The sequence below is a fragment of the Cryptomeria japonica genome, chromosome 4 (genome assembly GCF_030272615.1).
Source record: "Cryptomeria japonica chromosome 4, Sugi_1.0, whole genome shotgun sequence".
In the NCBI taxonomy this organism is placed as follows: domain Eukaryota; kingdom Viridiplantae; phylum Streptophyta; class Pinopsida; order Cupressales; family Cupressaceae; genus Cryptomeria; species Cryptomeria japonica.
The window spans coordinates 684,017,095-684,161,273 of NC_081408.1; the positions used below are offsets into that span (position 1 = coordinate 684,017,095).

General features: G+C 36.1%; 1 protein-coding gene, 1 long non-coding RNA gene and 1 other non-coding gene across 4 annotated transcripts; 2 read left to right on the plus strand and 1 right to left on the minus strand.

The window, feature by feature from the left end:
* The first annotated feature begins 53,209 nt into the window (after positions 1-53,209).
* LOC131028639 (methyltransferase-like protein 2) lies at positions 53,210-80,344 on the plus strand. 2 transcript variants are annotated; one of them, XM_057958959.2, is made up of 9 exons: positions 53,210-53,594; positions 64,830-65,088; positions 68,925-69,064; positions 69,318-69,351; positions 69,624-69,699; positions 78,537-78,714; positions 78,873-78,962; positions 79,206-79,305; positions 80,074-80,344. In XM_057958959.2, exons 1-9 carry the CDS (start codon positions 53,292-53,294, stop codon positions 80,205-80,207), a joined length of 1,314 nt encoding a protein of 437 aa, XP_057814942.2. In that variant the 5' UTR covers positions 53,210-53,291; the 3' UTR covers positions 80,208-80,344. The 2 variants fall into 2 exon arrangements, with proteins under 2 accessions (XP_057814942.2, XP_057814941.2); XM_057958958.2 differs by having other exon boundaries at positions 53,212-53,594; positions 80,050-80,344.
* Positions 61,519-61,590, plus strand: TRNAT-AGU (transfer RNA threonine (anticodon AGU)). The gene has a single exon. It is a non-coding gene; the product is annotated as a tRNA-Thr (tRNA).
* Positions 80,345-95,409: 15,065 nt separating the features above from the next.
* On the minus strand, positions 95,410-95,837 carry LOC131028683 (uncharacterized). The gene is made up of 3 exons (XR_009102635.2): positions 95,774-95,837; positions 95,582-95,674; positions 95,410-95,495 (listed from the first exon to the last, which is right to left on the minus strand). It is a non-coding gene; the product is annotated as an uncharacterized LOC131028683 (long non-coding RNA).
* Between the last annotated feature and the right edge of the window lie 48,342 nt (positions 95,838-144,179).

The window sequence follows — 144,179 nt, forward strand, 5'->3', positions numbered from 1 at the left end:
ATCCTTTCATCTTCTTCCATCTTCAGGTTTTCATGTCTCACCCGGTAACTATCAAGTTTAGCAATCTTCACTGTAGGGTCACCTTCATTAAGAGTCTGCAACTTATCCCATATAGCCTTTCCAGATGATTTGTCTGTTAATCCCATTATTTGTTGATAAGAAAGTGCACACAAGAGGGCTTCTCTTGCTCTATAATCATTATCAAGCTCCTTATCCAGGTTTGTCAAAGGAGGATTTCCAGATCCCAGATTATAGGGTGTGACACCATTTTGTGTGATCTCCAAGACATCTCAGATGAGTCTCCATCTGAATCTTCCATAATGTATAGTTTGTTCCCTCAAGCCTCGGTATATCCCTTCGAAAGATAGCTCCAGAAGAACTGGATGAACTTGAACTGTTAGTTGCCATAGGATCTTCCTCAAGCGGTTAATCTTTCTACAGAGAGGACCAAATCTCTAATACTAATTGTTAGATAGTTCAGATAACCAGAAGACAACTGAGAGAGGGGGTGAATCAATTGTCACAGGTTACCGAAAGCACTAGCAATTAAAACTTTAATACCAGAACCCAAAACATTAATATCAGAATAGAAGATAAACCAATTAAGCATAAACAATAATCACAGAATAAATACCATTCACATGACACCAATATTTGTACATGGAAAACCCGATAAAGGGCAAAAACACGGTGGCAAGCCTACCCACAGTTAGATAATACTTTTGCAGTAAGTATATGAATTACAATGAAGGGGCCTGCACTTGTAGGAAGGCCAATAGCCTAGAGCACACTGTGCATCACAAAAGGAGCCTCACTAACTACATATAAATCCAAACAATAATCCAGAGAAGTGTTGAATTACAAAAGATAGCATCTCCTATGCCAGAGTGCAGTTCTAGTTAAGCTCAATACCAGAGGACTAAATTCTCTTACATAAACCCAACTCGATCTCCAATGATCGACCAACTCCTCTTCTTGAATGATATTACACTATTCGCCCTTTACATTCCTTGACCATGACCTCTTACATTAACCATGATGATCTACAATGAGATCTTACATCTATATATACAAACCCTCGACCATAAACAATCAAGTCAGCCACCAAATAATAAACTAATTACATAATTACAAACCATGTTGGCCTTAGACCAAACAAGTAAAATCAACACATAAGACATCCCGAAAATACATCAATAGGTCCTATCCACATGTTACATTAATATCGGTCCATAACCTAGATCAACCGGGACCATGTATAGGTCCACACATTTCAGCAATGATCTCCAAACACCAAGTCTCAAACATGATCACCAACAACTTCTTGAAACTCCATCAGAAGCTGCACCAACACCACTTATGCAATTCATCAAATATCTCCATGAAAAGCTTTGCCGATGAAACCCTCACTCAAACCAAAAACCAATCTTCTAAGCAAATGGGATAGCATCCAATCACCAAACCAAAACCAACTAACCAAATATGAGTATAAGCATCATGAACAAGCCAATTCCATCACCAGACTGTACCAAAGTCTATCGGGTCATACCAGATCCAAGTTAACCAGAAACCACTCATCCTACCGGGACTAGAAGAGTGTCGGTAAAGCATCCAAACAACTAGTGTTGACATCAATGACAAAACGTCAATGCAACACATAATCAATTCCACCAAATGGCCAATAGCATGAACTTCGTTAAGAACTTTCTTAGATTCTTCTTGTTCGAGACATCTCAGTAAAGTGCTATCTAGACCTCACCTATATAAGGTATCAACAATAATAGCATAGCAAGATGACTGACGAATAAAATTTATTCTCTGATTGTGGGATAGGTCAAGAGGAAGGATATTCTCTTTTAAGTATTGATAAGTTTGGTCATATAAGGATTGATTAGTTCCAAATATATGGCAAATCATGTGGGTATGTTGGGATTCAATGGTAGGTTTCAAGATATCTTCCACTAGGAATTCATAATGTTGTTTGATTCTCCTGATTCTGCAAGAGAGATGCTATTGTAGCCATTGCATTTGTTGCTTTATTCTCATTTCTTGGGATCTGAGTGAATGATACTTCTTAAAAGTGTGCTTTAAACTCTTCTACCAACTATTTGTACGGCATGAGCTTGTCATCCTTAGTTTGATAATCCTCATTTATTTGGTTGATTATAAGTTGTGAATCACCATAAACATGTAATTCCTTAATGTTCCATTTAATAGCCATTTTGAGCCCAATAGTCAATGTTTCATATTCTGCAGTATTGTTTGTACATGGAAATCATAGTCTATATGATTTTCAAATTGTGCATCCCTGAGGTGTGATGAACAAAATTCCCATGCCTGGTCCATATTATGTATAGGAACCATAAAAGTACAACTCCCAAAATTTTGTACTTATTGTCGGAATGTCAGCATCAAGAAATTCAATGTGCAATGGTATGTCATCTTGTAAGGGTGCTTCAGATAATTGATCAACAAGGACTTATCCTTTTATAGCTTTTCGATCAACATATTCTATATCAAACTCACTTAGTACCATAACCCATTTTACCAGCCTGCTTATCAAAGTTGACTTGTTTAGAAAATACTTTAGTGGATCTATTTTTGCTATCAGTTTCACAGAATGAGAGCATATAATGTTGTAGTTTATGAGTTTCAAATACAACTACTAGGCATGTATTCTCTACTAATGTATAGTTCAATTCATAGCCTAAAAGTGTTCTACTGATGTAATACACTGCTCTTTATTTACCTTCTTCATCATGTTGTGCTAAAAGAGATCCTAATGATACATTTGTCACTGAGATAAAAAGCAACAATGGTTTCCCTTTGATTGGTGATACAAGTACTGGAGGATTCATCAAATATTTTTTAATTTGTGTAAAATCTTCTTCACACTTATGATCCCATTTGAATGGAACATTCTTATGTAAAAGATGAGTGAATGGATGACATCTATCTGCTAATTGAGAGACAAATCTTCTGATTGATTGCAGTCTTCCTTATAGAGAATGCAACTGACTTATATTTATAGGTGGTTCCATTTCCATGATAGCTTTGACCTTTTCTGAATCTACTTCAATTCCACGAGCTGATATAATGTACCCAGGAAGTTTTCAAGAGGTTACTCCAAATGCACATTTCTTTGGATTCAATCTTAACTGATATTGTTCGAGCCTATCAAAGATCTTGCCCAAGGTTTTCAAATGTTCTTTCCTTGTATGGGATTTTACAAGTATGTCATCTACATAATCTTCCATAAATGTATGCATCATATCATGAAAAATTGTTGTCATGGCTCTTTGATAATTTGCTCCTACATTCTTAAGCCCAAATGGCATAACATTCCAGCAGTAAGTAGCCCATGCACAGGTGAATGTTGTATTTTCTTGATCTTCAGGGGCAATTCTTATTTGATTGTATCCCAAGAATCCATCCATTAATGAAAACATCTCATGTCATGTTGATAATTCCACAATTATATCAATGTTAGGTAGTGGGAAATCATCTTTGGGACATGCCTAAAATCTCTAAAATCAGTGTAGACTCTTATGCTCTTATTTGGCTTTGACACTAGAACAATGCTTGAAACCCATTCTCTATAGGCAACAGGTCTTATGAAACCCACATCTAATAGTTTCTTTAGCTCATTTTTACAAGGAGAGCGATGTGTGGATTCATCTTCCTTAGCTTTTGTTTAACTAGTTTTTCTTTTAAATCCACATTGAGATGATGCATGATAAGATCTGGATCAAATCCTAGCATGTCTGCATAGGACCAATAAAAATTTATCTATCTTTGTCTGAAGAATTCTATGTTGGCTCTATTAGAATAGCAGATCTCTCCTAAAAATATGCAGGGAGGATGTCAAATTTTCCATCTTTTGGAGCCTCAAAAATGTTTTCACCATCAGATACATCCTTTATTTTTCCTCTTGATTGATCTAGTGTTGCCATGAAATGGTTTTCAGCACTAGGTCTTTTTCCTTGTTTTATTTCAATTTTGTGACTGGAAAGTTTGGCATTCTCCTGACTGCAAGAAATGTTACTTGATTCCACGATGGAAGATATCTTAGGTGTTATGAGTTCGACAACATTAAGATATACAACTAGGTCATGGTCATTGGAAAAGACATCTAATTCATGGTTTTCTAGGTTATTTCAATCAATTAGTTCTGGATAAAGAAGGGGTAAGTCATAGTCATTGTCATTGTTAGGTGCTTCAAGGTTCATGACACAATAGTCATAATTTGGCATAGAGTAGGTAATGTCATAGATATAACGCTCTTGAGGATAGTCTCTCCCAAGTGTTCTCCAATTTGTTCTAACAAAATTAGTTTTGATATTTTGTGGTTCACAATCAAGTGACTCTTCATCTGACGTTTGTCCCTCAAATGAATGAATTATATCAACACATACATCTTTAACACTGTAAGTTCCTTCTTGATTAATTTCAATAGATTCATTTGTATTTTGAAGTTGACACACTTGTGTACATGACATAGAAGATTATTTTGCTATCTTATGTCTTCTCTCAAACGCAACTTCTTCTGGACTAATAGTTAATCTTGTTTGACTATCTATTAGTTCTTCCATGTTTCTTCCATACCTTGGTACGTCTTACTCATCATTTGATAGAAATCTGATATTTTCTGATACTTGATCAATAACTGTTTTTGTTTCTTGTGGTGTTACTTCTTGTTCTTTTTCATCCTCTTTTTTTGTTACCTTGTATATACCTCTTTCCTCTGAATTTTGAGTTCTTCTTGTCTTCTTTCTAACTCTATCCTTTGTTTTATGAAAGATGAGTTTTCATTTGTAATAGTTGCTTGTTCTTCATCCTTTTCTTCACTTGATACACTAGATGATAAATCTGAACCCTATTCATATTCATTTGAATCTGTCTCAAAATCATTGTCTAGGATTACACCACTATACCATACAGGAATATTGTATGGTGCAAATAGTTCTCTGATTTTGCCCATCTCTTCTTTCACTGCTTCTAGAATATCTTGCTCAGATACAACACTTGTTTGTATTCTTTGAACTTGTTTGAAAGACTCTTCTTCTCTTTTGATTGCAATTCCTTCATGTTGTTTCTCATATTCTTCTTGTTTTTGTTTGTTGGCTACTATTTCTGCTGCTTGGTATAGATTTTATTGCCATGGTTCTTCTTTAGGGATTGCTTTCTTTCTCCACCTTGGCTATTGATAATTATGTTGTTTTTTATTTGATTTTGGATATCCAAGTCCTGATTTATCTTCTTTAGATTGTGAGTGAGGACAAATAGGTTTTGAAATACCTTCTTGTCGCTTACCAATTGGTCATTTTGCTTCATATCCCATTTTTTGCATGATCTTATAGCCATTGCCATATTTCTCTATGGGAATATTGACATCTACAATTATTGTTGTAGTTTCATTTTTATCTTTTTACAACCAACTAAGAATGTCCATGTCTTCGGTTTCTTTTGCAAGTGTTCCAACTCTAACAAATGCTCCATCAAACATTTTTATTGATTATTCTAAGATCCGTGGTTGAACATTTGTAGGCTTTCCATATGATTTAGGTGAAAGTGGCAAGCTATGTAAAGAATATTTTCCCATTCCTTCATCATTTAATTTGAGATTTTTCTCAAAGGTTTCCCATAATTTTTCTTGAATTTCTCTAGTGGGATAGACTAATTCTCTATTATGTGGAACTCTTGTATCTTGTATTAGCTTCAGATTATTTCAATATTGGGTGGAGTCTGCAATTATAGTGACTTCTTGTCCTTCATGAGGAAACTTTACACATTGGTTATATGTACAAGGAAGTACTTGCATGTTGTGAATCCATGGTCTTCCCAGAAGAATGTTATAAGATAGATTCAAATCTAAAGCCTGGCATAATGTATTCCTTTCCACAGGTCCTATTTTGATTGGTAACACCACAGTTCCTTTAGAAGAAATCTCTTCTTCATTATAAGCCTTAATGGTTATTTTCTTCTTTGGATCTACTGCATTTTTTGAATATCCCAAATCCTTTATTAAACTTAATGCACAAATGTTTAAGCTAGCTCCACCATCTATGAGTACACGTTTGACATGAGTTTTATGAATGGTGACTTCAACATGTAAGGGAGCATTGTGAGGATATTGCAAGGATGTGTCATCATTTTCAAAAAATGATAAGCAATAAGGGGCTATAAGGTGTCCCACCATGTTTTGGAACTGATCCACATCCAGGTCTTTTGAAATTCCATTAGAACTTTTTCCAAAATTTCCTTATGCGTAGGTGAAACTTTGTGGAGCTCTAAAATTGATATTTGAGTGGGTATTCTTTGCAATTGTTCCACTAAGTTGTATTGTCATGAAGTGCATGTTGATTCATTCGTTGTACCCAGAAATGTAACCTTTGCTTTGCTTCTCGTAATGACGTTAATTGGTTCTGAAGGTGTGTTATCTTTAACGATGATGGCATTTACCACATCATCATACATATAAGTGTAGTTCACTTTAGCTTTTCCTTTGTCGTCTTTTGATTTAGATTGTTCACCTTTTTCATAGTTTGGAAGCGGAGTTTTGAAGGCTAGATGTGATTCGTTCATCTTATGACTATCCACTGTGATAGTTTCATCATCGATTAAATCTTGGATAACGTGCTTCAATCTTTGACAATCATTAGTTTGGTGTCCTTTGTTTCAATGGTAATGCAAAAATAATTATCATTTCACCAATTAGGTTTGACTTGTGGTTCATAATTTATTGCTTCTGGTAAAGTAATTAGTTTATTTGCAAGAAGATTTTTCAAAGATGATTCCAAGGGTTCTCCAATGTTTGTGAATTTCCTGCGAGGATTGGAGAAGAAAGAGTTGGATTTACTATTCTCTTGATTGTTATTGTTTGGGATTTGGCTTGATAAATTAAAGATTGGTTGTTGTTTTGTAGCATTATTGTCGTCATTTCCTCCATTGACAACATTCATATTCTTTGACCATAATTTAGGTTTGTCATTGTTATTGTTGTTGTTGTTGTGATTGTTATTGTAGGAATTATTGTAAAGCTTTATCTCTCCTTTCTTTACCATTGTATCTTCTATTTTTAGACCATTTTCAATCATCTTGGCAAAAGAAGGAGAACATTGTATTTTTAGATGGTAACTCATTTCACTGATAAGGTTGTCAATGAATATGTCCATTTTCTCTTGATTGGGTACGTCCCTCGGATACCTAGTAAACATTTGTTTCCATCGTTGTAAGAAGATCATGAAAGATTCACCATTATTTTGCTTAACATTGCATAAATCCAGCATTGTAATCTCATTTCTTACATTGTAGGAGTATTGTGAGATAAATCTATTCACAAGTTCTTCAAAAGATTTGATTCCAGATGGTAGCCTTGAGAACCATTTCATCGATTGTCCATTTAAACTCCTAGGGAATAAACGCATCAGGTAAGTTTCATCATGTGCAAATTCCATACTCATAGTGCAAAATTCCCTAATGTGATCTTGAGGATCAAATTTCCCATCGTATTTATCATATTTAGGAATTTCACTATGTTATGGGAATGGTATCATATTTAAACTTTTGTCAAAAGGATATGGACAGATGTCCTCCAATGAATACTTCTTGGAACTCGTTTCATTTTGCATATCCTATATTTGTTATTGTAAGGTTTTCATTTGTTGAGCGAGAGTTAACAAAGAATTATCCATAAGGATTCTCCTTGTATCCTCATAAGTTCTTCTATCACTACGCTCTCTTCTTGTATCATCATGGTCTTTTCTTGTTTTATCTCCTCTTGTTTCCTCATGGTTTACTTTATTTACATCTTCATTATTTGAATCATCTATGTTTTGATTATTACTCGTCTCTACATCTTGTTTCAAGATTTCTACTTTAAAATCTTGTGGCAATTTAGCTCCTGCTTTGCCAACATTAAAAGGTATTTTTGTTTTTGTTTTTCCAATAACTTTTCAATTAATTTGTCAAATTTGAAATCTTGCTCAAGGTCTCTAATGGTGTTATTGACTGCTTCTTCATCAACATCTGTATACCCAAAAGTTTGAAACATTGAATTGTCTTCTTCCATTTGTTTTTGTTATTTTCTAAATTGCTCGTATTGAGATCTAGTCCAAACTGGCATGTGATTGCTTTGAAAAATTTCTCAAGTTTTGACCTTCTAAAAACAACTCAATAGGTGATTATTGGTTTAGGAAGGTAAGCCTTGTTTATTTTACCATTGTTATTGGTTCATTATCATAAAGCATCTTTTTGTTCAAAGGAATGTCCTTGAAAAATTTCTCCATCAAATTATGTCCCGCAGCCATATAAATAGTGATGAAAATGGTGTAGAAATGTCCTATGTTTTAACAAGATCTTGCGATTGATATACAAGAATCTTATCCTCTTTTGAGTAGCTTTATAACTGAGTTTTCTTTTCTTAAGGCGATATTTAAAATTCATATAAGCATATGATAGTTTACAAGTTTGCTTGATTCCAATGTGAGTGCAATTCTGATTTTGATATAACTTAGGTTCAAAATAGGAACGATATATCCAAGATAATGAACAAAAGGTGAATTGATCAAGTTTCGTGATAGAGGATTTGATATATCCTGATGAGAAACTAAAAATGATGTTGATTTTTGCACTTAAGATGGTTGAATCACTAGCTTGTTGAATGTTTTATGCTTATGGAAACCTTTTGGAAATAACATGTTGGATTGGTAACTCAATTATCGAACTAGTTTGAAGATCTGCGATAGTTTAAAGACAACTCTACTCAAGAAGGGTTTTTTTGATACTGACTTTGAAATTTTGGTTTGATATGCTATGTCTCGGATGTGAGAAAGCATTTGTGCTAACTTTTTGGTCAAAAGTGCTAACTTACAGAAAAAATGCACTACTCCATTGCTTGAAATGCTGCTCTATGACACTAAAAGCACAAAACTGTGTTATAAAAGCGTGGTTTTATGTTTAAAAGCACTAATCCACTGATCAATTGTGTGAACATGTGACATAAAAGTGTTGTACTATTGTTCAAATGTGTTATTTTATAATAAATGTGTGGTTTTGCACCTCAAAAGCATTGTTCTGACTGTGTTACAAGGATTTTTCAATTTTTCCAGCAAGTTGTTAGATTTTTGCTCATTTTTAGATGATGTTTTTTTAAAAATTTTTACCATTATGAGCACGTTATAGACATAGAAGACACAATGTTTGAAAAATAAAATGCACAAGCAAGCACAAATCCTATGACAGGTTGAGACAGTAATTGTTGAATCTCACATGGGGTTCCCCCCAAGGCTATGCTATTCAAAGCGGATATTTAGATTCTTGACCCCACAAGCTCCACCCTCGACACTCACTTCTCTGGGGAAGCCAAGCACTAGTTTCCATGAAAACTCCCCATGGAAAACTTTATATCTCTACTAAGAACCATATGTGTGTGAGCCGCTTCAAAGGTCTGACCTCCTATGCCAACAATTAGAAGGATTTTGGCAACTAGTACAAGTGGTTTTTTACTAAAGGCTTCTGGTCATGTGGCCATACATGCAGAACTTTCAGCTCTGTAAATACAAAAGGTTCCCAACCTATAGAGGTTACGCTCCATAGGGTTTATGGGGAAACATAGTGTCAGTATGAACTTATCAACACATGTTATTTATGACTTTCGTCACAAACATGATTTATTGAGAGTGGATCAGCAGGACCTAATATTAGCCTGTTTCCACTTGGGTCATTCCCCTCTCACTGGCCCCCTCAAGGCAGCTCGGGAAGGCAAGACCTCTAAAGATTACACATAAAAGAGAGTAGGTCTAGTTTTCTGATCACCGTATGAGGGTGAGATCATACTTACCTACTACTTCATCAAGCACGGAATACACAAGTTTATTTTTAGCCATCTATAATCTATGTGCAACTAATTTAAAGAAGTCACTCAAAATGCAAATTGCATGTTGTTGATTGTCCCCCTAGTTAAGCTAAATCAACAAGATATGATGTATTACTCTCCAAAATAAAACTCCTAATTAACTATGTGAGGAAATGCATGAAATTTGCTTTAAAATAACCCTACACACAGATATGTTAGTAGTTTGAAATTTTTAGTTCTTGGACATTTGGACCTACAGAAAAGTTTATTAGTTGAGAATAAAAGCGCTATCTTAGCAAATGTGATGTTTTCCAACTCAAAAACGTTGACCTAGGCGACAAAAGCATGAACCTGCTATATGAAAGCGCTACTCTGCAGAAAATACGTGAATTCACAGACAAAAGCATTAACCTAAATGACACATGTGTTAACCTGCAAACAAAAGCAATAATTTGAGGATTAAATGTGTTGATTTGCAGAAAAAAGCGCTAACCTGCAAGACAAAAGCGCTAATCTATTAAATGAATGCGCTATCAGAATTCACACAGGTGTGAATCTGGATTTCAAATGTGTTAAACTTATGTTTACGAGAACTAGATAGGATATTGGAAAGATATATGCGAGGCTCCAGCCCCACGGTGGGTGCCAAAATGTGTCAACTTGAATTTCATCTTCAAAATACTACCTAAAACATATTAGTTTCATAAAATACAAAGAAAATACTATAGGAAATCCAAACTCAACCAATGAAACTACATGAAATGAATATAAAATAAAAACATTATTACCTTCATGATTTAAGTCTCATTGTGTCCTAACTCCACTATTCCTGGTTTCAGATGATTTGCTCTAAGACAAGCACTGGTAGCTTCCAAGATGGCATATGAAGAATGGACTGATAGTAAACTGATACTATGATAATTCAAATGATATTAAGCTAAAATGCTATGAAAATGATTTATGCTCAAAAACTCTAAAATGCTATTTGCTTCAAACTCAAACTCACGAATGCAAGATGAAGACTCTTAGATGACTGTATGATTAGCTATTAGTCTGTTGGTTTCAAAATGGCTTAGGAGACCTCTTTTTATAGATTTTTGAGTGCATGAGCTTAGGTGGCAGAGATCAACGGTCATGATCAAATCTTGCAAATTGGATGACTATGAGCAAGAAGCTAAAGGTTGAGAGAAAGGGGGAAGGAGAAGACAAGTGTCACTCATCTCACCTTGACTGAGGGGAAGACTTGAGAGAATATAGAATAGTTGGAGAAGATATAGGAATGAGAGGACAAGTGGACTCAAGTCCTCCTAAGATATAGGGATGTTAGAGAGAGTATAGAAGAAGGTTAGGAAATATGTGTATGTACACAATATTTCATTTATTTTGGAAGTTGGAGATAAGTGGCTAATAAATGTTTTATTTATTTTAATTTTGTTGAATTAATTTAGCCACATGGTGGATGAGTTGGCAAAGGAAAGATGAAGTGGAGATGGAAGATGAGTTGGAAAAGGGATTTAAATAATTTAAGAAATTATTTAATATTTGAGAATATAGGATAGAAGAATAACCATTAAATATTAGATATTTAATTGATTGATTAGAGGAATAATTAAATATTAGATATTTAATTAATTGATTAGAGGAATAGTTAAATACTATATATTTAATTAATTGATTAGAGGAAAAGGATAAATGAATTAATTAATAAAATATTTTAATTAAATTAATTAATACAAGGACATGAAATGAATTAAATAAATTAATCTTTTCAAATCAACTATTTAGTAGAAGAATAATTATTAAATAAATATAAAATATATATTTAATTGCTCATAGCCATTTTTATGTGTATACAGAACCATCAAAAGAATTTACTATACTTGTAATTTTATCATGAGAATCTTTAATGCCTTTATCTATATCTGCAGTTAGTAATCCGGTGTTACAACATACTCTATATATATTTGTACATTACCTTAAAGCATTATCAATTAATTTTAATTTATCAATAATTTGTTTCTTATATGATTCAATCATTTGATCAAAAGTGGCTTTCTTAGCTAGAGTGAATCTTTCCAATGCCTGTCAGTTAGATATTTGTTGCAATGATTGAAAATCCTTAGAGATGTGCTCAGTAATTATTTTGAGCTTGCCAGATGGGCTTGCTCCTTTGTCAAACTGGCACTCCGGGACAAGTTTGTGTAAAATTGGAATTGACTCATTAATTATTCCCTTATCCACTAACCCTTCCTTCATCATCTTTTGAGCAACAATCATCATGAGCTCAGTAGAACTCATCTCAGTTATGCTCTTCTGCTCTACTTGGGAGGTGTCAATTGACAACAAAGATGTGTTCGCTATCAGTTCCCTACCAGATTCCTCTCCCTTTTTTCTATAATAGTTATGCAAAAGCACTTATTTAATTATGAATTCCTTTTTCTTTTTCACCTTCAAGATTTCACCCTTTATCCTTCTCCTCTGGTTTATTTCCTTTAATAGCATCCTCTTTTGCACCAGTGGCTTTGCCACTTGGTGCAGTATCTGTTACTATTGGTTTCTCATTAACTATATCCTCAATCTGTATATTTTGATCCAGAGGACTATTGTCCTCAACATCTATAACATGTACATATTCTTGATGGCACTGGTACCCAGATCCTCAATGTGGCAATGAATATTTGCTTTGACATCTTCCACATAAACAACTCCTTCTGGAACATGTGAAAATGCACCAACTGAATCATCCAAGGTGGCAATATGCAGGCATGGCTTGAAAATTTGGCCTGGGATGATTCTTAACCTTGAAAATAGTTGGATTTGAAATGAAAGTAGGTGCAGAGGATGATCCAACTTTCATGATGAGAGATGATTGTGATAAATACCTAAGAAATGATTGTCGGTGAATAACCCTAGAGAATTTTTTCGAGTGCTGGTGGAATCGTTGATGAAAATTTCTAATCGCTCTGTATCGTTCTTAATCGCTCTGAATGCAAGGTAATAAAAAATAAAGTGGATTCAACCTTTTAACCTTCGAGACACCCTAATTCGTCATTGATATAAATGTCTTTCGGTAGAACATAGCGGATCTTTGTTGCACATGTCCATGCCAGATAAACCTTTTTCCAATGTCTGGAACTTTCCTCCAAATCTCCTTTACAGGGCTTATGCAATATTTTTATGAAGTTTTCCTACCCCTAAGACATCTACCCCAATTACCGGATGAGCTTCCTACTAATGCAGGAGCAATCTACTTTATTGGTTGAGTAACCAGAGCAGTTCCATTTGTTGATTGATCATCTAACTTCTTGGCCTATTTCTTGGTATGATCTTGCCAGATTTCATTGATCTTTTCTTTCCCTTTATCATTTGATCCATCATTACTAACTTGTGGATTTTTGCTTCTACAAAACTTGGCTGTGTCCAATCTTGCTGCATGCATAACATGTAAAATTGCTCTTTTGAATTGCTTTGCTATAACCAAGATAATTGCTTGACCTGCATTGATTAGCCATATGTCCAAATTTTCCACATGCATGAAATTTTACATTCATGTTGCAATATTTTGTCTTATGACCATACTTATTGCATTTGGAACATTGATCGAGAGTAGAATTACCATTCTGATTTTCTTTATTTCTACATTACTTAGCCATATGACCGAATTTATTACAAACAAAGCATCTACCATTGAATTTCTAAGCATTGAGTTGCCTTACTGGTGTCCTCTAGTTCCAATTGTTTTGATCATCATGTACACCATATGTCTGATCTTCATTTGCAGTATCGGAGCTTTGACTTTGTTCAAATCCAAGTCCTCTGGAGTCTCCATTCTGCCTTTGGCTTTTCAATAGTTCATTAAACTATGTTGAACTAACCTTGAAATTGTCCTTGTACTCATTTGCAATAGTTAGATCATCTCTTAGGATTATCATATGTCTTTCAACTTCTTGTTCATTGTTTTGGGATTACACTAATTATATTCTTAACACGTCATTTTCATGAGCCAACTGGATGCATTCTTCAAATCTATCTTTTAGAGATCTCCCAAGGTTTTCTTCATTAATCTTCCAGTCTTCAATCTCCTTTGACATCCTCATAGTCAGGGCTTGCATTTCATTTTTCATGACAACATTCTCTTGACTCAGCTTCTAACATTTTTCTTTATGGGCATCTTTCTCTTCATTATCTTGATTTTGTAGAAGTTCCTTCCTCCTAGCACAGATGATACCCTCTCCTGTAGGATAAGAATGAATTCCTTTGCAGAATTTAAATCATCTTGTAACTTTAAGTTCTTCAACCTTTCAATATCATGATCTTCAAGTGCTACCTCAAGTTGTTTCTCCATACTCATTTCCATGGATTCCGGATTCAGGATCTCCCTCAAGCTGTTAGGCTTCCTCCGAGGCATAAGACTCTGGTACCAATTATTGGAATCCAAGAGCACTGAGAGGGGGGGTGAATTAGTGTTCTTCTAGAATGTTCAGTTTTAACCTTATTATAACATGCATTCACCAACCGATAAACCATTACATATAAATTGAAAGAAGTAATGCAATCAATGAACCCATCACACAAATGAACACCATAACATAGAGAGTTTATACGTGGAAAAACTCAAGGAGGAAAAACCACGATGGGATTTGTGACCCACAATATCAATTCACTAGCCATATGCATATATATTACATAATATGGGGGCCTGCACTTGCAAGAAGGCTTACAGCCTAGAGCACACTAGTCAACCCAATGAAGTCTCACTGACTACGGTCACTTTGAATAATAAAACATAAATTTGAACTCATTTAATGCATCTATTATGCCTGATCGAGTTTTAGTTCAAGCTCTGACTGTTCCAGTTCTAAATACCCTAAACCCTTACCGGAATAACCTTCTCTCTATTAGCACATCCAAAATCATCTACAAATCATTACAAAATATTGATCTCTTACACAAATGACCTCATATACATGATCTTCACATTACTGATCTAATCTAACAACATCATATTTCAAAATGATCTAATAACTGACCTATATACCCTTACAGTCCTTCATGACTCATGTCGGCTTACATAGATAATACAAAAATTATTATTCATGTCGACTCATTACATATATACATAAATAACAAAGTGAATTTCTAATTGTCGGATCTCCCAATGATGTTGGCCTCCTATATCGGTACCCTTTTTGTTAGTTATTATCCTTGCTTGATCTGGAAATCATGTTGGCCTTCAAATGATTTCAACTATAGGAGCCGGTTACCCATAGAATCCTTCCTACTAGTGAAGATACCTATCGGTGCTGGTGAAGTGTCTGTCGGTGAAGTACCAAACCAAAGAATGAAGCTGGAATATGTTGCCATCAATGACAACATATGAAACCAATCAAATGAGTGTCAATTGCCAACAAACCTATCTTTTAGCGCATCAGAACATCAATGTAACACATTTGAGTTCCAGCGTAGTGCATAGGCACTACAAAATAGTGAATTTGTTTCATCTTTTAATGCATTTGTTCTAACTTTTAGCGCATGACAGACATAAAGATTTTTGTAGGACAGAAAAGGTAAAAACAGACATAAAGATTTTTGTAGGACAGAAAAGGTAAAAAGTTTAGGCTTGTCAACCCACAATATTTACTAACTTTTTCAACAAGTTTTGCAAGAACTAATGTGTTTTGCAAATCCATGGGAGATAGATTAAATCCTTTTACTTGATTTTAAAAAAAAATCATTTAAGGATAAAAGAATTCACTTTATTTTCTTGCAAAGGTAAAAGGAACATCACACTTCATTTTTTTGTAGGGATATAAAAAGAACCTCATCTTGTATTTTGGTGCTTTAAAAAGAACCTCACTTTCTTTTTTTTGCAAAAGTTTAAAAAGAACCACAAAGAAAATATCTCTTTTTAGTAAAATTCACACTTCCTTTGGTGCACTTAAAAAGAACAAAACAAATTTTTCTTTTGTTACATAGGGGTAAAACAAAACAAGCTACACTTTCTTTACAAAAGTAACAAAGAACAATCCATATCAATTTGTGAGTTTGCTTTATCAAAAGTTCATCATTTCAATTTATCATTCGCGATTTTTCTTTCGTTGACTAGGTTTCTTTCCACAAAATGTTCAAAAATTGTGATATTTTCATCATTGCTATCTTTGGTAAAATGAACAACATGATTGTTGGAACAAAATTTCCAAGTAGCAATTAGATCATTTTGCAAAATTGGGATAAAAAGAACAAGTGTTCCTTGTGACTTGAAAGTGATAGGTATATGCTCTCCCCTTAATTGGGTGATCAAAAAGCCAAACTCACTCTTTTTTCTTTCTTTCATTTCTTGCAAATAGGATACAACCTTTAGCAAGCCTACCCTCGTGAGAAGCCCATAAGGCCGGTGAGAGAGGAACAACCTAAGTGGGGAACAACTAACCCCAAGTATTCCAACCCACTATAATCAAATGTGAATGTGATGAAAATCATGTTCAACAGTTTTTCTCATTGATTAGCCTCCCCCCAGTATCCTTGAGATACATAAAGCCTTTGTACTATAGATTGGGAATCCTCCCGAGGGAATTTATCACTGAAGACCGAATATAAGCCTAACTAAAATATTTAAGAGTAGAAGCCTCGTTGAGTTAGTTATACAAACATCTTTAATATCATAGTGCAAGGGTGGGGAAGAATTTGCCCCCAACACACTCACCATACATTTCACAAGAAAACAATCCAATTGAGAAGTAATCCTCTTTGGTTCAACTTCTGGAAAAAGGAAAAAAAATGGGTGCACCTTAGGGTGTGACACAACTATTTGAGCTGAAGGAGTATCAAGATGTGAGCTATTGATATTGTTAATGACCCTTGAGATTAAAGAGTCTCCTTGATGTGTCTTTTTTGTTCAAACCAATGAAAACAAACAGGGATTTGAAAAGATCCTATTGAACATACACTCATTGTTTAGACTATAGACAAATACAAACTATCTTATTACTTCTTATTGTGTTTTCAAATCATTTTCAGAAGGACTATAGACAAATACAAACTATCTTATTACTTCTTGTTGTGTTTTCAAATCATTTTCAGAAGATCATCCATCAAACAAACAAACTTCTCACAAAAACACAAGTCTTGTTTGTCAAAATTTTCAACCTTAAGGCAGTTTAATGCGTCAACAATTCAGATTAGCACTTTGGATCATTAGTGTAGCGCATATTACTCATTTAATAGCGCTTCAGAAGAAAACATCAGTGCATTTAGTGCACCCAATAGCGCGTGAAGATTCAGTCAAGTTTTCAAAACATCAACAGTATGAAAAACGCCAGTTACCGCATAGTCAGAAAACTTTAGTGCTTTCATAGGACAGCTTAGCACATAGAAGGAACAGAACAATGCATTTGATTCATATTTTAGCATGTACTCTGTCTACTTTAGCGCACACTCAAAAAAATATCTCAGAAAAAGAGCAGGTTATAAACATTTTCAAAAAATTAAAACCATCTTTAGATACCCTTTTAGGAGATGTTCTTTTCAAACATAACAAAACATTAGTTTCAGCTTAAGAGAATCAAGATATCACAAGGGTTCTTGAAAACTTAGATCGATCAAAATAGTACAATTGTCATTCTGATCTTTGGCTGAGTTTCATTTATTAGGATACATCATCCTCCATCACGAAACAAGGCTACAAATAAGATTACCTTAGTCTTATCAAATGGGAAGGATCTTTCCTATTTTGACTTAGGTATCTCATATCCAATTAGCACTTACAACTACGATCAAAGTTTTGAACAAAAGAAAACTAAGTCAAAGGCAATCTTGAAAAGGAGAAAATTTCTCTACATAAACCGCGAACTCTTGCTCCAACATCGCACATTCCTACACCATTTTTTATGAATATCTACGTGATCATGGAACTAAGCTTGACGAAGAATCTCTAAAAGCATGTGCCTTTCAACAAATATCTGCTTTGTCACAAGGTATTAATATGAGTGTTAAAAACAACTTATCATACCTACCTCAATTAGAGATCACATTTAGAAGCATTTCCCAATTAGCTCACACACATGCCCATTTGGAAAAGATCTCAAAGACTGAAACAAAAAGAGAAGGAAATAGAACCACAACCAACCATGTCAGATAGAGAAGAAAACCTTTGGAGTAGGTATATAGATTTTGAGGTAGAAGAAATAAGTGATGAACAAATTCAGGAAGCCCAACAAGATCCCAAATTCCAAAAATTTATGGAAAGGCTTCTAGAAAATGATAAAAACAAGTATCTTCTAATGTTAAACAGTCATGGTGTCAAAATACCTACTGATTTTGACCAAGACCAACTCGAGTCAATACATAATAGAGTGGAAGAAGAATCAATTAATAATAACATCAACCCCTTGAACTCATTAACCCAATAAACCCAAAATCTCCAACAACAAATGCTTGGTATGCAAAGGGGAACAACAAGGAGGTATAATGTGGAAGACATTTGTCCCTATCCATTCAATAGGAACATAATCATGCCTCCTTTTCAACCAAATTATGAAATTCCAAGGTATGGCAAATACAATGGCAAAACTGACCCATAAGATCATGTGAGAGAATTTTGCACTATGAGTCAGGAGTTCACACATAACGAGACTTATTTGATGATATTATTTCCAAGAACTTTAGGTGGACCAAGCATGGAATGGTTCTCAAAACTCCCATCTAGAATCAGGACATTCATTGAGTTTGTAGATAAATTTGTGTCATATAACATTAAACATGAGGTCACCATGCTTGATTTATGCAATACAAGACAAAAGAGTGGTGAATTTTTTCTCACCTTCTTACAAAGGTGGTGAAGATTGTTTTCAAGGCATCCTCGTCTTGTACCAGAAATAGAAAAGATGGACATCTTCATTAATACCTTAACCGATGAAATGTGTTATCAACTCCAATTACAATGTCCACCATCTTTTCAAAAAAATGATTGAAAACAGTCTCAAAATTGAAGAGGCTTTTGTCAAAAAGGGAGTGTTAAAACTTCACAAGGAAGGAGTTGGTCCTTCCAACAACTACAACAACCCTGACAACAATGATAAATCCAAATTCTGGACAAGGAACAAGAATATTGTCAATGACGGTGTGGTTGACGCACATAACTTAAAACCAAAAGAATCAATTTTGAACTTATCAAGAACAAAACCCTTGAACACTCCAGATAACACCTACCCCATATCGCAGAAAGTTTACACCTTTGGGACAATCACTTGAATTAGCATTTAGAGAACTTTTGGCAAGCGAACTTATAACATTGCTAGATACTTGTGATTTTGAGCCAAAAGTCAAACCATCATGGTGGAATGACGCACACCATTATGAATTTCATCGAAGTAAAGGTCATAGAACCAACGATTGTCAATGATTAAAGAATTTGGTTCAATATTTGCTTGAAAGAGGTGACATAACGATTGAAGGACACAAAACAAATGATGACCATGGAGCTTTCAAAGGTCCTCTTCCTAATTATAATAAGGGAGAATCATCTTTATCAAATAAAGGCAACAAGGTAAACTACAACTATGACAATGTCATCAACAACATCTCTGCATCCAACAACCAAATAAACATCATAAAAATAAAGGATAAATAAGAATATCGACTGGTCAATGTGACTACACAAGCACAAACCAAATTTGTATTGAAAGGAAACACATCTAAAGCACCTAATATCCTTCAAATCAATAAAACTTAGTGGATCAGCTACACAAAACTCCGGCCCAAATATCCATATTAAAACTCCATAAAATCTCACCTATGCATAAGGAGATTCTCGAAAGAGCATTGGTAGACACAACAGTACCCAACAATTTGGATATTGAACGATTCCAAGCCATGGTGGGACATTTAACTGCGTCTCGCAATTTATCATTTTCTGAGAATGATGACATATCCTTGAGTCATCTGCATAACATCCCTCTTCATATCAAAGTTCTCATTTATAAACATTAAGTCAAGAATGTACTAATAGATGGAGGAGCAAGTTTAAATATATGTAAATTTAAGCTTATTCGTGCATTGGGTTTCTCAGAAAATACTATAAACCCCAAGAAAAAGATAACCATCAAGGCATATGATGATGAAGAGATATCTTCTGAGGGACTAGTAGTATTACCCATCCAAGTGGGCTATTTCAAAAGGATAAACTTTTCCAAGTCTTGGACATGGACTTGTCTTATAACATACTCTTAGGTCGACCTTGGATCCATGAAATGCATGCAGTACCATCCACCTATCACCAATGTCTAAAGTTTCCCTGCAATAGACAAGAGATCTCAATTTTAGCGGACTCAAATTCCTTCCAATACTGCAATGATCTCAAGGCAATCCAAGATGCCTTTATACCACACAATAAAGAAGCTCTTGCTTCTACAGATATCAAGCAGTGATACATAGCTCAATTATTTGTCATTAAATTTTGAAAAGAAGATGATGCTAAAAGGCAAAGGCATGGGAGAATATTATTTTGAACATTATCTATGTTTATCCAAAATGCCAGTTTCACTAAGATCTCATGGGCAACCCTTGACATCTAAACAAAAAAATTCAAAACCCATCAAGCTCTTTAATGGTACATTTGTCGGGGCAGGAACTCTAGAGGATGAATCTAATGACAAAGATGTCCTGAATTGGCTATACAAAAATGAAGCAAACAAAAAATCAACTATGAATACTAGGGTCCAAACAAAACAATATGGTAAAGGATTCAAAATCATGAAGAACATGGGATACAAGGACAATGATCCTCTTGGCAAAGAAAAAGAAGGTAACATAGAACCAATACAACTTCCAACCCAAAATGCTAAAGACAAATCAGGACTAGACTTTGGTCAAGACATTTTAGTTTCTAGACAAGAAGAAGAAGAAGTAGCTCACAAATGACAACAGGAAGAAGCAAAACGTAAGCAACAACAAGAGGAATATGAACTAAGGCAAGAATAACTTGCTATCAAGAGAGAAGAAGCAACCCAGGATCTATATGAATGGATCCATAAGATACAAGCTAGTTCTAAAACCGAGTCACATGAATGGGAATGGGATTCACCTAATGAAATATCTTGCGATGAGAAAGACATTGATGTCATCCAAAAATATGCACCAATACCCTACAAAGGACAAGGCCCAGGGTCTAAACCATTTGAATTTGGATCACAACATATCAATGACTCTAGTGAAGAGGATCAAATTCAAAGTGAGATAGATGATTCTGAGGAGCTCGTACTATTATAGACCTTGACTTCACTATCACAAACTTTGACAACATGTCTATCATGAGCCTCATTGTTGTAGACCTTAACCCGTCAGATGATTCCTTACTATTGGTACATCTTGAGCTCATTGATTGGGAACAAAACAAACCACTTGATATCCACATCTTTCAAAATGATGAAGTCATTGTCCATTATCTTTGTTCATTAAATCCGGAAATGTGTTCCACTAGTGAACCTCATAATGAAACTTCCAATTGAGGGAGTGCCAAGTCTCTTAGTTGCAAAATGAATAAATCAAAAATTTTGATCTAATGGTGAAAACCATTCAATGACAGTATTAGATCATAAAAAAGTAAAAACAAAGGGCATATCCAATGGTGAAAACCTCTTTGAGGAACTGGAGGATGAGAGACTTGACACTCTTCTTGCACATTATCAGGAGTGATCATCAATATTGATTGAAGCAACTCAATCAATCAATTTCGGCACTGAAGAAGCAATAAAAACTATACATCTGGGAGAATCATTGATAGAACAAGAATGACCTGACTTCACCAATTTCTTCAAAGAAAATCAAATCAACTTTGCTTGGTATTATGTAGATATACCAAGGGTAGATCATATTTAATCATGCATCACTTATCTATAGCTCCCAAAGCTAAACCATTCAAGCAGAAGCTGAGAAAGATGAACCCACATGCCACACTACTAGTCAATGTAGAATTGAAGAAGCTACTTGATGTAGGATTCATCCGACCCATTGATTATGCAGAATGGATCTCCAACATTGTACCTGTATCCAAACCAAATAAAAGCATCAGAATATGTACAGATTTCAGGGATCTTAACAAGGGTTGTCCAAAGGATGACTTTCCTTTGCCCAACATAGACATAATAGTGGACTTAACAAAAATATAGACCATGTTATCACCTATGGATGGTATAATGGAGGGAATTTGGCACCTTAAGGATGATGGATCCTTGAGGACAAATTATCCTTCTAATTGATTTTTTGTAATATCTCTTCATATGGCCAGTGAATTGATATTGTGGGTCAGAAATCCCACCATGGTTTTTCCTCTTTGAGGTTTTCCACATATAATTATGTGTGTTATGGTGTTCGTTTATGTGATTGGCTTATTGGTTTCTTTACTTCTTTCAATTCTTTATGTACTGGTATACTGGTTGGTGTATGCATGTTTTAATAAGGCTAAAATTGATCGGACCGGTAGAACATTGATTTAGCACCCCCCCCCCCCCCTCAGTGTTTTTGGATTCCAACAATTAGTATCAGAGCCTTGTGCCTTGAAACAAGTTTAATAACTTGAGGGAGATCTTGAATCTAGAATCCATAGATATGGGCTTGGAGAAGCAACTTGAGATGGCACTTGAAGATTATGATGTTGAAAGGATGAAGAACTTAAAGCTACAAGATGGATTGAATTCTGCTAAGGAATTCATTCTTGTCCTACAAGAGAGGTTGTCATCTGTTCAGGCTAGAAGGAAGGAACTTTTGCAAAATCAAGATGATGAAGAGAAAGACAAACTTAAGGAACAGTATCAGAAGTTGAGTCAGGGGAACATGGTCATGAGAAATGAAATGCAAGATATAATTATGAGGATGTCTAAGGATATTAAGGACCGGAAGAAAAGTGAAGAAAATTTTGTTGTATCTCTGAAGAAAAAATTTGAAGAATGTGGTAGGTTGGTTCATGAGAATGATATGTTGAGAACTGATTTAGTACAATCCTAGAGTAATGAACAAGAGCTTGAGAGACAAATGATAATTTGAGAGATGATCTGACTATTTCTAGTGAGTATAAATAAAAATTCAAGATTAGTTCAGCACAACTAGATGAGTTATTGAAGAGACAAAGGCAAAATGGAGATTCCAGTGGACTTGGATTTGAGCAAGGACAGAGTTCTGGTACTGCTAATGAAGATCAAAAGCATAAGGCACCGATAAGGCAGTTTAATGCTTATAAATTTAATGGTAGATGTTTTGTTTACAATAAATTTGGTCACATGGCTAATTAGTATGGTCATAAGATAGAAGATTGCAGAATAAATGTTAAATGCTATGCATGTGGAAAATTTGGACATATGGCTAATCAATGCAGGTCAAGCAATTTCACCAGTTTTAGCAAAGTAATTCAAAGGGACAATGTTACATGTTATACATGTAATGAGGTTGGACATATTGCTAAATTCTTTAGAAGCAAAAATCCATCGGTTGGTAATGGAAGATCAAACGAGAAAGGGAAAGAGAAGGTTAATGAAATCCAGAAAGATCATACATAGAGATGGGTTAGGGAGACTGAAGATCAATCTACAGATGGGAATGCACTGGTTACTTATCCAGCAGAGGAGGTTGCTCCCGCATCGACAGGAACCTCAATTGGTAATTGAGGTAGATGCCTTAGGGGTGGGAAAAATTCATGAAGATGTTGCATATGCCCCGGGAAGAGGTTCTGGAAGATGTTCCAAACATTGGAGATGCTTATCCAACATGGATATGTTTTGTTCAAGATCCGGTATTTTTCACCGGAAGTCATTGATGTCAATGAAAGATTAGGGTTTTTCTTTTTCTTGGAAGATAAAAAGTTGAATTTGCTTCATTTTCGATCACCTTGCATTCAAAAGTGATTAAGAGTGATCAAAGGCGATTCAGTGCGATCAGATATCTTCTTGAGCGATTTCACCAGCAACTGAAAGAGTTTTGTTAGGGTTTTTTCACCGATAGCGATTATCAAGTACTTATCTTTAATCATGGAAGTGGGATCATCATTTTTTCTATCTTTGTTGCAAATCCGACTATTGTAGAGGTCAAGGACTGTCCCAAGCCAACTTTCAAGTGATATCTGCATGTGACTACCCTGGATGACTCGGTTGGAGCATTTTCCCATGTTCTAAAAGGTGTTGTTTATGTTAAAGATGCCAGGGCATACATACACTGTCATATTGAGGATTTGGGGACATCTGATATAAAGGGCATGTACATGAGCGATCTTATGGGAGATTCTAGAAAGGTTAAACCTGGATACAAGTACATTGAACACTTAGGGTTTACCGACATTATGGACATTCCAGAATTCAAAGATGAAATTATTAGGTATGTTTTAAGTAGAGTACATGGGGAGTTTATTTGGCTAAATAGACCTTAAAAGATCACCAAGGAAGCCATCAGGGCACTCACTGGTTTTCCACAGGTTGGGCAACATCTAGATAAGAAGGTTTCTAATGATTATGTAAATAAAATCACGGGTGCAACATCAGACAGATGATCCATGAGAATCAGCACTATTACCAACACAGACATCAGATTCGGTAGCATGGTCATCGGTTATAAGGTAACTCAGTCATACCGACTGAATTCTATTTCTAGATCCTGCATTTTCGCAACTTACAAAATGATGAGAGAAAATGAGAAATTAGATCTATGTGGTTGGATGTTAGATGAATTACTGATAAACCTAGGAAATATTAAAGGAGAAAAAAAAGGAACTTTCCAGTATGGAAACTTAATTATCTGTTTAATGTTATTTTTCATGAATGAGACTCCCGGTTTTGGGAAAAGGCAATGGGCATTTGATATCCTAGTAGGAAGGCAACTGAAACAGTCAATTGCTACTTTAGGCAGTTAGAGATATGATAAAGTATGTGGATATTTAAAGGCATTCCAGAAGGCTATGAAGTCTAGAGAAAGAATTCCTAAGAATATTGTTGAAAAATACTCAACTGACATATGCTTCATGGTGAAGAAGGATGAAACACTCATGGAAGCGGTTAAGCCCCGAAAGATTTGGATTGAGGAAATGGGCTATGAAGTTGATGGAAATATTTAAAATGCCTATGCAAAGATGTTGATTGATGCACCCATTGATGAAGATGAGAAACCCTACGGTACTGCAAAGCAAAAGACACAAGAGGTTGAAATAGACTTCAACCGAAAGAAGAGAGAGAAGCGAGAAGGAAAGGCAAGTAAGTTTGTAGAGAAGGTCTCATAGGACTTTAAAGAATTGATTGATGATGTCCCAAAGAAAGGTAGGAAGAGGAAAGATCCAGAAGTGTTCATTGAGCTTGTTACAGTAGAGTCTGAATCTGAGGATGACACACCCTTGGCTTTCAAGAGGGTTATAAGGAAGAAAACAGAGGAAACCAAGGTAGAGGTTAAAAAGAAACCAATTAAGAAAGTCACATTCAAGTTACCGGCATAGAAACAAGCACCAAAAGTAACACCTTCAGCTCCATCTGGTACTACAAGAAGGAAGAAGAAGGCTGACATTGATCAGGCAATTCAATTTGGTAATGTAACTATTATTCCACCAAAAACTTGTGCAGAATTAGTTGATTAAATAACTAAGGATGGCATGTTAAAGAATGTACAGTTTTACTATGATCATTTAGATAATGTTGAACAAAGAGAGGTAGATGAAGCAGTTTTTTTATATTTGGATATTTATAAGAAAGTCTTTATAGAAATTGAAAACCAAATACTGACAGAACTGTATGATATGTTAGATGCTAGGAGGATATCAACAATACAAGAAGACAAGCATATAAAAATTCAAGAGTTGTTATATGTTTGTGTTTCTATTACTCCAGGGGAAATGGATAAGACACTTGAGGTTGCAAATAGAAAAATCTTTAGCAACAAACATAGAATAACCAATCTTATGCTAGGAAGGGTAAATGAGATAATCAAGGAGACCCAAAAGGCATGGGTTAAGTTTTTTGAAGAGAACTGAGGTTTCTTTACTTCACCGAAATCAAAGATAGACACTGTAGACATCCTGGTTGAAGGGAAAGGAAAGGGTATTATGGGTACTTCACCCTCAATTTTGAAAAACATTAAGATAGTAGAAATAAAGCCTCTGGTAGATACAAATGTACAGGCAAATATTGAGATACCAAAAAATACAGAGAGTGAAAAGGTTGATAATGTATAGGATACTAATGTACAGGACAACAATCCTCTGGATACAGATGTACAGGTTGAGGTTATAGTTCCTAGGGAGGAACTAGCAGCTATTGAGACTGCACCAAGTGGTGAAGCCACTGGTGCAAGTGAGGAAGCTATAAAGGATAAAACATAGAGAAGAAGAAAGGGGAATCTGGCAGGGAACCGATAGTGAGTCCATCATTGTTGTCAATTGAGACCTCACAAATTGTAAAGAAAAACATAACCAAGATGAGTTCTACTGAACTCACGATGATGGCTGCACAAAAAATAATGAAGGGGGGATCTATGGATAAAGGGATTATTGATCAGTCTATCACTGTTTTGCATAGACTAGTCCTGGATTGCAAGTTTGATAGAGAAGCAAGTCCATCTGGCAAGCTTAAGACAATTACAGAGAACAATTCAAAGGATTTTCAATCCTTGCAGCAGATTTCAAACCGGCAAGCACTGGAGAGGTTCACACAGGCTAAAAGAGCTACATTTGATCAGATGATTGAGTCTGAGAGAAATGAAATTGATGAGAAATTGAAATTGATAGATAATTCTTTGAAGCAATGTATAAATATATATAGAGTATGTTGTAACATAGATGCTCTTACATTTAATTTGGATAAGAAGATTAAAGAATTCCAGGAGAAAATTGTAAGTATAGCTAATTCTTTTCATGGGTTGACTTCATTGACTACATCCATTGATGGTCAAATTTTGGTTCTGGAAGCCCAAATTTTTGCTCTTGAGAAAGAAAAAGACAAAATCATAAGAGCCAAAAGTCTTAGAGGCTTGGTGAGTCCCCAATTGGATTCACTCAGTGTACATAAGGAGTGTATGGATATGGTTGGTAAGCCCACACCGATAGAGCTAAGTGAGAAAGAGTCCTTTGCCCATATGATAAATGGACTTGCATCTATTTTAGGCACTTTCAAATCTGGTTGGGATACTTATCTTGAGCTTTTGGAGAAGGAATACCTAGAAAATATCAAATACATTAAGCTTCGGTAAGATATTTTTGGGATATTCATTATACAGTATATTTCATTCCTTGTCCCAGTTTTGGATCTTTGGCATTCTTTTTAGAAATTTTGATGGAATTTTTGTCAAAGGGGGAGTGATATAGATGTGAAAAAGAATAGAGGGAGTCGTATACATTAGGGGGAGTATGGAGTATTTTGTATTGATGAATATTTAGCTCAAGGGGAGTAGGCAGGATGAAACTGACAGATGAAACCATGATCATTTTTCATATGAGTGTTGTCATCAATGCCAAAGGGGGAGATTGTTGGCAATTGACACTCAATTGGTTGGTTTCACTATTTTTTCATTGATGGCAACATGGTATCTTAATCCAGCTCCATATTTTGGTTCAATTGTGTACCAACAGGCACTTCACGGGCAAACACTTCACCAGCACCGACACCGGCGGGATGGAAGGATTTCTTTTGTTACCGGCAATGTAGGCCGACATGATTTGAATATGGTTATTGGTATTGGAGGCTGGCATCTTTTGGATCTGACATCGGCAATTGTTTTTTATATTCATGTATTTATGTTATCCAGTCGACATGTAATTTGATAATGTAAATATCTTTGTAAGCCGACATAAGGCATGATAAATTGTATAGGGTATATAGGTCAGTTGGATTAGATCATTTTGTGATATGTGACATTATGGAATATGTGGATGTGATATGATGCAAAATATATCAGAGAGACCATGTATGTGAGGATATTTATGTAAGGGATATTCCGGTAAAGGGTTTAGGATTTCAGACCGGAACAGACAGAGCTTAAAAGGAATTGTATTCAGGCATAGGAGATGTTATCTTTTGTAGTTCAACACTTCTTTGGATTGTAGTCTGGATTTATATGTAGTCAATGAGGCTCCGTTTTTGATTGAGCAGTGTGGTCTAGGCTGTAAGCCTTCCTGCAAGTGCAGGCCCCTTATATTTTGTAATATCTCTTTATATGGCCAGTGAATTGATATTGTGGGTCACAAATCCCACCGTGGTTTTTCCTCTATGAGGTTTTCCATGTATAATTATGTGTGTTATGGTGTTCATTTATGTGATTGGCTTATCGGTTGCTTTACTTCTTTCAATTCTTTATGTATCAGTATACCGGTTGGTGTATGCATATTTTAATAAGGCTAAAATTGATCAGACGGGTAGAACACTGATTCACCCCCCCTCCCAGTGTTCTTGGATTCCAACAATTACCCACGGTTCGGGACTCGTGAAAAACTCTATCAAGCTTTTATCCCAAGGACGAGTGTGCGGGGTTGGGACACCAATGTGATGTGTTATCGTCTTGTATGGATGAAGTACAGAGCACGTATGAAAAGTTTTGAACATGAGAATAATATAATGAAACACATAAAGCTAATAAACTAAGATAAAGGTTGCAAGATGTGAAATGATTGAAACAAAACAAAAGGAAGGGAGAAGGATGAAAATAATCACAATCGGTCCATGATTGAAGCCTCCTACTAAATGATAATTCTCTCACCTCCGTGAACCTACACACAAGCAAGAAGGGAAAATCTGCCTAAGTCAGACCCCTGTTTTTGTGTTTCCACCTCCACGGACAACCCAAGAAAGCCACAAGAAAGATAAATGATAAAGAGAATAACAATGTAATGTGAAATTAAAAATAAAATTGATAAATATGCAAGAGAGAGGATTAAGATAACTCCCCTATCACGAATGAATATTGGAATGCTTGGTAGTGCTACAACAATGATGGAATGGCTTCAAGTTCTCTCCAAGAGCTCAACCTGCAAGAAACAATTGACCAAATTGCCAAAAGATCCTTCCAAATTCTTCCCAAGTGAGAGATATAGAGCCAGGAAGGAACTCGGACATCAGTGGGCACATGCAGAGGCGTTACGATTCCTTTTGGGTGCAATCATAATGCTTAAATGGCCACCTATAGACTATCAGATTTGTGGGATGCTCGCACACCACACGGACATCTATGCGTCGTGCTTGTGTCCCTGAAGGTGACAGGTTGGTGGAGTTGGTAATGCTTCGGCCAGAGCTGACATAGATGGTCTGAGTGGGAAAAAGGACATGATGATGGATCCTGACCTCCGATGACATGGAGGAAAAGCGTCATTTATCACAATAATTATAAGGGATAATATTTTTGATATTAAATTTTGCCCCCACTTTAGCGAGCATGCCTTTGCCAAGGGATGCGAAGCTAAAGTAGAGGAAGATACAGATAAAGAATAGTCGTGATAGGGAGGCAGATTTTTTTTTATCAGACGAGGTTGCCCCCAACAAGATGATGTCGAGATTTGGTACATATGCTATTTGGTACATCTCAAACACACTAGCTACAAACTAGCATGATGGATGATAAGATAAAGAACTAGATTGGATAGTGTAACAGAAACAAACCTCGCTTTGGAGGAAATCCCTTAGCTAAAGAAAGATACAAGATAAGCAGTCGCCATTGTTATAAGATATGTTGGTATGGGTAGCAAGATGCATTATGCTAGATGGCCATATGATAGGGTGTGGTATGCCGTTATGGATAACCATACGATAGGGCAGATAAAGATAAAAAAATTCAGCATGGGTAGCGACACGCTAGATAGCCATGCGATAGGGAAGATAAAGATAGATTTGCCAACATTGGTAGCGACGTGCTAGATAGCCATGCGATAGGGAAGATAAATTTGGTAAGTAGTAGATTGGCCCCTACAAAGGCACTCAAGAATGGTTTGGCCCCCATGTAGGTGATCGTGGGAGAAGAAAAGATCAAGTGGTTTGGCCCCCACCTAGGCGATCTTGGAAAAAAGAGAGATCGAGTGGTTTTGCCCCCACCTAGGCAAACAAGAAAACAGTAGATAAAAGATACAGAGACAAAAGCTAAAAGGATAAATCCAGATATGATGGGGCCCCCTTAGAATGATAGGCATGAAAGACATGTCATTCTAAGGAGAAGAGTAGTTGTGGCATGTCAACATAATGAGATGTTTCTGTAGAATGCCACCAATATATAGTGACACATAAATATCCACAACATCAAAAGATGCAATGCAAGAGGATAAGGGGATCCGATAGTTGGGCATCAGAACCCATAGCAGTGTCAAAAAGATATATAGTATCACTGGGAGATGGGTGTATTGTCATAGTGCCAAATTTCTCAAATCTAAATAAGAGAACATGAAGACAAAGAGAAAATAAAAATTCAGGTCAACATGGAAGAAGGCAAATAATGCCCCCAACGCTTTGCATCATTCCTGAATGTCGAAAAGCAAGATAGGACAAATAGAAGGAGGTAAACAAAAAGAGGAATGTGTATGATAAAAATCCCCAGTATCTAAGAACCTATAGAGTAACTCGGGTCCTTTAGGAGAGCATAATGGATAAAAATAGTCAACCTCCCATATCCAAGTACCTACGGACTGACCTGGGTCCTCCAAGAGGGAACAAATAGATAAAGCAAGCACGAGGGAACACAATCACACGCACATGCAAGAAGATGTAGATGAAAAAGAAAATTCCTAATAATCATCCCTTAGGAAGGGATCATACTGTAGGAGATCATCATCCTCAAGAAGAACCTCGTCCTTCCAATCTAGGTCATAAGCAGAAGGGGGTCAAGCTTGGAGGCTGCACCGGGTGCCTCACCAACAATGAGAGAAAGAGACGAAGAAGCAATGATGTCTTCGTCTATAGGCTCAGAGGAGGCAAGGGTCAATGATCGTGTGAAGATCGTAGACAAGGTCGAGATGTCCTCCAAGGAGTCAAACATGCAGGCCTCCATGGAGGAAGTAGGTGACTCACTTGGAGAAGATGAAACAAGAATAGGATTGTCGGCCTCTAGAAGAGGGGTAGTGATAAACTCAGGACAAGGTGGGGCGTTCTTGATCATGCAAACATAAATAGGCAAACCAGTAGGCACTGAGACAGGAAAAGATAGCGATGAAGAACATACTTGTGAAGACTTGTGTCATCAAAACTCCAGAACAAGGCCCTTCTCAAACTTGCATTTACATGGGATAAGAGTGTTAGGCCTCCTATCAACCGTAGCAGGTTGAAGGACCCCAAGAAAACTCGGATTCTAGAGCGGTGGCAAAGCAGGCAGGTTAGACAAAGCTACACTAGGCACCACCTGCGTATGTGACATGTTAAGGGGTAGGGACAAGGGAGACATGTTTGACAAAGAAGTGATAAGAGGTGGCTCCAATTAAGGAGTGATGAAAACCTGTACCCATGTAGAGGGAGGTTGATCGAAAGCCCCTAAAGCAGCAAGGAGCAAGACTGAAATAGGTGTAGAGATTGGAGCAACCAAGGGAATAGGTTCCGAAACAACAACGCTACGTGTCAGAGCCACACTAGCAGAATGTAAGGTAGGGTCGCGGTCCTGAGCTCGGGCTCGTCGAAAGTGTTTATGCTCATGTGCATGCTAATTCTGATGGAGGTGAGGACCACCAACTAGAGCCGAAGAGGATTCAAGAGCATCATGCTCTATAGAAGAGGCCTCTAGAATTGTATCAAGGATAGGAGAAGGCCCAACTAACGAAATAGGAGGTGCATCCTAGAGAGGCACCACATCTACAGCAACAGGTGCTCGACCCCATTTTGCTCAAGGAGCGATCAGAGGAACAAAGGGTGCCGACACAGGCTGTGATGAAGGGACATGAGAAGAGAGCTTCCTTTTCTCATAATGAGAGGGCCGAGGAATATCGGCCATGATCAGGAGCTCGAAGGGAGTGAGGGTCGCGGACTTCGATAGCATGGGTGCCTTTCCGTTGGCTACGTTGGGTGCAATCGCAGAAACAATAGACATCGCTGGAGGCTGTGTGGTCCTAGGAGGACATGGAGGTCTATTCAAGGGAGTAGGCTTAACCTTGGCCCCCAATGATGAGGAGAAATGAGGCACTACCTACTCCAAGACCGAAATCGATGGAGAAGGGGTCGATGCAGGAGGTGGCAACAAAACACTAGGTTGCACAAATTTAGGGGTTGACTCCCCCATTTTATAATGATAATAAGCATGGTACATTAAATCACCACGGGGAAGGATGGGCCCCACTAGAGCAGGCCAAAAGTGGTCCAAAAAAAAATCCCCACGGGCGATCAGGGGTCAGTTACCAATGTCATGGATGACATGAACCATGCCTTCATGGGGAAACTTGAGACATTTGTGCACAACCGAGGGGACTGCTTCCATAACAATCAGCCAAGGAATGTTGATCTTAACTCGGAAGAGGTCTGATTCGAGAATGATAATGAACACATAGGACACCACCTTAGGCCATACAAGGATCATCAAGGTGATACTACCCAAGGGGCGGATAGAGATCCCATCATCCGTCCTCAAAGTTGTGTGACATTCATCATATGTTGGTCTATGCCAACCATTCACAAAGAGAGTGTCCTATGTGCTAATGTTGACTCTGCTAGATGGGTCAACCATCACACCTGTGATAGTTTGACCATTCAGCTTGGCAAGGACGTAAAGAGGAGCAGGCTCTCTGCAATACGAGGCATCTAGAGGGGTAAATGACAAGGATAGATCAGATACCTTCCCCTTATGGGTCAAAGGTCAACTAATGGGAGTGATGGTGACCATGTTCACATATGGACCATCATTTGAAGAAGGATATAATGCAGAGATAAAGTTTGTTGAATTAAGAGGGAAAGGATCGGTATAAATTTGCAAGTCACTATTGGTTTTATCATTAGACTTGTTTGATTTGTGCTTCTGTGCATCCACCTTGATTGCACCACTGTCAATGTGGTCTTGGACAACATGTTGAAGATGATAACATCACTCAGTGTCATGATTAGGTAGACGATGATAATGACAAAACTTCAAACCATCATACCAACATGGATAAGGCCGAATATCAGATAACGGTTTGATTTTTGGAAGGGTAATAAGGTTGTCTTTCAACAACCATTGCATTATGCACAAGCAGGAGTCATTCAACTTAGTGAAGACTCTATTTTGTTGTGGGGCTTGTGCAGCAACCATCGAAGGAATAGGTGCAACATTAGCGATAACCTTATTCTTTTGGGACCCATCCATGGACGTGCCTACAAAGTACCCACTGCGAGGGTTTGAAGAAGTATCTCTGAACTGTGACACAATGCGTTGGTAATCGATGAGAGCAGAGCACATGTTAGCGAAGTTCAGATATCGATTAAGATATAGTTTCTCCCTCAATGTTGACTATAGATTGCCGATAAAAATCCTCTGTAGATCACTATCTGGCAAGGCAAAGGGGATGTTGGTTGAGATAGCTTGATATCTCAAAATGAAATCAGTGATCTTCTCATTGGGCTTCTGTTTACAATGAACAAGGTCAGCGGTAGTGACCTTGCTACCAATGTTTGCCTGAAACCACTTGAGGAAAAGGTCCATAAGCTAATCAAAGGTACAGATAGAGTGGTCAGGTAAGGATCTATACCATTCTAACATTGTCCCCTTGAGGGAACGTGAGAACAGTTTCAGCAACACGAAATCTAGACTATGGTAGTTACTACACATAGTCCTGAAAGAATCTATATGCACGTTCGGGCCCCCAACACCATTGAACCTATCAAATTTTAAGGACTCAACAACAGTTGGAAGGATAGTATTTAGGATGGTAATGTCTAGAGGACTCTTCATGTAGTTAGCAGGCGCAAATGATTGACCAAAAATAGAGGCTAAGTTTGTCAACTACAACTGCAACTGCCCCATGTTCTGCAAGATTGTATTCAAGACACGATTAGAAGGAGGTGGAGGTGGAGGTGGATCAGATTCCTCGCTGCCTCCACTGAAACCTCCAAAAGGACCAGTGTCACCGACAGATGTAGTGTCAATGCTAATTATTGAAATCTGAGCAGGGGTGGAGATCAAACTACTAGCCATGCCTGTGTATCCCAAGGGAGTGAGTGAAGTACTAACACTAGGTATAATGGAGTCCACCATGTACACACCCATACCTAGAAAACTAACACTAATCTAGGAACTGAAGGGATCATATTGATTATCCACAAGAGGTACATTCGCTAGGGGCACATAGATTTTAACAATCATGGACAAAGCCCTCAACATCTGTAGACCTCTCTTGTCAGAGATTAACATATCTCTCATGGTACTCATGACATTCAGCCCAGGGGAGGACATTCTCTTTGTTCAAGAAACCCTCAAAGTCTCTCAAATTCTGCTCCAACATATCAATCTTCTCAAAGTATACAGTGATTGTAAAATCGTGATTGACCATAAGAGGGGAAGATGAAGTAGAACTCCTAGGAGAGTTAGGTTGTGAATTAAAAGGAGAAGGCCCCCTAGTCAAAATACATTTCAGACTGTGAGAGGTCAAGAACTCATTCAGATTGGATGACTACTCACCCGACATGGTGTCAGGTAGAGGACTATAGCGATCAAGGGGAAAACTTTTCTTGGATGACCTCTTGACTATGGCTCTTGTTGCAGTATGAGTTATAAAGCTCATAGACAAGCCACATGATGTTCAAGACCACACTACAGGGACACCAAATGAAAGTTGGTTTTAAATGATAAATGAAACATTTAAACTAGATGCGAATGAAAGTTTTTGTTATTGTTTTTGGTTTTCCTCTTCTTTATTTCTTTTTTTTTAGATTGTTTTCAAATTTTTAAACTTTTGAAAATTTAAAAGACTAAATGCACCTAAATGAAGCAAAAAACAAGTAATGCACTGATAATCCTATTTCACGTCGGGTTCACCAAAATATAATGGAGGAAATTTGCCACCTCAAGGATGATGGAGCCTTGAGGACAAATCGTCCTTTCGATTACCTCTACAAATTGGTGCTAAGATGAGCTAGGGGATAAAATAACAAACCAAGACAATTACCCACGATTCATAACTCGCAAATAGCTTTGTCAAACTTTTGTCTCGAGGATGAGCGTGCAGGGTTGGGACACCACCATGACATGTTGTCGTCCTGTATGGACGAAGTACAAAGAAAGTAGGGAAAGTTTTGAACACTATAATAATGCAATGAAATACATAAAGCTAATAAACTAGGCTAAAGGTTGCAAGACATGAAATGACTGAAATAAAACAAAAGGAAGGGAGAATGATGAAAACACTCACAATCGGTCCATGATTAAAGCCTCCCACTAAATGATGATTCTCTCACCTACGTGAACCTACACTGAAGCAAGAAGGGAAAATGTTGGGGTTGTGTTTTGGAGTTTGCCTAAGTCAAACCCCTATTTTGGTGTTTCCACCTCCACGGACAACCCAAGAAAGCCATGAGAAAGATAAATGATAAAGAGAATAACAATGTAACGTGAAATTGGAAAAAAAATTGATAAATATGCAAGAGAGGGGATTAAGATAACTCCCCTATCATGAATGAAGATTGGAATGATTGGTAGTGCTTGGAATAGTGTGCTTGGAATGCTTGGTAAGGCTATAACAATGGTGGAATGGCTTCAAGTTCTCTCCAAGAGCTCAACTTGTGAGAAACAATTGACCAAATTGCCAAAAGATCCTTCCAAATGCTTCCCAAGTGAGAGATATAGAGCTAGGAAGGAACTCGGACGTCGGTGGGTGCATGCAGAGGCATTACAATTCCTTTTGGGTGTAGGCGTAATGCTCAAATGACCACCTACAAACTATCAGATTCATGGGATGCTAGCACGCCACACAAACATCTTCATGTCGCGCTTATGTCCTTAAAGGTTACAGGTTGGCAGAGTTGGTAATGCTTCGGCCAGAGCTAACATGGATGGTCTGAGTGCGAAAAAGGACATGATGGCGGATCTTGACCTCCGATGACATGGAGGAAAAGTGCCATTTGTCACATTAATTACAAGGGATAATATTTTTGATATTACATATGGTTTCTCAGGCTACAATCAGATCAAGATAGCACCTAAAGACCAAGACAAAACAACTTTCACATGTCCATGGGCTACCTACTATTGGAATGCCATGCCTTTTGGCTTGAAAAATGGCAGAGGGACTTATCAACGTGCTATGATCATAATCTTCCATGATATGATGCACACTTCCATGGAGAACTATGTAGATGACCTATTAGCTAAGTCATTCACAAGGGAAGAACATCTTGATATTCTAGATAAAATCTTTCAAAGATTGAAGAAATTCAATGTGCAATTGAATCCAAAGAAGTGTGTATTTGGAGTCACATTAGGCAAACTCTTGGGTTACATAGTATCAACAAAAGGTATCGAGGTAGATTTAGCAAAAGTCCAAGCAATCATGGATATGTCACCTCCTAGAAATATCAGTCAACTAAGATCTCTACAAGGAAGGCTACAATCCATCAGAAGATTCATCACACAGTTGGCTGACAAATGTTTGTCTTTCACTCATCTCCTACACAAAAATGTTCCTTTCAAATAGGAGGAAAGATGTGAAGAATCCTTCAACTAGTTAAAGTAGTATGTAATGAATCCACCTATCTTGGTATCACCAATAGTAGGAAAACCACTTCTACTCTGCATATCAACTACCGAGGTATCTTTAGAAGCTTTACTAGCACAAGAAGATTCTACTGGCAAAGAAAGGGTTGTCTACTATATCAGCAGAACATTGAGTGGTCATGAACTTAATTACACATTCATGGAAAAAGCTTATTTAGCTATAGTGTTTGCATCTCAAAAGCTACGACACTATATGTAGCTCACACAATCAAGCTGATAGGAAAAATATTTACTTAGCAAGGCTACTCCAATAGGCCGACTGGCAAAGTGGGTGATGATATTGAGTGAGTTTGATATTCACTACATAGACAAAAGGGCCATCAAGGGACAAGTAATAGCAGACCAATTAGCAAAAGCACCATTACAAGACAATCATTCAATCCATGTGGAATTTCCAGACACAGGTGTTCTAGTAGTTGCAACAAAACCATGGATACTATACTTCGATGGTTCCTACACAAATCATGGATCAAGTGCTGGTATTCTATTTGTCACTCCTCAAGGACACACACTCCCTAGATATTACATTCTTATGTTCACTTGCACCAACAATATAGCTGAATATGAAGCTCTGGTCACAGGTATCAAACTAGCAATGGAGTGAAAAATCACAGAGCTACAAGTCTTTGGTCATTCTCAATTAGTCACTAATCAAGTCAATGATGACTATCAAACAAAGGACAACAAGTTGATGCCATACAAAAGAATGGTGGATGATTTCAAGAAGTATTTTGTCAATATCACCTTTGAACAAATTCCAAGGCTAGACAACAAAGCTACAAATGCCATGACAACCATTGCCTCTCTTTTACAAATTCTAGAAAGACAGAATCGTTATGAGTTTATGGTGGAACAATTGCTTTCCTTTGCCTATGATAATCATGATTCTCAATTCATATGCCACCTTGATGCAGGAGCATTCCTGGTTCTTGGCAATCTTGCATCAACCAAAATATTTCCTTTTTGTTTTGCTTTATGTTTTGTAGTTTCAACATTTCATTCTGCATTTTCTGGAATTAGCTCACCGGATCTTAAGGAGTTGAATTTTTCTTGAGGACTTTATCATCTACCTTATTCCCAAACTGCCGAGCATTTGGATCATTTTTGAGCAAGTTATCACTACCAGTTTCCGAGATAGTTTTCTGGTATTAGTTACTTGGACCTATTTGCATTTGTAATCTACGAGGATCTACCGGATCTCTTTCGTAGCTTATGGAGCCCTGAACATTGATTCTGATGTTCCTTGGCATGTGGCTGACCTTCCCTTTGATCTACACTTCATCCTTTGGATTTTTCGATGGAATTTCTTTGGTGGAGGTCGACCTTGTTGTTTTTTCATGTTAGGTCTGGTTCTTCAATATTTGATCCTTTTGGGCCAACCGGATCCCCTTGGATTGTATAAATCATTGTAATTGAGCATTAGAATGGGGGAAGTTAAGATATAGAACATAGAAGTTAATATTTGAGGTCCCAGTTGTGACCCATTATGTAATTAAGCATGTTTTAGCAGGCCAGTGAGTCAGTTTCTATAACTGGTTGCTACCGGTTGATTGTAAACATTTTTTCATTATATAATTCACTCAGTTATGCATTGCCTCCATCACATCCTTGTGTTTCCATTATGTTTACTCTTGTTGACCAATCTAGATTGATCTCTTTGAGGTCCCTCCTAACCGGTGACTGCACCAAGTGGTATCAGAGCGAGTTTTCATTCTGGAGATTGTGTTGTCCTAAGAATTTTGTTGTAGGGTGGTGGACTATGGATTCGACTTGCAATTGCAAAGGACTGGCGTGAAGATGGCATGAACAGGATATAGGAATGGTGGAGTGCATGGGAATGCAGACCCTGTTGTGATGGAAATGTTGTGAGGAACTGCAGCCCAGTTGGAAGTCGTTGAGATAGCCCAGAGAAGAGGCTGACATATCAAAGATGTGAGCGAAGATGAAGTAGAAGAAGCCCCAACAGAACAAGTAAACCCACCAGCAATTGATCGGGATGAAGAGATGAAGAGAGGTTTTTGAGGGTTTTGAGTAGGACGAATACTAAACCTCATTTTACCCCACCAGAATATGATGGAAAGTTGGATTCAAATGAATTGATGGATTGGATCTTGGAAATGGAGAAATATTTTAATTTTGAGAACACTACAGAAGAAAGAAAGGTGAAATATGTTTGTACCTAGTTGAAGGGTCATGCATCTCTTTGGTGGGAGAATTTGCAAGTTGATAGACAAAGAAGAGGTAAAGAGAAGATCAAGACATGGGATTGGATGGTTTCTAGATTGAAATCAAAATTTATGCCAGCCGATTATCAGGTGAATCTGTTCCAGAAGTTGCAGAATTTGAGGCAGAAGGAATCTAGTGTGAAGGAGTACACCGAAGCATTTTACAAGTTGAATATTAGATCCAAACATATTGATGATGAAGTTGAAAAAGTTGCAAGATATTTGAATGGATTGTAGATGTCTATACAAGATGAACTTAGTTTGATCAAATTGCAAAGTGTTGAAGAAGCTTACCAATATGCTCTGAATATAGAAGAGAAGCTGAACAAAAGACATGAGTAGAGGCAGAGAGGTAGAGGTGGAAGGTTTTCCAAAGGAAGATTTCAAGGAGGAAGAGGATATACCAGATGTAGAGAAACCTGTACAAATCATAAAAAGGACAAAGAAGTGAGAAAAAAAGGTAATTCATACCAAAAAGATGATATAAATTTCTACTGGAGGAGATAACCAGATAGCTACTAGAATGAGATTTTTGGAAAAGATGAGAGAAGACAAGACAAGAGAGCAGTTAGAGGAACTTGATATAAGTGTGGAGGAGAAGGACACTGTGCCTTCGAGTGTAAGAAGACATAGAATACTGGGAGAATAGCAGTGGTGGAAGAAAGCCCCATTGGATCAGCTAATAAACCGAAAGATGGAGAATTGTTGATGATGAGGAGAGATTTGTGTCATACTGAAGGATATGAAGAGCCCTTGCAGAGGAAGAATTTGTTCAAGACCAGATGTAAGATATCCGGTAAGTGTTGTAAAATTGTTATTGATAGTGGTAGTTCGAATAATCTTGTTTCAGAAGAGATGGTGAATAAGTTGAGTTTAGAAATATTGAAATACCCTGAGCCTTATCAGATAGCATGGACTCACGATGAACATAAGTTGTTGGTAAGTGAGCAATGTTTGGTGAAATTGAAAATTGGGAACTATCATGATGAAGTCTTGTGTGATATTATACCTATGGATATGTGTCACCTTTTGTTGGGTAGACCTTGGCAGTTTGATAGATAGGCAATATTGTTGGCATATGCACACTCCAATGAGACAATGTATGTGATTGAAGGTTTTGTCATTGATGGCCACCTTACAATCCTATGGCACTAGCAAGGAAGCACACCAGCAAGTTAGTGCACCGGCATCAATGATTAGACTCTACACCGGCACTCAAGGCACCGGCACCGGCATAGAGAAAGGAAGTATACCGGCATAGAGGTCGACAGGATTTTGTTATATTATATTTTGTTTATTATTGTAAAAACTTTGTAAGCCGACTTGGCATGTTGTAAAATGACTCTTATATATAAAAGAGATCATTGTAGACATTTTGTAAGAAGGAAGTGAAGAAAGTTATTAAGGTAGACCTATTATGCGAAATATAGGTTAAAAGGGTTTATGTAAGAAGCAGAGCGGCAACCGGTACTGGATCAGGAATTATAGATGCTATTGTAAAGTAGTACAAGATACTGGATTTGTATAATCCACATTGTAAGTCAGTGAGACTTCCCATTTGAGCAGTGAGCTCTAGGCAGTTGGCCTTCCTGCATGTGCAGGCCCCTATTGTAAGTAATATTCTCTTATTGGCCAGTAAGTGGATATTGTGGGTCACAAATCCCATCGAGGTTTTTCCCACACCGGGTTTCCTCATTAAATCCTTGTGTTATGGTGTGCTTTTCATGTGGATGTTCTTAATTCTATTTATTGCATTATTTCTTGCGTACCGGTACACTGTTATAATATGTTCTGCATGTTTTAAGATAAGAAATTATGTACATTGGTCAAATACTGATTCACCCCCCCCCCCTCTCAGTATCTGTGGGAATCCTAACAAATACATGATGGGAGAAAGAATACATACACTCTTGTGGCCAATGGGATGAAGCAAACCTTGTTGCCCTTGGAGAATCCTTTGAAGAGTGAAGTTTGTATGAATGTTAGAATCTGTTTGGTGGATGTAAAGAAATTCCTAGATGGAATGAGACATGAGAATGTGTGTTTTGCCTTAGTTCCTAAGAAGACTGAGAACTCAAAGCATGAAGAAGAACAACCGAAAGAGATAAAAGAGTTGCTGACAGAGTATGAAGACATCATTTCAGATAATGTACCTAATGGATTACCGCCTGTGAGAAGTATCAGTCATTGCATGGACCTAATTCCTAGAGCTAGTTTGCCTAACAAAGCTGCACATCGGATGACACCGACAAAGAATGAAGAGTTGAATAGACAAGTGTAGGAGTTGTTGAAGAAAGGTCTGATAAGAGAAAGTTTGAGTCCTTGTGCAATACCAACAGTATTAGCACCTAAGAAGAATGGAGAATGGAGGATGTGTATTGATTCCAGAGCAATAAATAAGATCATAGTTAAGTACTAGTTTCCATTACCTAGAATGGATGACATAATCGACTGTTTGAGTGGAGCCAAATACTTTACAAAGATAGACTTGAAGAGTGGATATCATCATATCAGAATCAGAGAAAGAGATGAGTGGAAGACAACATTCAAGACAAATGAAGGACTGTATGAGTGGTTGGTGATGCCTTTTGGATTGACTAATACATCGCGTACTTTCATGAGGCTGATAAATGAGGTATTGAAGAAATTCTTGGGTAAATTTGTTATTGTATATTTGGATGAAATTATGATTTTCAGCAAGACAAAAGAGGAGCATTTGTTGCATTTAAGACAATTTTTGCAGAGGTTGAGAGAAGAAAATTTGTTGATTAATCTTAAGAAGTGTACTTTCATGAAGGAATAATTAGTCTATTTGGGATTTGTGATATCTAAGGATGGTTTCAAGATGGACCCTGAGAAAGTAAAAACAATTGTTGAATGGCCTACATCGACAAGCATTGGAGAGGTAAGATCATTTCATGGATTGGCTAGTTTCTATCGGAAGTTTATCAGAAATTTTAGTTTTGTTGGTAACCCTATGACTAAGACAATGAGGGGAGATAGGAAGGAATTCAAGTGGACCACCAAAGCAAACAAAAGTTTTGAATTGCTGAAGCGAAAAGTGACTGAGCAACATGTGTTAGCTTTACCGGATTTCAACAAAGTATATCAAGTGGATTGTGATGCAAGTGGAACAACAATAGGAGCAGCCTTGAGTCAGGAAGGGAGAGAAATAACTTATTTCAATGAGAAATTGAATGATGCTCAGAGGAGATATTCAGTGTATGATCATAAATTTTATGCCATAGTTCAAACCTTGAAGAAGTGGAGACATTACCTATTGCCTAAGGAGTTTGTGTTGTATATGGATCATCAAGATTTGCAGTATTTGAACAATCAAAGTAAGTTGAATCATAGACCTATGAGATTAGTAGAATTTTTGCAGAGTTACACCTTTGTGTTGAATCACATAAGTGGAAAATCTAACAAAGTTGTTGATGCCTTGAGTAGAAGAAGGAATTTGATGACAGAGATGAGAGTGACAATATTAGGATTTGAGGAGTTGAAGACCTTGTATGATGATGACCCAAATTTTGCAGAACCTTGGAGAGCATGTAAAGAACTGGTTATGGTGGATAGAATCAAGTGGTTGGATTACTTTATTCAGGATGGGATGCTATTCAAAGGAGTTCAGTTGTGCATACCTAAGAGTTCTATGTGGGAGAATCTGATAAAGGAGAAACATAGTGGAGGATTAGTTAGACACTTTAGTGTTGATAAAACAGTAGCATTGATGAGTGAGAATTACTTTTGGCCCCAGATTCATAAGGATGTTAAGAAATATGTGCAAAGTTGTAGAGTTTGTCAAGTTACAAAGGGTAGTAGTCATAATGTGGGATTGTATAAACCTTTGACAGTACTGGAGAGACCTTGGGAAGATATAAGCATGAATTTCATACTCGGATTGCCTAAAACACAAAGAGGGAATGATTCTATATTTGTGATAGTGGATAGATTCTCAAAGATGACTCATTTCATACCTTGTAAGAAGACATCAGATGTAGTGCATGTAGCTAACCTATTTTTCAAGGAAGTGGTGAGATTGCATGGATTACCTAAGAGCATAGTTTCAGACAAAGATACTAAGTTTGTTGGTTATTTTTGGTGAACACTTTGGAAGAAGATGAAGACAGATTTCAAGTTCAGTTCTACTTTTCACCCACAAACTAATGGATAGACAAAAGTAGTTAACCAAAGCTTGGGAAATTTGTTAAGATGCTTAGTTGGAGACAAACCGAAAGTTGGGATTTGATTCTTGCACAAGCAGAGTTTGCCTACAATAATTCAGTAAACAGGAGTACCGGAAGGATGCCTTTTGAGATTGTTATCGGAGCACACCCCAAAGGTATATCAACATTAAGAGATATTAGCAGTGAAGACCAGAGAAGTTCAGAAGCAAAGGAATTTGCAGATCACATAAAGGACTTACATATTCAAGTTAAGCAACATTTAGAGGACATGAATAACAAGAATAAGGAGAAAGCGAATGAGAAGATGAGACATAAGGAATTTGAAGTTGACGATGAAGTGATGGTGTATTTGAGAAAAGAAATATTCCCGGTTGGAACTTATAACAAGTTGCAGATGAGGAAGTTTGGACCTTGCAAGATTTTGAGAAAGTTCAGTTCTCGAAATGTATATGAAGTGGAGTTACCGGATAGTATGAGTATTTCACCTATATTTAACATTGCAGATCTACATCAATATCATGAACTAGAATTCAATGAAGTTAATATTGTAGATTTGGATAAACAGTTGCCCCATAAGGAACCAGATCAGATTGAAGACATTTTGGATAGTAGGATTGGACGTAGTACCTGAAGCAGTCAATAAAAGGAGTATCTTGTAAAGTGGAAAGGCAGATCAGTTGAAGATTCATCTTGGATTTCTCAGGAAGAGTTAGACTGCCTTGGTTTTCCTTTGACCCCAACAAAGTGAGAGACTCACTTTTTTTCAACAACCCCAGATGTCTGATGCAGGAGCATCCCTGGTTCTTGGCAATCTTGCATCAATCAAAATATTTCCTTTTTATTTTGCTTCCTATTTTGCAGTTTCAACATTTCATTATGCATCTTCTGGAATTGGCTCACCGAATCTTAAGGAGTTGGATTTTGCTTGAGGACTTGATCATCTACCTTATTCTCAAACTGCGGAGCATTTGGATCATTTTCCAGCAAGTTATCGTTACCGGTTTCCAAGACAGTTTTTAGGTATCGGTTGCCTGGACCTATTTGCATTTGTAATCTATCAGGATCTACCGGATCCCTTTCATAGCTTATGGAGCCCTAAATGTTTATTTTGATGTTCCTTGGCATTTGGTCGATCTTCCCTTTGATCTACACTTCATCCTTTGGATTTTTTGGAGGAATTTCTTTGGTGGAGGCCGACCTTGTTGTTTTTTCATGTTAGGTCTTGTTCTTCGGCATTTGATCCTTTTGGGCTGACCAGATCCCCTTGGATCATATAAATCATTGTAATTGAGCATTAGAATGGGGGAAGTTAAGATATAGAACATAGAAGATAGATCTTAAGATTTGAGGTCTCAGTTGTGATGTCATATGTAATTAAGCATGTTTTAACAGGTCAATGAGCCAGTTTTTGTAACCTCGTTGTTACCGGTTGATTGTAAATAGTTTTTCATGATATAATTCACTCAGTTCTGCATTGCCTCCATCATATCCTTATGTTTCTATTATGTTTACTCTTGCTGACCGATCCGGATTGATCTCTTTGAGGTCCCTCCTAATTGGTGACTAAACCACACCTAATTGGTTTTGGATCTCTAATCTACAAGAAGATCTATACCCATCTGAAAGACAATACCCTTCCACCTGATCTATCCCAGAACAAAAAATGAAACTTTATCTGTCAAATAGCCCGTTACACCCTAACAGTCGATACACTTTACCGACGGGGTCTTGATGGTACTCTCCTCGGGTGTCTGGAAAGTGACAAATCTGAAACCACTTTACAAGAGGTTCATGAAGGTATCTATGGTACGCATTCAAGTGGTACCGCCCTAGCCAAGAAACTACTGAGACTAGGATACTATTGGCCAAACATGGAAAAAGAGTACTATAAATTTGCTAAAAAATCTCAAAAATGCCAGATCCATGGGAATCTTATACATGCACAGGCACATGAGTTGCAACCATTCACGACATCATGGCCATTTTGTCATTGGGGAATCGATCTCGTGGGTAAGATTCATCCCTCCTCCTCAAATGGACACAAGTTCATTATCATAGCCACAAAGTATTTCACGAAGTGGATCGAAGCTATTCCATTAACTACCGTTATCGACAAGCAAATATCCTCCTTCATTTTGAATTACATTATATATCGACACAACATTCCTAGTTCCATTATCACTGATAATGGTAGACCCTTCAAGAACCAATATGTGAAAGAACTATGTGAAAGATTCCATATCCAACATTGCTTCTCCACACCTTATTATCCTCAAGGAAATGACCAAGTAGAAGCTTCAAATAAAACCATTTTGAAAATCCTGAAGAGAACAGTGAACGATGCTGACCGAGATTGGCATGTCCAACTCAACCTTGCCTTGTGGGCATACCAAACTAGTATCTATACCCCTACAAGAGCCACACCATACACACTTGTATATGGATTAGAAGCCATTTTACCCATTGAGGTCAAGATACCTTCACTCAGAGTGTCACTAAGAGGACTCATCCCAAATGAGTAATACAGATTCAATGAACTACAAGAGTCAGAACTGATAGATGAACATCGACAACATGCTTTTGATCATCTAAAAGAATATCAACAATGGATGTCCAGAAACTATAACCACAAAGTGAAGTCAAGAATGTTTCAGGTTGATGACTTGGTACTAATAGAAAATCCTCACAATCAATAGGATCGAGAAAAGAAGGGCAAGTTTGAACCAAACTGGCTAGGTCCATTTATCATCATCTCAACATATGGATTTGGGGCATATCAACTGTCTACATCAAAAGGAGACCTGTTCGATGAACCTATCAACAACATTAATATTAAGAGGTTCTACACATGAGTTATCCAATGCACGAAAAAGCTTACAGAAAATACAAAAAAAGAAAGAAAATAGGAAAAAAATAAAAAAAAATAAAAAGAGGTGCAATTAAAGCAAGTGGTGAAAACCTGGCCATAGGCGCTATTTGTGATAAATTATCTCTTCTATCTATTAGCATCATATATCTACTATCCTCTATCATTATTCATATCTATCCAAAAACAAGGTCTTAGGTATACCTTGGGCATTACAGTAACATCTCCCCATGGCTTGGTGATCATCAGATATATCCAAAATAAAGGATTGTGTCAAAACTAGGGGCAAAATCTTGAACTCAGTGGGGGAAATCTGTTTTAAGCTTCACCAAATAGATAACCAGTAATAGGGAAAACATATCAAAATAAAAAAATAAAAAACACAACTCAACATTGAACATAGAACACAATTTTCAAAGTCAATCATTAGACTCAACATCAGGATTAGGAACGAGATCGTCAAACTCAACATTAGGATCGGTACAAACATAACATGATGGATGATCTATTCTGAATCATGATTTGATTACTTTAGCATTAGATTTGACTGTTTGTATCTTGATTTTTTGGTTATCAAATCTCCTAAGCAACTCAAGGATGTATTGAACTAGAGAAGCAAGGAAGGAATTTGATATTTTCTTTGTCTGCTATCTGTGAGTTGATCATTAGTACTATGCAAAATTGTTGCAAGACATGATTAGAAACATATCATTGAAGACATTTTAGATTTGCATATACCAATGGTTAACTCTTGTTTGTTTTACGTAGACAACACTCAGGTCATCTTGGTTCAATTATACCTTGACGTTTGTGTCATTTTGCAATATCAAAATCCATGTAAGTTGTACATAGGTCATCATGGTTCAATTATACCATTGATGTTTGTATTAACTTCCAACATTTTAAAATCTCAATGATGACAAAAAGTGCACAACAAAATTGACAAACATAATGACAACATTTCATAAATAGGATTGCATGGTAAAGATAGATTGCATTCATATTAGATCTTGCATAAAGCATATAGGCATGTAAGAATATAAACCACATACATCCATACATCATCAAAATAAATCATAAATGCAATATAACCATATAGAGCATAAATCAAATGCATCCATCCATCATATAAGCAAAGCATAAATCATGTACCATGTAACATGCATCTAATCATCCATTGCATATCATATCATAAATAAAAAATCAATGACCAAGTGTATAGTGATGTCAAAAACATATGAAAGATACATCTTCGACCAAACATGAATCATCAAATGTCTCCAAGGGCATGCATACATCAAAAAGAGAACACATGGATCTAAGTGGTGCTCTCTCCAGATATTGTCAACCTAACCAAACCTCCTACTGCTCCCTCAGATGCACCAAAAGCAACACATCTAAATATGCCTACAACGTGATATCAACAAAATGTCAAATTCTTTATCATCACATTTGAAGTTTTTATCATAACTCTTATCAATCAAATTCATCAACCAATCAATCAAGAGACTCATATAACCTATCCTATCAATGACATCAGTAATGCAATCATCAAACTTGGAGTTTCTATCACAAACTCTTATCAATCAATCGGTCAATCAATCCATCAGCTATCTTATCTGCTCATGTGAGATCTTAATCAATCTCTTTGAGCACCTATCAGTGATGAAGTCACACAATCACCAAATTTGGAGTTAATATATCATTAACTCTTATCAAATCCAACCTATCCTATCAGTGATATAAGTCAAACAATTATCAAAACCAAGAGTTTCTATCACAGACTCTTATCAATCAAATCAAATCTATCCTATCAATGATGCAATCACACAATCATCAACCTTGGAGTTTTTATCATAAACTCTTATCAGTCACACAAATTGATCCAAATCTATTCTATCCGTGACTCTCATCCATCACGAGGTCACACAAGCAATTAAACCTATCAAATCATCAATCTTTGAGTTTATATCATTAACACTTATCAACCATGAGGTCAATCAAACTCATTTAATCATTCAATTAGATAAAAAGTGTCAAGGCAATCAAGGAATTGACATGTTCAAAAAATCGAATTGTTTTATCGGGAGATCAATTTCAAAATAAAAAAATTAAATTTTTTAAAAATTATAGAAGATTTCTCAAAACTTGAAAAATCCCCGATTCATCTCTCGAGGGGGCATCATTGCACTATCATCTATTGAATCAGCATGTAGGGCAAATCAATTTTTTTTATCAACATCATCGGGTGATTTTTCTTTGAACCAATGTGTGCACACACATCACTTCAAAGAAGGGAAAAATGTAGACGTATAAATCTAACCACCTAATTAAATAAATATTTAATTAATTCACCCCTTCCTCTTTTGATTAAAGTAATTATTTAATTTATTTGATCTATTTCATTTAGCTAAATTCTAGCCATTAATTAAATAAATCATATTTATTTAATTAAACCCCTCTTATAAATTTAATTAAATTTGCATTTAATTAAACCCCTTTTTGACATTTAAATAGAATAATATTTATTTAAATTATCCCAATGCAAGTTGCAACACACCTTTTTGAAATAAATTAATTTTATTTCAAAATAAATCCAAAAAATCCTCACTTGCATTCTCCTGCAAAATCCACTTGCATGCCTAAAACCCCTTCTAGAATATTCTAATCACTTAGAATATTCTAATCACTTCCAATTTAGCCTAATCCCCCTTTAATCATTTGCACATTCCTTAAGAATAAGAGGTCATTGTTAAATTTTAATGATGAGATTAAATAGATAGTAATTCAAACACAATTTCACAGTATATACCCTGCGAAAACCTTCCTCTTGAAGGTGAAAAACCCAACAAGAAATGTCTTGAAAAATATTAGCAAGATGTCTTTACAAATGCTTCACACTTGAAGCTATATGACTAACAGATTCACCCTAGATCTCAGTGAATGCAGTCCTAACTTCAAAAGAATGGAATACAAATTCAATCTGCCTTATATGAGAAACATGATTTGTTGAAGGAGGAATCAATTTGAAGAAGATGAACCACAATATGCTGAAGATGATATCGAACTACCGAAGGATATTGATGATTGATGATCTACTGTAGATGATTATCAACCTACTGAAGATAGAACATAGATTGTTGTGAAGGAATCGATCTACTTGTGAGGAACTTCTTCGATACTTCATGAGAGGGGGAGACATCCTAGATATATACCCATTTATGTGTGCTTCCAACCGACACGACTTCTCCAAGAGTCGCCTATAATATTAACCAACATGTCTCTTCATTAGGGATTGGTTACATTACAATGAACACATCTTTTTAACCAAGGGTGGCGGGATTATATTTTAAAACATGTTGTTTAATTTAAAAATACCAAGTCGACATAATATAGAAGTTGAACTTATTAAATGTGTAAGGCCGATAGGCCACTCACGCATTTACATTTGCTATGTTGGCCTGAAGGAATCCAACCATAGCTATAGCATTAACAATCACTTCTCAAAAATATGCAAAAGTCTTCACAAACCATTAAAGGCTTTGTGTCTCCAACAAGTTAACCTCTAAAATCTTCAATAACCATTATTGGTTAACTCAAACTCAACCCTTGGTTAGAGAATTTCTCTCTAACTTAACCATCCATTTAACCCATGGGTCTAGTCAAGCATGCATTGCTTTGACCATGGTTATCCATTAACCCTTGCACAAGAGTTTATCTTTTGGAAAAAAGGATTATCCAATAACTCAACCCTAACCTTACCCCCTAGGGTGACCACCATGACTTCTCAATCATTTAATGCCTCTTCTCTATCCTCTTAAGCCACCTCCCATTGACAATTGTCACCATTTCATTAGTGAAAATTGTAAACATGGATTGAAGATCATTAAATCCTAGCCCTTGGTAAGATTATTCAATCTTGACCATCCAATTACCCATTTCTTCTATAAATAGGCCTCATTTCTCTCATTATCCACCATCCAAGTTTTCATGCATCCAGATTATAGTCCATTTAATCAAGCTTTTGCCTTTCTTTGCAATTCATCAATTTAATCATTTAGAAGCATGTTAGTATAACATTTTATCATGTTAGTATATATCATATCAGCATAGCTTGTTTAACTTTCATTATCATAGCATGATCCTCATCTTAGTGAGCTTATCATATTCATATAGATCTTAAATTGCATGTTGCAAATAGATCATTTTTATCCATTATCACTCATTCTTGGAGTTGTCATTCCGAAGGTCAATTGCTCAATGATATGAGAGAAACCATGACTTGAGGAATCCTATGAGATAGAGAACAATGAGACTCTTTTGAAGATTTCCTTGTTTAAACTAGTTTAACTAGGTTGGTCTTTATATCTAATGTTTCATTGGTATGTCTAGTTTCATGTTTTTCTGACTAATTGGCAGGTTCCAACATCCTAACATACATTTTTGGCACCTCATCGCACTATCATCTATCGAATCAACATCTGGGGCAAATCAATTTTTTTTTATCATCATCAGGCGATTTTTCTTTGAACCAACGTGTGCACACACATCACTTCAAAGAGGGGCAAAATGTAGACGTATAAATCTAACAACCTAGTTAAATAAATATTTAATGTTTATTTAATTCACTAACAATTCTTCTATTAATTAAATTAAATTAATATTTAATTAATTCACCCCTCCCTCTTTTGATTAAATAAATTATTCAATTTATTTGATCTATTTCATTTAGCCAAATTCTAGCCATTAATTAAAAAAATTATATTTATTTAATTGAACCCCTCTTTTAAATTTAATTAAATTTGCATTTAATTAAACCCTTCTTTTAAATTTAATTAAACCCCTTTTCTAACATTTAAATAAATCAAATATTTATTTAAATTATCCCAATGCAAGTTGCAACCCACCTTATTGAAATAAATAAAAAAAAATTCAAATTAAATCCAAAAAATCCTCCCACTTGCATGCCTAAAACCCTTTCGAGAATATTCTAATCACTTCCAATTTAGCCTAATCCCCTTTAAGCATTTGCACATTCCTTAAGAAGAAGATGTCACTTCTAAAAAATATGCAAAAGTCTTCACAAACCATTACAGGCTTTGTGTCTCCAACAAGTTTACCTCTAAAGTCTTCAATAACCATTAATGGTTAACTCAAACTCAACTCTTGGTTAGAGACTTTCTCCCTAACTTAACCATCAATATAACCCATGGGTCTCTTCAAGCATTCATTGCTTTGACCATGGTTATCCATCAACCCTTGCATAAGAGTTTATCCTTTAGATAAAAGGATTATCCACTAACTCAACCCTAACCTTACCTCCTAGGGTGATCACCATGTCTTCTCAAGCATTTAATGCATCTTCTCTCTCCTCTTAAGCCACCTCATGTTGACAATTGTCATCATTTCATTGGTGAAAATTGTAAACATGGATTGAATATCATTTGATCCTAGCCCTTGGTAAGATTATTCAATCTTGACCATCTAATTGCCCCTTTCTTCTATAAATAGGCCTCATTTCTCTCATTATCCATCATCCAAGTTTTCATGCATCCAGATTATAGTCCATTTCATTAAGCTTTTGCCTCTCTTTGCAATTCATCATCTTAATCATTTACAAGCATGTTAGTATAACATTTTATCATGCTAGTATATATCATATTAGCATAGCTTGTTTAACTTTCACTATCATAGCATGATCCTCATCTTAGTAAGCTTATCACACTCATATAGATCTTAAATTGCATGTTGCATATATATCATTTTTATCCATTATCACTCGTTCTTGGAGTTCTCATTCCAAAGGCTAGTTGCTCAATGATCTGAGAGCTACCATGACTTGAGGAATCCTATGAGATATAGAACAATGAGTCTCTTTTGAAAGATTTCCTTGTTTAAAATAGTTTAACTAGGTTGGTCTTTATATCTAATGTTTCATTGGTATGTCTAGTGTCATGTTTTTCAGACTAATTGGTAGGTTCCAACATCCTAGCATACATACATCAACCACAACTTTCACATACCAGCCCTTCTTGCAATGCATAATTGAAACTGAAGATAAAATTATTGACTGCAACTTACATACCAAATTATTGCAACAAAACTTTCCCAAACTCGCAAAAGTTTCATTTGAAAATTATAAGAAAAACATATCTAAAGTTGTCTATCTCATGTGCAAGTTCGAGATACGAGGAACGTTCACAATTGCCATTAATAATTTCATCATTGCCATTGCACAAGAAGGAAGCAGTGTAATCTTCGAAAAACCACTCTTTTGCATTGTTACAATTTAGAGACATCATTATTTACAACTAATATTGACATCAAAGTAATTGTTTTGTGAAAATTGTAGAGTGTATAAAGCAACATGCTATTTTCAACAATATTTTGGTTCCTTGCAAAAGACTCCTCAAGGTGATGCCAACTTTCCCAAAGACATGAATAAATCTTGTATGCCTTCTATAATGATAATTTCTTTATATCGCCGTCTTTTCCAATAAAAATACACACGCTGAATTATCTTTTCAATGATGAAAGTCGCAGCTTCTAGTCATTTCCCTCTCCACATTGTTATCTACATTCCTAAATTTGTTAATATTGTCCAAAAGTCTACATTTGCACATTTCAACTACTCTCAAAACTAATATCACTAACTTCTTAATTTTATTGATTTTGTAGGTTCCCAAATGACAAGTTAGAAACAATCAACCAAAACTTGTCAACCAAGCATACCATTAGATACCATACTTTCGAAATTGCTACTTTATACTACTTGTGAGACTCCTTTATCATGTCTTTGTATAATGTAATTCAAATGTGATTACATTAATTAAACATATTGTTCATTATGCCTATTCATAGAATCAATTTTTTTTCATTTATTGTTAGATATGCATATTAGCTACTTGTCTCCAAGCGTAAATAAGTATTTCAAAATGTTTAAACACTCTTATTTTGTATACACTTACTATTTACAAAATATTTATTTGCATCAGCTATAAAATAGGTTCTTGAATGATCGGAATGTTTATGTTAAAGTAACTGTACAAAATGATCTAAACTTACAACATTTGAAAACTTGATCATTACATGCAAATTTGATCATTACATGCAGTAAAACTCTCACAATACATGCAAATTTGATCATTACAATTATACATTACCTTTCCCTCAGGGGTTTTTAGAAAATGAGAGAGATACCAGCTGTATCACAGGTCTTGTTTTTTTTATGTATTTAAGTCACAAACCACACAAACTAAATGCTTCTTATTTTTATTGAGGAAGTTTTTGCATCATAAGTTTAATATGACCTAAGCATAATAAAGAAATAATTATAAAATAAAGAATTATTAATTAATTCCATGTGTATATTAATTAATTCTGGGGTTCCCTTAGATGCCAAGTAATCCAGCCGTTGGCAGAGAGTAAAAATGTACAGATCTTCAGATAAAAACAACTCCTATTAAAGCAAGTTTTTACATCATTCAAATATCTCAACGATGGAGGGCAACGCTAGCAACAAATCTTTGTTTCAAGATTACTTATCAACGGGCATATATCGATTTCCCAATGTGAATGCTGTATTCCTAGACCCCGTTCGCATCCTCAATATTTCATACACTAACTTCAGTATTTCACCTCACCTCTACTATACCCGCTCTCTTCCTAACCCCTGCAATGGAGAAGAGAAGAAAGAAGAAGCAACAGGACCAAAAGAGCAGAAGGATAAGAAAAGAAAACGAAAGACAAACAATTCTTATGTTCCCAATGCAAAGGAGGAGCTTGCCCACAAACGTCATATGGTCAGTACTCTTTAGCAAACGTAAACTCATCCTTGCTCCCTTTCTTTTCTATTTTGTTGGAATTGCTTTCTAAGTATTGAGTTGAGATCCATAGTAACCTTGTTAAACCGCCATTGATTCTTACACTTCGAAACTCGAAAATCAGTAAACAATGTCCCAGTGACTGGTTCAACATAGACATACGCAGTAAAACCCTTACCCAATAGAATGATCCTTTTTCATTTTATGTCTAGGTAAATGAAAAAGACTGGTGTCTTTTATCCGGTTTTAGTCTAGTACTTAAGATGGGGCATTGTCATATGGTTTTGGAGAACCATATTGTTGAATTCAGGAGATTTGACCTGGAAATTCTTGTCTTGGAATTTAAATTTGAAAAAAGGAAAAAAAGGAAAAAAAGAAAAATAGTGCATGTCTAATGTTTGAAAAGACATACTAGGCACAGACCAGCCTATTTAGCCTTCTGCAAACTTGAAAGCCTTTCATTTAGGAGTCCTTTTTTTTGAATCAGAGGGGTAAAAATTTATTCAATTCAAAAATAATCACAAAAACAGCCAAAGGCATAAACTCAACGCATCAAGGGTCTCAGAACCACTCACAATCCTCAGCAAGATTAAGAAATAAGACCTGGAAGGAAATATCAACAAAACAACTCTGCTAGCCATGAACGTTTTCGTCAATCAATTTCTGTAACTTACTAGAGCACTCCAGAGGAAGATGCTTTCAATCTCTAATATGCCATTCCCCTAATTGCTCAAAATCTCATTTAGCCAAACAATCTGCAACACCATTCCACTCCCAAAGAAATCATCAATACAACCAAAGGGCATAAGCCCAACCCATCAAGGGCCTCAGAACCACTCACAATCCCCAACAAGACTAAGAAGTAAGATCTCAAAGGAAATATCAAGAAAACAACTCCGTTAGCCATGAATGTCTTCGTCAATCAACTTCTGTAACCTACTAGAGCACTCTAGAGGAAGATGCTCCCAATCTCTAATTAACTGCTCAAAAGCCCATTTAGCCAAACAGTCTGTAACACCATTCCACTCCCATGAGATGTGAATGAAAGAGACAAAGTCCAAAGAACTACCCAGCCTAAGAATTTGTTGGGCCACTGAAGCCAATTGCCAAGTAACACTATCAAAATTCTGCTTGGTCAACAAATTAACTAAAATCTGAGAACCCAACTCACAAATAACCTTACTCCAGCCAAGTGATTTTCCCCTTTCCAAAGCTTAAAGGAGAGCAAGGGCTTCCATAAGATTATCAATCTAGATCCCCTTGTAGATGGAGAAGAAGAAAAGCACCACGCCAGAACTATCTCTTCCAACTCCTCCAATCCCAACATGTCCAGAATCTCCTCTTAAAGACCCATCAGCGTTAATCTTGAGTACCCATTCAAGAGGTGGAGATCACTTTCCATCTCTTTGGGTTTTCTTGATGGGGTTGCCCCTCTTCCGAGTCCAAGAAGGCCCCAAACTGCGCCCCCATAAACCTAATCCTTGCATTATCTCAACTTCTCTAGGCTCTGAGGGGATAAACGCCTCACACTCAGCTAGAAAAATTTCTTGAATCATACCATAAATTCTGCTCCATAGCTGATGCACCCTCAAATTCCTACCTTGAAAGACCCTACAATTCTGCTCTAGCCAAATTTGCCAAAAGATACAGTAGGGACCAACAGACCAAGCCACCCTAAGAAAGAAAACCTTAGTTGGAGGCCTCCCCAAACTAGTCCAGAATTTAACAAAATAAGCATGGATACAAGCCTGCTTCCAGACATGCCACCAAAGGTGCCAAATGTCTTTGGAATAAGAGCATCGGACAAATAAATGGGAAGAATATTCTTCACTATTACCATAGATTGCACATCTTAACGGTCCTTAAAATCCTTGTTTGCACAAATTGTCCCAAGTGTGGCATCTATTGCGTGTAGCAAGCCAAAGAAAGAAATTACATTTAGGCCAGACAAACTTGTTCCACTTATTTTTCCAACACAGACCTCTTCCCCACCATACTTCATTTGATCCAATTCCTGATATCTAGAGGACAACGAATATTCCTCCTTAGGATTAGAGCTCTAGGCCAAGGTGTCCAGACCTCTCAAAGAGCTGCAAACTCTCCCAAGCAAGATCCGTGATAGCTACTCACTATCCTCCATTGTATCCCCTACAACCACTCATAGGGCTTCTTCCAAGTCGACACCTCCAATTGCCCCACTCTCTAGACGGATTTAAATTCCTCCACTATAGACCATCTTGCCTTCGTACATCTGAGATTGAGATCCTAAAGGTGTGGATACACTGATAAGATAGGGGGACAACCATCCCAGGTGTCATACTAGAAAAGAGCCTCAGAGCCCTTGTTGCAAACCCAAAACAAACCTTGCTTAATCAAGATGGCTCCCGTTTTTAGAGTATCCCAAATCAAAGATCCTTTACCCTCTAAGCTCACCCTGGGAATATCAACACTCTCAACACCCTTCAAGTATTTGGAAGATAGGATCTTGGCTCAAGCTTGATTCTGACTAGTACACTATTTCTTGTAAAGCTTAGCAGCCAAGGCTTGATTCCTGAGGGAAGCTTGTCTCAACCCAAGACCACCCTCTTGCTTCGGTCTACTGATAGATTCCCACTTAACCAAACTCTACTTTGACAACTCCAAATATCTAGCCCACAAAAATTGCCTTGACACAACACCTAGATCCCTAATGAAACTTATGGGATTAATCTTCACCATGCACCTATAAATGGGGAGAGCCTAAACCATCAATCTCAAAAGTAACACTCTACTTGGAAAGGATAGCCTATAGAACGTCCAATGATTGAATTTCCCACAAAACTGATCCAAAACATTCTACCAAGTCTTTTGAGGCAAGGCCAACAAAGAGAGGAATGCCCAAATACACAAAAGGAAGAGATACAATCTGAAAACGAAGGATGCAAACAATCCTAGCTTGAATAAGAGGATTGTTGAAGAAATATATAGAAGACTTTTCCTCATTATTTTTTTGACCTGAGGCTGCAAGATAGATAACCAAAGCCTATTTGAACTTCGCTGCTTCTCTAATTCTGGTAGATCCCAACAAGGCAGTATCATCCACAAACTGTAGGTGAAAGTGTGGAGGTAAGTTGCTATCCCAACTCCATCCATGAATGAGCCCCTGTCTTACATGGGCTTTTAAAAGCCTTCCCAAACCTTCAGCTTTAATAATGAAAGATAAGGAGAGAGATGATCCCCCTGCTGTAGGCTTCTCAAGGCATTAAACATATCAGAAGGTTCACTATTAATTTGAAACAGAGTAGGAGACAAGAATGACGCAACTTATCACCCAATTAACCCATTCCACTCCAAAACCAAAGGCCAAGATCACTTTTTGGATAAAAGACCATTTAACTCGATCGTACGTTTTGGCCATGTCCAGTTTTAGGAGCATAACTTTTTCCTTAGAAGTCTCCATGGAATGAATGGCTTTTGAAGCTATGACCATGTCGTCCAAAATTTTCCTACTTGCCACAATGCTTCCTTGTTCTTCAAATATAACCAAGTTAAGCCACAACTTAAGTCTCTTTGCAATTATCTTGGAAATAATCTTATAGACAACATGGCAAAGAGCTATCGGCTTGAACTTGTCTAGTGAGTTAGCCCTCTCTCGTTTGAGAATGAGAACTAGAAAAGTAGAGTTCATAGCTTTTAACATCTACTTGCTATTTTGAGATTCTAGCACTACCTCCATCAAATAAAATTTTATAATCTCCCGAAATTCCTAAAAGAATTCAATCGGGAAACAATCGGGACTAGGAGCTTTCCCTTTCTTCATCTGAAACATAATCCTTTCTAATTCATCCAAGGAGACAGGGCTGATAAGCATCTTGTTCATCTCATTAGAAACAACATGAGTAATATGCTCGAGAATTTGATTTTCACCATCCACAGCAATAGGATAATCCTCCTTGAATAGAGACGAAAAGTAATGAATAGCCTCCTTTGCAATATCTTGAAGAGAATTTAACTGATTGCCAAGGGAGGTCATAAGGGAAGAGATCATGTTCCCATGTCTTTTGGCCTTAACAAAATTAAAGAAGAAAGCTGTGTTTTTGTCCCCTTCCTAGAGTCAATGAACCCAAGATTTTTGCTTCCAAAAAGTTTCTTCCCACAACTCCCATTCATCAAGCTCTTTCAATGCTATAGCTTCCTCCCTAATGGGTTCCTTGGTAGGTTCCAAATCTCTGTTCTACCTAGTAATAGTATCCAACCTGCTCCAAGTTGCTGTCTTAGCCACAAAGATATTACCAAAACAAAGCCTATTCCACTTTTTTGTGTTGATATTTAACAAACTGCAATCTTTTCACAAAAGAGTACATTGGAGTGCCATACTTAGGTTTCCCTTCTCTCCACTAGTCTTCTAGTAGTGAAGGCTCTCTCAACCACATAAGTTGAAACTTAAATGAAGGCTTCTGAGAAGCACCAAATAGAGAAGCTGACGGTTTGATTGGCTGGCGATCAGAATCACTTCATTCCAAAATCTCAGAGTTGGTATTCCAATTGTTGCCAACCCAATAACTAGAAACTAATAACCTATCTGGCCTCTTTGAGATAGAATCCCCTCCACATTTTCTGTTACTCCAAGTATACATACCATTAGAAGGTTTAATATCGATCAAGTTCAAGAGAAGGATAATATCCTTAAAAGCATGTAAAGAGGGATTGAGTGTATTCATCCACCCTCTTCCTCTAGACTAGTAATGGCATTGAAGTCACCAACAAGGACCCAAGGTTTGTAGGGAGCCAGGGACCGAACACACTTGATATGAGTCCGAGACGAGCTTTACCAAGAACATCATTTGGGGCACACACATTGGCAAATAGACAAACTTCACCAGAGACAAGACAAGTGGCCACAACAGACATCGAGTGTCCACTACAAAGCCACCAGATAGGATAGATCTTACATGGGTCCCATAAATAGACGAGACCACCTGCACTGCCTTGGGCACCAATAAATTGACATTGACCTCTTCACCAAACTTTGGGAGCAATAGTAAACATGCCTTCAACTGACAACTTCGACTCTTGAATAAACATAATATCAGGAGAAAGCATTCTAATCATATCATGAACAATCTTTTGTCTGGGATGCTATTCAACTCCCTCACATTCCATGAAAGGACAAACATTTTTGAACGTTGGAGAAATAAGAATCAATAGGTTTAACAGTTCTTGGCTCCACCATATTCTCACCTATAACTTCTAATTTATCTTGATCTTTCTTCCACCCTACCCTGAGAGGCTTCTTTGGACCTCCCTTTTTGAGGTCCTTTGCGACAACCCCAAAGTTGGCGGAGTTCTGCTACCTTATCTTGAATCCACTTCTATTACCTGCTGGTGCTCCAAAGAAACTAGGGCTGGCACTACTCTCAACTTTTTTTTCTTGCTTGCTCAATAACTCCCAGAGCCTCCTGGACTTGATCAGTGATCATCTGAGAGATTGCCTAAGCATTAACCTGAAGGGAAGCATCCGTAGGAGTGTCAAGATCTTCACCTTCAAAGTCTACAACAAACTGCATCCCTTTAGGAGCCCCATCATGTTGCTCAAAATCTTCTAACACTTCAAACTGGTGAAATACCCCCTCCGCTTGTCTATCCTTCAGAGTTCTCTTTTTACCTCTACTTTTGTTACGAGGATCTACCAAAAGAAAACCCTCTTTATTTACATCTCTATTTGTCAAAGGGGCTTTCCCTTTACTATCTTCAAATATTGATGGAGAGGCACATTTGGCATATGCTTTGTAGAGAAGACAACTTTTGGACTTTTTCTTTGCAAATGCCCATACTCATGACAAAATTGATATCTAAACGGGAGAGCTTCATAAACTAGTTGTTGAAGCCTTGATGATGAACCAAGCGAAATTTCCATAGAATCTAGTAAAGGCTTATTTAAATCAATTTTAACACAAACACGGGCATAAGTGATTACCTTTGTCCATAGTTTGTTGTGAAGGGCCAATCGTCTTGCCAATCAATAGGGCTATTGTATGAAGAATGTCATTCCTCCAGAATTCCAATGGGAGTCGAAGAGGCCGAACCCATACAAGGACTCTTGAAGGAAGCTTCTTTGCTGGATTAAACCTTGCATGCCACGACTTAATGAACAACCTAACTTGATTATAAACGTAGTGCCCCTCCACCCCCCTCAAAAGCTTTGTTACAATTTGCCATGCACGAGAAAATCACCTTGACAAAATTATTAGTTTCTAACATCACTTCTATATTGCCCCCTAGATTTCATGTCCCCCAAACCCAAGACCCCAAAAAGGGGAGAGAGGCCCACATGCCCATGAATTTGCATATCAAAGAATGATTAGACAAATAAGTGACATCCTTTGGATCACTAAAATTGGTCTATCTTGGGACCATTCCAAACACCCATTGACCTTCAGAAAACGAATTTCACCAGCTTGATTAGGAGCCTAACCATGCATGACATTGTGAAACATAGCACTTGCACCCACATGCACAGGATAAGATTGATCTCTCATCATAGTTTTGCAAAAAGATGCCATTTGAGCACACGAGGCCTCAACCAAGGCCACACCAACTGCTAAAGAAAGCACAACATTGCTCACAGACAAAAAGCACTCACCAAGCTGAAACTCTATACCAAACAACAAAAATAACCTTTGCTACCAATTCTATCACCATTCAACGACACTCCCACAGTAGCTATGCTCCCTGTAGCAACAAAAAATTCTCAAGGACCCCTACTTCACCCAACCTGCACGGAAAATTCATCACGGCAAGGGCATAAAGCCCTAGCTCATGCAAGTCTTGCCCTTCCCACGCACATCATTCCTCCCACTCGCCTTCTCTTTTGTCTTAACTTTTTTCATTTAAGAATCCCGTGTTGTGCTTTATTTAATTAGTCAAGTGAGGTTAAGGGCCCTCTCTCTTTTTATTTTAATGAAAAGATATTTTACAAAAGATTAAAGTTATGAAGATGAGCTAAGGATTATGTTGGAGATTACATAACATAGTCCAAAGACTTCAAAAATGGAGATTGACGATTATGTTGGCAAGGGATGCCATAAGAAACTCATCCCTGAATCGACTTTCCCCAATTTGGTGTGGGAATGGAGGAGCATTTGATGTGTAGCTGAATCTTTTTTTAGTTGAAACTCTCTTTCACCTCTTCACAGGAGTCCAAGTACTGCCATCAATCTCGCATTATTGGTGATAGGATGAGAAGCTATAGTGGCTTGATGTGACGTTTTCGTTGATCCACATTTTGCTTGGGAGAATTGACCAGAGAGGAATTGGCATGACAAGGATTTGAGCTTGATATTTCAGTTATATGTGCCTTTGGTGTATTTGATGGCATAGCTACAAGACTCAGACTCGGACTCGGCTCGGACTCGGCAAGCTAATTTTTGACTCGGACTCGGACTCAGCGCCCAGACTCGGCAAAGACTTGGCCAAGATTCGACAAAGACTCGACAAATTGAAAAACCCAAGAAATTCAAAGATTTTTAAGGATTCAAAACCTGTTTTATGCATCCTTTAATAAATAAACCTTAAAGACACAATAATCTCATCAAATAGAAGCTACTTTGAACACATACACAGTTCACATTCATCAAATAAGTATAAATGCAAATTTTAGCCTTGAGCTGAATGAAATAAGCTAAACTAAATAACACATTAGAAATACAAATAGTGTCAAATGTCTACAAAATTCATGGAATAGGAAATCCATGCCATCAAATGTTCGAAACATATATCAACATAAAAGCTAGAGCCTAGAAGTCTAAGGCTTAGAGGAGCCAATATCATTGATCACTCAACCCCGCAACCGTACTACGTCTGCGCCTAAAATGTTGGTGTTGGAATAAGCCACACCCGGACCGACGATGGACTGGTCCAAGAGGGGCCAGTAGCTCAGTGGTAGAGCACTCCAGTAGTGTATGGAAGGTCCTAGGTTCGAGTCCTAGCTGGTCCATGTCTCAACATGGTATCAGAGCCAAGTCCAGGCTAGGAGCCCCAAGCACACGAGAGGTGTGGCTTAAGGGGGGGTGTTGGTGTTGGAAATAAGACACACCCAGACTGACGATGGACTGGTCCAAGAGGGGCCAGTAGCTCAGTGGTAGAGCACTCCAGCAGTGTATGGAAGGTCCTAGGTTCGAGTCCTAGCTGGTCCATGTCTCAACATAAAATAGGTCCTGGAACGTTCTGCAGCCATGATCTCTGCCTGTGTCTCAGCCTTTGCCTATACTCAGCTAGCTATAGCAGTGACTAAGGATAACATATTTGCCTTGATAGTGACTAATCTAGTGGTATCTCAGTCTACAAATCTGTTTCAAGTACTTAGATGGTGCTTGTTTTTCATTTGGGGGTGCATTATAGTCCTATCGCTGCCTTAGAAGGGGTTGTTTCATGCCAAAAAAGTGCTACATTATTGCTGTTACTGACTGTCCACAAGTCTGAGTTTGAATCAGGTACACAACTTCCAAATTAGCTGCTCAATCGAGATATTTTGGTGCCTTTAAAATTATTAGACAGTTGTTAAGTCATTTCATATTGTTGTCTTCAAGTTTAGCAATGACTATGCTCCAAAAGTAATGTAAAAAAACATTATGAATGAATGTGAAAACACTATTCAAACTTATTAGCAAATAAAATTAATCAGCGTTGTCAAGAAATCTCTTTCTATTTGGCAAAATCTTTAAAAAATAAATAAATCAGGGGCTTACACTACAATTTACCAAGAAAATATCAAATATTTTGCAACTATTCATTCTCTTCCAACTAATTCAAGAAAAATGACTTTTTAGGGCAAAAGAGAAAAGAAATGCACCTTTTATTGCACTTAAAACTAAGACTTTAATTTTTTTTGCTTTTTGTCATGTGCTGGCACAGCAGAGTCCAAGGCTCGGGACTCGCGAGTCTGCCAAGTCTGCCAAGTCTGACAGACTCGGCAAGTTTGTGCAGACCCGGCCAGACTCGGCCGAGTCTGAGTCCAGGGCTGCCTGGCCTTGGTAGAGGCGACCCGCTTCGGGACTCGGCAAGTCTTACCAAGACTCGCAGAGTCTTGTAACTATGTTGGGATCAGCTTTTGTGACTGCAATAGAGAAGTGGTGGGGGAGAATGTCCGTCCACCATGGGGCTTGACAGGTTGATTTGTGTTTGCTGCAAGAGCATTCAGCAGCAACTTGGCCTGTGACATGACAATTGCGACAGTGAAAAGGAACCCTTTCATAGTTAAAGATTTGAACCCAAGAACGTTTTGCAACTTTTAGGGTTATGTTTGCAGGAAGATCCTTTGAAATATCTAAATCACCCAGAATTTGAGTGGAAGTTGTATGGGTGAATGCTGTTGTGACTTTATTAGTTGCTAGAAAATTACCCAATGAATCATTGATAACTTCAAAGCATGATTCAATCTAGAAATGAAGTGGTAGATTTGGAAGGTGATCCCAGGTTGGGAATGACATTGAGGGAAACTGTAGAGTGATTGAAGTTAGGATGACATGAATTCAACGTAAGGGCGTGCAAGCCCCAGATCTATAATGGTCATAGAGAATAGAATCAGTCCTTGATGGAGTCCAAAGTTACAATGAAAAAACCTTAAGTGTAAGGGTAAATTTCTAGACTAGTAGTCATAAGAGGTGCTAGTTTTCAGAGATCTAGTAGTTGAGATCTGAAAGATTCGATCAAAGACAGTTAAAGCAGCCAATCAGACCATGAGAAGCAAAGAAATGTTCACCTTCTAACACTTCAGCACCAAACTCCAATACAAGGGAGTGCTTGGTGAGACAAGTGAACCCTTGAAGGCAAGATCAGATTTGGAATGACTAGGGAACGCCTTACGTAGACAAGTGGCATCGTGGTCTATCTATCTATATCTCTATCTATCTATCTATCTGTCTGTCTGTTTGTCTGTCTGTCTGTCTGTCTATTATATATATCTTTTTCTTTTCAAAAGTTAAACCATATGAATACCTGGGTCTCTGGTAACATAATTAGTGTTCCCTTCAGTGAATCAGATCAAATCTGATATATGCCTTTCTGAAATAGTCCTAGTCTCTCAACTCTCTTGAAAGACATGTATTATAAGAAATGAAAAAGATTAGATCTGACCATGTTTTTGGTGTAACATAAAGCAAAGTTTCCGGTGCACCCTTGAGGACCTTTGAGGACCTTCTTTAGCTCTCAAAATTTTAGTGAAACTGCAACTTTTAACATTTTAGCTAATTTTTTTTAAGAATTCAGTCTCCAGACAGGACAGTCGAGGATAGTTTTTGGTTTTGAAGGTTTTAGGTTATAAATTCATACAACCATTTGGGAAAGTGCAATATTCTCCATGTACTCTTGACTTTCAAAAAAATGACCCCTCTTTCCAGACCCTTCTGAACATTAATTTTCAGTAATCTCTTTTAACTAATTTTGGGGACATGCTCATTGAGGGAAAGGATATACACATTCCCTACTTGGAAAGTGTAATTGCCAAGTTCCTCTTTTGTGTGCCGAAGCAAACAGAAAAAATGGAAGCAATGAATGAATGGGTTGATAAGTTGAAAAAGTTTGTAATTTAGCATGAAAATTCACTGGATACAGTTAATGGAATGCTTTTTTCTGACTCTGTGAAAATATAGATTGCGGATTTTGTCAAAGATTACTCTGAACTTGCTCCCCAGCTAAAAGATTTGCTACTCAGTCTAAAAGCTCCATTGAAGCCAATGTAAAAGGAACCTTGCCCAAGACACTCTTCAAGTCTCACATCTCCTCTTCCACTGCTTAGTAGCTCACCAAATTCTTTGAGGGAAGCAGTCCTTCCCCTCCTTGCTTTCAATAATGCTATGTTAACTTTGTTAAGTAAAGTATAGTTGAATCCAATGTTTATCCTAGAAAATTAGTAAATGCTGCAATGAAGCTCAGATTTTGCTTCCGTACATAACCCCAGCTTACATATGCTGAACACATATTTGTTATGCCCCTATTTAACACTCATTGATGGTGATTTTCCTTAATTTCTCTCTTCTATATCTCAGATTGTCCGTTTTGTTAAAGGTGTTTCTCTTGTAGACCTTACTGTTTACTATAAATTATTTTCATCTTTCTAAAAATATGAGCATGTGGAGATTGGATGTTTCTCATTTTTGTGTTTATTTATTTCAGACACGTAATGTCTGCATTTTGTGCATGTGCGAGGCTGATATAATTAAGTTGTTTTCTTCACAGGAAGTGAGGCCTTTCTTGTCAAGTGCTTATGAAGCTTTTCTCAAGGAACCCAGTCTATTAAGCATTCTTTGTTCTTTGAAGGACAACACAGTATATACAAAAGCAGATAATGCCTTAGTGGATAATAGACAAGAAAATGATGCCTTGGTTGATAATAAAGGTGAAAATATTCCTTCTTTTATTGAATTGGGAAAGTTGTGGCAGGCTCCGCTTTTTGAAATATCATTCCATCGTCAAGTGAGAGAAGAATCAGTCCAAGGTAATGATTATTTTGCTAAGACGCTCATTCTTACCTAGGCGTTTTCTGACTTGCAGGAGATACTATTGAACTTATTTCAATTTAGAAATTTCAAAGTTGTGACATACCTGTTTAGCTCATCTCTCAGTAATGTCATCCCTTTGTCTATTCCAATCTTTTTATGTTCACTTAATGAAATTGTTTATTTGTATCACATATATAAAAACATTATAATCTCATTGAAGGTACAATTGTGTGTGTGCGAAGCATGCTTCTTATATTACATCATAAAACAATACGTGTTGTTTAAAGAATACTACAAATGATATTTTAGCAGTTACATGACCCCTTCCTTGATATTTGCAAGGAGAGTTAAAATAACAGATTGCATATGCATCTAGAGATTTGACACTTTCCTAATAATATTTATTCTAGCAAAGATATGAACAGTTAAATATTTTGGGAAAACCTCAATATCTCCCTGTCGTAGACTTGAATTCTAGAACATGTTTGTACCTTATACTGCTAGAACATATATGGACTATTTATGGCCTTATTCCTTCTAGTTCTGGCAAACTAGACAAGCTTTGTTGGTCTTAGCACAGATATCTTCAGTCTACCTGCAGCAACCAGATTCTGATGGATATGTAGCCAATGAAGAACAAGCTCTTTGAATGCTACCTATGCATTTCAAATGGCTTGGCATCATTTTGAAACCTGCATTTTATTTTTAGACATGACAATAATAGGGGATAGGTCAGGGATTACCTAAAGGAGTGTCTTAATGCTGAAAAGGGATTGACTTGAAACCTGCATCATTCATCAGTAGTCTTGTTAAGTGGGCCTCTGAACTTCAAATTGCATTTGAAATAGAGAACCTTGAAGAATTGGATATAAAAATTCTCTACTTTTAGTCACAACTCAAGACAAGTGTTTCATTATTTATTCCTAGGGTACCTGCATAATAGACTTTTCCTCCTACTGAAAACCCAACCTGCAGTCCTGTTGATGCGAAGAGGGGGGTATAATGCTTATGAGCCTCTCAACTGAGTTGCATTGATTCTAGAGATCATTATATTCCCAAATCAATTCCCCTAACATTATCGGGTCTCCTATAATGCTGAATTTTGGTAGGATGAGTTGTCTACTCCCTTGGAAAGCAATCCATTTGATTTAGCCTTCAATACGAGTAGCTTCTAGAAAATATCTTAAGGCAAGGATCTGTCCCCCCTTGACACCTACCAGGAGATGACTAATAACTGCTCAATTATCTTAATACATCTATAAGAATATGCTTGGAGATATTAAGGAATTTAAGCTAAAAAGAAAAACATTTTTTTTTTCAATGCATAATAAAGAGGAATTCCTTTCTCCAAGATTGGACATACACACTAGCTCCTCTAATCTTCTGATAATGGGGATAGTTTTGTCTCTTCATATCCAACCATTGTCTAATAACAATTGTAAACTTATTGTTTATTCCTTGATGTCAAATTACATCCTTTCTATTTAAATTGTTTTACTACGGCATATATAGAACAAATATAAATACATTGTATGTTTACAAAGAAGTGTTATATTTTAACCTATGCATAAAATATGGCTTGGATTGGGTAGATAGGGAGATTCATCGATATCTTGGTTGCCAAGACTACTAAGGCAATCTACAGGCTAGCCTGGCAACAATTATTTAGATACTTTGTCATTTAAGCATAGCCCATACACTCTTTACTGAGCCGTAGAATGTATAATAGTTTCTTCTTAGACCTAAAAGTAATATAAGTTTATTGAGCCTTTGAAGGCATATGAAGAAACATGAGAAATATTTGTGCTTTAGCTTTATTGTGATGCATGCTCAATAATTGTTTGATTAATTCCCATGTCTGTTATATCGAACTAAATGAAGGTGGTGTTTTTCTCTGTTACATGGAGTTTTGGAATGGGGGGAATGGGTATTGGGTACGCCAGCCATGCACCAAACTTTGGGGATGGCGGCTGACAGTGTATATATATATACATAATGAATTAATATTTATAAGTATTTACCATTAAACTAATTAACAAAAAATATTTTATATTTGATAATAATATAAGTCTCCCTGACAATTCAAAATTTTCCTTCAATACTGAATCCTCATTTTTTTGACCAAATCTTCTTTTTTTAGAGAAGTAACGGCGAAGCTGGGGAATATGATAACATTGAAAACTTGATAACATTGACAATCACCCCACCCTCACTGCTTCCTCCACTCTCCACTAAAGCCCAAGGTGTTTGTGACATACAACTGAAGAAATGTTTGATTACCAACTTCCTAAAGTTAGGATAAGAGAATGTGCATACAACTTACAAGTAAACAAAAACAATGACAGTAGTTTTCATAGCCTATTTTTCTGCCAGTACCATGTAAATGTTCCTTTTTTCTTCTAAGGTCAAACCATTTGTACATGCCATCATGTCTGCTTGTTCAAAGCTTTGACACAAATCAAAATATTTATCATGACATAGAGAAACTTTGTTCAGCATGGGGACTTCCCAGAGGCATTGGGGAGTAGCCCCATACTCCTCCGCAGAGGGGGATGCCCCCTGTTTTGTTTCCCATGCAGACGATAGGGACTCTGATTTAAAAAAATATTTTCTGCCTTTTCTAGGTTTAGGCCCTTTATCAAAATTCTTGTATTTACAAGACAAGTCCCTTATGTATCATGCATGTTAAAGGAGAGTTTTGGATGTGTGCAAATTGTTGTAGACCTGGAAAAGCAAGATGAATTAGTTCAATGGCCAAGAAAATCCATGGAACCCAATGATTAGATGTGCCATCTGATGTTAGAAAGTATGATGCCGACCCTTTGGATTACAGAAAGCACTAAAGCGTAAAGAAGCCGAGTAGAAGTCAGTATATTGTTATCTGCCGCTCCCCCTCTCCCCAAAGGTAACCAATAAAGGTAGAGGGCTTTAGATCTATGTTCTGGTGGAGTTAACGTATATTTATTGAAATTTTGTAGTTCATATTTGTAAATATTTGCACACTGAGGAAGGTTTTAGAACACTAAACCATATGGCTAAACAACCTTAGGAGTTAATGAGGTGAGGACATAATTTTCTGTGTTGTTGAGATACTTGAGTTCTAAGGTACTAAGACGATATGGTCAAATGTTGAAGGTGGTCGTGTGTGAGCAATTGTTAAATGTCATGTGAGATTATGTGCAACTAGAGAGCAAGTTAGAAAGGTACAAAAGTGGCCATAAAAATATAGAATCTTGTCATAAGTTAGTAGGTTCTGAATTGAGGGAGTTACACATAATGAAGCTGATACGAAGAATCTAGACTAGCATTGGAGGGTCTTGTTAAAATATAGAAACCTTCTTGCACAAATTTTTTTAATTGAATGTTATATCGATGGTCCTATGTTTTAAGTGGGTAATTGCTATTAATATGTTTTGGATCCTTGTATTTATCTATGAATCCATCGTAGACAAGGGACAACAGTGTCAATCAAGTTTATTGTCTCACAGTTAGATGGGTTTCATTTTTTACGTGTTTGTTTATAGGGATGATTGTGTGTGTATGGTAGTGAAGGTCCTATGTACCATTTTATTATTTTACATCTCTGGTTTTTGTTTTTAGCATTTAGGGGTAAAATTTGCTCTTTGACAGGTCTTTTGAATTTATAACATGCTTGCATGCATACATGACATAGGTGTCTGTATTAGGTAACATTTGCTTGTTTCTTGCTTATTATTACTCCTAAGAAGAATATCCCAGTGTGTGCATACCACTTGTTTAACGGTGCAAATGATATACCTTTAGTGCACATATTCAGACTGCTAAATTTGATGACTGTTCTTTAAATATTCAGGCGAGATTGCACTTCAAGAAGATAAAAATGTTACATGCTCACTTTTCAACACTCTAATTGAAAACAGGAGTAATGATGATGCAATCACCGAATGTCTCAGCAGCTGCTATATTTTACCAAGACGTAGCTCCTTTTTAATGGTATAACTATTTTTTCAGAATTAAAACTTTGTTCTTTTAGTTTTAGAAAGAAAAGGTGGAAAATAAAACAAATGATTTGATTCTCTGTTACACCTTATCTTAATTTCATGTTTTTTGTACCTATTAACTACTTTTCCTGATTGTATTTTTATTTCCTCATACAATTAAGGAATCTTTTCATGTGATTTGAAATTCATAAAGCCATACTGACATGATCTTTGGTCTATTCTGTTGGTCGTTATCATGGTGGAAGTCTGACATAAATCAGATTCGTCGACTTATTCCAGGTGAAGATTTCAGGAATAGCTCTTATTGTTCATAACATTTATTTATTGTCTTGTTTCTTTCGATATAGCTTTTTATCCTTTAAGATTAACTTCTCTGAAGCATCAATTCTTATGTCATTATCTATTTTATTTACAAAGGAAGGGGACAAACAATTTACAGAAGCGGTTTGAATGTATATATTCTTTCTTCTTTGGGGAAATACTAGCCTAACTTCAAATACCGTTCAAAATGCATTGCATATTTACAATGCAATATTTGTGGTGTTGTGCAGCTTGTCCACATGATAGATTCAACCTTATACTTGTTGACCCACCTTGGGAGAACAAAAGTGTGCACCGACGATCAATGTATGTATTGTTTCTCAAATGACTCAACTTTTTCATCTCTCTGGTTTGACTTTTACAGCAGAATTTGATTTTATCGTTGTCTTGAATTGGAAACTGTACAGCATGCAATACTGTATATTCTGTTACTTCCAAGATAATTTTCAGCACTCAAGCCTAATACATTTGCTAGTCATTTTCTGATTCTCACATATACATTCATTGCAGTCACTTTTCTTAGAAGGTATGTGAACAGAAGCCTATAGCAATAAATAAATATTCAAGATGTATAACTCTTCCCTAAGCATCATTCCATAAAAATTATTGACATCATTCCTTAGTATAGAAGTTTAGAAAGACATCATTTTAGGAGTGAAGCTAATCTACTCTATTTGTAGCAACATGGAAACCAAATATTGCATTAGCGAATTTAAGTGGATGCCTGAATTGCCCAACTATGTCATAAATCTAGTAATAACAATGGTATACAATAATTTGGTGAAGAGATTCCACCTTTAAATACACACAGACAAACCAAACCTAATGCAGTAAAAATGCCAACATGATAACCTCAAATAATAAAAAGTCAATTCATATAACACTTACGGCCACAAATTAGTGACTAAGTGCAACAAAGATATAATCACCCTCTTAATATTTTCTTGACATCAGCAAGGGGTTGTTTCATTGACATCCCTGGCTTGATTACATCTTCGAATCTTAACACATCTTTGTTCTTGAGTAACTTGGTTCTTTTCAAGATCTTCATGAATATGTCTATGACCTAGCGTGCAGCCCTATAGTTGTCCAGCTAAACAAGATTTTGGATCAACTATCAAATGTATTGATGATAGGTCACCTCACTATGCTTGGTAATGCATGAAACATTAGATTCTTGGTCAATTGTATAGCACTTCCTTGCATCTCAACATGGTAAGATACTCATGTCGATGACCTAACTAATTGAGGGAAGGAGATAGATGAACCACCTTTCAATAGGTCTAGAAAAGGATGCCCTTGCCCCACTATAAAGACAGGAGTTAGGGCTCCAACTATCTATACTCTCAACTGATCTACTCTCAATTATTCTGATTTGATTAGTTAAGATCAGATCAAATCTAGTTGAGTCGAGGTAGGAGAGTGCCCCATACCTAGTGTAGGTAGGGGGCCCTTTAAGGCACTTGAACAACAGTGTACCCATCATCATTGCACACACACACACACACACACATGCACACGCACACGCATACGCACACACACATTTATATACATTATACACATTTATATATGTATATACATATACATATACATACATATACATATGTATATACATATATATACATATGCAATATACATACATACATACATACATACATACATATATACATATACATATGCTACTGATCTGAAGTAAGCCAGTAATCCTTGGAATGACTTGACTACATGTGGGATGAGTAAGCTTGATCAATCAATGGACCAATCAATGCTTCTATCTCCTCATCTTTGCCAAGAGAAAAGTAGGTCTATAGTTATAGTAGGGATAGAAGGACAGGTAGATTTGTGGCATATTAGTTGGGTAGGGATTGAGGGCCACCAGACAAAGGTTGGCCTTTCTAATGAGGGAAACAGGGATAGCCAAGTAAACAAATTTTGAAAGGAATGTATTTTACTATTTTTCCCTTGTTTACCGTATCTATAGCTAAATATCTAAACTGTAACTATAGTTGGGGGGTGGGGCTGTTGTGCAATAAATTGGTGCTTGACGGTAGGTTCGCTACCACTATAAATGTATGGGGTAGGCCACCCACTTCTTCATGATAGGCATGAACTGAAATAACACTTTGAATGAAATGTCCTCAAAGTCTGGGACTAGTTGGAACTCTAAGCATTTGTGAGAAGGAAAAAGAATCGAAGTAAACAAATAAGGAATTCAAACAATAAATAGAATGAACTCAATTACCTTGCTTTCCCCCTCCCCTTTACTTTCGATTGAATTATGAGAGCATGTGCACCCAAGAGACCTTTGTTGAACTCGAAATAAATGATCATTCTTCAAAATATGTGCATGCTCTCAATTTAGCATGGTAACAATAGCATTATTTGGATTATGAATTTAACATCATTATTTTGTATCAAGGATGAGTAGATGAAAATAATGAAATTGATGGTGAATTTATAGACTTTTGTAAAGAGGAATGGATGGCTCAGATTTTATCTTGGTTCATGAGTTTGATTCATGATTGGTGGATGTGATAAGGAGAGGTGGCGATCAATCTTGAGTTGCTAATTTATCTAATTTTTATTTAATTGTGATTTTTGAGTTGAGAGAATTGATTGTCTTGTTAATTATTTTGATTGGATAGTTAACTCATGTATCTCCAAATGAGACCTTCGGCCTCCTTTTATAACCTGCCTTGGTAAACTTCCGGTAAATAATTAATTAGAATCACTTGATAAAATATTTAACCTTACATCTCCCAAAAGTGACTTTTATTTAAATATTAAATGTCTCCACCTTAGTCTCTTAAAAATAATTAATTAAAGTCGTCATTTAATATGCTTTTGTCTAACAATTTAAAATTAATTAATTAATTATTTATTTATTTTTGCCCAAAAATGGTGACATTACAGCTTGTTAAGGAATTACCTTCCAGTTGAACCTGTATTCCTTGCAATAGCAGCATTCAACATTTCTTTGTTGAGCAGACAATTATATTCATCTGTGGAAGGGCTTTTGTAGAAGTTGATGTTTGAACCATTGGCCAGTGTGTGAGAGTCTTTTGCTGGAAATTTTGCATTTGTAAATTATCATTTCATAACTGAGAAAACATACTCAGATTTCTGTTATTGAAGCCTTCTTCAGCAATACCTAGCGTGGGTTTTAGAATACAGATTATTGGTTGTACTGAAGTCAAAATTATTACACAGAAAGGTTTAAATCAGATATATGAATTTTTAGAATATCAAGCTGAATGCGGGTATTTACTCAAGGAAGAGGTGTTTCATTTGATTTTGTTGTTTTTGAGCATACTTTTTCTATATGAGTCATCTTGTAAACTTCTGTAATGATTCAATGAAATGCTTCATATCTTTTACTACATGCATGTTATTTGTTTCACTGGCAATAAGTTTCAACCCTAAAAAATTTCAACAAGCAAGCATAAATCTGTTCATACACAGTTGTAATAACTAAGTAGGAAGGATTTTTTAGGGAAAAATTCAAGAGGGATATTACTTTTAAGGCTTTGCATTCAAAGCCTTAGTGGAGAATGAATCAGGCTTGAAGATGAATGTCTTAGACTAGGAGAATTCACCTCCAATGAATTTGAAAATTTCTGTGAAAAACATGGGATAAGGATACAATTTTCAGCTGCAAAAACTCCATAACAATATGGAGTTGTGGAAAGAAAGAAAAGAGTCCAAGAAATGCCTAGACCTATGTTAAATGAGTCAAAGTTATCTGATGATACTTTTGGGAGAGCCATGTTTCACACGACAGTCTGCATTTTGAATCGTGCACAAATGAGAGTAAACGATAGCAAAATGCCATATGAGTTATGGAAAGGGAGATCTGCAACAGTGAAGTATTTCAAAGTATTTGGAGGCCCATTTTATACAAGGAGAGATGAAGAAGATATAGGGAAGTTTGATTCTAGAGCTGATGAAGGAATATTCCTTGGCTACTCCACAAGAAGTGCGTACAAATGCTATAACAAGAGCCTGCACAAGGTTTTTGAAAGCGCAAATGTGAAAGTTGATGAAGGAAGACATTATTGATAAGCAGATATTATTGGCAAATTATTGCAGATCTTATGAGCAGAAATTATCAAAGAAATTGAGCAGATTCTAAAGTGTATTGTTGGAGACTTATGAGCAGAAAGGATTGAAGTTTATGAACAGATTTCAAGAAGCTTTTTGAGTAGATTTGTGGAGGTGGTTCAGATCTGTTTCAAGCAGAAGATCAAATACTTATCACTTTATCCTTTTGGAGGATGGTGCCTTGTCTTCAAAGAGATTGGTATCTCTTGCTGAGTTGGTGCTTAGTTGTGGGGATCGGCATCTCCAGTGGGTTGGTGCCTACGAATCATCTTAAGGGGATTGATGTCTCCTGTGGGTTGGTGCCTACAAAGATTGTAAGAAGTTTCTAATATAAAAGCAATATTTTGCCGTGGTTTTCTCCCACAAGGATTTTTAGGTAAATCATGTGTTCTTGTGTTTCTACTTGCTAGATCTTGCATTTGTGGTTGATTTAGTTTTTAAAAGTAAAAGTTTGTTATTTTACAGATTCATCACCCCCCTCTCAGTATAATTGTGTGCTCTTCAATTGCTATCAGATCTAGGTTAGGAGCCCCAAGTACTTGTAGTGTGACTTAAGGGAGGGTGTTGGAAATAAGCCACACCAGGAATGATGATGGGCTGGCCAAGAGGGGCCAGTAGCTCAGTTGATAGAGAACTCCAGCAGCAAATGGATGGCCCTAGGTTCAAGTCCTAGCTGGTCCTTTGAAAGAGTACCTAGATTGTCTGAGTTTTGTGAAAATCGCATTCGATTGGGATTAGAATTACAATTGGTTGACTGCTACTTCATGGAAGAATATACCATACTAGGATTTTATGGATCAAGAGTGAGCCCTACAAATTTCCAATACATGTGATAGAGAGGGGTTTTGAATGGAAATATATACAACAGATGGATAGTTTAGATCAACTATGCTTTGCTAATGAGCAAAAGAAGAGCATATTGCATTCATTACATTTTTTATGTGAAGGGTTCACATTTGAGAGGAAAGCATTCAATGTGGTAAATGAATTTCGATTTTTTTTAAATTTGATGTCTGTCACTGGTAGTATGACCCATTTGACATGATTAAAGCAATACTTTTAGATAATAATAAATTTGGAAGTAGAATTCAACATCAAAGTAAATCCTTGCTAGAAATATTGAAAAACAAGAATTCTTGGGACGAGATAAAATTTTTTATAAAAGAACTAATAAGCCATCTATTATAAAAAAAGTACCAGACCATCTAAGATTACCTTGTACAAAGAGACATTGGACACACTAAAAAATGAATGTCTTTTGATCTATGAGGAAGGGTCTAGGTGAACCAAAAACTACTGCATCTTATGATGAGTTTTCAGAGGATGAAGAAATTAGCAAAATATGAAATACAAATCATCCTATTTACCATTAAGAAACTAGTGATGAATCTGATTATGAATCCATTTACCTGAGTTTTTAAAATACAAAATATGTGAGGTCAAAAGTCTCGCAAGATTTGTGATTTATCCAACTGTGCAAGTCCAAACTGAACTGTCACTGCCATTGTGCTTCAACTATGTTCTCTTGTGTGTCAATAGGTGGGAAGTACTTGCAGGACCATCCTGCTGTCAAGTATCAAAGCAAGAAAGGGGACGGGATGATCCACACCCTTACTTTCCTTACCACTTCCTTGCAATGTGTACATCTGAATGAAAGCATCTGCAACTTAAACACCAAAGGGAGAATCCTTGGTGATGCTACATGCTATGTGGCTTGCCGGTTGCTAAGGTGCCATTTCTACATCAGGGAACACGTGGTAACTTCAATACAAACCCTATACAAAATTTTACTGAGTATAACCCATGTTTTGTGTATTGTTTATAGTATGTAAAATGCCACTACAATAATTATTTTTTCCTGGGATCACATTTTATAATTTTGAGACAGTTTTGTTAAATATCTAGTTGAGTAGGAAGTCATGCAAGAGATTTACATTGTAATATCCCAATTTAGAATTTCTGGAAATATACAACTTTTTTGTATTTTTCTGATATTTTGGAAACATAATAAAATAGGAAAGGAACTGGAAAGTGGAAACAAGTAACTCCAAACCCTCAATAAATTTTCAAACAATCCCTAAGAATAGATTGGAATTATATCACATCAAAGCATGAGGTAATTTACAGACCTAGATTCTGCAACATGTGTGTGTAATCTGCTTTCACATGAATCAGCATGTATGACAGTCCAAGACAATTTGTATGCTGCAATGGCGGCCTTTATCAGTGCTGCGCTGAAAATTATTCCTCAGTGATAATGTGGTGACTTTTGATAGGTCTGTGATGAATATCCATGTCCCACAAGCCTCAACTGTGATTTGAACCCACCAAATTGAAGGGACTCTGCAGTGATCAGCACTCCTAATTCCAATCACTTCAACTCTGCAATCCATCTAGGCAGTTCCCATTGCTAATTGTAGTATGAAGTTTTGGAGGGTCCACAAATTCTAATCTATACCCAATTCTGAATGCTCCAAATGTTGCGGTTTATGCTGGTGAACAGCTGTGGCTATAAGCCCTGATATCAGTGGTAGTGACTGGTAGTAATCAGATGAATTAATACTTGTGATCCCCTTAGCAGTGTCAATAGAATGCTGCGGGGTTAATGGCTTAATGCAGCTCCAAACCAGTGATAGGCAACTCTAAATTCATCAATGGTGGTGCTTTGCATAAACAGCAACAAATGATCCAGGCTGCAATCTTACGTTACCTCACCCAGCTGTTAACAACTTAATGTTAGTGCTGCGATCTGCACCTGGAAGCTCACAATCAAGGTATAAACCCCTTTATGACTGCTGTGACCTTATTTGCTGTCTACAGCCAGTGCACATGGCTATCCTGGGCGGCTTTATGACCGGTATGCATTTGATGATGTTGGCACTGTAGATGTGGTATGGGATTTGCAGATTTGCCACAGATAAATAATATTTGTTCACCTCTAAAGATTGGTATGGTCTCCTTTGTTTGTGGTATTGTCTCAAACTATATGCAAAAATGATGGCGAACAGCAACCAAAATGTATGCCACATTGAAATCAATCTATGCTATGGGTGCAACCTCTCCTTTGATGGGGCGATCAGGATTACAAATGAAATTGATGATGAACAACATACAACTTTGGAAGTTAGTGATGACATGAACTCTCCAAAATCAGCTCCAATTCAACTCATATGTGGAGTTACCCTAGATGGAAACGAAGGTTTTCATCCCTAATTTTGAAAATGAATTCCAAGAGGATTTTCATCCTCCAAGACCTCCGAACAGCCAAAAGCTTTTGTCCTTGGTTGTGAAATTGAACACGATTGCTCAAAAGTGAAAAAATGTCTAACGAAATGAAGATGACAAATGAAGTCAAGTGCCACCTTTTTAAGCCTCTAAATTTTAAATCAATTATAATAATATTATTAATTTGACCCTTAGATTTTAAATTGCCAAGCCCAACTTAAAATAACTTAGCTCTGAAGAGGGGACATGACATACATGTGGCATTATAAGGCAGGCTTTTTGCCATATCCTCTTGAATTAAAAATAATTCAGTCCTGGTCAACTAATTGTAATTTGTGGGTTGATAATGGTCAAGCAGGATATTTTGTGAGAGACTCAAGTTGAATTAATACAGTAGTACGAAGGTTCTTTGGCAAGGATTATAAAATAGAGTGTATCTTTCAGGTGATATAGCCTCGTTTCAATACAGAACTTTATTTATAAAATTAAATAATCCATGTAAAACAATAGTGAAAATGATATATGCATTTTGATTTTTGTTGTTGGTACTTTTTACTATGTGAGTATATTTAATACTCGATATATATCTTACAGCATAACTTCATAAAGGATACAAATATTTAACAAATATTCAGTAAAGAAGACAAATATTTGGATGACGACTTTGAAATTGAGCTTTAATTAGGGAAAAATGCATCTATTATCTTAGATAATTTCGGTTAGTCTAGGAAAGGAAGAAATCATTGACGGGCAATGCATCGTTAAAAATCACAGCTCCACATTCTTCTCATGATAAAATATTTTAGCCATGTAGGAAATTGCAATTGATCAATAAAATTAGGAAAAGAAAAAATTATTATTTTCACGAAGTTAACAGCAGAACCAGATTCATGTGCCAAATCTTAGGAATTTCTTTAGACAAAAAATGCTTAAAAATTGAAATGGTTGAACAATGCATACACAAAAGCTTGTCTATGATAATGGATTTCACAGGGCATTTAAAGCAGCCTATATTGTTTATACAAGCGGAGCTTGTTGAGGCATCTCAGTGTCATATATCATTGCAGCATTTTACTAAAAAAAATCCTTTGATTAATCCTGAGTAATACTGATCTGCTGCATTTGCTATACCATTCCCTGATTTTTACAAAAACAGATTTTATATATATCAATTTTTGTTTCACTTTTACATTTAGAGACCCAAAAAATAACAACGCAAAGAGCTGCTTGACTTTTTTGGAATAGGGTTAGGATTAGGATTTTTTAATTTTTCGGTTAAGTTTTACTTTGAACTAATATCTTCTCGAAGTTAGATTTTAATTCACTTTGAGGTTTTTTTTTAAAAAGTTTATACCAAAATGGGGGTTCAGGTAATAGAACACAGGGTTGCGTCTTAAATGGTAGGCCATGCTTCATAAGAAAACCACCCACTGTTTTAGTAAGCATATGCTTTTTACATAAACCCTCTTATGTGAAAGTTAAATTGATTTATTGAAAGTCCTCTGCAATTTTGTATGATTTCTGTGCAATTTTGTATAATGAATTGTTATAATGCATAAGTATTTTTGTATACACATTTTATGAGACATGAAACAACAATTTTTAAAATTTTTTTTTCTGTTTATGCAATCAGTACATTGTTATTTAGTGCCCAATTCTTTGCTGAGTTTTTTCCATCTTAAATTGAGATAATTGAATTTTTTTATATTTCTACATGGCTGTGTCAGTGCCATTTAAATAGAATGCTATGATGCCATATATAATTATATTGCACTTATTGGGCTCTGTAATTGTTGTGATTCCATCTCTTTCTGCAGATATCCAACTTTGCCAAATAGATACTTATTTTCTATTCCTATAAGGCAATTGGCACATCCAGAAGGGGCCCTTGTGGCACTCTGGGTAACAAATAGAGAGAAATTGCGAACATTTGTTGAGGAGGAGCTTTTTCCTGCATGGGGAATCACATATGCTGCTTCTTTATATTGGTTGAAGGTTATGTATATTCATCATAGCTCCTGTCATTTGCACACCATCTGCACAAAAGAATGCTGATGTGCATGGTTAGGAACTTAGAATACATGAAATGAAATCCTGTTGTATCTTGTAACCCTTGGAATTCACGGATCTGTCTTATGAATCTGTTTTAATAGGTGAGAGAAGATGGGCACATGATCAGTGAGTTGGATCTGGCTCACCATAAGCCTTACGAATGCATTCTTGTTGGTTATATTCACAAGCAGGTCAGAAAGTGAAACTTGGAATGTGGCTTTGGCAATTTCTTTGAATAGATTTTTTTAAACCCTATTTTGATAAAGTAGCTTTTACGTAAGTCTTCTTTGCCACTTTCACAAGTCCAGGGAAAGTGATTGTCTTTGAGCAAATCTTTAGTAGGTTTTGAACTTTACAATATGCAGTTTTCATCACTGCACAATTTTATAAGCATTTTATTTTGTTTACAAGCTAACATACAAGTTTTATCACAGGGAAATGATGTGGGCCACAAACTGATTGCAAAGATGCCTCCGGATAAGCATGTTGTAATTAGCGTTCCTGGTGACCACTCACGAAAGCCACCAATAGGAAGTATCCATTTTTCATGGGGATGTGCTTTGCTTGACTGTTGCTCTGAAATTTTTCTTTTTAAACAAAAGAGGTTTTCGTCACATAAATGATTCGAATTTTTTCCACAGCTCCTCCAACACAAAGGGAAAATATTATGGTACCTAAGACAGGGGTTCCATGGGGGGCTTAAGCGCTTCTATTTTTAAGGAATAGGAGGTCCCATGAAAAAAAAAAATTGGGCTATGGGATTACTTGAAATCTTTTCTTAGAAAATAGAAGCTCCTACTTTTTAGCCCTGCATATTTGAGCAAGTGAAAATGGGGTGGGGCTAGAAATTGCCCTAGCTTAGGAATATTGTTTTCCACTTGTCAAACATCTGAGTTTGATTCCCACCAAAAAAAAAGATTAGTCCTGCCAAAAGCAATCTAGAGGGAAAATGAAAATGAAATTTATTTAATTATTTTTAACTGTCCATAAGTTGAACTGCACTACAAATTTCATGGGATCACCAGCTTCATTAAATTTAGGAGTGTAACTTTTAAGCTGATTGCAATACAAAATTCATGGGATCACCAGCTTCATTAAATTTAGGAGTGTAACTTTTAAGCTGATTGCAATACAAAATTCATGGGACCACCAGCTTTAAAATATTCCTAAAAAGTTTCAACAGCTTGAATTCTATTTTTTTAATCTAAGTTACATGATCATTTTATCTCTTAAATGCATACAAATACACATCTAATGTTTTCCTTTACTTGAACATAGACTTACTTTTGGAATGTACACCAGGACCCAAACCTGTAAGGGGTCTGGAACTTTTTGCCAGGGAGTTATCTGCTGGATGGACTTCATGGGGGAATGAGCCTCTTTTTTTTCAGCAATCGAGATACTTCTCGGATGGGAGGCTGCAGAGTATTGATTGAAAATTTTATGTGTATCCTTGTAGTAAGCACAATGGAAGAATTTTTTTGTAGAGCTTGAGCTGAACATATCTTCATTTGCAAGAAAGAATATGGAAAATAATATCATACAATTATCAGGAACTTGAAAAAAAATAAGTTTGTGTATAGAAAATCAGATCCTTGTTTTGTTCAACTTTTCTTCTAAATTATACTCTAAAATTAAACATCAAATTATTTAATGGTGAAACAGTCATCAATATAATCAAAGACATAATATTTTCAGTCCATAACAAATATAAATATAAATTGTCAAATGGTCAAACAGTTAACGACAATAAAAGACATGACAGTTAAACAGTGCTTCTGAATGTTAATTGTGTAGAGACTTTTATTATAAAAATTTCAAATCACACTACGTGATCCATCATCTATAATGGTTTACACTAACGATAAATTGCAGACTATGCTCCATAAGGAGGGTGAAGGAAGAGGATTTGAAAACTAAGAAAAAGGAGAGAGGTGTTGAACACAGAGTACCACTAAGGGGGAGAGGGAGGGGAGGAGGGGGGGTGAATCAGTGGTTCCTAGACTTGTTTGACTTTCAAATCAACTTCTGAATATCAGTTATCCACTTAAACACTAAACCATCAAACTGGTAGAACAAGAAAGAAAGTCCAATGAGATCAATCACACAAATATAACTCTCGACACCAGATTTACGAGGAAAACTCGATGTGGGAAAAACCTCTGTGAGAAAAGTTGTTGGAGACTACTGCTCCAATCTAGCCTCACAGGTAAAACACTGAATTACAAAGATTTAGGGCACCAACCCAAGGAGCACCAAGCTTCAACTTGGCGATGTATATTGAAATACTATTTGAATACAATTAAGGCTTCTTGTTGCAAATGAATTCTGCAACTTTTTGATCAAATAACTCACTACTGGTTGATAGTCTTTTTTCCTCCACTGAATCTCTGATTCTCGGCCTCTATTATCTCTCTCTCTTTTTCACACAGTCTCTTAACACATTGTGTCACACTTGGATGCTACCGGCTCTGCCACACCTTGCCGGTTTAGCTTAACTGTGAAACTTACAATTATCCCGGTACTCAATCACTGCCGGTAGAACCCACTCACCGGTATGCTTGCTCACTTACTCTACAACTCTCTTAGAATAATTTTTAAGGATATCAATTCTTCTCTTTCCCTTAATCTCTCCTTTCTCTTCCTCTTCTCTGCAGCATCAACTTGCTCTGTCTCGAGCTCTCCTCTTTATCCTGTGATTTCCCACCAAAAAGGCAATTCAAATTCGGAGCGGTTAGGGTTTCCTCTTCCCAACACAATCATCATGAGATCCGATCTGGCATGTCTCAGGGATGCATTTGTACACGGTTTCCATTATCCAATGCATATTTGCTGAAGATAGCAATCTCGAACAAGATTTCCTGCCTTGAAATCTGTCGACTCATAAAACGCTTCAATTGTTTCCTTTTCGAGGTCTTCCTGAATCGGTTTTCTTTTGCATTGATCCAGGCGCCAACTACTCCCTGATCTTCTTCTATCAACCTTTCTTCCTCGAGCTGCATTAGTCAGTTGCAATCCCGTGATTTGTGGTTGTTTCATTTATATCGACTAACAATTTCACCAACCATGTAGATGGTGACTTTATCAACCCCTACATATTTGCCACCTCGGCTCCACATGGCATCACCATGGTCAAACACTTTGCTCACCGACACACAGTCGGTTCAATCTTGACCTTCAACAAACTCATACCGATACACGCCTTCTTTTCTGCTAATCGACAGTGCACACTATACCAGTAACACATCTTCACCTCTAGTGGTTTGTGATAACTTTAACATTTTGCCTCTTCATCATAAACAGGCAGCCAACCTCCAGATTGATATATTGCTCAACATGTTAGCACACACACAACTTCATCCCGGTTTATGCCTTACCGATAAGTTTTCATTTTGTTTGCTCACTCTTATGTGAATTGCCATCATGCTGGTTGACATCAATGACAACTTAATGCCAAAATGCCAACAATCTCCCCCTTTGGCATTGATGTCAACTTCTCGCAAGACACTTCATATCAGTACATTTCTCCCCCTTTGACACAATGACAAAGGGTACTGTGCACTCCCCCTGTGATCCATACCAAGCTTCCCCTTTGACCGCTATCAGCTCCCCCTGAACCACATAAAGCCTTCCTAGACAGATGACACAACTCCCAACTTGTGTCGGAGGTTCTCAAAAGTGCTTACCGGTAATGGTTTGGTGAAAATGTCTGCTACTTGTTCTCCAGTAGGGACATAATCCATCCTTACCTCTTGTCCTTCAACCTTCTCTCTGAGAAAGTGATACTTGATGGCCATGTGCTTTGTTCTGGAATGCATGACTGGATTCTTTGTTATGTTGATTGCACTCGAATTGTCACACCGGATGAGAATAGGATCAGTGATGTCCACCTGTATGTCTTTGAGAGTCTGCTTCATCCAAAGCACTTGAGAGCAGCATGTAGCAGCAACAATGTATTCAACTTCAGCATTAGATAGAGAGATTGAGTCTTGCTTCTTGCTATGCCATGAGACCAACCAGTCACCTAGAAAGAATGCACCACCACTTGTGCTCTTTCGATCATCAATGCATCTTGCCCAATCAACATCAATGTATGCTTCCAAGATAAAATCTCCTTGTTTAGGATACCACAAAACATAGTTGAGCGTTCCTTGTAGCTACCTGAAGATTTTGCTAACATCATTCATATGTGACTGCTTTGGTGCAGCTTGGAATCTGGTCACCATGCATACTGCCTGAACTATATGCGTCCTTGAAGCAGTTAGATGCAGTAGACTACCTATCATGGATCTGTACAGAGTCTGATCCACCACCAGTGATTCATCATTCTTGCTCAACTTACTGCCGGTCACCATGGGGGTACTTACTGGTTTACAATCTTCTAGTTGGAATTTCTTCAACATCTCCTTTGCATACTTGATTTGTGAGATAAATATTCTTTTATCTTTTTGTAATATCTGCAAACCAAGGAAGTAAGTCAATTCACCAAGCATTGACATCTCAAATTCTGACTGCATTTAATCAACAAATTCTTTGCAGAGGGTGTCCTTGTTGCCTCCAAAGATAATGTCATCTAGATACACAACCACAATGATCATGTGGTTCCCATCTTTATTTATGTACAAATTGCTATCAACACTTCCCTTTTTGAATCCTTGCTCCTTCAGATACTGATCTAGTCTTGAGTACCATGCTCTAGGAGCTTGCTTTAGACCATACAAGACTTTCTTCAACCGACACACAAATGTCTCATCATCATGCAGCAGAAACCCTTCCGGTTGCTCTGTGTACACTTCTCTCAAATTTCCATTTAGGAAGGCAGATTTTACATCCATTTGGTATACTTTATAACCCTTGTAGGTAGAGTAGGCTAGAAACATTCTAATTGCTTCTAATCTAGCTATCGGTGCAAATATTTCTTTAAAGTCAATCCCCTCTACTTGAGAGTATCCTTTGCATACTAGTCTAGCTTTATGCCTAGCAATCTTACCTTCTTCATTTATCTTGTCCCGGTAGACCCATTTAGTGCCAATGATGTTCTTGTCTTCCGGTTTAGGGACTACTTCCCAAGTCTTGTTCTTCTCAATCTGTTGCAGTTCTTCTTCCATGGCATCCATCCATTCTTTTCTTTTGCTTGCCTCATTGAATGTTTTGGGTTCAACTTCAGTCATGAGGTAGAGGTTAACTTGTTCATCATTCCGAGCAAGTATTCTTCTAGTCTGCACACCATCACTCTTATTTCCCAGAATTTGCTCTTCCGAGTGATTCAGCTGTACATATCAGTTGGGGGCCTTTTTGCATGCTTCCTATGGTTCGATGTCTAACTGAGCTTCATCATCTTCATCATCGAAGCTATCATACCGGTTGATCTGTGGTTGACATCCTTTGTGCATATCATCATCAACTCTTACATGCACACTCTCAACGACTCTTCTTAGTCTTTTGTTGTAGCATTTGTAGGCCTTGTTGTTAGATGAGTAACCAAGGAAGATTCCTTCATCACTCGTGGAGTCGAAACTTCCTAGACCATCCATGTCTTTCTTGATAAAGCACTTGCTTCTAAATACTTTAAAATATTTGACTGAAGGCTTCCAGTCGTACCACAACTCATAAGGTGTCATTCTGTTGTTTGTTCTTAATTGAACCCAATTCAAAGTATATGCAGTCGTATGAACAACTTCTTTCCAATATGTGTTCGGTAGTCTGGCCTCATTTAACATGGTTCTGGCCATCTCCTTGAATATCTTGTTCTTCCTTTCTACCACACCATTTTGCTATGGTATCCTAGGAGCAAAGTATTGCCTTCTAATTCCATGTTTTTCACAATAATCTTCAAACTCATTTGAAGTAAACTCTCCACCCCTGTGCGATCTTAGACATTTTAACCTGTACCCACTTTCTTTCTCCACCATCTTCCGAAAGATCTTAAATCTTTCAAATGTTTGTGATTTATCTTGTAGGAAGGTGACCCATGTCATTCTTGAGTAGTCATCAATGAAGAGCTTAAAGTATCTTTCACCTGCAAGTGCTCTTGTTCTAGTTGGACCACACAAATCTATATGCACGATTTCAAGTGGTCTTGAGGTGTTGTGCTCTTTTGTACTGAAGCTCACTTTAGTTTGCTTACCTTTTACACATTCATCACAAAACGTGCTTACCAGTTTGATGATGGGTGGAATATTCCTCACACACCCCTTTTTGCTTACTGCCACTAAGTTATCAAAGTTTATGTGGCCTAATCTTCGGTGTCACAACCAACTTTCATCTACTTGTCCTATCATACATTGAGACTCATAGCATTCCTTCAGATTATAAACGTTTCCATCTGTTCTCTTTCCTTTTGCCACAACTTGACCGGTACTATCTTTTTTTATCTGGCAACTGGTTGAGTCAAAGGTGAATTTGTAACCTTTGTCACACATCTGACTCACACTCAGTAGATTGTGCTTAAGGCCTTCCACATAATATGCATCATGTGCCTTCAATTTTCCATCAATGCTTAGAGTGCCTTTTCCCTTTATTTTGATGGAAGAGTTGTCTCCAAACCTCACTGAACCACCATTCCACTCTTCAAGTTTGATGAATTTCTTTTTGTCACCGGTCATATGGTTTGAGCAACCACTATCTACAACCCATATATTTTTCTTTTCAGCATGTAAGGCGGTCTGTACTATGAGACTTGATTTTGTCTTTTCCTTTTCTTTCTCAACCCAACCTGGTTTGGTCTCCTTCTTCTTGTCAGCTGCTATATTGTGCTCAGGTTCAATTACCAGCTCTTAATCAGGATTTGTCTTCTTCTGCTTGATCTTCCGATTTTTACATAACTTTGCTATGTGTCCAAACTCTTGACAGTTATAGCATTTTACATTTTCATTTAAGAGAACATCCTTAAAATTATTGTAGGGTACTGGTTTATTCTTCCTACAATCAAAACTCTTATGACCATATCCATTGCACTGCTAATAGACAACATTCATATCCTAGAGTGCATTAAATGGATTTCTACTTTCATAACTCATAGAGGGCTTATTGATTGATCTACATCAAGCTATTCTATGCCCAAAATTGTTATACCGGTAACAATAACCATGAAAGTTTGAAACATACCCGTTAGGTTGTTTTGGTCCTGAATGAAACTACCTCATAGGGGGTCTTCCCTTCATGTTGTTGAGTCTGGTGAATCCTTCACGTTCAACTCTTGCATTTCTCCTTGAATTTGCATGTTGATATAAGTAGTGTGGCCTCCGATTCATTGTTGCATACCGATTTGAGTGGCGATTTCCAACAGCTTATGCATATGTCTTTTTGTCGGTATCCTTGCCTACAGTGAATGTCTTCTTTTCTTCACTTTTAATTGAAGAGGTGAACATTATTTCTTTGCCGGATTTTATCTTTGTGGGTTGAACTTTGACCTTCTTCAAAGCCTAGGCCACCAGTGTCTTTGGGGATTGCTTATGTTTGCTCAACATCTTGTCTAAGGTCTCAGTGATTTCTTCATACATGCTCCTTATTTTTATTTCTTCCTTACTTTCTTCAAGCTCCTTTATGAGCTTTACTATTTCTGCTTCCAACTCTTGATGCTTCTTTTCCTTCTTTGTCAGATCAGAAGTTGTAGCTTCACATATCCTCTTAGTTTCTTCCAGCTGCAATTTCAAGTCAGATATAACTTGACTAGATTCATCCAAGGATTACTTCAAGAGATCTTGCTCATCTACTGCAACAAGCTTAACCCTCTTGAGTTCTCTTCTTGTTTTACTCAATTCCTCAAGACCACTAATAAGTTCACCTTCCAAGTCCACTTCAGCCTCAATATCCTCCTCTTCCTCATCTTCATCAACTGGTTCACCAAGTGCCATGAAGATGTTGACTTTTCTGTCATTCTCATGGCAATCATCTTTTAATGCATTTTCTTCATCTGTCGTATCATCCTCAATAGTATATAGACTGTTCTGATTCCGGTAGCCTCTCCTCCCTTGCCAGTAGTCCTCTCTTTCTTTGTCTTTGCCGACAGATTTTCTGAACTCTCTTGATTCATCTCCGCTGGTTTCCTTGTGAGGACAATTAGCAACAAAGTGTCCTACCTTCCCACAATTGAAACATTTAAGCAGTAGCTTTCCTTTATACCAATCGGTTCCTCTTTTGAGCTTCCTGACAAAGTTTGCTACTTCTGCATCAAAGTCTTCACTGGATTCTTCATGAGTAGTTACTTTTTCCCCCTTTTTGGTGATGTTGAATGCTGCTTCTTTCCTTGAGGAAGTATCACCGATTGTTCTCATCTCATAGGCTGTCAGTGAGCCAAATAACTCATCCATTGTAAAAGTCTTCAGATCCTTGGCTTCTTCTATGGCAGACACCTTAGTATCATACTTGGGTGTGAGAGATCTAAGTACCTTCTTGACAAGAATCTCATCTGCAATCTCTTCTCCAAGTCCTCTAATAGTGTTCACAGTTTTATCAAATATGTGAAGATAGTTTGCAATCTTTTCATCATCTTTCATTTTGATGCTTTCAAGTTCGCCCCTTAGTGCTTGCAACTTGGCTTCTTTGACTTTTGCATTTCCTTCAAACAACCTCTGCAATTTATCCCAAGTCTCCTTTGCTGAAACACAATGCATGACTTTGACAAATTCATTATCATACAGTCCGCTCAAGATAGCATGTTTGGCCTTTGCATTATTCTCATACTCCTTTTTGGCATTCAGATCAATGTGAGGAGCATTAGGAACAACATACCCATTCTTGACAGACATCCACACATCAAAACCCAGAGAGGAAATATAGGTCTCCATTCTTCTGCACCAGAAGGCATAGTTAGATCCATCAAACATGGGGGCTTTTGAGGAAGCAGACTCATTTCTTGCCATTGTGTTCAAAGTCCAGAATCTACCCAAGGTTTAAAGATAACCGAGAACCTAGGCTTTGATACCAATTGTTGAACACATAGTACCACCGAGAGGGGGGGGGGGGGTTTCAAATCAACTTCTGAATATCAATTATCCACTTAAACTAACAATCAAACCGGTAGAACAAGAAAGAAAGCCAATGAGATCAATCACACAAATGTAACTTTCAACACCATATTTATGAGGAAAACCCAATGTGGGAAAAACCTCGGTGAGAAAAGTTGCTGGAGACTACTGCTCCAATCCAGCCTCACATGTAAAACACTGAATTACAAAGATTTAGGGCACCAACCCAAGGAACACCAACCCCTTCACTTTTATGGCACCAACCTAAGGAGCACCAACCCCTGCACCAAGCTTCAACTTGGTGATGTATATTGAAATTCTATTTGATTACAATTAAGGCTTCTTGTTGCAAATGAATTCTGCAACTCTTTGATCAAATAACTCACTGTCGGTTGACAGTCTTTTCTCCTCCATTGAATCTCCGATTCTCGGCCTTTGTTATCTCTCTCTCTCTCTCTCTCTCTCTCTCTCTCTCTCACAGTCTCTTAACACACTGTGTCACCTTGGATGCTGCTAGCTTTGCCACACCTTGCCGGTTTAGCTTAACTGTGAAACTTACAGTTAACCCAGTACTCAATCACTGTCAGTAGAACCCTCTCACCAGTATGCTTGCTCACTTACTCTGCAACTCTCTTATAATACTTTCTAAGGATAGCAATTCTTATCTTTCCCTTAATCTCTCCTTTCTCTTCCTCTTCTCTGCAACATCAACTTGCTCTGTCTCGAACTCTCCTCTTTATCCCGTGATTTCCCACCAAAAAGGCAATTCAAATTCAGAGCGGTTAGGGTTTCCTCTTCCAGACACAATCTTCATGAGATCCAATCCGACCTGCCTTGGATCGATCACCTGTCCTTTAGGGATGCATCTGTACATGGTTTCCATTATCCAATGCATATTTGCTGAAGATAGCAATCTCAAACAAGATTTCCTGCCTTGAAATCTGTCGACTCATAAAATGCTTCAACTATTTCCTTTTCGAGGTCTTCTTGAATCGGATTTCCTTTGCATTGATCCAGGCGCCAACTACTCCCTGATCTTCCTCTGTCAACCTTTCTTCCTCGAGCTGCATTAGTCAGTTGGAATCTCATGATTTGTGGTTGTTTCATTTATGTCGACTAACAGTTTCACCAACCATGTAGATGGTAACTTTATCAACCCCTGCATATTTGCCACCTCGGCTCCACATGGCATCACCATGGTCAAACACTCTGCTCACCGACACATAGTTGGTTCAATCTTGAATCTTCAACAATCTCATACCGGTACACGCCTTTACTGGTAAGGCCTTCTTCTTCTGCTAACCGACAGTGCACACTATACTAGTAACACATCTTCACCTCTAGTGGTTTGTGATAACTTTAACATTCTGCCTCTTCATCATAAACATGCAACCAACCTCCAGATTAGTTTATTGCTCAACATGTTAGCGCACACACAACCTTCATCCCGGTTTATGCCTTACCGGTAAGCTTTCATTCTGTCTGCTCACTCTTATGTGAATTGCCATCATGTCGGTTGATATCAATGACAACTTACTGCCAAAATGTCAACAAGAGGGTTATATGAACTCCATAAGGAGGGTAAAGACATGGGGATTGGAAACTAAAAAAAGGAGAGAGGGTCATAAGAACTCCAAAGATAAGAAATATGATGAAAAAATAATATTAAGTCCAAAGTGGTGATATTTCTTAAAAAATAATAATAAACCCACTTATAAATTTAAGATTTTTCTAATGGCGTTGCTCTTTTTATTACCGTAAATACCATAGTTCCATAGGAGTTTTCTGATGTGGAGATAGATTCCATGCAGTTTCCTGAACGTGGAGGACATGGCAAAAGGGGGAACCAAGGGCCTAAATCTGGGGATGATAGGGGACAACAGGGGATGATGGTGTTGATATACATTTGGTACTTGAAAAATTAGTTATAAAATTATGTATAATAATTAGAAATGAAGTTTTGTCAAATTAGTAAAATTTAAAAACTACTAAACTTTGAAATTTGAATTGAATATAAACATTTTAATATTGAACAATGAAAATGTTGAATTCAGAATTTATATTATTTTCTAAGATTTCATATGACTTACAAATGTTCAAATTTATCCCCAAATTGCTCACTAGAATTGTTGGACCCCACATGATCAAGGTCCTTTATACTAACTACGACACCCTCATCAATCTGTGTTGGCTCATTTGGCTCTTTAGCCATTCCATGCTATATGAGAAAGACATAATAAGATTTGTGTGTGCCACATTTAACAAGTACAAAAGAGATACATACTGATGATTGGAGGTTGGTCTTCACAAGATAGGAAGAATATGTGTGGAGATCCATATGCATAAATTATCCTATTATTTTCATTATTGTATATTATGTATGAAATATATATTTTACTAGTAGACTATTAATTTAACTCATATTGAAACTATGATATTCTGTTGCATTCTTATTCAAGTAGTAACTTAATAAGTAAATATTTATTCTTCTATAACATATTCATAACTAAGAGGTCTCGGGAAGGCCAAAATGGTTTATGGATCAAACATACTAAACAAGGTTATAAATGAAAATTAAAATCATATCGATTTTGGAGTAGAAATAAAAATAAAAATAAAAATAAAAATAAAAATAGCAAGTTCTACTCTAACAAGCTTGGAACCCAATATCCTTTATGTTTTTTTAATTTCAAATTGCCTTTTTGCCATACAACCATGGGAGATGCATGAGTGTCCCCAAGATGATCGAATGACTCTTGGGAGTCCCTCAAATGTCTTAAGGATGTCCAGGTTTCTGTGACATCTTGACGATGCTTATCGCGTTCTAGCGGATGTAATATCTTTACTGGGATGTTCCTGGTTTTAAGCCTACAAATAACATTAATCATTAAAAAAATAATAAGGAATATTAACTATCAAGAAATTATGATAATATTCAAATCAATACATACAAGCATCATTTGTATTTAGATCAATACATCATAGCATCATTAGTATTTGGATCATAGCATATTCCTCATAGCAAATCACATTGTGAATTTATTGGAAATGCTTGCAAATTAGCGATTCTCAAGGTTGGTTGTCCTTGACTTGTCGAGAGCATGGAAAGTGGGTTGTCTAGCAATCCACCTTAGGGGTTGGATGTCCTCCTTGATAAAGCCCAAGAGCATGGAAGGTTGGTCATCCTTCCACCTTCAATTTAGCTTGATAAGAGCATGAAATTAGGGTCGTCCTTTCATTTCTAATGAACTTGGTAGGTTGGTTGTCCTTCGTATTTGCAAGTAATTTCACAATTTCAAAATTGATTTCTCAAGGAATCTACTAAATTATTTCTAACTAAATACCTCTTGATGAATCAATAAATTTATCCTCAAATGACTGCAATTACTTAATTTTTGAAATATATTAATTGGTGCTCTAACTTTATATTCTGAATTGTGTTTCAATTGATTTCTAAATTGATGATCAATTGATGCCTTTCTTGGATGAATTGTTATCCTTTTTATGTCTTCAAATGGGAGGGAGACACACCCTTTCACGTTGCTAGGAATGCATCCTTTCACATTCAAGCACTGCTTTGTTGTTAGTTAAAAGAAATCACCTTATAAAAATTCTTCCACTTAACCAAATATTTCAGAATAATCTTATTCCTTGATTTCTTTTATCTCATATCAATGATGACGTTGAGTTCCAAAACTAATTTCCCTTTATCATCAAGTGGGGTTACTCTAGACATGGTGTAATATGTTGGCCTAGCACCTTCTTGAGGTGATATACATGAATTCGACTTTTTGCGATTAGCTCCAATTCATAAGAAACTTCATTGATCCTCTTTAGAATCTTATAAGGCCCAACCCCATAGAATTGTGGCTCAAGATTTTCAACACTACGTCCCTTGGTAAAGGATTGTTTATAAGGTTGCAATCTTAGCAAGACAGTGTCCCACTTCAATTGTTCTCTCAGATCTTCGACGATCATTGTACATCTTTTGTTAGGATTGGGTGTGATGTAAGTTGTCTATGTATGTTTAGAATATCTATACTTTTTTGCACCAAGTCTCTTGTTGTCGGGATGGCTTTTTGTAAGAATCAAATCTCCAAATAATATTATCTCATACCCATTTAATGTTTTGAAAGGAGTCATCCCTATTGACACACGATGAGTAGTATTGTAAGAATATTCTCCAAGATGTAGCCACTTGACCCATGCTATTTGCTACCTTGTGACATGATTAGGTAAATATCCTTTAAGCCACTTATTTACAATTTCAATTTGCTCGTTAGTTTGTGGGTGGTAGCTAGTACTTGGGAAAAGTTTTGTTTCTACAAATTTGAAGAGTTATTGCCAAAACAAATTGAGAAATCTACTATCTCTATCACTAATAATGTTGTTAGGTAGCCCATGATGTAGTTTGAAGATTTCCCTAAAGAATAGGTCAACTACCTGTGGTGCTCTATATTTTGAAGACATTGCATGAAAATAAGCATACTTAGTCAATCCACCATCACAAATATACAATCCCTTGAAATGCTTGCCCATCTTTGATTTGGTATTCCAAAGGTTGTAACAACCTTGCAAGGAATGTTTGTTCTACCTTGTTTCTTTGACATCTACCATACATTCCCTAATATGCTTTAGAATATCTCCTTTGAGGCCTTTCCAAGAATTGTTTTCCCTTGTATTTTTATAGTAACCTTAATGTCTGGCTAATGGAGTATCATGGTATGCCCTCATAATGTTTTCTTCAATTTTTGATCCTGGGACAAGATATATTCTATCTTTGTAGAGAATGAGCTCCTCCACCACCTAGTATTTGTCATCTTGTAATTTTCCTTCCAGTATGTCATTTGCCAATGCATCCTTGGCATATTTTGCAAGTATTGAATTCTTCCAATCTTTAGAGATATCCATCATAGAACATAGATGAGGTCTTCGAGATAAACCATTGGCTACAACATTATTCTTCCCCTTCACGTACTTAATATTAAAGTCACAGGTTTACAACTTGCTAACCCACTTCTATTGCCCATCATTTAGATCCTTTTGGTTCAAAGAGAATCTTAGACTATTATTGTAGACATTGAAAAATTAACATCTTCTTGATCATCATTTCTCATTGTCGTTTCTTCACGGATAATGTTTAATTATTTTATTAATTATCCCCTTCTAACGTTAGTTAAATCATTTTTATTATTTAATTAATTTATCTTTTATTCATTCGCAAAATTCTCATAATTAAATAATTATTTCAATTATTTAATTAGCCAATGCTTGTCTACAGTTGAATAGATTATTTAATATATTCCATTATTCACCTTCATATTCTTCTGAAAATAAATTAATATCAATTTTATTTATTTATTTATCTATATGTACATTTAAATTAAATAATTTTCTACTCTGCCACTTGTCTATCCTTCTATTTGAATGCGCTTTTGTTTGGTTTTTTTTGCGCCCGTGCTTTAATTACTAATTTTTGTACAGAGATTTTACTTCAACGCATCTATTATCATATATGGTGCATATGTGGTCTTTCGTTGAATATCTATTTTAAAAATCAACACTTGTATTAGGTATAATTGTGCTATTGTTCTCTGTTTCTACATTTTTGGTTTTTGTTTCTACGCCTTTGTTCCAGATTTTGAAGTTTGTATTTTTTGTTTTCTACTAACAAAATCTAGTTGTTTTTTGCCTTTAATAGAATATGTGCAGCCTTTCCTTCGCCCATACGAGACAATAACTGAAACCCACTAACAGATTTTCTGCAAGGAAAGTGATCGTTGAGAAAATAAAACTTTAAAACTGCGGACAAGTGTGTTGCAAATTTTTTATTGTTTGCAATTTTTAGACTAGGTAACACTTCAAATTCATAATGGAATGAACTTCGTCAATCGTGTTTGGTGCACTTGCACCTTCTCGGCACTGGCTATCCAGGGGAAAATTTGCACCGCCTGGATAGCCGTGCTTCCTCGGCCCTCCCCCCGCCGCGTTGGTCTCTGCCCGAACGGTGCCCGTGAAACCCGCGAAAAGACGTCGCCTCGAACCGGATTCCGGATTCCGGATTCCGGATTTACCCCCTGCCATTCCGTTTTGTGGATAATTTTTTTTTGATCATTTTAATATATGATCATTTTAGAATTATGTTTTAAAAAATTATATTTCTAATATAACAATTATAATATATCATAATTATTAATACTATTTTATTGAAGTGAGATTTATAGTTAATATTATATAAATATAATTAAAATAATAATAATTAAGAATTATAGAAAATATTTTTTTACTTGTAATATAATAATTTAAATGATATTATATATTAATAATGATATTTATAATTTAACTCTTTTAATAATTACGTCGAAGGCATCTTATTTGAAAGAGATGACCTCGGTTTTTCATCGAACGGCGGATAATGTTGTAGAAGAGAAGCAAGACCATCGAAACGACCTTTTGGGTTGAATTTTATCAGTATTATTTAACATGTCATTGATTTGTATTTGTCCGATACTTTAGTATAACACTATACTTTGTTTCTTTTTGGTAAAATGCACTCTCGCACATTCATTTTTTTAAAAATTTATTCCCACGTGTTTGTACATGGCCTTAGAGAAATATTGGCATAAATTGCAAGTAAAAAAAAATCCCATAACATAGATATGTTAGAGAGACATTAATGTGCATCACAATGAGGTGTCAAAACTATATGAAACCTACAAAACATGAAAGCAACTTCCCCTATAAAGGTCAAATGCGTATGTAAAGATAGATATTAATTGAATGTCAAATTCCCCTATACCCTTGAAAACTTCATTTATGATCAACTTTCAAATGGATCAATAAATTCCCTAGGAAGGCTCAAATAAGTGTGGTAGGAAACAATGAAATTCTAACCTTTGTGAAACGAATCTACACCTTCTACATGTTAAATTTGTCCTCTAATTTGAAATCTTTTCAAGACCTTATGAGATTTAGTAAGCAACATCATTAATATAGCTGAAATATGGAAGAGCCAAATATTTTTCGTTAGAGAATAAGAATAAGAAGAAGTTTTAACAAATTGGTTATTTTTTAATTTATATATATAAATTTTTTATTCATAATTTATATGCCTAATTTTTAAAATATCTTTATTGTCCATTTTTCAAACATAGATAAATAAAATTCATACCTAGATAATCTTCAAATATAAATACCACCCCTTACAGAATACAATAGATTGAATGATGAGACAATGTTGAATGGGAAGTGGGAGACAACATAAATACACCAAGATGATGAATAGATATAATATAGAAATGAAAATATAAAGCATCATAGAGCTACCACCATGATTGGAAATCAAATCCATTGGAAATGCACATATCATTCATATTAGTTATAGTCACAATATGAGAGAACTCACACTACCAAATTTGTTGTCAAATATAAGCATAGGAGATATATCATTGCAACTTTGTATTATATATATAATAATAAATGTGACCATTGTGGAAGTGAGTAAGTCACTACACATAAATTTCACAAAAGCTTACAAAAGGATGAGCCAATTTTTCACATATACAATAGTAGTCTAACTCAAAAGTACAATATACAAATAATGTCTTTATCTTAATTCCAGAATCCACTCCCTCCAAGCTCTAATTTTAAAATAGAGTTAAAGTATTTAACGATTAATACATTGGAGAATAATACACTATAGTGATTAACCAAAAAAGTGTTGATCATGATCCTCCATATGAATATCATCAACACCTGAAAATACATATGAGGACATTATAAGATTAATTTTCAAATTGAAGGCTCAAATTTGATTGAAGTTCATTTCATAATTTACTTACCGTTTCCGCTTTGCATTGTGTCCATTATTGTCATCATTTGATTAAGATCAATAGAAAATGGTTGCATGTTTTTTTGAGAGTTTTGTTGGCCATCTAAAGTTGCAATAACATTCACATTAATATATCACGTATAAAATTAATTTATATATTAAAGACTGAAAATTAATGAAGTTCACTTCACAATTTCATTACCATCTCTAGCTTGCATGGCATCAACTATTGTTGTTGTTGTCTTCTCAGGATCAACAGAAATCGGTACCATATATTCTTGATTTTTTTGATAATCTTCTAATGCTGCAATAACAAGCACATTCAACACATTAGCTTAGATAAAATTAATTACAAACTAAAGACACAAAATTGATTGTTTTTATTTAATAATTTTGTGACCATATCTAGTTTGTATTGCATCCATTGTCATTGATGTCTGGTTAAGATCAATAGAAAAGGGCAGCATATGTTGTTGATCTTTTTCTTTATCACCTGAAATTGCATTGAAGTACACATGTAACACATCAACTTAGATAAAATGCTCAAGTATAAAATCACATTACGTAATTAATCTAAACAATATTAAAATTCATAATTACCTACAACAGTTTGTTGAAATGTTTGAGCTGAAATAATACTAAGCATTGATGGTTGATCTCTAGAAATTGTATCTTTTTGTTTAATTAAGTACAAAAAAATGGTTAGAGATAGGAATTGAGTATTTTTCAATAAAAATTAATAAAAATGTTTAATATTGACTAACTTACTATCTACAGCTTGTATTTCATTTGTTAGCATTTGGTTTAGATCAATGGAGAAAGGCAATCGACGTCGTCGAGTACTTTCTTGATCATTCAAACCTATAATAAACATATGTTTAACATATGAAATAAAAATAAGAAGTATTGATATGTGAATTACTCAAATACCTATGAATAAATGTACTCACCTTGCTGCATGATAATATCTCTTTCTTCTTGTATTGCTATGCCTGAGCGATTGGTGACCTTTTTTTTCTTTTGCTTTCTACATCTTGTAGAGGGGAATAGAAAAGTTTCATGCTCCTCAACTCTTTCATTTAAGTTTTCAGATATGGCATTATGTCTTTGATGAATAGAATGACGTTTGTGCATTTTGGTTGGACTAAACCATGGTGATATTCGTCTAAGAGACATGTTCTCTGAGCCAGGGATTGATCTAAATTTGGAAGATGAAGCAAGAGATGCATTGATATCTTTTCTAAACCTCTCAACACACTGACTAAAAATGTTTTTTTCATCTTCACTGGTCGGTAAATTTTGGAGCAATGAATTTAAATAATCAATGGAACTTTGAAATCCATCATTAGAAGTATTAGATGATATCCAACCATCTGTAATAGAAATAATAGTGATTAAGTCAAAAAATATTTAAAAACAACGCATATTTCATTATAAAATGATGCTTTTAAGAATTACCAGTTCTTTGAGCTTCACCAACGACAACCCCATGCACATCTTGATCTTCTGAGGGTATGCAATCATCTACAATTGAAATAAGAATTAATCAATGATATGAATCAAAAAATCATTTTATACTTAATTATAAACATCATATCAACATTACCAATGATGTCAATTTCATGACTAGAATTCCCTCTAACTTCATCAATATCATCAATCAGTGGAGTAACATCATCTACAATTCAATAAGATTAATTTAGTTAGTATTGAAAAAAAATTATAATAATTAAAAATATAAATATTAAACTTAAATATGAAATGACGCTTACCAACAACCTGGTCTTGCTCATTTGGTTTGTTTCTCTTTAGAATATCTAAGACCTTCAACACATGTTTGCATGTGTTTCCTCTTTTTGCCCAATCACAATCACACACATGCAAATTTGGTTCAAATTTCCTAACAAAATACCATTTTGTTGGAATTGTTTGGCTTCTTATCCTATATGTGTTAGGGAGGAGATCATATAGAAAACAATCTGCATCTGCTATATTTTTTGATCTCTCTAGAGCAGTTATGTAATATCTTTCCTTTTTGAAGTTTGTGAGGAATCCAGATAACTGCAAATATCTTTTATTTTTGTAGAATGGTTCTACTCTATGAAGAAGTGTATGAATAAGCCAATCCATTCTCCTTGTGCATTTCTTTGAACGATCACTTAAATAGTGACTCTTAATGTGGGAGTGGTATGACTCTATAGAAGCATTGGTTTCTTGATTTGCATGAGAGAAGTTTCGAAAATGTTTTGCCCACATTGCTATACAAACAAACATAATGAAGTCTTAGCATATACAAAAAACAACTTAAATTATGAAAATGTATACAAACAATAATTGATAACTTGATTATCTTACCAATACAACTCTCATCATGACACCAAGTATTTTGAAAGTAACCAATAAATTTCTTCTCTTCTTTGAATTCCTCCATAAATTTTTTGATCGATTGAGTAGTGATGCCTTGATCATCACTTATTTCATACATTATCTCACCCAATCTATGAAATATATGTGCTGCAACATCCTTATTACTAGCATACCTGGATTACATAATAGAAGATCAAATTATGAAGTTGACGCGTGTAATTTACCATATGTTTTAATTAAAGATTGACTTACCTATACACATTCTTCAACCATGCCCTATGTACATGCCAAATGCATAACAATACTTGACAATCAAAGGATAACCTACAAGTTACATCATCAAAGCTTATAAGTGGGATTTTAACAAAATTAATTGTTAAATTGAAACTAGTTAATGTTGAAAATTAGGGAATATAAATTTTGATAAACTAAATATTAAGAAATTACAATCTCATAAACATAAACTAAGACTAATAAAACCTGATTGCTTCAATCTCTGCACTAGCATCATCTGTCATGAATGCATTGACATGCCAATCTTCTTTATCTTGTTTCCCTCTCTTGTAAACCTCCATCAACCATTCATTTATATCTTCAACTTTATTTCTTGAAGATATGGCCCATGCAACAGGCACACCAGCCTCTTGTTCATCAAATACGAGCAAGGAATATAATTGATACTACACATGAATAAACCATTGATAAGTAATTTTTTAGATAAAATAGACCACTAACTAAATTAAGATCCACAAATACAATTAATATGGTTCTACTTACCCCATATTTGTTTGTTGAAAATGTGGAATCCATTGCAATAATTGAGTTATGTGAATGTTTCACCATCATCTCCCGCATCCATGGTGTTTGAATGCCTATGATAAATGGAACATTTTCCTCATTGTTTGGTGTTTTATAGTAGAAGAAGTTATCTTTCTCCTCTTCATGCCACAAACATACACTTTTTGCATCATCTTCATTTTTTTGTGATCGAAGAGAGCGTACTCTTTTCCATGCATTCAATACATCCTTCCTCAACAAGCATGTGTCCCTCTTATTCATCAACTTTGTCAAACCACGATCCAAATAGTGTTGTTCACATATTGTGTCAATTGACACACCCATCAACAATAAGGATTCAATATATGATTTGCATTCATTTGATAATCTTGGTGCAACACTACTTCTTGGATCACCAGAAGGGTCATCCTTTCCATGACAAAATTCACCATTAGCATCTTGATGGCTAAACTCATTATATGTGATGATTGCAACATTTGGTCTACCATACATAACCTTAACATAAAAGTGGGCTTGACAACCCCTTTTTTGAGTAAACCTTCGTATCCTTTGCATTTTTTCAAGATTGTTTTCAGGTTTATTTCTTCTATCCTCAGGCCCATAAGCACAATGATAACTGTTTATACATGTACAAAATATATATTAATTGATATAATTAATGACAAATATAAAAGGTGATGTGCTTAATTAATTTATTAAATCTAAACAAACCTTAAATACATCTTGGTGGCGTGGTCATTAGGTTCTATCAAATTGTACACTTTATGCTTTTTAATTACAAATTGTGTCTCAGTGTCATCCAATAAACCTTCTCCTTGGACAAAGTGAGAGAGTCTCTCAAAAGGGATAGCAGCACATAAGTCTATATGTCGGTTATTATCATCTCCAATTGGTGTCCATTCAAGGTCTTCACTTGAGAAATTATTTCCCTCGTTGGAGATGTCTTGCACATCTAGCTTGATAAGTGATTCCCATTTATTCTTTCTACCCATTCTGGATAATATTAATATGGTTAGTGGCCCTCTAGCTTGTTCAAATATCTAGTAACAACTACATTGACACCTAAGCTTTAACAAGATAATTTGAATCTAAGAAAACAAAAACATGACCTTTTTATTCTATAATAATGATTCTCTTATATTTTAATTTTTTTGAGTACTTACACTATAAAGGAGACAAAATATAATAAGAAAACATACAAAATAAGACATCAAAATTTAAAAAAAACTAAACTATTATATCCAGTACAAAATTTTGAACATTTAAAAGAGAAGTTAGTATGCAAAATTTAATCTAGTTTAACGATTGTTGACAAATATTATACAACAAGAAACACACTCTAGACAAATTTACCTGAATTTTGGTGTGCAATATGAGGAAAAATCTTGGTCCACTACGTGTCCTTTGAACTAGTTTTCAAATGCCTACAAATAATTTAAAAAGTGATTAGTTAGTGGTTTGAAATTTGTTCACATTTTCATGCAAACAAATTCTTAAGCATTCATATATATGAAATCCAAATTTGATTAAATCTTAATTATATCCAAAAATAGAAAAGTGTTATGGAAGTGTGAATATAAGTATGACATTTAGGAAGAGTGAAACATTTTTTGGGTGTGCAAATATTGAGTTTACTTCGATGATGCTCATCACTATCCAAAAGATAAAATGATGGCTTTGAGCTCTTAACTCAAGTATTAAGACATGGTCAAAATTTCACAAAATCGTGATTTACTATTAAGAAGCTTGACAAAATCTACACATATGTACACACACATACATATATATACATATACATACATACATATATATATATATATATATATATATATATATATATATGTGTGTGTGTGTGTGTGTGTGTGTGTGTGTGTGTGTGTGTTTGTGTATATGCGTACATATATATATGTACACACACACACATATATTTGTACATACATACATACATACATACATACATACATACATACATACATACATACATACATACATATATATATATATATATATATATATATATATATATATATATATATATATATATATATATATATATATATATATATATATAGCGTGTGTGTGTGTGATGAAGACCTCAATTTTGTAGAAAAATGTATAAATTTTTTGTCAGTCAAGGTTGAATTAATTAATGAGAATAGAATGAATCTCCTGAAAATTCATAAAGAGTTGCATGCAAATTATACAAATTTTGAAAAATTTATCATGCAATCGATAGACCTTGACCTCTTCTTTACCAATAAACATGGGTTAAAAACTCTAAATGTTATACAAATAACTTGGAAGAAAAAGATGGAATTAGATTTAAGTATTTCCCTAGGTGTGAATGAAAGTATACTAGATATGCATATGTACATCAAAGTAGACTTGAAATCATTGAAAGAGGATCTTTAGAAATTGGATAAATGTGTCTAACCCACAATGTTTCTTTGAAATTGCTAAGAAGTTGAAGAAGGTTCACCCCACAATTTTCACTAATCATGAGACCTTATTGAAAGACTTTTGGGCCAATTTGCATGAAAATTTTGAAGTCAGGAAGAGGTGATATTGTAGATTAATTTCTTATCAATTAAAAGATTTTAGAATAAGAGATGACATTCCAAAATATTTCTCAAATAATGGAGATATTTTATATATTGTATATAAGGCAAAAAATATAGTTACTAAATAATTAGACCTTATTAATTCATTTGAAAAGGAAGGAGTGTCATTTAATGATTTTTTTAGAACATACTAGGTATAAGCAACAATAACTAAATAAAACTTAAAATAAAGAGTTATCAAACAAGCGTAAAGAGAAAGACACAAAGATCCATTGAAGTATCTTTATCTTCTATTCCACAAGATTAGAAGATATATATGTATATATGTATATATGTATATATGTATATATACATACATATACATATATATATGCATATTTATACATATATACATATACATGTACACACACACACACACACACACACACACACACACACACACACACACACACACACACACATATATATATATATTGTGTGATGAAGACCTCTATTGTGTAGAAAATATTAGCCATGGAAACTAGTGAATGGGATTTGCAAATAAAACAAGATAAATTATTAGTAGAGATTGATTTTAGCAAAGCATACAATGGAATGTGCTATAGATTTATTCTTAAGATTCTTTACTAGTTGGGTTTGGACCTAATATTTTTTCACATGCTAAGATACTTTTTAATGATTCAAATGCATGAATTGTCATTAATAATTCCTTATTAGAGTAATTCTCATTGTAATGTTCTATTAGAGGGTGTCAATTAGCACCTTTCTTATATGTTCTTATCACTAATGCACTTATTTTTCTATATGAAAAATACAATCACATGAGCTTGATTAAGGGAATATTCATTCCTAATAATGATGGTGTGCTTAATTTCCACTTTGGAAATGATTGTATGTTATTCCTACAAAACATCGAAGAAGAGATTTACATTATTCAATCATAGGTTCAAAACTTGCGCATCATAGGACTATTTTTTTATGATTAAGTCTAATCCAATGCCATGATGGATCCTTAAAGATTGGATACATAATAAAACATGGGAAAATTACTTGATACATGTGAAATATAGTTGGTTTAGGATTTTGTCTTTCAAACATGTAGAATTAGTACATTTCTAATCTTAATTATAGGCAACTAAGTCGAGGAAATAAATTTCCATTCCTTGCTAGTAAAATTCAAGTCATAAATAAGATTTTATTGGCCTTTAATGTGTACTACTCATTCTATTGGATGCCTTCTAAGAAGGAAAATGAAGAGAAAAATAAGATCATTCACCAATATTCATGGTGAAATTGGGAATGTATGTTGGTTATAAATATGCCTCTTGGTTATAAATTAAAGGTGGTCTTGGTTTCTTGAACCTTTGGATGCAAGGGATAGCTCTAATTTCCAAATGGATAATTAGAATAATATCAGTTAAAGAACCATGGAAAAAATCATTTTCCACTACATCATTATTGCTACTGCTAGTAAGAAATGGTAGAATGTTGGATGGAATGATGAAATTTTATTTTATCCTTTATTTTCAAGATAACATCCTCTTTTCTCCTTCTATCTATATGGAAGGCTTGGCATATTACTAGTATGTTTTGATGCTAGAATGATGCCTCCTTATAGCATGGATTTAGGTTTGGTAATTATTCTATCTAGTTAAATAGGCACCTATAATATCATGGTTTGTCTCTGGCTATTGACTTCCTTATCCATGCTTCTTAATGCTTTAAGAAAAGAGTTCACCAATTTGGTGATATTTGGTATTTTAATTTTAATTAGACCTCTTGACAATTGTTGAAGGACAAATATAAATTAAATAGCATGGCTAATAAATTTTTATTTTTGTTAAATCATTCCTACCAGTTGATCTTGCTATGAAACTTTGTACCTTGTTGCATTGTAATTTTATCAAAGACTTGATTTGGTTGTCTAAATATCATTTTTATAGAGTCCCTTTATACAAGATTTGTTTAAAACTTCTTCCTATTTTTTCACTCAACCTCAGCTAGAACAAGCATTGGGGGTGTAGGTTCAGTGAAACGATATGGAGAAGTTTGAGAGGAAAATTTTAGAGGTCTAAAGAAGAAGTAAATGCTCATATTTTAGCCTAGAAAGTTCTACATTACAAATTGTCAGTTAGTGAGAGATCAAAATTTGTGATCTAATCTATCAAATTCTCTTTTTGTTAGCATAATTAAAAATTAAAACATATATTATAGGAATGTTCCATAACAAGTGAGAATTAGAATGTTAATTCAAGGACATTCTTGTCATTTTTTCTCTTTCATTGAGTTGGAAAAAAGACTTGTTAGGTGTTTTTATTAATTAAAATGCATCTATCCCGAACTATATAATATATAATATGAAAAATTACAAGATAGAGATAACAACAATCACTAAGAGATTAAAATAGATACAAAGGGAACCTTTAACAAAAATTGCAACCATCAACTAACAAAACTCTAATGTTAAGCTATACATGAGGGTATGGATGAATACAACCCCATAAAATTTATAAGTTATAGGAGATATGACCAAAAGCATAATACCAAAAAATATAACACTTAGATCATAAGATCTGGTTGCATTCTCTTTCTTATCTTAACCAACTTGTTTACTCTTGTCATGTTGACCCTTTTTTTTTTTTTTTCTGGCAACTCCACTGTAGGTTAATGATTTCTTTGAAGATCAATGTTTAATGTGTATTTTTCTCGATAAACAATCATATACGGACTGCCCAAAATCCAGAAAAAAAGATTCAACAGAAAATATTGTCCTGCTCTAGTGTACAACACCATAATAGTCTGTCACCTTGCCAAACTTTTTGTCACCATTCTGATCATTGAATGACAATTGATTTAACAAGGAGCTAAATACTAAGTTGGATTTTAGAACCTGACATTTTATTATTGGTCATCATTCCATACTCAACATTCGTTCTTCATATAACAGCCAATTAAAAATAACTATGTTTAACGTTCAGATGTCCAAATGAGATGTTTTGGCACTATGAACTCTGACATTATCTAAGAATATTAAATGTTTGTAAACCATGATAATGATTGTCAAAATCGGTAAACAACTACCCCTGCAAGACAATTTAATAACAACCCACTAAAACTTATTCGCTTCCAATTTGCTACCACTTCAACTATTTCAAAAACTCAACTTTCTTTGACATTGTAGCTTTGGAGTATAATCATATCCTTGGTTTTAGTGGTTATATTTAATTCCATTAAGAGAGTGGGGTGAGATGTTTTAACTAAATTTAAATTAACGATATTAGCTCCGGTATTCCTCTACAGTTGCAATAGTGTTAAGAGGTATAGAACATGGAAACAAAATATAATCAGTTCCTCAATTTTGAGTAATGATTAAGTTTCGTATATCTCTATAGTTGCAGGCTTGCAGCTGTAGAGAACAGTTAAATTTTAGTGAGCACATCTTTCCTGTTCTCTTAATGGAATCAACTATGCTAACCACTAAAACCGAGGCCTGTAAGAATTTGATTTTACACAAAAGACTCATAAAAAGTTGAAACAACAGGACATCTCTAAAATTAAACACCCAGAGAGTAACAAGCAGTCTTAGGAACCAAGAAAACTTTCTCAGATAATATAAGTATCATCGAACTCTGAAAATTAGAACATTCTTTTATTCACTAAAGTAAACACACCAAACAAAGAAAAACAGAAAACCCCAATTGTTTTGGAGTTGCTAGCATCTTACTAAAACCTACTACATAAAACCTTTAAAAGGAAGACTATAAAAACAGGTTTGAAATTTATTTCAAAACTTTCAAAAAGTTTTAAAGATTTTAAACAAAATTATAAAATTTGAAGTTATTTGAGATTAAAGAGTTGAAACAATAACTTTGAATCTAATGTCCATCTTTCAAACGTCTAATAGTTTGGCTCTGGTGTAAAGGTTGAAGTTCAATACAGGTAAGTCAGGTCTGTGTTTGGCATGACAAATATAATCCTGGAATACCTAAAGAAACAATGTATCATCATGATTCACAATACAGCGGAAAAACGTTTGGCATGACAAGAATTTTTTTGGGAAAAACGTGGCTAACCTGTACACGCATAGCGGCTGCATGAGAAAGAAGAAGATTATGTGTCACGATATATTGAAAAAACATACACAGCGAAGGCGAAACGTAGAGAAAGAAGATGAGAAAAATCATTTCGGTGAGTGTTATATTGCAAGCGGGCGGGAGTTTTGCAGTTGTTGGATGCATTTAGTTTCAATGGAAGCGAAATTGGGCACGGAAAGGAGTTCGTAGTTGCAGCATTTATGATGATCTTTATCACTTCCAGTTCGGTGGCGTCAAAACGCAGTGTCAAAGGGAACGATGTGCACGAAACCACAAAACGGAACGGCAGGGGGTAAATCCAGAATCCGGAATCCGGAATCCGAAGGCGGTTCGAGGCGACATCTTTTCGCGGGTTTCACGAGCACCGTTCGAGCAAAGACCAACGCGGCGGGGGGAGGACCGAGGAAGCACGGCTATCCAGGCGGTGCAAATTTTCCCCTGGATAGCCAGTGCCCACATTCTCTGTCTCCCAAAAGTGTTGTGTGTGTATCCTCTCTCCATGTGTACTAATGTGAACTTGGGTGTAAAATAAACAAACATTTCTTTTTCAATTTTTTAGTAGGAGGCTTGCTTAAGGATTTTATTAACCCAGGGTTCGACCTCAACCATTCTTTTGGTGGGGCATGTAAATGGGGGAGGGTGAAAGTTGTACCTCAAGGAGTGACCAATATTTTTCAAAGCCAAGTCACAGGACCCTCGGTCCGTCGAGACTAGCTAGTGAGGAGAGCGAGGGTGCCCCCAATCTTAGGTTATTATAGACAAGCTATTTGTTCACTATAGTCCTCCACTAAGAACAATTATTTTTATCTAAGATTTTAATACCATCTACCATTACTGCAAGTGGTGCACTGTTGTTGGGGAGGGAAAGTGCTCGCATTTGTGTCTTTGTGGATTGAGATAGGGTCTACCTTAGGCAAGGCTAGTCCACCAGGGCAAGATTTGTGTGGTGGTATGTGACCACACATTGTTTATCTATCCTTTTGCATACAAAACATGACTAAGGGGATGAATGCTTCCATTCCCAATGGAGTAGGGGTAGATGTCAACCTTGCAAGTCTACAAGGAGTAACACATCCACCAAAATAGCTAGGTTGTGCTTGTCTTAAGAGTTTTTTCTCTTTTGTTAAACCAATGAAGTCATTGACCTTTAAACCCTGAAAATGTCGGTTAGCCTTTATGTCTTCTCTATTTGCAAGTGTTTTCTTGCCAAAAATACCCAAACCAATCAATCATTTTGAAAACTAGTCAAAATCTATCCAAAAACATGACTTTTAGTAAAAATGTACCTTTGTCAAACTCCGTTACGATATGTTTCTCTGGAATTTACTCTTGTTTTCGTCTATTTCTCATTTGATCTCTATCATTACACTCTTGTTAAAAATATTTGCATTAGTGTCATATGTTCTCACACATCCATTGTGTGTCATTATGTGTTTGATATGATTTTCTGCACTTGTGACTTCCAAACTTGAGTTTTAGAAAGTTTGAATTTGAACCTAAAAAATATGAAACTGAGCCTTGTGAGTTGGAATATGGACCTTAAAATTTTGAATCCAAACCTGAAAGTATGAAACTAAAACCTGTTAGTTTGAAATTGAAATCTACGGGTCTTTAATCAAATCTTGAGAGTCTGAAGCTAAACTTTAAGAGTTTGAAACTAAACATTGAGAGTTTGAAACTAAATCTTGAAAATGCAAAAACTAAGTTCTTAAGTTTGAAAAAACTAAAACTGAGTGAAACTACAACTAAGTTATGCTAAGTTGAAAATTGGAACTAAGCTATCCTAATCCAATATTCAAACTGGGATCTTGTCAAAACTTGAAAACTAAAACTTGTTGTCACAGTCACAAAAGCTTTGTTGAATCCAATTACTTGCCCTAAAATTGAGTTTATGTCCTAAAATTGAGATGAAAAACTGCAATTGAGCAGTCCAATTAGACATCTAACTAAGTTTCCTTTCATTGTTCATACATTTGTGCATCTATCCTGACCTCCTACACATCTGTATTGACCTTGTGCATTATTGCCTGATACTTTTGCACTATTGTTTGATAATCATGCATTGTTTGATATTATTGTGCTATTGACCCGTTCTATTATGCTATTGACACTTATGGTTGTGCTTCTATTACTATGACATGCGCTTCTGTCTTGAAGTCTTATGCAATTGTCACTTTTTGATGTGCCTGTATCTAATCTAGAAATTGTCCAAATTTTATTGAAATCAAACTGACACACACACGGACCTGAGGTTGAAACTAAGATTTACTAGATTGCATTGTCATCCTACATTTACATTTACCTTGCATTCCTAGAGCTTGATATTTCACATTAGGTTCAAACATTCAAATCAAATTGTTGCAAACCAATTCAAGATTATCTATTGATTGTCTAAGACCTTTCCTTACATATCTTTGATTTGGCCTTTATCTAGGGTTAGATTGGCTTATTGACATCCCTTTATTCATTAGGCTTGTGCACATAAGTTTAGTGCAAGTTTGACATATCAATCATAATCTCTAATAATTATGATTCAAGGTCTAGATAAAGTTTTTGATAATTTTGGGTCTTTCTTTAGACTTGCATCTTAGTCATCATCCTAAACAATAAAAAATCCAAAAAAAAAATTCAAATATTTCAAAAAAAAATAAAAAAAAATCAAAATCCTCAAAAATACGAAAATACAAAACATTACTTAGCTTAGAATCAATCTACATCCTTAACATAAGTTCATATTCACATCACACTACATCTTCAGGTCTCTCGGATGCCAATTGTGTCTAGATCCAAAAACAAACCCTACACAACCAAGTCCAATGATCAATCCCACAAGCATATACTACCAAAGATCATCTTGACCCTCGACATGACAACCTCCACAACAATCACCCACTATGGATTTTTATATGGCTACCATTCAACAAAACCTATCACGAGATGAAATTTATGAAGCCTCATAAGATCCTACGATTCTAAAAGTCATGGATGCACTTTTGTCTACATATCCAAACCGACATTTCCTAGTGCTAGCACATAATGGAGCTAAATTAGCACCAAAATTTGACCTTTTTAATGTTAAGGAGACTCCACAAAGAAACCCTTCATCGAGCATAGGTCCTTCCAATTCAACACTCACACTAGACAACTCAAACCAACGAAAAAACACCCACATACCCCAACTAAACATATCCTCATCACCCTCATTTGACTTGCAATTCAATAATCCCTTTTTCAACCTACCATCAACACCTAAAACATCGATACCACCCAACATAACACAACCCAATCAAAACATAAAACTTTCCACTCAAAACATGACAATATCCTATCGAAACACAACACACCCTAATCAAAACCAAACAAACCTAACACCCTCTAATCAAAACCAAAACAATGCAATACCTCCACCAAACAACATCACAAACAACCCCCTAAACAATATGACATTCAATCCAAATATTAACACCATTTCTCAAAACCAGGGACCCAGTAGTCAACTCATGACCCACATCCTACAAAGTCAAAACCTAAGTCAAAATGTTACACTCCACTTTAACATCAAAACACAATTTCAGCTAGCAACACCTACATCATGTACCCAATGATCAATTTCAAAAACACCATTCCATAAAACATATTGACAAACAACATTTTACGAAATCTGCATTCTACACATCAAAACATAAACCCAAAGACACATTAACTAAACCTGTGATACAATCAACACCAAACATACACACTCATTCCAAATCAAACACATCAAACTATACCAGATCCTTTCCACATACAACCAAAACCTTCTACCATCAAATCAACATTACATCTACTAAGTTGTCAACCCACTCCTAGGAACATCACACAACAACACTTACCTATCCCAAAACCAAAACATCAACATTCAACCCCCACCCACAAATATATTGGCTCAACAATTGTAAAACTTATAAAAACAAATAAAAAACATGCAAAGAGGAGGAACCAAGAAGACATGCACATTTGAGGACATGTGTCCTTATTCAGTCAACAAAACAATACCAATGCCACCCTTTTCACACAATTTTGAGATGCCTGAATTTGATAAGTACAAGGCAAAAGGCGATCCAAGAGAACACATTAGAGGGTTTTACATAGCATACCTAGAGGTTGCCTACAATGTTACTTATCTCATGAACCTCTTTCCACGTAGTTGACGTGGAAAAATCATTGAATGTATTTCACATCTTCCATATAGCATTAAAACATTTTAGGAACTAGCAGAGAAATTCATCAAACACTTTTCCTACAACATAGTATATAAGATATCCATGACTGATATCTGCAATAGAAAATAAAAAATGGGGAATATTTTGCCTCCTCATCGAGATTGAGGAATCTAGCAAGCAAGTGCCCATGTCACATGCCTAAAAATAATTGCTCCAAAATTTTATATAGAATCTCAACCAAGAGATGATGTTTCACCTACAAGTTCAATGTTCCAAGACATTGGATGAGGTTATTGAAAAGGGTGTTTCCATTTAAATGCCCTTATCGCTAAAGGACTTGTCAAAATCTTCAAAGAGAACAAAGAAATTACTAACACATCCATTGATAAATCTAAATTATGTCCAAGAACAAGAACACAGTTGGTGTGGAGTGTAGATGCTTAAATAATTTACAATGCATAGCTGGCTAGCCTTCTAGGAACCACCACATCTAATGCCCAAACATCAAACGTTGTAAAAAAAAAATTAGAAAGGGGTCCTCCTAGAACATACACAAGCACAAAACAACACACACCCTTGGCAGAACCTATTGAATCTCAGTTCAAACCCACATGGTGGAAAATACTAAATTTTACGAGTACCATAAAGTGAATGACACAACTTTTGGTTGCTAGAACATTATTCAGGATCTTATAGACCAAGGAGAAGTATAAATTGAGAACCCATTAAGAATATCTAATAGCGACCATGTGAGATTCAAGGATCCCTTACACGATCATGGAAAGGGAGGTGCCTCTAATCAAGGAAACAATAACAATGCCAATTATATGAGAGCAACCTAGATGAAAACACAGTTGACTAAATCCACCAAGTTGATGACCATGCCTCAACCATCACCATCAAGAATAAAAATATTGAATGTATAACTTAGCCCCTCATAGATCCAATGTGACTCTTCAAGGGACCACTTCAAGATTCCAAACACCAAATCAATACAACCTCCTAGACCATCTAGGAAAAAACCCATTGCAAATATTCATTCTTAAGCTTTTACGCATATCTCCCATGCATAAGGTTGTCTTAGATAAAAAAATTTAGGATGCATTCATACCTACTAACATAAATGGTGATCAATTTCATGCCATGGTAGGAAATCTCACAACTAATCATAGTGCAACATTCACTGATAATGATGTCCCTCCGCATAAATCGCTTCATAATGATCCCTCTATGTTTTCATAAACAAGCACAAGATTAGATGAGTCTTGATAGATGGAGGAACATGCTTAAAAATTTGTACCTTGAAGTTAGTCAAAACATTGGAATCTTTTGAAGAAGTCATTGATGTCACAAGGAGGACTGCCATTAGAGCATATGGTGATGGAAAGTGTCCTTCCAAAGGTGTAATTGTTCTTCCTATCCGACTTGGTCCAACAATGAATCATACAATATGTATAGTTTTGGAATTTGATCTCCCATACAATCTCCTTCTTGGTTTTCCATGGATACATGTTGTGAAAGGTGTTCTATCAATCTTCCATCAATGTCTTTAAATTTTCCTACAATTGAGTTGAGATTACAATCCTAGGTGATCCTGATCACTTTCAATATTGCAACAATTTAAGAAGGTGAAACCAAAATGTATGCATGTGCTCCTCTCAAATTATTGCACTATTGAAACCTCAAACAATAAATCCAGATCCTAAGGTTTTTATATAGTGCAAACTCTCTACATTTTCAAGTTTTGGGGTGACTTACGTAAAGAAAACATAGAAGAAGAAATATCCCAATGGCTTTTCAAAGATGAAGATCCTACTGAAAATATGGCAAAAGCTTTAGTATCATGGGACAAAAGGGATATGATGGTCACGACAGTCTAGGGATTCATAAACAAGGCATAACATAACTTTATCAACCTAAAAGGAATCTAAGTGTAACTGTCTTGGATGCACAACCCCTAGTACTAAGGTAGTCCTCCTTGGTAAGAGTTTTGAAGCTTCTCATATTATTGAAACAACTAATGAAGGTACTTACGATTGCTCCTTTGCACACATTGACATATTTTAGGAACCCAAAGACACCTATGTATTCACTTTAACTACCATATCTATAACCTATGGACAAACAAATGATGATCTCCTTTTAGTCCACCCACAACTTATTGATTGTGATCAACATGGACCTTCAAGTTTGGATTTATGTGATCAAAGTGATTTGTAGAGAGTATATATAGTCAAACCAATAGTAGATATGCATCCTACCAATTTGACTTGGCTACACCATTTAGAAGGGAAATTATAGTCTATCTGCAATCAAATGATAAATATCAACCATTTGAACATCTGATTCGCAAAGGTGTCATGTTCAAATGGGATGTTAGGTGTCAAGAATATTTTTAACAACTAAAGAATTATTTGATGTCACCATCAGTACTCATGCCACCTTTTGAAGGAAAATCATTTCTCTTGCATGTCTCAGCTACATAATCAACATTAGGGTCTCTCCTAGGACAGCATGACTGTCCAAGAAACGTGAGATATATTCACTACATTAGTTGTACTTTAGATATTGAGCATGCATACCTTTCTATTGTCTTTGCTTCTTAGAAGCTTTGATATTACATATTGTGTCACCAAACCAAGCTTATTTCCAAGATAGATCCCTTGAAGTACTTATTGAACAAAGCAACATTTACTGGCAAACTAGCTAAATGGGTTAGAAGATGCACCAACTATATCAAATCATCCCCCGATATAAATTTACTTGATGAAGTAGTGTTCACATTAGCATCCTGCAGTGACATAAAATTGCAACCCTTACAATTTTGACTATATTTTAGGTCCTCACCTTTGCAACTGCATTCCCCTACTTAATTGGGACCCCTCTCTGCATCACCATTTAAAATTTCCTCCCGTTTTAGCCCTGGTATCATCTTAGGACCCTATCTAGGCCCCAAAATAGGGCAGGACGGGGGTGTAGCGCCCCTGTCCTTCCTCTTAGGGTGGCCCTAAGGTGGGTCCATCTAACCCTTGGACCTAATTGGCTTCTCAGGGACTTAAATTCTCCTATGTTAGCCTTCAGTGAGATAAAAATTGATTCTCCTAGGCTAGTATAAAAAGGGATTTAGTCCTCTCATTTGCATATACATGGATAAGCGTAGATAAGCAAAATTCAGGAGGAAGCCTTCATTATCGTCATCAAGCATTCAAGTCTTCAAGCACCTATCAAGTCTTCTTCTTCATGTGTCTTCTTTATTCATCCATTGGAGCAACATTACAACATTCATTTGCAATCATATGTGTGTGTTAGGGTTTTGGCATGTTACATGTCATTTCACGCAACACTTGTGATTACATTCAAGAAGCAAAGCAACCATCATCAACAATTTGCAGATCCGCAAGGTGTACATTTCCATCATTTACATTTAAGCATTTGCAATTACTTTCTTTCAAGGTTGATTCCTCAACAGGGGTTTGACTAAGGCAAACCCCTATCCACAACCCTTATTCCCTTCTTTTTTGTGTGTAGGTTGCAGATACACAACTGTAATTGCAAGTTTGGGCTTCATTTGCAGAGACGGAAAAACCCTTTTCGACTCGTGGATTTTTCAGAGGACCAAGTACACTTTCAACCCGATCCCAACAACTTTTCTCCAAATTTGCAGGGCAGATCCATATCAGTCTAAATATCTTAGATCCGAAGTTACAACGCGATCCTGAATCAGTAGCTCCTTATTTCACCCATTTTGTCTTCATTTTCTGTATAGTCAACAAGTCAACTCTTCTACTTACAAAAGAGGGTAAATTGCATTGCACCCTTGAAATTCATGTAGTATTCAAATCCTTATTCACTCTAGGGTCTGGATCTAGTGAATTCAACCCCTCTTTTGAATGTAAAGTATCTCCCAAGTGAAAACCATCCTGGTGATTTCCTTTCGCTCTCCTAAGTGGAGAATCACTAGGATTCAATTTTCCACTTTACATTTTGGTGAACTCGACGTCTTACATGCTTGTATTTTGTAAAAATTGCTCTTTGTTGTCTTAGATCTGAAAATTACATTGCTTATCAAATTGAAATCTTTCATTGTCTTGTCCAATTTGCAAATAAAATTTACAAAATTAAGTGGTTAATTGTCAAAACCCAAATTTTCAAACATCGACTTGAACTTGTGCAAAAATTGGATTTACATTTAATTTTCAGATTTGTGACTATTTTCAGACTTGTCTTCTTGCCTAAAATTTAAACTTTCAATTTCCCTCCTTTTCCCAAAATTTAGTGGTTAGGTCCTAAAACCCTAATTTTCAAATTTAATTGGATTTTGTGCAAATTTTAATCAATTTCAACCAATTTCAGTTTTCTACCTATTATTCAAGGTGGCTCTATCAAAAAGGTTTGACCTTTTTCAAAATTGCAATTCAATTTCTTATCTTTTTCAAAACCCTAATAGGGTCCTATTTTGACATTCAAACCTTAATTTCACCTATCTAGAGATTGTAAAATCAATCTGATGTCATAGAAATAGGGACAAGGCAACAACAAAGTTCAATGCTAATAAGTTAGTTTCAACCATAAAACCAAAACAAAGAACTAAAAACCATTCCAAACATATCAAAAGAGATCTCAAAAAGCATGAAATAATTTTAACAAAACAAAAGAAAGGAGAAGAGCCTCCCTAAGATGCTTCCATGATGCCTTTTGATGTTGCTCCCCTCTCCAAGTCCCAAATGAGTGTAGCTCTCAGCTTTTAGCACTAGCCATGGATGCTATATGGAGATTCAACATGGTTGGATATGATAAACAAATGCTATGCAAGTGTAGGTAGTGATGCTATGAAAAAGCTCTATGCTAATACCAGCATAGTAACAATACTCTAATATTTCCTTCTTTGCTTGAGGATAAGGGTTCTATTTAGAGAAGAAATGGGGAAATGAAGGGTTAAGATTGATCAATCTTAACAAGGGTTAGGATTGAAAGATATTCAATCCATGTGAGACTTTCAACCTAATCCCATGTTGAAAAGTGTCACCATGATTAAATGCTTGAGGGGACATGATGGTTACCCTAGGGGGTTGGGTTAGGGTTACGTTAATGGATATTCCTTTTATCCAAGGGATAAATGAATGTGCAAGGGTTAAATGGTTACCTTAGTCAAAGAAATAAATGCTTTGAAGAGACCCATGAGTCAAAAGGATTGTTAAGTTAGAGGAAAGTCTCTAACCAAAGTTAAAAGGTGAGTTAACCATAAATGGTTATGTAAGAGCCTTTAATTGTTTAGAAGACTTTAGAGGTTAACCATTTGAAGACATAAAACCTTTAATAGTTATTGAAGACTTTGGAGGTTTTTGAGAAGTGACTTCCTTTTATTTAGGAACGTGACAATGATTAGGATAGGATTAGGCTAATTAGAAGGAGTTAGAAGAATCTAGAAGGGATTTAGGCATGCAAGTGGATTTTGTAGGAGAATGCAAGTGGGAGGAATTTTGGAATTTTCAATTAAAATAAAATCATTTATTTCAATTAAATGATGTAATTTGCATTTGGATAGATATTTAAATAAATATTAATTTATTTAAATGTGAGTGTGAATTTTGGATTTTATTTAAATAAATCTTAATTTATTTACATGAGAAAAAGGAAGATAAAGCATTAAATGCTTGAAGACTTTGAGGGAAACCATTAAAGGCTTAAGAAGACTCTAGAAAAAAGCCATAAGTTTGAAGACTTTAAGGGAAACCATTAAAGGCTTAAGAAGACTCTAGAAAGAAGCCATTAAGTTTGAAGACTTTAAGGGAAGCCATTAAATGTTTCAAGTGAGTGAGGATAAATAGGATTTTAAATAAATAATTTATTTATTTAAAATAGTTTTGCAACTTGCATTTGTAGGAAAATGCAAGTGGGTGGAGAATAAAGGTGATTTAAATAAATGCTCATTTATTTAAATGTGAGAGATGGGATTTTGGGGAATTATTTAAATGTGAGAGAATATTTAATTAAACAAATATAATTTATTTATTTAATTAATGGTCCGAATTTGGTTAAGTGAATTAAATCAAATAAATTGAATAATTTATTTAATTAATTGGAGACAAAGGTTAAGATGAATTAATTAAATATTATTGATTGATGGTTAAATAATCAAATAAATACTGAATATTCATTTAATTAAGTGGACAAATTTATGTGTCTACACAATCATTTTTTGGGGGTTAGCTCTCAAATCATTGTGACTTTCATCCCTGAAAAATTTCCGAAAAAGTTGGGAGGATCGGGTGCACTTTCAACCTGGTCCCTGACTTTTTTCTTGAAATTTTGGGAGACTATTATGAGTGTATTTAATTGCTTAAATCTATAAAATTGGTTGAGTTTGTCAAATTTTGATCCCTCTAGAATCAAAAACATTTCCCAATTTCAACATTGCAAATTTCAAGGAAAAAATTAAAATTAAGTGGTTAATTATAATTTGCCCTAATTTTAAGATTTTAATTGTGTCCATTTTAAATTTGAAATTAAGTGGTATCCCACATGCCCTAATTTTAAAAATCAATCTTTTTTGGATAATTTTAAATTAAGAGGTTATTTTTTAACATAATCCTAATTTTAAATTTCAATTTCCTAGGAGGTTTCATTAATATTCTTTCAATCAATTTGTTCATTTAATTGAATAATCCGTTTTCCTAGAATTTTGAATTATTCAATTATTTTGCAAGTTTCAAATTCCAAATTCAAATTTCAAAATTTAAATTTTCAATTTTCAATTCAAATTCCATTTTTCCTCCTTTATTCAATTTTCTATGCATGTATGTGGTGAACACTATTATGGTTAAATGGCATATGAGTTTCTTGTTTGATCATAAGCGCATATGGAGTTCTTATCTTATTTTGCTAATTCAATTTCAAGTTACATTAAAGATGTTCATGATGTTCCCTTTCATGCATATGATGATAATTTAGTTCTCCCTTTCATTCATACCTATGATTTATCCTCTCCCAAAATTGATCTCATTAATGAGGGCACATTGGTGCAAAAAGGGAATATGGACACTTATTTCAAAGATCTCCCTCCTAAAGATGAATATTTGGAGAATTTTGTTCCTTATTCTCCTAAAAAGTGCATCCCTCATAAGGATTATTTGGTGCAAGAGGATGATATTATGGCTACTTATCCTAGTGATACCATACCTTCTTTCCACGATCTTTTCTCTTAAGATGAAGCATTAATTATATATGATAGTCCTTTTCCTAATGAGTGTCTTGAACATAAAGATACCTTATAAAAAGAGGATGATATTATTTCTCATCATAATGGTCTCTCTCCCAAAAATCAAGAGCCTAAAAAAAATCAAGTCACTTCCATTCATGTTTCTAGGAAGCCAAAAACTCTTCCTGATTATCATGCAGTGCCTTACACATATACTAATGAGATAGTTGATGAGAACATAAGTGAAGCATCATATGCTATCTTAGTTCCTACAATCCTCTCTTTAATTCACTCAAATACACCATCTCCTACCAAAGAAGCTCCTAAACAAGAACTCTTAGAGGATGATTGGGGGTCCTTAGATTTCACTCCTACCTTTTCTAGAAAGTCTAAGATGCCTAAATTTCATATTCCAAATTTTTCTCTTAACACAAATCCTGAAATTGATTGGGCCTCTTTAAACTTCAATCCAATTACCCCTAAGAGTGAACCCTCTTTTGAACATACACATGGATGCAATGGATAAATGCTTGAATGTGAGCGACAAAATCATGAGAAATCACACTTTCTTTTGTCAACATCTTCTTCTCTGTTGTCTTGTAAATCCACACCTTCTCATTCTAATTTTGAGTTACAACAAGAAAATGTGTTGACCAATGTTCTAAATTCCAACTTAATATCTCCTCTTTGTCCTACATGAAGAAGAAAACATAAACAACATTCTCAAAATTCTTCTTTTTGTAAATATCATCAAACCCATGGCCATTCTACTAACGAGTGTCAAGCTTTGAAAACACAAATACAACATTACATTGGTTCAGGCATGTTAAAAATAACATTTGACAATGAATGGCATATTCATCATGATATTTTAAATAGCATTCAAGTTCCTATTATGTTGCTCCTCACTATGTGACATAGTTATCCTACCTAGAGGGGTCTCCTTGTCATTCATGGTGGTATAATTTTAGGTGCAATCATACTTAGGGAGCAATGAAATAGTCTATGTATTCTTTCCTCTATGCTTGGGGGACAAGAATATTCCTTTTCCTCTTTCTAAGGTTTCACTATTTTCGTTATGGAGTATATTATTCATAAACTTGATGTCCTTTCTTGCATGGAGTTTTCCTTCATGCGAGCACATCTCTATTCCGTGAGTGGGATATTCTCCTTGCTTGAAACAGTATTCTATTATGAACAATCTCTCCTCAGAGAACTTTTGTGAATCTTCTTCTTTCTCTCTCTTTGCAGACTACCTCTTCCATTGTGTTATTCATAACTTGATGTCCTTTCTTGAATGAAGTTATCCTTCATGCGAGCGCATGTATGTTCCTTGGTTAGGATGTATTCCTTTCTTGAAACGATATGTCTCTTATGAGTAGTCTCTCTCTAGAAGTTGTGTAATTATTCTCATTGTCCTACACTTGGGGGCAATGATCTCTCTGTCTCTGTCTCTGTCTCTCTTTCTCTAAGGGTCCACTCTTTCCTATGTTGTGGATGGTGTGAATTTTATTACTTGATGTAGTTCCTTGTGTGGAATTTTTGTTGTTCACTCAAGGGTTCTCTCTTATACAAGAGGTGTAAGTCCTTGACTACAATCTCTTTCACACTTGGTAATGTACATCTATAATAAATTCACTCATCCCCATTGGGATAAAAGTGAGTCATCCTTCATCAAGAATCCCTTTCACCTAGCAATAGGAGGAAGGATTGAATTCTTGTTCTCTTCTGTGCTTCATTCTAGAAGATTTTATATTTTTCTAAAACAACTCCTCTTGGGGGTAGATGTCTTTTGAGCAAAGATCTCTTCTCCTCCAAGGATCTCCTTTACACTTACAACAAGATATCTCTTTTCAACTATTTTATCCTTGCTTGAATAATATTCACTTGCTTGGATTTATGATATTGTTGCATGATGGATATCTTCTTGGTGTCAAAGGATGGTATCCTTGTTCTAATTTCCTTAAGATATCAACATTAAACTATGTTGACATCTTAAGGGGAGGGGGGCACCCACGCTGCTCCTTTTGTATTATATTTCTCTCACGTATTGTATCCCTTATACAATGGGTCATTCTCAGAACCAGAGGGAAACTCTTAGAGAGAGATGTCATCACTTTTGCCTTATACAGTGGATCATTCTCAGAATGAGATGTCACCACTTTTCTTTTATAATTTGGGTCATTCTCAGAACGAGATGTCACCACTTTTCCCTTCTACAGTGGGTCATTCTCATAATGAGATGTCACCACTTTTCCCTTATACAATGGGTCATTCTCAGAACGAGATGTCACCACTTTTCTCTTATATAGTGGGATATTCTTGGAACTAGAGGGCAACCTCTTAGAGCGAGATGTCGCCACTTTCTTGGCATTTATACTATACATCTTATACATGTTGTAGAATACTCGGGCATAAACTCCTATGAGGTGCTTCAAACCTCACTTGCACACACGCGCACGAGGTTGAGTGGAACTAATGGTGTTCTCACTCTTCTCCCTTACATGGATCACCTAGACAAAATCTAGGGGCTAGCTTTCCATGTCCTTTTTTCTCCATAGATCACCTAATTCTAGGGGTGAGATGTCCATGGTTCCTTTTGTTCACCTTTCTTATCATGGATCACCAAAGTGTGTATTCATACTCTCTCTCTTCTCCCTCTCATGAACTCATAGTTTTACTATCGGTGGTTCAAGGATGATGTCAAATTTGCTCTTTTATTTGATTATTGGTGTTTATGTGATGGCATTTGTTTTTGTGTTTCAATCAGTTTTTTGAGACATTTGAGTATCGAGGTCTTTTTGGCTAGTTGATTTGTGGTCTTGTGTTTTGGTTTTTGTCGTATGTCTTTTGTGCTCTGTCTTGTTTTGTTTGTTCTTTTTATTTTGTGTGCTCTTGCATATGTTTAAGTGAGTTAACATCCTAAGATTGGGGGCTTTTGTTCCTCAATATTAGTGATGTCTTGTGCTCCTTGTGGTATTGCTCCACATCTCTCATCTTCATCTCTCTCTTTCTTCTACTTTATCAACAGTATTGGTGTAAGCCATACTCACGCTAAAGTGGGGGCTAAATGAAGCATCATAAAATTGCAACCATTGCAATTTTGACCACATTTTAGGAACTCACCTTTATGACTGCATTCCCCTACTTAATTGGGACACCTCTATGCATCATCATTTCAAATTTCCTCTTGTTTTAGCCCTGGTATCATCTCGGGACCTTGTCTAGGCCCCAAAATAGGGTAGGACAGGGGTGTGGTGCCCTTGTCCCCCCTAGGAGAGGGGAATGGTGTCATTGTCCCCCTTGGACATGGGCGTGGAGCCCCTGTCCTCCCTCTTAGGGTGGCTCTAAGATGGGTCCATTTGACCCTTGGACCTAATTTCTCCTCGGGGACTTAAATTCTCCTTTGTCGGTATTCAGTGAGATAAAAAATTGATTCTCCTAGGCTAGTATAAAAAGGGATTTAGTCCTCTCATTTCCATATATAGGGATACGCATAGATAAGAAAAATTCAGGAGGAGGCCTTCATTATCATCATCAAGCATTCAAGTCTGTAAGCACCCATCAAGTCTTCTTCTTCATGTGTCTTCTTTATTCATCCATTGGAGAAACATTACAACATTCATTTGCAAGCATATATGTGTATTAGGGTTTTGTCATGTTACATTCCATTTCATGCAACACTTGTGATTATATTTAAGAAGCAAAGCAACCATCATCAACAAATTGCAGATCTACAAGGTATACATTTCCATGATTTACATTTAAGCATTTGCAATTACTTTCTTTCAAGGTTGATTCCTCAACCAGAGTTTGACTAAGGCAAACCCTTATCCACAACCATTCTTCCCTTATTTTTATGTGTAGGTTGTAGATGCGCAACTATAATTGTAGGTTTGGGCTTCATTTGCAGAGACAGAAAAACCCTTTTCGACTCGCGAATTTTTTGGAGGACCAAGTACACTTTCAACCCGATCCTGACAATTTTTCTCCAAATTTGCAGGGAAGATCTGTATTAGTTTAAATATCTCTGATCCAAATTTACAACGTGATCTTGAATTGATAGCTCCTTATTTCACCTATTTTGCCTTCATTTTCTGCATAGTCAACTCTTCTACTTACAAAAGAGGGTAAATTGCATTGCGCCCTTGCAATTCACTTAGTATTCAAATCCTTATTCACTCTAGGGTTTGGATCTAGTGAATTCAACCCCTCTTTTAAATGTAAAGTATCTCCCAAGTGAAAATCATCCTAGTGATTTCATTTCTCTCTCCTAGGTGGGGAATCACTAGGGTTCAATTTTCCACTTTACACATCCTTAAACCAATGAAAGTTATATTTTGATGGATCATTTAATCATCATGGATTTTGAGTAAGAGTCTTTTTTATCACACCACGTGGATATTATCCCTAAGTCATACCATTTGGCATTTCCTTGTACCAACAACATTGTTGAGTAGGAAGCTTTGATAACTAGGTTAAGAATAGTTGTAGAATGGAAAATTTAGGATCTTCATGTCTATGGTGACTCATAACTAGTAATAAAGAAAGTCAATAATGAATACCTTACAAAGGATTAAAAACTCATGCCCTACAATAAAATTGTTGTCATCTTCAAGTAGTACTTTACTTTCAATTTGTTTGATTAGATACCCTAAGCAAATAACAAATCACTTGATGTCATGGCTACCATTTATGATGAATTTGACCCTATTTTCAAACCCTAACTTAAATCCAAACACTAAACCCTAGATCTACAAACTAATTCAACAAACAATCAATAGAGATCTACAAATGCATGCAAATAACAATGAAATAAACCAATATATCTTCACATGCAAGAGAGGCTTGTATCCATTGTTCTCCTATCCTCCATGATCTTGCATTGATGATATTGCTCTCAAATTTGTGTTGAACTTACTACAAGACCTCAAAGAGGAATGTACGTGGTTGTGATGATGTATGCTAGAATGATTTTGACATAATATAGATGCTCTAATAATTTCTTGATTCCTCAAAATGGAAGGAAGAATCCTCTTTTATATAAATCACAAAGACAATCAAGGGTTTAGATTAAGATGGTAAATTGAAATGAAGGGCTAAGATTCAAGAGTAGGTAATTTAGGGAAACGTGTTGTCATGTGGATAATAAGAAAAAGATAAATGAATCAATTGAATAAATAAACATAATTATTTAATTAATTGAGGAAAAGATAAAAGAATAAATTATTTATTTAAATTAGAAAGAAGAGGCTTAATGAATTAATTAAATAATTTTATATAATTAACAGAAGATGTTAGAATAAAATAATTAAATATGTAGACGTATAAAAATTACAGTATTCCTAAATGAATATTTAATGTTCATTCCTCTATTTAATTAAGTAAATTATTCAATTTATTTAGTTAAATTCACTAAAACCTTATGCATTATTTAATTAAATCATTTTATTTAATTAAATCCCTTTCTTTTTACTTTTAATTAAATAGTTCACCCCAAAAATCTAATAGCAACCAAATTGAAATAAATTAATTTGATTTTAATTAAATTCTATTTTCCCCACCCACTTGCATTTTCCTACATCTCCGACTTGCCTTCTAAACCCCCTTCCTAAATTCTTCTAGATTCTTCTAATCCTAATCAATTAACCCAAACCCATCCATTATCCCTTTTCACTAAATTTGAGGAGGTCACTTCTCAAATTTGGAGTAAAGTCTTCAAAATGCATTAAAGCCTTTACCCCCAAATTTGGAAGGACTCAGACAAATTTGTCCCCAAAGTCTTCAAACCATTAATGGTTAACTAACCCTTAGTGGCATGGTTAGAGACTTTTTGCCTAACTTAACCTCCATCTAACCCAAGGGTCTCATCAAGCATTTATTGCTTTGACCATAGTTATCCCTTTAACCTTTGCACAAGAGTTTATCCTTTGGGTAAAAGCTTTATCCAATGGATAACCTTAACCTAACCTTAACCCTTACCTCCTAGGGTAACCATGAGGTCTTCTCAAGCATTTAATGCTTCCTACCTCTCCTCTCAACCAACCTCTTGTTGACAATTGTCACCATTTCACTGGTGAAAATTGAAAACATGGATTGACAACTTTCAATCTTGACCCTTGATTAACTCTTTCAATCCTGGCCATCCATTGCCCTATTTTTGCTATAAATAGAGCTCTCCTTCCTCCATTTTAAGGATCCAAGTTTCATGCATCTAATTAATAGTCATTTTAATCTAGCATTTAACCTCTCTTTGAATAGGAATCATCTTAATAAGCATTTTAAGAAACATTTCCAGTATCATAGAAAATTCATGTTAGACTAGTATATCATGTTAGGATAGTATTACTACTAATCTTGTCATCTTATAATATAGTTTATTGTATTTGTAGAATCATGCATATATAGGATGCATTCTCATGGTAAAATCAATCAAAAGCATCCCTCGTTCTTGCATTTGTCATCCCTAAACCACTTTGCTCAGTGATCTGAGAGCAAAGGCATTGGTTTGAGGGACCTTGTGAGATAGAGAACCATGGAACCAACATTGGGAAGTTGAGTCATCCTTCATGACTCCATAACTTGCACCAAGAAGTCCTATGGGTGTGTGAGCAAGCCTCTTTGAGCTCCATTTTCCCGTTTTGAGTTTCATTGACCCGCTTTTCCCGCATACATTTCTGGCACCCACCGTGGGGCACTACCCCAATAATCAAATCAGTTTTCAAAAATAAACACTTTTGCAGGTACGCGGGAAACAAGATTCAATGTGTAGGGAACATCCCTTAGCCCATCTAGTTAACATTATAGTGCATCCCGTACACTGTTTAGCATGTGGGGTTTACACTCTAGCACCTGAAGTCCTTAGCTTAGCACATCATCCTTACTCATTTTTTTTCCTGTAGGTCTCAACGCGGGAGAACAACAGAGTAGCGCATCTAAAAAACAATCTAGCGCGTCGAGCTTATCCTATAGTGCATCCAGATTACATTGTAGTGCATACAATTTGTTCTGTAGTGCATCACAGACAGAGGCAAAAACTAAAAGTTGTAAATGAGTACGAAATTAGACTTGTTGAAGTCCACATTTGTCTAACAATTTTGCTTCATATTTTGCAGGTTTCTAACAATTTTCTTGCAGATAGGAGCTCCATTTTTAGGATCATTAAGATAGTTTAGAGTTTTTACTAACTTAGATAAGTTAGTTAAAATTTGAACCTCTTTTAAGTTTTCTTAAAACTAAACTCACATTTCATTTGGGATACCTAAAAAGAATCACAATGAAAATCTTTCTTGCTTTCATAGGAGAAAAACTTTTGTTTTTGGGTTATTAAAAGGAACAAGACAAATCTTTTATTTTTGCAAGCAAAAACTAAAAAGAACCTCACCATCTTTTGATGCATAAAAGGATCAATTTTAATTTTTTTTAAGGAAAAAGAACCACACTTGAAATTTTGTTCACAATCAAAGAGGGAAGGTCTTCCCCTTTGGATTGATTTCTTTTGTTGACCAAGCATCAAAGTTTTCTTTGTTGACCCAGTTCTTTTCCTAGATTAGAAAATCATTGCTTTGAAGGAAATAAAAGAAACACCATGTTTTCGTGGAGCAACATCTCCATATAGATCTTAGAAAATCATTGACTTGAAAAGTAAAAAGAACCTTATTTGCCTTGTCTAGAAAGTAGAAGGTATATGCTCTCCCCTTAACTGGGTGATCAAAAAGCCAGACTACTTTTATGCTTTCTGTCATACAACATTTAAATCCTTTAGCAAGCCTGCCTTCCCGAGGGGTTGAAAGACTCTTAAAGCCATTTTTGGCCGGTGTGAAGGGAACGACCTAAGTGGGAAACAACTTTGAAGCCAAGCGTTCCAACCCACTATAATCAAATGTGGAAAGTGACAAAAGTCCTTTTCAAGATTGTGTGCAGTGATTAGCCTTCCCCCAGTATCCTTGAGATACGTAAAGCCTTTGTTCTAAAGGTTGGGAAGCCTCCTAAGGGATTTTATCATTAACGACCGAACATTAAGCTTGATTATGAACCTTAGCATAGAAACTTTGAGCCGAGTCAGTAACCAAACATTTGTAATATCATAGTGCAAGGGTGGGGAAGAATCCGCCCCCAAGATCGCTCACCATATATCTCCCAAGATAACTACTCAATTGTGAAACAATTCACTTTGAGTTAATTTCTGGCGAAAGGCAAAAAAATGAGCACCCTCTAGGGGGTGACACAACTATTTGAGCTGACAGAGTATCGAGACTAGTGGGCTATGGTATTACTTATGACCCTTGAATAAAGAGTCTTTTTGAAGTGTATTCTTTGTCTCCAAACTTGTTGAAACATTGGGTATTTGAACACATCCTTGTAGAATATACACTTATTGTTTAGATTAGACAAAATGGTTGTCTCTTTGGTGCCGTGCTTTCATTGGTTACTTCAGAAAATCATCTATCAACATTAAAAAATCAAGGCAAAACTCCAAAAAATGCATAAAACAATCAAGTTAGGGAAATTTAGCGCGTAAGAGCAACATCTTAGTACATGGCAATCATACTTTAGCGCATCAAGCCTTGTCCTTAGCGCGTAAAGTATTAACAGTAACACTTCACCGAAATTTAAAATCAACAGTAACAGTTAACGCGTTCTGAAAAATAGCTTAGCGCATGGAAGCATCAGCTTAGCGCATAACAGTCAACCTTTAGCGTGTAGAGTATAAATAGTAGCGCGTCAGCTGCCCATATTAGCGCATGATCTGTTGAAAACCAAAGAAAACAAATTTAACCAATAAAACCAGTTAGCACGTAGCAGGGGGCAGCATAGTGCGGTAAGGATATTTTGTAGCGCATAGCGTCTCTGTTTCAACGCGTGGTCAAAACTAGAAAAACAGGGGGCAAAACAGAGGTCAAATTGGAAAATTTTGAAAACATTTTCGGAAACCTCCTTTCATCAGCCTGAACTTCGTCAAATCAGAATACCAAAAACAAAGTATCCAAAGCTATTTCTAAAGCAAGTTTCTAATCAAACAAAAGTTGTCCAAAACATCTAAAACTAGTCACACGATAAACATATCTATCCTATCAAAATCAGGAAACATCATCACAAGTGGCAAATAGGTCCTTTTTATCTCACGGATTTTATCCCAAAAACACACTTGTTTTAAAAACTCCAAGTTGTCAGATCGAGTTTCCATATCGGGAAGACTCTATTCCATATCATTTGACACACTTTGTCGTGAGGGGGCATCTAAACCTTCACTTTGATAAAAGTAAAACTTGAGTTTCCAAAACAAGATAAACTGAATCCAAAACAACTCAAAGGAAACCATTGATCACTTGTGCATGACTAATCCTCATATTCTGAGAAGAAAGAATATTTATTGTAATACTAAGTTGAAGAAACAACAACCAAGTTCTTCGAAATTTGCCAAAAGAAATAAATTTTTATACATCAATCGTCAACTCTTCAAATCTCATTGAATATTCCTTCATCATGTATGACTCTATATTCAGAACAAATCAAACGAATTTGACAAGGAACCTTTGAAGACTAGAGCATTCTATCAAAAATCCGCATTCTATCAAAAAATCAATCATGGGGGAAAGATCAATCTGGTATTCTTTCCCGATGAGTGCATCACTTACAACATGCCTCGATTTGAACCACCAACCCCTGAGCAACATATCAACGAGGATTTTATCCCCTTTATCACAGAAGTTTCTACTAAATGCCAATTGTCACTCGCTCTCAGCAAAACAAACAAAGTGACACACCACTAGAATCAAGCTTGAATCAAAGGTTATCTAATCCTTTCGAAGGTCCGCATCTAGAGGATACTGAAATTTCTGAAGAACTCCTTCAAGAATGTCAAGAAAGTGCTTCATTTCAAAAACTTGTGGAAAGGCTCATGGAAAATGACAAAGAAAAATACCTACTCATGCTCACAAGAAAAGGAGTTAATATTCCGGAGGACTTTGCTACAAACATTTTTCGAACAAGCTCTGAACATTACGAATATCAAGAATGACAAAGAGAAGAAGAAGCATGTGACCTTGAGCAAGATATTCTTGAACAAAATATCCCAGAACAAAACATCCCAGAGAAAAACATCCCCGAGCAAAACATACCGTTCCATACACCATTTCAACCTAGAATTAATGCAAGGGAAGAATGCTTCCCTCAGCAAAATAATGCACCTTTGATTGCTCTTACTCAACAAATGCAAATGTTCCAAAGACAAATGCAAGACATGCAACAAGGGACAACAATACAGTATTCATTAAATGAAATTTGTCCTTATCCATTTGACCGAAGATTGAACATGGTGCCTTTTCCTCCAAACTCAAATGTTCCCAAATTTGACAAGTATGATGGGAAAAGCGATCCCCGTGATCATGTTTGAGAATTATGCACAATGAGTCTTGAATTTGCTCATGATGACACCTATTTGATGAGGTTATTCCCAAGAATCTTGGGAGGACAAACAATGGAATGGTTATCCAAAATCACACCTCCTGTCAGATCCTTTGACGAACTAGTCAACAAATTCATAACTCAATATTCTTATAATATTCAACATGCTATCACCATGCTAGACGTCTGTAACACCAAGCAAAAAAACAATGAAACATTTATGGTATTCCTTCAATGTTGGCGGCGTATGGTTTCAAGATATCCCCGAGATATCCTTGAAAAGGAGAAAATGGAAATTTTCATCGACAACTTGAATGGTGAGATGAGTTACAGGCTCAAACTCCAATGCATACCATCTTTTGCTAAATTGATTGAAAATGGCATTCAAGTAGAAGAAGCATGTGTCAAGAAAGGAACACTAAAATTCTTCAAAGAAGGATCAAGTTCATCAAACTACAATAACCAAAATAACAATAACTTAGACAAATCCAGATTCTGGACTAGAAACAAAAACAATGGAAATGAAGGAGGCAATGAATCACATGATCCAAAATCTAAGAAACCCGTGCTTGAATTATCAAGAAAGCCTCAAGCTACAAAGAATCCCAAAGGTGCTAACCCAGACCCTAACACTTACGCACCGAATACCAATCAAGGTCAATCCAACACCAACAATGCTCAAAACAATCAAACAAATCAAGGCCCTAATAACAATTCACGAGGTAACACCAACAATTTTCAAAAACGTGTCTACACACCATTGGGACAATCACTAGAGTCAGCATTCAAAGAACTCCTAGCAAACAAAATTATCTTTTTACCAGCAATCATAAACTATGAACCACAAATCAAACCACCTTGGTGGAATGAATCGCACTTTTGTGATTTTCATCGCAACAAAGGTCATCAAACAAATGATTGTATGAGACTAAAAAACATTGTCCAGGACATGATTGATAGAGGTGATCTAACGGTGGATGGACTCAAGATAAATGGTGACCATGGAGCCTTTAAGAATCCTCTTCCAAACTACAACAAAGATGGAGCTTCAACCTCAAACGATGCACGTGGGGCTCATATCAATCACATCTACAATAACACTATCAGTCATTTATCAGTTGTAGACAATCAAGTAAACGCCATCACAATCCGAGATCCGCATGATCATGAATCTATCAATGTAACAACCAGAGCTCAAAAATATGTCTTGAAGGGACATACGTCAACAACAAACACCATACCCAAAGTTCAATATGATCTAGTCAGCCAACTGCGCAAAACTCCTACTCAAATATCTATTCTGGAGTTGCTAAAACTTTCGCCAAAACACAAAGATATATTGGAATAAGCGTTATTAGAAACAAATGTACCTCAAGATCTGGATACTGAAAAATTCCAAGCCATGGTCGCTCATATGACAGGGCCTCATAATCTCACTTTTTCTGAGCATGATAATATCTCATTGAGCCATCCACATAATACTCCTCTCCATGTTGAAGTCATAGTCTATAAACACCAAGTATAATGAGTATTAATAGATGGAGGAGCTGGACTTAATATTTGTACCTTAAAACTTATCCGTGCATTAGGCTTTTCTGAAGAGTCTATTGATCCACGCAAGAAGATCACCATAAAGGCATATGATGATGAAGAAAGATCATCTAAAGGAACCGTAATGTTGCCTATTAAGGCAGGACCGATATGTAATGCCCCGCCAGGAAACCCCGAAGGGATTAAGCCATAACATAAGAATAGAGTGCAATAATTTTATTTTTTTAAAAGTTACACAACATTAAGATACATCAAGATATCAAAGATTTAGATTACTTAGCGGAAGACATCAACTAAAACCTAAAGAGTTTCCCAACGTGATTACTTAATTACACTTTTAACTTAACTCACACAATTAATCCAATAAGCTGATTATCTTAAAAATGAGATAATTCTTAAACAAGGATAATTTCTTTCAGAAGATGAAAATATAAATCACATGCTAATGTTTATCCATTATGATTTATTCATACCCATCATTCATACTTTTCATTGAAATATAAGCCATGCATCTAATATTCTAACACACTAGAATTTCATCATAAACATATGAGATCTTTTCATGCATACTTAATTTCCTTAACAACAACTGAATATATTCCATTACTCTAAGTTACATTCTTTCACGATCCAATTTACTGCATTTTAAAAGACGATTGCATACATGCATCTACGATAAATCTCATCTAAACCACTTATGCATTCGATCAAAATGGCATTCATACATGCTAACACTAAACATGAAATATAAGAAATAAAAGCATCACATAACACCAAGATGATCTCGAAGTTCACCCCTAAAGGGCTACATCTCCGGGTCTGCTCAACTGCAAGACCCCTCTGATAATTAATAAAGTTAAGAATACATGAGGTTACACCATTACAATCCGGCCATCAAGGCCAAACATAATCAATATACAAACGACCGCATCGATCAATAAATACATAAACGATCCCTGAAAAGAAAAGGATCTAGCTGAACATAATCAAAGCTAATACAAAGGTCCATTGGAGCATCCACAAAACTGAGTCATCACCACCCAAGGTCTAACATGAAACCAAGTACTCACAAGGGTATAGACAATAGGATGACCCACAAATGTGCTCCTAACAGGACAAAACGACAACACACTAGCGAACGTAGGGACAAGTGTCATCACACAACCCGGTATGGTTACCATGGCAGGTCTTCATAGGTTCCAGCCCCATACATTGGTTACCCTGGCAACCTAATCTGAGCCTCCGGCCCATCCAAGCCTCATGTGGACCCACACATCCTTTCGTGAAGACAAGGATGATGGTTTGCCATTTCAGGCCTTCTCACAACATGTCGAGTCTGTGTTAGCACTCGTCCCATGTGTGAGGCACAATTATCTTACTTAGAGATTACATTCTAATCTACTGTTAGGTTATCACTTATTAGACTCACTTTCGATGGGTTACCCAATAGCCACTTTGGGCGCAGCCCCCAATCGAAATCCACTTTCCCTTACAACACTAGACTATACCCAAGCAACCTCATAAACCAATGAACACACATGGTCAAGAAAACAGAGTTCAAAAAGGAGGGAACAACCATCTGATCAAACACAACTCAAAAGGGGTACACTTACTGATGATACTCTAACCAGAGACCTGACCAACTATGGTCAACCATGAATCATCATTTGACACCCATATAAAGGATATGATCAATACAATATCACAACAAATAACAGTCAACTCGAGACCGAGGACAGAAATAGATACCCAAATCAACCATATGACATGGTCCAATCAAACAAAGCAAGGCTTGTCATTACTGAAGCAAAAGCGAATACAGAAATTAAAACCGCATAGGCAATAACCAGAGGATACAATCTTTCTCCAAATTAATCTAGACATTAAATGTCGATCAAGTTTTCTAAATGATCTAAGTCAGATTGCAGTTATCCACCTCATCTAGGTACAGGTTGTTCTTGGTTTTCTAACTCACTGATGTTCATTTGCATCGAACATACATAAATACGCCACTAAGAGTTATTAATCCAATTTCACATGAATATAATTAAACAACCATTTAACCAACTAAATAAGATATTTAATCTTCAATTAAAACATCATTGATATACTGGTTCAAAATAAATCCTACAATTTGTCTTTTCCAGAACCAATTTACACTATACAGATCAAGGAATTATACATATTTAAGGAAGCCAAATAAAGAAAATCCATTCCTAGATTAACAGATTGTTTCCTTGAGCATATAAAGAAAATTACTAAAGTTAACTATTAATAATGAATATATTTATTAATCCGCAATTAATTAAATATAACAGATTAATAATTAATGACGAAATTACTGAATCAAGTATTTAATTAGAAAAATCTGCATTACTAATAAAATGAGATTTGAATATTAATCAATGTATAACCAACACTATACAATTAATTAATAACAAAATATTCATGAATATTAATTAATGACAAATTTAGTCATAATTAAAACTTTATTTAAAACTTATCATTTATTTAATATATTAAAATATTATATATATATATATATATATATATTTATTTATTTATTTATTAAAAAAAATAGCTTTTTAAAAAAATTATTAAAAAAAAAGGGGAAAAGGTACCCACGTGGACCCACCCATGTGGGCCCCTCCCTTGGGAGCTCACGCTTCCCCTTGGGGAAGTGCTGCTTCCCAATGGGAGCACGCAGCCCCCATGGGGAGCACTGTTGTTCCCAAAGGGAGCATGCAACCCCAAGGCATGGGAATGGGGTTGAGCCTTGGCTCCCCCATCCCACGTAAAACAATTAATTTTTATTTTTTTGATTTATTTATTATATATTTTTTTAAAAAAATTTACTGTCAAAAATGCATAGTAAAAAAAAGATACAGTCCTAGATTTTAAAAATAAATATTTTTTTTTTCATTTACCAAATATCCAAATTTGGGAAGGGAAATCTTTCCAACACCATACCATTTTGGCAAAATGAGATAGATTTACACAATTTTAACATCACATCTGTCAAAGCCCAATCTAAATTCCATTTTAAAACTTATGTAGGAGAGAATCATTGGAGTTTTAAACGAATTTTTCTCAAGAACAGCCAAACCCCAAAATTTGGTTTTAATTTTTTTTTTAGAATCCATTTATACAAACAAAATTGCCATCTTGAGATTTGGAAAGGAAGCAAGGAGAATTTAAGATCCAGAAATTCAAACTACAATTTCTCTATTTCCCAAAAGCATAAGATTTTTAATCTACAACCAGATTTCTACATAAACACCAAAAACGACTTTCTTTAAGCAAGAACCCAAGAATAATCAGAGGCCTACCTGATTTAGCAATCCTGGCAAGATCAGAGGAAAGCCCAACCTGGAGACTCAAGAAATTTCTCCTCCTCCAAAACCCCCAAATTTTCCTCCAAAAATATTTTTCCAACAATCATTTTTCCAAAAATATCAATCCCTAATATTTTCCAAAAGTCTAGGTTATATGGAAAAGTTTGACCAAAAATCTCATTTTTGGATTTAAAATTTTTTATTTAAAATAATTCCCAAAAATTACTATTTTCCAACTATATCAACAAATTAAATTGCTTTTCAATACAAAATTGATTTTCTCAATTAATTCAATTTAACCTTTCTATTTCCAAAATGCCAAGAAGATAAAATTAATTCTATTTCAATTAAAATTAAATCTTTCTTTTCGTAGGCATAAACATAATACATTTAATATTTAAATTTAACCATTTAATTGAACTTGCTCCCAATTTAAATTGAGCAATTCAGATTAACGATAAATCACATAAAGAAATCCTGTTTAATTTAGTCCATTAATCTTTAATGCACAAACACATATTTAATCAAATGAAATACTAAGGACTAATTAATCAATTTAACCATACACACCAAACACGCAAACCAAGAAGGTCAACGAAACAGATGACTCGAAAACCCAAACAAAAAGGGAATACCGATGACGACTGGCGATGCTTACTTGAGCACGACTATGGTCAACTAGGGTCTTTATGACCACCTAATCCAACTCTAAGGATTAAAGAGGTACACTCAAACCTGCAAATCCAGGTGAAGACGAACCTCGCACTCATGCGGCGTTGTACCTGAAATCTCCTGCAACCAAGAGTCATCCATGCATACATATATAAACTTAATGAAAGCATTAGCCCGATATTAATACCATGAAATAAGAACACTAAACAACTTGCATACAACTAGTGCGAAAACAAATTAACAGATATGCACTAAATCAACACATCTGACTATAATCATTATATTATGATAAACTAACTAAGATTAAACCGAGATTAGAAATTGATTAGGGCAGGGGTACTACATGATACAAAAGGATACTATGTGCCAGGTCTTAGACATAGACCTCACACACAATATCTTATTAGGTCGACCCTGGATACATGAAATGCAACCAATGCCTTCTACGTATCACCAGTGTGTCAAATTTCCCTATAATGGCCAAGACGTTTCTATATTAGCTGATCACAATCCATTTCAACATTTTAATGCAATGGGGGAAGCCCAAGATAGCCTAGTTCCACATAATAGAGAAAAGCAAAATTTCTTAACACTAGATCTTCAACAGGAAAAGTCTAGAGATTTCAAGTAAAAACTGAAAAATCAAAGAGCAAGGCATGGGGGAATACTCTTTAGAACTCATGTGTTTGGCCAACTTACCCACATCACCTAGATCCCATGGATTATCTACAACATCAACACATCAAGCAACTCAGCCCATCACCAAGTTTGATGGTACATTCATCCAACTCGACACTCTAGAACATGAATTAGAGGAAAGAGACATCCTTAGCTAGCTGTACAAGGATGAAGAAGAAGACAGAGCAGCTACTGTGGACGTAGTTATACCAACCCACTTGTATGGAAAAGGCTACTTAATCATGCAACAAATGGGATACGGTGGCACAAAACCTATTGGAAAGTGTCAGGAAAGCGTCACAGAACCATTGGATCCTCCTTTACAATTTGTTAAAGACAAAAAGGGATTGGGTTTTGAACTCACTCTACTACCAAAGAAGGTACCATGCAAATATCAAAAACCTCAGTGGAAAGCAAAGAAGAAGTACAAGGAAGACTCCTAGCAGGAGGCACTATTTGAGTCCACGGAAAACATACGTAAGGAACATGAATATCAAGAACAAAAGAACCATCAAGAGAAACTCATTATTCCAAAGAAAGCAGCACCTTATGCAAAGGTAGATCATATTCAACAACCAATATCCAACAAAACAGAATCACCTCTTGATAACATCATTCCTCCCCAAGGAGCGACAGTATATGAACAAATACAAAAGGTAGAAGCAGGATCTAACACAGAATTAGAGAAAACTATCAGACTTGTATCAATCATCAAAGACCTATTCTCACCATACAACATACCAGTTCACAACACTGATAGAATCTAGGATGATACCTCTGAGACTGATTCTAATGAATATGAATGGGGCAACTGTTCTAATGCTACTAAAGATGTTGCTGAAAATAGCAGTCATACGCCCATTTCTCAAGAAGCACGCGACACAGAATATAGACCACTTGAATTTGGTCCACAAAATATCTATGACGCCAAGGAAAACGAGTAGCGTCATTATGAACAAGTCTATACAAAAAATGATACCATCAAAGACCTCGACGAGATCCTTAACTTCTTTAACACCCAGTCCAACCACGAAGATACCTCCATCCTAACACTTACAACAACAGAACTTGATCCACCAAATGACTCCTTACTACTTGTCTTTCCTGACCTCATAGGCTGGGACGAACCTGAAATACATAATATACCAATTTTCCCAAATGATGAATCCATTATCTATTACTTATGTACCATTAACCTAGAAACAGACTCTACCAGTGAACAAAGTAACGACGTCTACAATCCAGGGAGTGCCAAGTCTCTCTGTCACAAAAATGAACCAAATAAAGGATCTATTGTTGAAAACCAATCAATGGCAGCAATGGATCACAAAAAAGTAAAAATAAAGGACGCATATGAGGGTGAAAACCTTTTTCAGGCACCTAAAGATGGGAGACTTGACATTCTTCCGGAGCATTACCATGAGCGATCACCCATATTGATTGAGCCCACTTAATCCATCAACATTGGTACTACAAAAGCAACCAAAAACATACATCTGGTAGAATCTCTAACAAAGGAAGAAAGATCAGAATTTATAAAAAAAATTCAAAGAAAAGCAAATCAACTTTGCCTGGTCATATGCTGATATGCCTAGGATTGATCCACAATTAATCATGCATCACTTGTCCATTACTCCAGGAGTTAAGCCAGTTAAGAAAAAACTGCGAAAGATGAATCCACATGTGGCACTCATGGTCAAAGTTGAACTAAAGAAACTACTAGATGTCAGATTCATTCGACCTATCGACTATGCTGAATGGATTTCCAACATCGTGCCAGTATCAAAACCAGATGGTAGTATCAAAATATGAAATGATTTTCGAGATGTCAACAAAGCCTGTCCAAAGGACGACTTTCCTTTGCCCAGTATCGACATAATTGTAGACCTCACAGTAGGACATGCAATGCTATCCCTAATGGATGGTTTTTCAGACTATAATCAAATCAAGATAGAACAGCGTTTACCTGTCCTTGGGGAATGTACTGTTGGAATGTTATGCCCTTTGGCTTGAAGAATGCGAGCGCAACTTATCAACGAGCAATGACAACAATCTTTCATGACATGATGCATACTTTCATGGAAGACTATGTGGATGATTTACTAGCTAAGTCCTTCACCAGAGCAGAACACCTAAGCATGTTAGAAAAGATTTTTGATCGATTGGAGAAATTCCAAGTCAGGCTAAACCCTAAGAAGTGTGTCTTTGGGGTTACATCAGGAAAGTTACTAGGCTACATAGTTTCAGCTAAGGGTATTGAAGTGGATCTAGCAAAGGTACAAGCCATTATGAAGATGCCACCACCAAAGAATATCAGTTAGCTCAGATCTCTGCAAGGATGACTCCAATCAATCAGGCGATTCATCGCCCAACTAGCAGATAAAAGTCTACCATTCAATCATCTGCTACATAAGAATGTACCATTCAAATGGGAAACCAAATGTACAGAATCATTCTATCAAATCAAGCAATACCTGATGAACCCACCAATTCTAGTACCACCAATAGCAGGAAAGCCACTCATTCTATACATTTCAACAACAGATATATCACTGGGAGCATTGTTAGCACAAGAAGATCACCAAGGTAGGGAACGAGCTATATACTACATCAATAGAACATTGAATGAATATGAATTAAACTATTCATTCATTGAGAAGGCTTGTCTAACAGTAGTATTCGCCTCTCAAAAGTTCCGACATTATATGCTAGCACACACAATGAAGCTAGTTGCAAAAATTGATCCTCTCAAATACCTACTTAGCAAAGCCGCTCTTACAGGCCGATTGGCTAAATGGGTCATGATTCTCAGTGAATTTGATATCCACTACATATAATGAAGAGCTATCAAAGGACAAGCAATTGCCGATCAACTGGCTGAAGCACCACTACCTATAAAACAAACTATGGAGATCGAATTTCCAGATAGGGACGTACTGGCTATTTCTACCAAACAATGGACCTTGTACTTTGATGGGTCCTACACACAACATGGCTCGGGTGCTGGCATTCTGTTCATCACTCCTAAAGGACACACTATACCAAGATCATATAGGCTTATGTTTCCATGCACAAATAATGTGGTTGAATATGAGGCATTGGCTATAGGCATCAAAATGGCCGTAGAATGGAGAATCACAAAGTTAAAGGTCTATGGTGACTCACAACTAGTCGTCAATCAAATCAACAATGACTATCAGACAAAGGACGACAAGCTGCTACCCTACAAATGAATGGTAGATGACTTCAAGAAATATTTTGTACACATCACCTCCAAGCAAATACCAAGGTTGAACAACAAAGAAGCCGATGCAATGGCTACTATTGCTTCATTACTGCAAATTCCAGAGCAACAAAGTCATTACGAGTTTCTGGTAGAGCAACTGTTTTCCCCAGCCTATGACCTCTCTAAATCCCATGTTATCTATGCCTTGACCAGTTCGGATTCTCCACTATATGGACTGATATACGACTATCTTAAGAACAACATCCTACCTATTGAACTATCCCAAAACCAAAAACATAACTTTATTTGCAAGCCGCCCGTTATACCCTTACTGTTGATACTTTGTACCATCGAGGTCTAGATGGTACTCTTCTTCGTTGCCTTGATCGTAATGAATTTGACTCCACTTTACACGAGCTTCATGAAGGTATTTGTGGCACACATTCAAGTAGTACTACTCTTGCTAAAAAGCTTATGAGAATGGGATATTATTGGCTGACAATGGAAAAATACTCTTATCACTTTGCAAAGAAATGTCCTAAATGTTAGATCCATGGCAACTTGATACATGCACCAGCATAGGAACTATAACCATTCACGACATCCTGGCCCTTTTGCTAGTGGGGACTAGACTTGGTTGGCAAAATTCACCCTTCCTCTTCAAATGGACACAAGTTCATTATAACTGCAACATAATACTTTACCAATTGGATTGAAGCAGTCCCCATGACCACAGTGACTGGGAAACAAATTGTCTCTTTTATCCTTAATTATCTGATCTGCAGATATGGTATTCTAAATTCCATCATCACAGATAATGGACGACCTTTCAAGAACCAAGATGTACAAGAAATATGTGAAAAATTCAAAATCCAATATCATTTTTCTACACCTTACTACCCACAGGGGAATGGTCAAGCAGAAACATCCAACAAGACAATATTGAAAATCCTAAAGAAAACAGTGAATGATGTAGGCAAAGATTGGCATGTACAACTGAATCCAGCACTTTGGGCATATAGAACTAGCATCTGCACACCTATAGGAGCTACACCATATTCCTTGGTATATGGATCGGAAGCTATTTTACCCCTGGAGGTAGAAATTTCATCTCTCAGAGTCTCTCTGAAAGGCTTAATTCCTGATGAAGAGTATCAAGTTGACTGAATGCAAGAACTTGAACTGCTAGATGAAAGACGCCAATGTGTCTACACTCATGTCAAAGCATATCAACAATGCATGTGCAGAAGCTACAACCACAAGGTCATTCCTCGAATTTTTTAAGTTGGTGACCTAGTACTCAAGGAAAATCCTAAAAATCAGCAAGATCGGGAAAAGAAAGGGAAATTTGAACCTAACTGGTTAGGTCCCTATGTCATCATATCAGCCTATGGATCAGACACTTATCAGCTAACAACCTCAGAAGGAGATGTGCTCGACAAACCAACTAACAACATCCATCTGAAGAAATACTACACTTGAGGAGTCTAATGCACGGAAAAGTCAAAAAATCAAAAAACATCAAAAAATCAAGAAAAAGCAAATAAAAAGGGTACAATAAAAGCAACTGGTGAAAACCTGGCAATAGGCACTGTTGTGAGAGGGTAACTCCTCTATCTATATCCCTATATCCACAGTAAAGCACTATCGGCCATCGTCCGACATTTTTATCACAAAATCCATTCAGGACATACTTAGCGTAGTCATTATCCTGGTTTATCCACATATTCCTTCACCATATCTCACCATGGCTTGGTAATCACTGTACATATCCACATCAAGAGGTATACTTAGCTAGGAGCAATATTCATAAAAAATTGTAGCACATTCAAGCCATCAAAACCAGAAGCAAACTAAGAACGTCATATCCAGCAAACCAAAGCTCACACAATCACAAAGCCAAACATTGATCGCTAAACAAATTCACAAGAGCCGATGGATGATTTTCTAAAGTATCAAATGTTGCATCTTGCATAAATTTTTGACTATTTTGCACTTGAATTTTTTGAATTATTGGATACTCTGAATTTTCTCCACAAGGCTTCAAAGCTAGAGAACATCAGGGGACTCCAATATTTTCTTAGTTTTCTGTCTGTGAGGCGATCATTTGTACTGTGTAAATACTTGTCTTGAGACATGATTCAAAGCATATCATTGAAGACATGAATCCACTTTACGCATACAAATGGTTTAATCTTGTCTGTTTATATGCAATATGCACTCAGGTTGTCCCGGTTCAATTATACCTTGACGCTTGTGCTATCTTGCAAAATCAAAAATCATGTAAATTTTTCTTAGGTCATTATGGTTCAATTATACTTTTATGCTTGTATAAATTTTCAACATATCCCAAACAAATCAATGCTCAATGATGATACATATATCAAAAGGAAACAACATGTGGCTATAGCAGGATGACAAATGCAGAATGAAGATGCTCAAAAACAATTAGTTGCATATCATTTTTACAATAGATTGCATATCATTTTACAATTAGTTGCATATCATATCATACATCTCATTTTCAAGATACATCTCACAGCATATCATATCATACATCTCATTTTCAAGATACATCTCACAACATCATGCATTATCACATCAGATTCATCAAATATCGCATCACATACATCTATCTAAGCACTCCATCATCATAGAATAAACAAAAGCATATAGAACGCATCATCCATAACACATCACATGAAGATCAAAGAAAATGGTGTCATATATATCTCGACAAATGATCAATATACAAAATATGTCATGTCTATGTCAAGTAACAATACAATGATCAAAATACAATGGAGACAATGCCTCTCATGTATGACTATCTCCTGAGGGAGACGGTCTTGCTGCAGATGTCCCAGCACCTGGATCTCCCAGTGGATCCTATCTATGAGGCCCTGTCACACCTCTGCTCTCCATCCTTGACCCAGTCTCTCGGGATTGACTAGATCTCGACTAAGTGAAAATCTGCACTCGACGCTCCCTAGGCACCGCATCCTCGTAATGTCTCCTGTAATACTTTGCCTCCTTGGCCCCCAAGGCCAGCTCTCTCAAGGTGTCTCTCATCGGGCCACCTGCTGCCACTCTCTCCAAAACCTCTGCTTGAGCCTCGGCTCGACCCAACCGCTCCAAAGCAGTATCCCGCTTTATGGTCAGCTATGTAATCTGACACTGCTGCGCTAGCATCTGTGCTTGCAAATGCTACACTAACAACTGCAGCGATCTAATCTGTGCATCCTCCACATGTGTAGGAATCTGCATCTGCAAGGGTACCTGTGAAGGGGTACCCCCTATCCCCCTATCAGTCCTCAATGCTGGTGGAGGTAACACATCTGAGCTCCTCCTCTAGACCGATCGTCGCACATCCTCATACCCTCCCACCACCGCTATCACCTCCCCAACCTACTCCTCCCCTCTGGCTTGGATCACCAAACCTCCTCTCCCCCTATCCCCTACCACCCACCGCACAACTCTCTCTCCACCCCTATCTCCTCTCCTCCCCAACTCCAATCTCCCTCTAACTCCTCGCCGACCTCGGCCACCTCCTCCACCATCTCCGCCATCCCCTCCTCCTCCATCACCACCTCCCTCATCTACCTCCTCCTCGTCATCAAACACGGGAATCATCTCAGTTGGATTAGATATCCCTGCCACTGCACGTGCTGCGAAGAGTGCTGCAAACTTGTCAGTCATCTTGGCATCCACGATCTCAGGGGCATAATCCCAAATCTGGCCAGCTAAGTGAAAGAACTCCTCCACTATCGTCGTGCTGTCAATCATAGGCCCCCAATCTGGGATGTCATGTCTCCGTCGAGCATAAAAGCATGCTCCCTGTGGTATCCCCTGCTGTTGACCATACTACCGCAGCACCTGCCCATGCAAAAACCTCTCTATCACAAAGGGCGTCCGCCCTATCAGATACTTGGAACTAAAAATGTGAGGCATCTCCATCCCATCCTCAGTCCATACCTCACAACCTGTATACAATCGCCAAATGACCGTATCAATATAATCTAGCACTCTCCTCCAATGCTCTAGTTTGCCTAGCTTACGCTGGACAACTATCCGTCTGTATCCATACGCGTACGCGCCTCCAACAGGCCTGTCTCTATCTACCAATGGCCTAGCCACAAGGATATGCTCCCATGCCCATACCTGTAGTAGTGTCACTCTAGCTGATAAACTGTTGTATCCCAAGTACACTACCTCATGCAAATCCCTGTATAAATGAGCCAGCATTGCTGACCCCCGTGCAAACCGATGACCCTGCGTCACCATGTCCTCCAACACCAATCCCCATCCCACTGACAGTCCCTTCGACCTCCGGTAGGGACATAAGAACCCACCTATAAAACCTACTAGAACTGATGGCAGGGACGCGTAATCCAAATCCAAAAACTCCTGCCAGAGGATCTCATACCTGCAAATAGTGTCATCCTGAAAGATCTGGCGAAGAGCCTCAGTCCCACCCTCCTCCGTCTGCTCATAGGGTAGCAAGGCACCTACCATAGGAATCTACAGAATCTGATAGCAATCCTCTGGGGTCACTGTCATCTCACCTTTAGCCAAATAAAAGGTGTTCATATCGCTATGCCACCTCTCTGTCAATGTTGTTAATAAACTCCGGTTTACGATAAACCGAGGCATCTGTAGCAAAGAGGTCAAACCAGGTCTGTCAATAATGTCTATGTCTCCCTATGTCAATCGTGGTATCAAGGACCACGGTTTTGGAAATCGCTCACGTGACTGTACTACTCCAAGATGCTCCTGTCAAAAACAATGCAAGTCCAATTTCAGTTCCCTCATCAATACATGGATATCAAAATCAAAATCATCTCAAAAACTTGAAAACTTTGAACAAATCTAAATCAAGTTTCACAACATATCAATCCATCAAATCATATCAACTTGTAATACAACTCAAGTTCCACAAGCATATCAACTTGTAAAACAACTCAAGTTCCATATCAACTTGTAACACAACTCAAGTTCCACACTCAATACAACTTGTAACACAACTCAAGCTCCACAATTCATATCAAACACATTCATATCCAAAATTTGAAAACTTTGCACAAATTTAAATCAAGTTCCACATCATATCAAAATCACATCCAATCTATATCAACTTGAAACATCGCAAATCAAATCAAGTTATCTCAGAACTCATATTGGACACACTTATCACCTCACTGATAGTAGACACGAAGACTAACAAAATCACACTTATCCTGGAAGAACTAGCATCAACCTACTCATTTTCTTCATTCAGAAATCCAACTATACAAAAAAAATTTCTGATGCGCAAAATCATCTTTTCTATGCACTAAGCTGCTTCTCATGCGCTAACATGTTTTCTCCATGCGCTATCCAATTCACCCTATGCACTAGTCGAACCCTACGCACTACACTTTTCTTCAAATGCGTCTTCTAAACTACCCTATGCGCTACAAAAACCCTATGCGCTATTCTATCCTCTCCAGGCGCTATGCTCCTAAACCTATGCGCTAGGTCACACCTACGTGCTATCTTGACCTACCCATGCGACCCTCTAGAAGCCCTATGCGCTACCTGTTTTACCCTAGGTGCTACCCTGTACCACCGGTGCACTACCCTAACCTAATGATGTGCTAGCCTAAAGTTTTCAGACGCTGCCCTCTATTATCTAACCCTACACGCTACAAAATTTTTCATATGCGCTACCCTTTCGACCCGACGCGTTAAAACGTAAAAATCCGCAAGAATTTTTTTTAAAAAAATGACCAAAACAACAAAATCAAAAATCAAACAGTGGTCAAAAAGGTTGACTTACCGGTGGTCCATATGCGGCAGGCCTCCGATACCTCCTAACGCGCTCAAATCGATGAGTAGAATATGGAATCGGCATGTTGACTTCTCTCCAAATGTCACTATCTCCAAGGTCAACAAGCACAAATGAGATAAAAGAAATCACTTTTTCCCTTTATATAGGGTCAATCAAAATTAGGGTTACATAGAGGGACGCGTAAAATTGCTCGCGGTATCTCCTACAACCCTACCAAATGGCAATATCGGGAGATGAATCAAATTACCACATTCAACATAGATGAAATTGTACAATGCAATGAAATTTATCAAATTTATCTAAATCAAATTTTCAAAAAAAATTATTCATCTCCTGAGGGGGCATTATCAACATCATTATCAACATTGTTTATCAAATCTAGGGCATGACATGAACATCTCGACAAGACATCACACTGATCACAACCAAATCATGACGACACATCATTTTCTTTGAATCAACATGTGCACACACGTCACTTCAAAGAGGGGCAAAATGTAGACATATAAAAATGATAATATTCCTAAATGAATATTTAATGTTCATTCCTCCATTTAATTAAGTAAATTATTCAATTTATTTAGTTAAATTCACTAAAACCTTATGCATTATTTAATTAAATCCCTTTCTTTCTACTTTTAATTAAATTTACATTTAATTAAATAGTTCACCCCAAAAATCTAATAGCAACCAAATTGAAATAAATTAATTTTATTTTAATTAAATTCTATTTTCCCCACCCACTTGCATTTTCCTACATCTCCCACTTGCCTTCTAAACCCCCTTCCTAAATTCTTCTAGATTCTTCTAATCCTAATCAATTATCTCAAACCCATCCATTATCCCTTTTCCCTAAATTTGAGGAGGTCACTTCTCAAATTTGGAGTAAAGTCTTCAAAATGCATTAAAGCCTTTATCCATTCAACAAGATAACTTGTTGAATGCCCCCAAATTTGGAAGGACTCTTACAAATTTGTCCCCAAATTCTTCGAACCATTAATGGTTAACTAACCCTTAGTGGCATGGTTAGAGACTTTTTGCCTAACTTAACCTCCATCTAACCCAAGGGTCTCATCAAGCATTTATTGCTTTGACCATAGTTATCCCTTTAACCTTTGCACAAGAGTTTATCCTTTGGGTAAAAGCTTTATCCAATGGATAACCTTAACCTAACCTTAACCCTTACCTCCTAGGGTAACCATGAGGTCTTCTCAAGCATTTAATGCTTCCTACCTCTCCTCTCAACCAACCTCTTGTTGACAATTGTCACCATTTCTTTGGTGAAAATTGAAAACATGGATTGACAACTTTCAATCTTGACCCTTGATTAACTCTTTCAATCCTGGCCATCCATTGCCCTATTTTTGCTATAAATAGAGCTCTCCTTCCTCCATTTTAAGGATCCAAGTTTCATGCATCTAATCTATAGTCATTTTAATCTAGCATTTATCCTCTCTTTGAATAGGAATCATCTTAATAAGCATTTTAAGAAACATTTCCATTATCATAGAAAATTCATGTTAGACTAGTATATCATGTTAGGATAGTATTACTACTAATCTTGTCATCTTATAATCTATTTAATTGTATTTTTAGAATCATGCATAGATAGGATGCATTATCATGGTAAAATCAATCAAAAGCATCCCTCGTTCTTGCATTTTTCATCCCTAAACCACTTTGCTCAAT

Excerpts from the sequence above, each read along its gene's own strand:
- LOC131028639 (XM_057958958.2), top strand. The coding sequence starts at position 53,292 with ATGGAGGGCAACGCTAGCAACAAATCTTTGTTTCAAGATTACTTATCA. Across the intron at positions 69,700-78,536 it reads AGTGTGCACCGACGATCAAT|ATATCCAACTTTGCCAAATA; the intron begins GTATGTATTGTT and ends CTCTTTCTGCAG. Across the intron at positions 79,306-80,049 it reads ACGAAAGCCACCAATAGGAA|ACTTACTTTTGGAATGTACA; the intron begins GTATCCATTTTT and ends ACTTGAACATAG.